At 35.7% G+C, this 144,179-nt stretch overlaps 1 protein-coding gene across 1 annotated transcript; it reads left to right on the top strand.

The window, feature by feature from the left end:
• Nucleotides 1–61,491: 61,491 nt before the first annotated feature.
• LOC131611457 (uncharacterized) lies at nt 61,492–136,183 on the top strand. Its single transcript, XM_058883478.1, has 6 exons — nt 61,492–61,503; nt 61,542–61,570; nt 61,678–61,799; nt 78,984–78,990; nt 135,606–135,747; nt 135,977–136,183. Exons 1-6 carry the CDS (start codon nt 61,492–61,494, stop codon nt 136,181–136,183), a joined length of 519 nt encoding a protein of 172 aa, XP_058739461.1.
• The last annotated feature ends 7,996 nt before the right edge of the window (nt 136,184–144,179 follow it).

Raw genomic sequence — 144,179 nt, 5'->3', positions numbered from 1 at the left:
TTCCTAACTCCGCCACTGAATGAAAGAAATATAAATTTTCTTTGCGAATGAGAATTTGATTTTTAACGGTAACAAAATTTACTGTTACAATTTTAGTGTCGTAAAACCCTAATTCTTTTGTTATATATATATATATATATATATATATATATATATATATATATATATATATATATATATATATATATATATATAAGGAACTAGATTAAACGATTTACTTGCCTTATGTTAAATTTATTTTGGTTGATGATTAGGCAAACAATTAATTTATTACAAGATTTCCTTGTATTGAAAAGAGGGCTGCATATCATCTAATAATAAATGTAAATATTTTAACCCATAATAAAATAATTTAACTTTGAATGAAATAAGAAATGAGAGATATATAAATTTTCTTAGAGAATAAGAATTTGATTTCTAACAGTAGCAAAATTCACTACCGCAATTTTTGTGTCTTAAAACCCTAATTTTCGTGTGTGTTTTTTCTCATCTTACTCCAAATCATAATTTTTTTAAGAATTTATATATATATATATATATATATATATATATATATATATATATATATATATATATATATATATATATATATATGGGACGACTCAGGTGAGAACACTTGGTTATTATGAGAAATGAGAATAATGAATCATGACCATTAAATTTTGATTTTTTGATTTTAATGAATTGGATTGGTGTCTCTTTCTATATTGATTTAAAATAAATATTAAAGATTTTAGAAAGAGAAATCAATATAGTCCATTAAAATTAGAAAATCAAAATTTAACGGTCGTGATTCATTGTTCTCATTTCTCATAATAACCAAGTGTTCTCACCTGAGTCGTCCCTATATATATATATATATATATATATATATATATATATATATATATATATATATATATATATATATATATATATATATATATATATATATATATATATATATATATATATATATATAAAAGGCACTTGATCAAAAGATTTATTTGCCTTATATCAAATCTATTTTGGTTGATGATTGGGCAATTAATTAATTTATAACAATATTTCATAGTATTGCAAAGAGGGATGCATATCATCTAATAATTAATGTAAATATTTTAATCTAGAATAAAATAATTTAACTTTGATTGAAATAATAAATGAAAGATATATAAATTTTTTTCGTGAATGAAAATTTGATTTCTAACGGTAACAAAATTTATGTATAGATTTAGTTTCCAAAATTTAAAGATCCAATTCAATCATTATAAAAGGGCTACCTTGGTTATAAATTCTTGTATTGTTAACTTTACGTTACCTTTTAATTTGGTTGAAACTTGCATTATAATAACAAAGAACCACAATTACAAAGTTTGAGAGATCAACAAGCCTACAAAAAGTAAGAATCTTGATACAACATTCATATTTATATAGTGGCATGCTTTTTCTTTATTATTATGGTTTAATTGTTCTTGAGTTTGTTTGTTTGAATCATTTGTTTTTCTCTTCTTTATGTGTCATTCGTCAATACAATGCTATCAATTCTTTTGTGTTGCAATTTTTTTTCTTTGATCAAATTTATTTTAAAGTTAATTAAACACTTTAAATCTTTGATTAAACTTCATGTTTTTTATCTTTAATTAAACTTCATGTTAATGATTACGTTGACAATTATTATTTTACAGTGATAAACACATGTCTTTGATAGCTAGAACATGGTGTAATAAGTCATTAGATTAAATTTAGGGAAAAATAAATACAAACTAATAAAAATTATACGAATGGTTTTGGATTCTTAAAAGAAAATTATACTAAAATTAACATCATAACAAACTATCTTGTCTTTTCGTAATTGATTTTCTTAAATGTTAATCCCATATTTTTAATTATATTATATGATTAGATTAGAAATTAATAATGGTACTTGGGATTTATTTTTAAAATATTTCAATAGAAAAGTTATTATTTATTTTCTTAGCTAATTATTTATTATTTTTGATATATTAAAAACTTGTATCTTAACTTTTTATGTTAACAATATTTATTTATATTTGTAGAAATGGGTCGTGCTAAAATAACGATGAAATTCATTCAGAATCAAAAAGCTCGAAAATTAGCTTTCATTCGGAGACACAATGGATTAACCAAAAAAGTTTCTGAGTTTTCTAAACAATTTGGAGTTGAAGTTTGTTTAGTTGTGTATGATGGCGATGATGATAATGCTAGATCGATAACTTGGCCACAAGACTCAACAGTTGTATACTCAATGCTTAAAAAGTATGAGCAACAAAAGATTGAGACAACTCCTAAGAAGTTTGATGTGATTGACTATTTTGCGGTTAGGAAAAATATGGTTGAAGTTGAGATTTCCAAAATGCAAAAAAAGATTGTGATGAACAAGTATCCAACATGGAGTCCATGCTTCCATACAATAGATGGAGAGCAACTTAAAGGCTTCGTTGATATTGTAGATGCAAAGATTCAAGCTTGTAATCACAAAATTAGCATGCTAAAAAATATGCAACAAAGTAATAAAAATAGTTTTATGCAAAACCTAGCTCAACAAAATGTTGCCTCCTCGCACTCTAGTCAACTTGATCTTACGCATAGCATTCCACAAATTCAACATATCTCTAGTGATCCTATAGAGATTGTTAATGATAATATTAGTGAGGCAAAGGAGTTCACTAATTGTGTTAGGTTGCCTCTTGTTTCATTGACAAATCAAACAAGTAAACCTACAAAGTTAGATAATATGATGGTTGAACCTCTTCAAGAACGTGCTAATCAACTTGAGGAATTTCCGCAGTTAGATGATTTGATGCTTAAACCTGAGAATCGTATTTCTAACCTTGCAAGTTTTGAAGAATGGGCTAATCAACTAGATGATTATCTTGTGAATTGGAATAGTCAACCTGATTTATCTACCTGGCAAGATATTTCATTTATATCCTAGAAAGAGAAATAAGGTGTATATTTAATTGTCATGTTCCAATCAACATATGAATATTAAACCAAATACTATATTATTACATTACGTTATATGTTTGTCGTTTATTCAAGTGCATTATTAAATGGAGAGTTATACGTTATTAAAAATGACCTTGATTTGATTATAACGTTTACTGAATTTAGTTTTCTAATATAAAATTTTCGATATTTATTTACTCTTGCATAGTTTTCATGTGATTAATTAATCCTCAAACTTTTATTCATAAATTTTAATTTGGAATACTAAAGTTTAATCCAAAAAGTAAGAAAAAAATATAACTTTAATCAGCATGAGATAAATTTTTAACTTTTAAATGATATCTTTGTAAAATTCATTATTCATCGTTGAAGTCAACAGTTTTCCAAAATTGTTTGAGAATTTCTTTACTCACTTCCCTATGGAGGTCACCCCAGCGAAAATCCTATTTTACCCCGCTTCGGAAATGCATTTTCGAAATATTTTTTTTCTAAATTTTTTCAGACTTCGGAAGTGCATTTCCGAAAAAATCTCAAAAATTAAGATTTTGACTAATTCAGAGATGTATCTCCGAAACAACAAACAAAATCTAAAAAAATCCCAAAAATTAATTTTAGAATATTAATTAATTCACATATCATTTAATATAATTTATGAGTAATGAATAATAATAATAATTATATATTTTTATATAATTTATGAGTTATGAATAATAGTTATTATATATTTCTATCCTGATTCATATTTTAAAATTTAAAATAATTTTAACTAAAAAAATTAAAATAATTTCACTTACAAAATAAGTTATAATTTTTTATTTATATATTTATAATAATTGTTATATATTTATAAAAAAAAATTAAAAAATGAGTGTTTTAATTTATATATTTATATAATAATTATAATAATTATTATTTATTTATAAAAATTATTATATATTTATATATTTATATAATAATTATAAAAATTAAAAAAATGAGTGTTTTAATTTATAATAATTATTATATATTTATATATTTATATAATAATTATTATATATTTATATATTATATATTTATATATTTCACTTACAAAATTAATAACTATGATTACATATTTATATATTTCTATTTTGATTCATAATTAAAAATGAGTTATAATTTTTTATTTAGTTTAAAAAAATTAAAAAAAGATTTTGTCTTAATTTTATTTAATGAATAAAGTTTATATTTAATTTTATATAATTTAAAATTTACTTATGAAATTAAGATGTTTTTGATTTATATAAGTTAGTAAAATAATTTTTAACTTTAAAATTGTTTAGGAAATTTTGATTCACCTTGATTTTATTGATTCACCTTCATTTTATTGATTCACTTTCATTTTATACCTATTAATTGTATTGATTCACCTTGATTTTAATTTTTTAATAATTATTGAATTCTTTCGGAAGTGTATATCCGAAACATTCCAAGACCAATTTGGTCTTGGAATATTTCGGATATGCATCTCCGAAAACACCCCTCTCCCAAAAAGAGGTGTTTTCGGAAATGCATCTCCAAAAACTCAAAAAATGGGGTGTTTTCGGAAATACATCTCTGAAAACACCTTTTTTTCATGTTTTCGGAAGTGCATTTCTGAAAACACTTTTTTTTTCAATAAAAGTACGTTTTCGGAAATATATTTCCGAGACAAGGGGTATCTTGGTAAATTTGCCAGAGGTGACTAAAAAGGTTAGGAGGTGAGTAAAGAAATTCTCTTGATGTTTTGGTGAAATATTTTTTGAGTAGCAATTGAAACTAGATTTCATATTTTTTTTATATGGACTAGTGTGGTTCCTTGAGATATTTTTTTCCCATTTCTGTGTATCACTACTATTTATCTATGAACAAAAAATAAGCTCCAATAATAATCTATAATATAAGAAAGGAAGATGTTCTGGATTATACAATTTTACCCTTTTTTCATTTGGTGACACATCACAAATTTGGGGGCAATTTGAGTCCAATTCAACTAAATGTCAGTCAATTACCTGATTTTGGTTACATTACAAACATGGTTTGCAAGAAAATAGCTGAGAACTAATATTTCTATATTATTATAAATTCATTTTTGTTGCATTTGAACCAAAGCATTCTGCCAAACACAAACTACAGTTGAAATGGTATGGGTCACATAAAGTAAGGCTGCTCTAAAATATATGTTCCCAATGCAGCCAATATTCACTCTTTTATCATCATATTGATTTTCCCCTCAACATCTCTATCTTTTCTTTCTGTACAATTCTTTCTTTCTCTTCTATCAAACATCAAAAAAATTGTTTTCCTCTTCTCTCTCTCTCTTGAAATTTCTCCTGATGCTTCTTCTTCCTCTTTTACTTGGTATTTTGTTCAACTTCTTCCTTCTTCCTCTTCACTTTCTTATTTTTTGATTTTGGACAAGCGATACAAATGTCAAAGCAAAAAAATAACCATATGATTTCAACCGATAAACCTGTTTACGGAATGTTGTTACGATTTAAAGTAGAAAATATGGAGATTTGCTTGCTTTTGGATTGTTGATTCGATTTCAAGCGAAGAAGATGGAGATCTATTTGTGTGTATATATTAATTTGTATTTTATATGTGCAGTGTTTAGGGTTTCTTCTCCATACATATATGTTCATATTTTAGGGTTCCATACACCAGAAAGATGATGGTAAAAAAATATGTGTTTGATGTAGTAAGAAGTTCAATCTTTTATGTTCATGTTTTTCCAAGCGAATAACATGACCTTCACGTGATGTCTAACATTTCTAAATATACTCATTTCATGGGAATTGATTCATGATATGACATTAACTTTGGTTGTAGTTTTTGTTTATGTCTTTGCTTGCTTTTCATGCTTTATATACTTATTGTTTTTTATTGAATTATTTTCTTATGGAGTATGGACTTGAAGCAGGAAATAGCATGCATTTTGTAATCTGTAGGTAATGGAGCAGTAAGTAGAGTTTATATTTATGCTATATAATCTAATTTATTGAAAAATATGCGATTGGTTTGTTATTTTACAGATTTTAGGGTCTTCTCCATGTGTACCTTACTTTTTCCTCCATTTTTCAGTTTATATCCTTCAGGTGTTTGATAAAATTCTGCATTGAATCCTCATTGATTTTTTATATATATTCTACTTTGTTCTTTTCATGAAAGGTTAGTTTCAGTTAAGAACAAATTTGTTGTTGTGTGTGTTTCATTTAGAATGAATTTTTAACTCTGTTTTTGTTTTTGCATATTTTTTAATTTCTTTGATTTAGGGAAATGCTGTGAAAAATAAACCTGTGAAGACAATGAGAAAATAGCTCATTCAGAGGATATTGTGCTACAAAATTAGGACTGCACACACAGAGGAGAAGTAGTATTTAATTATGTAAAATTATTTTAGATCTTTCACATGTCCTTACATAATTCCACTATTCAGTATTGTGATATATGATTGCAAAGACAAATATTCTAGAGCCTTGGGAAAATTGGGGAGGTGTGATTGCAGAGAAGATTTGAAAGTCTATTGTTTTATTACCTATTATAATATGTAAGAGTGTTTTTGGAACAGTGTTAGTACACATATCTAATAATATATTACTCTGCACACTCTACTTGTCACACTCATTATGACATTTCTATTCAACTTTGGACAGAATTGCATATATTATACATATTTTATTTTCAACAAGTTTTATCACAACTCTCAAAGGTCCTGGTGTTGTACAGATCCTTACCACAATGAATGTATTTTTTACATGATTCTAAAGATAACAAAATTTATTACCTGTTCCAGTATGAATGAAATAAGTTTTTATAACGCATAGCGGCACCGATATCCCAGTTTTGAAATATAAATTTTTATAATGCATTATTCAATGACTAATCTACCATTTCATTTTTATTTGCATCAACATGGATTACATTATAATCTTTAAAGTTTATAATATTGATCATTATAAATTTAAAATCAATTTTTATTATTGACAAAACAAAAAATAATTTGTGTATGCGGGAAAAAACACACTGTTTATTGAACTTTTCAATAATTTTTTGGAATTAAACTTTTCAATTTTTTCAATTTTGTTTTTACTATTTTGCTGACACACATCATTATTAAACATATTCATTTTTATCAAAAAAGTAAATACAATGAGTAAAAGTTATCTTTTTATCAACGTAGCACCTAAAATCTTATTCCAATTTAACACATATTACCTCATCCCACATCATATGTAGCAATCAATTAATAAATAAGTAAAAATATCAATTTTTTCTGCAATTTATACTCGGTTATAATGTAGTATCATTAAGAGAAAAAAAATTATTTAGTATCATTTATATCATATTATAAGAAAAAAATTAAGAGAAACAAAATTGTTTAGTATCATTTATACCATAGCATCATTATTACAATATTAATAAAATTTATTATTCTTTATGACATTAATAACTTTTTTAATATAATTTATTATTTATTATTTAACTACACTCATTTCTTTCTCTCCAATAAATAATTAATAGTATTATTTATAAAATAATTATTGTTAGATTAAACTCTAAATAGATCTCTAATAAATAATTTTAAATTAAAATTTATATATGAAGACAAGTTTATAATTGATTCTAATGTTTTTTTAATTTATAAAATTACTACAACAAAACAAAACAAAAAATCAAAGTGACTTTAAGATTTAGAATTTAAAATAACCATTTTATAGTAAATTAAAAATAAATGAATGCTTAAAAAATACGTATACTTTAAAAGTTTGATAAATGTATCTTTAATTTCTATTTTAATAAAATCCAAAGTAATTTTAGATTTTTATAATTAATTTTAATGTCTTTGAAATATCACTTTAATAGAAATACTATATATTAATAGAAATACCATATAGTATAAGATTATAAATATTAGATTGTATTAAATTATATATTTAATAGAAATATATAGATGAATGATTCAAATTATAAATAAGATTAGACAATTCTCAGAGTATAGTACAGAAAATTAAAAAAAAATTAATATTAAAAGATAAATGAATAGGTGTTGAAATCAGAATAAGCAAAATATATCAAAACACTAAATACTTTTTCTTTTATTACCAAATTTAATTTATTTTTTCAATCCATTTCCTTTAATATTTATTTATTTTCTATTAGTTTTTAAGAAGATAATGTATTGTCTAAAATTAGAAATATTATATTATATTATATTAAAATATAATTATTGGTATTAAATTTTAAATTTATGGTATGATGTTATTATCTATCATATAATAAAATTAGTTGTTTTGGAAAAGATTTTTAAATTAAAATTTATCTACGGGAACAAATTTATTATAGCTTCAAATATTTTATAAATAATGTCAAAACAAAAAAATTATAAATAGAAAAAATGTTTTTTTGATAAAAATATTTGTATATATGAAAAAAAATAGTAAACTCTTAGTTGCATGTAAATAGAGTTTAATGTTTGTTAAAAAATATATAACAGAGTTTTCTTAAGGCAATAGTTGTGTATGAATTTTAGTACAATTAGATTGTTGTCAAATTTTAATAATTTATTTAATACAATATTAAATAATTTTTATTTTTAAAGTGTATAATTGATTTTAATATGTTTGATTATTTTTTAAAATAGATTTGACTAGATCTAAAAAAAAGAATTTTAAATTAAAATTTATCTACGGGAACAAATTTATTATTGATTTAAATATTTTTATAAGTAATATTAAAAAAAAGAAAGTACAGTAAAGATATGATATTGATTAAAATATTTGTATATATGAAAAAATAATAAACTCTTTTTTATTTTATGATCCAAATTTTCTTTTTCACAGGAAAATATTTATTATTAATTTAAATATTTTTATTTACGAAAAAATCTATTAATAATTTAAATATTTTTTCTTTTTTAAATTTATATTTATAATAAATACCCGTGCGTACGCACGGGTTTGTTACTAGTAATAATAATAATAACTTATATTTTTAATACAAAATGTCATATCCCAAAATTTGCCCTGCTGTTACGTTTTATTAACTGGACGTAGTAGAAATTCTACAAGGGTGTATATCAAATTAGTGGGCTTGACATCTTGATTGACAAATCCATTTCAAAAGAGTAATCATTCTCTAAATTGTCCAATTCAAAAGATAGGGTTATATGAGGCCCAATTTCAGGATGCAAAATTATTTTTAAACTTAACTTGGGTTTTATAAACTTCCTTGATTTATCTACAATATTTTGGATTATGTAATTATTTTGTTTCTATCAAAAGTATTGCTGAATCCAATCGTGCTTACATTAAAAACTCATTTCAATAAGCCACCGTCACGGTTTACAAATTATATTATTAATTTAATACAATATATCTTAATAATTTGAGTCTTTTAACTTGAGAATTTAGTATCACACCCATTTTTCTTTTACAATGAAAAAACAATTTTAACACACCCTTAATAATTTCAATAAATTATTGTTCTACCACTGCCAATACCCTCAATCTCATCTATGTATCTCATTAATCATCAAAAATTTGTTGCATTGCTGCTTTTGTTTGTTATGCAGGAAAAAGGAGGAGAAGAAACAACGCCGTCGACAACCACAGCAGCTACCACGCGCAGCTGCCGTACCCGCACACCGTAAAGCCTCCGTCTCCCTCCGATCTACAAATCCGGCGGACATCCTCCGAACAGCCACGATCGAACCGATGCGAAGCCATTTCCGATCCGACAACACAGCGACAACCCAACTACACGTGACTCAATGGATCCGACCGCCGTCGCAGAAAATCATGCAAGGAACCGAAATACAGAGGAGAAGTGTTAAGAAGGAGAGGAAGAAGGAGATTGACATAGATTGGAACGAAGAAACGGAGAAAAGAAAGTGTAGATCTGCTTCTCTGCTTATTAGTGTCTCATAACATAAGGTACTATCTTTCTCTTTTTTATTTAATTTAATTAGATTAGAGGTTAGGATTTTCTTGTTCTAATATTGGGCTTTAGGCGGCTTTAGGCCCAATGGTGTTTTTTCCTATTTATTAATTCACACTCTCTTTTCTCATTTTGCACTATTAATTATTTAAGTTAGTGTTAATTAATAAGTTAGTTTAATCAATATTTTTTCTCTCGTTAAATAAACTTAGGTTTTTATCTTAGTTTCATAAAAAAGCAAAAATAATAATTTATTTCAATTAGGATAAATTATCTAGTTTGTACATATTTTAGACTTCTCGATTAAATTCAAATTTTATCACAAACTTGTGAATAACTTTACTTATGTAGGATTAACTTAATAAATAAAATCATAATCCTTGTATATAATCAAATATTTTATAATCAAACCTAATTCAAACTTTTACGAATAAAATGATGGGTGAGTGTCAATTTCACCACATTTTCGAATTGGTCGACTCCAAATGTCGTACCAATCAGTTATTCGAACTACGACTAAAATTCATGCGAATTGGTTTGTGCCCACAATAATAGTCAAACGCTACCGCTAAAAATGTGGTAAATGATTTAAGTCGAATTTCTTTGCCTCGAGCGAATTAATTCTAATACAGATAACTCTTTTTCAATCGACCCCCGAAATATGTTGACTCTGATCCTCCAATAAGGAGGTACGTAGACATTTTGGCAACCAAAGCGAGTCCCATTTCCCTAAAATTTCTTCGCCTCAAACGAATTAATTCTGATAAAGATCAAGATTCTTTATCAAGACTCAATCAAATCATTTTTTTTTTTGCTTACCCTTTAGTGTTAGGGCTTTTGTGCACTTTGTGTTTTACTTCTTTTATTTTTCACTTCTATTATTAAAATTTATTCATTTTCTATATCTATTATTTTATATTATCATATTATTATACTTGTTGATAGGATTAATATATATAATATTGCTTTTATAATTGATGAGAATAATAAATTATTGTTGTAAACCTAAGTGTGGGAATTGCCACTAAGCCAAAGGAGACTTTAATCGCCTACAAGCTTTAGTGACAATTCCACTCAGAGTGGGTTGAATTTCGAGGAATATCTGAGACAAGGCTAGACATTGTCGAGGGTAGGACTTTGAATTTGACTGATCTCTCTGAGAACCTACCCCTAAAATTCAAACCTCATGGACAAAAGAGCCCTTCTAAAAGTCCAAAGAAACAAAAGTTTCGGAGGATACGAAAGGGCCCCGTGAGACCTTTAGAATTAAACCACCTTTGGGAAGGGTAGAAAATCTGTAGGACGAACTTATGAACCTACGTACTAAGGGAACTTTTATCATAGGAAGCCTTCCCGAGAGGGTCATTACCTTGAAAACCTAAGTCAACGTATGGTTACCTCCTATGATTATCATCCCTTAGAATCTTAAGGTTATACTTCAGTTAACCTGGATCCCTAGCCTGTAGGGATTCCCTTTTAATCTGACATTGTCTATAAGACCTCTCAGATTTCTGTTTAAGTGGACATCCCCCTGTCCCCGAATGCGCAACATATGGCCTTTTGATGGCCACATGATGAGGAGACTCTTGATGGATCTCTGAGCGCTCGGATATCACGTATCCTCAGTCAATACACAATCCTAGTCGTCTGTTTATTAGACTTTGAATCTATGCCCTCAGATATCTATTATGAGGGCCATTAGATTTGAAGTAAACGGTCCATGGGATCTGTTGACGTCAATATGCAATCCAAACCATCAGTTTATTAGACTTTGAATCTACACCCTCTGATATCTATTCTGAGAGCCATTATATTTGAAGTGAACGACTCATGAGATCTGGTGACTGTCTTGAACGGTCACCACATGTTATTTTCCACGCATTCCCTAGTCTGTAGGAATTTTCTTTGTTTGTTGCAATCCCTAGCATGTAGGGTTTTCTTTTTGAAGATCTTGTTCTTCCCACGAAAGACATCTTCGTTAATGCACGTCACATGGCCTCTAGATGGCCATGAGATCTGGTGAATGTCTTGAACGGTCACCATGTGCTCTCCTCCCACGCGTCCCCTAACTTGTAGGGTTTGGATTTTCGTTCATACATCATTCATCCCTAGCCTGTAGGGATTCCCCTTCGTCGGTCATTGTCCTTAGATAGGTTGTGTTTTTCATATGGAACCTTCTCGTGAAGGACATTTTAGTTAATGCACGTCGCGTGGCCTCCCGACGGCCGTGGGATCTGGTGACTGTTGAATGGTCACCATGTGCTCTCTCCTACGCATTCCCTAGCCTGTAGGGATTTTCATCTATATATCATAATCCTTAGCCTGCAGGGGTTTCTTTCCTCGTACCCACGCATTTTCATACATTCATACATTTGCATTTGCATTTCCACCTTTGCCCTTATCCATTTGCTATGTTGGCTGTTTTCAGAGACCCGTGAAAAACTTGAAAATGTCTTAAACTGTGGAGAGAGGAGAATTAACTATTGGAGATTCGAATAAGCTTGGTTCTACAAGGAGAAAAGGCTGTCCTTCACTTCACAAACTACGTACCTACGCCTACGCCTCAAATTTAATTATCATTGGAGATTACCCCTACATCGAGATCAACTTCCTTCTCAACAAAATTGGTATGCCCAAGGAGAGTCAAAAATCACCCTTTACTTCTACAAGTCAGAGAACTAAGAAGTAAAACAAAGTTATTGGATCAACAAAGGAGATTATCCCTACGATCAATAGGTTTTATCATTTCGAATTGTAAATTCCTAGTTGCTAAGTTGTATTTGGTGTAAAACTTTGTACCTTTCGATTAGTAATTCAATAAAAAGTCATGCATGTTTTGGAAATAATTCATCCGCTTCTTCATTACTACGACTTTCCGTCTTCACTCTTTGATTCCATTTCAACTTGCCACTTTCAATTATTAACAAACTTAAGGGAGAATAACTAACTAAATTTTGCTAAACATATGCTTTCAATATAAGACCGAGCTGACGATGTAAGGCATTGTTTCAAAATCCTAAACAGTGGAGAAATAAGAAGATAATCCATAGTCAACCCCCTCGAGCAAGGAGTTGGAATTTGTTTCTATTTTTCAAATAAAACTTAATCTTAACCAGGGGCAGTGTAGATTTCAATTAATTCAATGGTGTATTCTATTCTCAAGAGAATCAATCAATCTAAGCAAAGGTTTGTGAATACAAGATTACACTCAAAGATGTTTTTGATTCATGGCAAACTCAAATAAGCATTCAAACAACAAGACGGAAGCAGAAAACTTAAAGAAAAGCAAGCATTGATCACTCATAGGTCAACCCATTATGTTTATATGTTTATAGGTTGCCTCAACACAAGCAAAACAAGAAGAAGGCAGAAAAACAACAGTTAGGTCGACCTACCATCAACCCAGGTCGACCTAAAATGGAGAAAAATTCATATACCCCTGCTAGGTCGACTCACACATCATTTAGGTCGACCTAAATTGATGAATTCTACATACCAGCCTGTTAGGTCGACCTACACATCAACTAGGTCGACCTAATCTGTGAAAATGTCCCCAGAATGCATCAGAAGAGGATTCTGGTCGACCTACTCCTTCAACAGGTCGACCTAACTGGGAGCAAAATTCTGCAAGCTCTGTTAGGTCGACCTAAGCACTACAAGTGGTCGACCTAACTGATCAAGAAAGTTCAAAAATCAGTTTTTCTTGGTTCTAACTGTTATGCAATCATATATATTGTGCAAGGGTAATTATTCAATCAACACCAACGACTGAAAGATACACAAACGCTTCTCATCTTCGTTCTTCATCATCTCCAACACAATTACACATAATCATTCTTGCGTTGCGGGTTAGTGATGAGTTCGATAACGTCCATGGAACGGAATTGAAGATTCCTAGTGGGTGAAGGTTTGTGGGGTTTGTTGGTGAATAAAATCTGCGGGTTTTGTCCTCCACGACGGGTGGTTCTTGGGGGTTTTTATCAAGAGGCGTTCATTGAGGATTCGGCTGAGTGTAACGATTGAGGAACGGGGAGTTCAAGGAATCAAGACACTGCAGAAGGGAATCAAAGTGAAGCTCTTGGATAACCTTGATCTGGCTCAAGATTAAGGGGGAAGAAGATTCAAAGGATCGACATAATTGGTTTATCGTTTATCGCTTTGTTATCTTCTTTGTATATACTACTTTCAACATTAATGAAAGATTACCCAATTTCAATTTGGAATTGGGGGCAGACGTAGTCGTAGCGAGGACGATCGACGAACTGCCTAAACAAATATCGTGTTCTTGTCGCTTTTACTTTCTCTTTTACTTTCTGTTCATAATTGGTCATAAGTGCAAAATTGATCAACGATTCAAGTGTTAAAATTGTGAATTAAAGTTCTGCACAAACATCACAATTCACCACAACTTGAATCACTATCAATTTGAACGTATCACCAAGTGTTTGTGTTTTTGCTTAATCCAATCTTACTGCATTGCAAATCAAAGTTGTCAATCTAGGAGTTAATTGGTTTTCAGTTGTTAAACGTATTGGTTAGCCATCATATTACTTCACCATCAATTCCACTTACTTTTTGGTTTTGAAACACATACGACCTTTGCAATTGCGGTCCGGAATAGACGCAAGTCGATTCAGAACCGCTTTCGCTCGAGTCAGTAGAAAAATCCAAAAAAAACTTAGTGAGATCTATTCACCCCCCCTCTAGATCTTTAGGCCAGCGTCTAACAAGTGGCATCAAGAGCTCTGGTTTATTCCGTGCTACGTGAAACACTTATTGGAAAGATGGCTTCCGGACCTAAATGGGCTCATAATAGAGCTCCAGTTTTCAACGGAGAAAACTACGGCTATTGGAAGGATTGTATGTGTGTCCATATCAATGCAATTGATAGGAACATCTGGACAGCTATTGTCAATGGTCCATTTCAGATCACTATGACAAATGCAGCTGGTGCAGTTGTTCCAAAACCAGAAGATACTTGGAATGCTGAAGATGAAAAGAAATATGCATACGATTGGAAAGCGAGAAATATTCTAATCTCAGCTCTAGGAGTTGATGAATACTATCGCGTTTCCCATTGTAGATCAGCTAAAGCTATGTGGGACACATTGCAAGTTGCCCACGAGGGAACGGATGATGTCAAACTAGCTAGGATCAATACGTTAACTCAAGAGTTCGAACTTTTCCACATGGAAGATGGTGAAACCATCGAAAGCATGCAGAAAAGATTCGTTCACCTGAAAAATCGATTAAATTCTCTTGATAGACCTGTTTCCAATGCAGTAGCTACTAACAAAATCTTAAGGTGTTTGAACAGGGAATGGCAGCCCAAAGTTACAGCAATTAAGGAAGCAAATGATCTCAACACTTTAGACATTACCACTCTCTTTGGTAAACTAGAGGAACATGAACAGCATCTTAAATGCCTTGACATGCATGAGAAGAGGACAAAGAAAGAAAAGAACATGGAGAAAGAGGTAGAGAAGAAGTCAATAGCTCTAAAAGCTTCGAGCTCCAAGACCTCAAAACGAGAGCCAAAGGATAGTGACACAAGTGATGACGAAGACTCCGATGATGAGGAAATGGGACTGTTTGTGCGAAGATACAACAAATATCTAAAGAAAAATGGAGCAAAACATTCCGACAAAGGATTGGTCAACTATAGAAAGCAATCAAACATGTTCAAACAAGATGACGACAACAAAGGAAAGATCAAAGGTCTTTGCTTCAATTGTGGGAAAGCCGGTCACTACAAACCGGATTGTCCATATCTTAAGAAAGAAAAGGAGAAGAACCAAAGCAAAGGTCATAACAAATCTAAAAGAGCTTACATAGCATGGGAAAGTGATTCATCTAGTGAAAGCTCGTCAAGCGATGAAGAAGAATCAGCAAACCTATGCTTCATGGCTCATCAAAACAAGAAAAAGAAAGCTGTAAGTCATCTTAAACCTGAACTAGTAGATAAGGTATCTCATTCTCAACTAAAACTTGCTTTTGAAGAATTACATAGAGATGCAATTAAAGCTTTCAAACTTTTGGCCTCAAATAAGAAAATATTTTCATATCTTGAATCAAAAGTTGAGAAAACCGAAAGGGATATGGAAGCTTTAAAACAATCTATGCTAGACATTCAAAAGGACAAAGTTGAAATAGATCCTACATCATGGTTTGGTTGTGAGACATGTCACATTTGGCAAAAAGAAGTGAGAGATCTAAAAGCCAAGTTAGACAAGGCTCTACAACCAAAAGTGACTTTTGCAGTTGATCCAAACAAGTTCAAAAGATCGTATACTCCTTTATATAGTAAATACACTTTTGTACCAAAAGTATCAACTAGCAAAACTCCATATTCTCATCATATTACCTGTCATTATTGTTGCAAAAAGGGACATACCATTGAAAAATGCAAATTTAGGAGAATTTTAGTTCCTAAAGGAGTATTTCAATGGTTGCCTAAGTGCAACAAATTGTGTACTCACTACCAAGGACCCAATGAAAATTGGGGACCTCCCTCTTTAAATTAATCTTGCAGGAAAAGTGTCTTGACATTGCCGAAAGGTTGTGGTTCCTTGATAGCGGATGTTCAAGACACATGACTGGAGACCTATCTCTTTTCGTTGAGTTTCAAGCAAAGAAAAAGGGGTATGTCACCTATGGAGATAACAATCGGGGAGCCATACTTGGTAAAGGAAGTGTAGGTAACCCTTCTACCACTACTATAACTGATGTGCTGCTAGTAGAAGGTCTTAAACATAATCTTTTAAGTATAAGTCAATTGTGCGACAAAGATTTTAAAGTAATGTTTACAAATTCTGGATGCACAATAGAACATACTAAGAAAAGAGACATTATGTTTAAGGGCTTAAGAGTAAACAACATTTACATGCTAAACTTGGATGAGGTATCTAAGTCTAGTACCCAATGTCTAGTTGCTCTAGGCGATGACTCATGGCTTTGGCATAGACGTCTCGCCCACATAAATTTTGACTTACTAAATAAAGTTGTCTCAAAAGATTTAGTAATCGGCTTACCCAAAATGAAGTTTTCAAAAGATCATCTATGTGATGCTTGTCAAAAGGGAAAGCAAACAAAAATCTCTTTTAAATCAAAGAACGTGGTTTCAACATCACGCCCTCTTGAACTACTTCACATGGATCTCTTTGGCCCTTCAAGGACTAAAAGCATAGGTGGAAACACCTATGGTTTTGTCATTGTCGATGATTACTCGAGATTTTGTTGGACAATCTTTTTACCTAGTAAGGATCAAACTTTTCCAGCCTTTACACAATTTGCAAGATTATGTCAAAACAAAATGAACAACAAAATAGTTGCAATTCGAAGTGATCACGGTGGAGAATTTGAAAACATTCTTTTTGAAAAATACTGTGATAAACATGGAATTGAGCATAACTTTTCAGCTCCTAGAACACCTCAACAAAACGGAGTAGTTGAACGTAAAAATCGAGTTCTAGAGGAGCTGGCAAGAACAATGCTGAATGAGGGTAATCTACCAAAGTATTTCTGGGCTGACGCGATTAGTACAGCATGTTATGTTTTGAATAGGATAACAATACGTCCTATACTGAACAAAACTCCCTATGAATTACTAAAGGGTAGAAAACCAAATGTATCTCATCTTCATGTATTCGGTTGCAAGTGTTTTGTTTTGAACAATGGTAAGGATAATCTTGGCAAATTCGATGCTAAAGCTGATGAGGGCATATTCCTTGGTTACTCACAATCTAGCAAAGCATATCGAATATATAATAAGAGATTACTTATAGTAGAAGAGTCAGTACACGTTTCTTTTGATGAATCTTATGCAAAATATGTCGAGAAAGGTCTTTCATTTAATGGTGCAGGCCCATCCACTGAAGACATTGTCAAGGATAAGGAAGATGAGGATGAAAGTATTGTAAAGAAAGATGCTGAGAGAGAGAAAGATGAGTCTCACAATGAAAATGAAAAAGAAAGCATCTCAAACAATGAAGAACTTCCCAAGGCCTGGACAAACGTGAAAGACCATCCAATTGACAATATAATAGGAGACATCTCAAGGGGCGTTACAACACGCTCAAAGATAAGTAACTTCTGCCATCATTTTGCTTTTGTTTCACAAGTTGAGCCGAAAAACGCTAAGGATGCATTACTTGATGAGCATTGGCTAATGGCCATGCAAGAAGAATTAAACCAATTTAAACGGAATGATGTTTGGGACTTAGTCCCTCATCCGGGAGATCATCAAGTAATAGGCACTAGATGGGTTTTTCGTAACAAACTTGATGAAAACGGTGTTATTACTAGAAACAAAGCTAGATTAGTTGCCCAAGGTTACAATCAAGAGGAAGGTATTGATTATGAAGAGACATACGCTCCTGTAGCACGTCTCGAAGCTATTCGCCTCTTACTTGCTTATGCTTGTTCTAAAGACTTCAAACTATTCCAAATGGATGTTAAGAGTGCCTTTCTAAATGGCTATATAAATGAAGAAGTCTATGTTGCTCAGCCACCCGGCTTTGAGAATTACATATATCCAACTCATGTTTATAAGCTGAAACGTGCTCTATACGGTCTTAAACAAGCCCCTCGGGCTTGGTACGAACGGTTGAGCAAATTTCTCCTTAGTCAAGGGTACTCTAGAGGTAAAGTTGATACTACTCTCTTTATTAAAAGAAAAGATAAGGATATTCTCTTAGTCCAAATTTATGTAGATGATATTATATTTGGGTCCACTAATGCAAAACTTGTCAAAGACTTTTCTAAGCTTATGCAGAGTGAATTTGAGATGAGTCTCATGGGTGAGCTAAATTTCTTCCTTGGCCTACAAATCAAGCAACTTAGTCATGGAACATTTGTGAATCAAACTAAATATTGTACGGAGCTGCTCAAAAGATTTGGAATGAGTGAAGCAAAGGAAATTGACACACCTATGGCAACAAATACAAATCTAGACAAAGATGAGAAAGGTAAAGAGGTTGACGTGAAATTATACCGAGGTATGATAGGTTCACTATTGTATCTTACTGCCTCAAGACCAGACATTATGTTTAGTGTGTGTATGTGTGCAAGATATCAATCTTGTCCAAAAGAATCTCACTTGAAAGCTGTCAAAAGAATTCTGCGATACTTACGTGGAACTACTACATATGGCCTATGGTATCCAAAAGGAAATGAGTGTCATTTGGTAGGATTCTCCGATTCAGATTTTGCTGGCTGCAAATCCGATAGAAAAAGCACTAGTGGAACGTGTCATCTATTCTCAAACTCATTAATAAGTTGGCATAGTAAGAAACAAGTATCGGTTGCATTATCCACTGCTGAGGCAGAATATGTAGCTGCCGGAAGCTGCTGTGCACAAATATTATGGCTCAAGCAACAACTTCTTGACTTTGGTATTAAGCTTGATCACATACCTATCATGTGCGACAACACAAGCGCCATAAACTTGAGTAAAAATCCTATCTTACACTCACGTACCAAACATATTGAAATAAGGCATCACTTTCTACGAGATCATGTAGAGAAAGGAGACGTTACTTTTGAACATGTAGAAAGCAAGAAGCAACTAGCTGACATCTTCACCAAACCTCTAGCAACGGAGCAATATTTCAACATTCGTAGGGAATTAGGGATACTCGATATCTCTAATTTGGGCTAATTACGTTTGTTTTCTCTTAATATTATTTCTTTACTTTATGTATATATCTATTTTTCTTGCTAACATTTTTCTTAGCGTAAAGGTAGTTCATCATCAAGCCAGGCGTCATATTGAAAAAGCGGTAACGTAATTGTTGTTCACTTCCAAAAATATTATTGATACTATAATATGCTATCAATTAACATGCTTATAGTGACTTCATGCATAAAAACTGCTCCTGCTCACATATGTGTCTCATTCTATCATTAACTACCGTTTACCTACTATACTGTACATGCTAGCATTATTATCTATGGTTCTCTTGTTACTCTCCTATTCTCCTGTTTTCTCTTTTTGATGTTGACAAATGGGGAGATAGATGCTGGATGTACGGGGGAGCTTTGTTGAGAGATTACCCTGTTGAGAGATAGATGCTGGATGTACGGGGGAGCTCTGTTGAGTCTTTATCATTTACTACCAAAGCTTAGACGAATGGTTTGCCATCATCAAAAAGGGGGAGTATGTGAATACAAGATTACACTCAAAGATGTTTTTGATTCATGGCAAACTCAAATAAGCATTCAAACAACAAGACGGAAGCAGAAAACTTAAAGAAAAGCAAGCATTGATCACTCATAGGTCAACCCATTATGTTTATATGTTTATAGGTTGCCTCAACACAAGCAAAACAAGAAGAAGGCAGAAAAACTGCAGTTAGGTCGACCTACCATCAACCCAGGTCGACCTAAAATGGAGAAAAATTCATATACCCCTGCTAGGTCGACTCACACATCATTTAGGTCGACCTAAATTGATGAATTCTACATACCAGCCTGTTAGGTCGACCTACACATCAACTAGGTCGACCTAATCTGTGAAAATGTCCCCAGAATGCATCAGAAGAGGATTCTGGTCGACCTACTCCTTCAACAGGTCGACCTAACTGGGAGCAAAATTCTGCAAGCTCTGTTAGGTCGACCTAAGCACTACAAGTGGTCGACCTAACTGATCAAGAAAGTTCAAAAATCAGTTTTTCTTGGTTCTAACTGTTATGCAATCATATATATTGTGCAAGGGTAATTATTCAATCAACACCAACGACTGAAAGATACACAAACACTTCTCATCTTCGTTCTTCATCATCTCCAACACAATTACACATAATCATTCTTGCGTTGCGGGTTAGTGATGAGTTCGATAACGTCCATGGAACGGAATTGAAGATTCCTAGTGGGTGAAGGTTTGTGGGGTTTGTTGGTGAATAAAATCTGCGGGTTTTGTCCTCCACGACGGGTGGTTCTTGGGGGTTTTTATCAAGAGGCGTTCATTGAGGATTCGGCTGAGTGTAACGATTGAGGAACGGGGAGTTCAAGGAATCAAGACACTGCAGAAGGGAATCAAAGTGAAGCTCTTGGATAACCTTGATCTGGCTCAAGATTAAGGGGGAAGAAGATTCAAAGGATCGACATAATTGGTTTATCGTTTATCGCTTTGTTATCTTCTTTGTATATACTACTTTCAACATTAATGAAAGATTACCCAATTTCAATTTGGAATTGGGGGCAGACGTAGTCGTAGCGAGGACGATCGACGAACTGCCTAAACAAATATCGTGTTCTTGTCGCTTTTACTTTCTCTTTTACTTTCTGTTCATAATTGGTCATAAGTGCAAAATTGATCAACGATTCAAGTGTTAAAATTGTGAATTAAAGTTCTGCACAAACATCACAATTCACCACAACTTGAATCACTATCAATTTGAACGTATCACCAAGTGTTTGTGTTTTTGCTTAATCCAATCTTACTGCATTGCAAATCAAAGTTGTCAATCTAGGAGTTAATTGGTTTTCAGTTGTTAAACGTATTGGTTAGCCATCATATTACTTCACCATCAATTCCACTTACTTTTTGGTTTTGAAACACATACGACCTTTGCAATAGCGGTCCGGAATAGACGCAAGTCGATTCAGAACCGCTTTCGCTCGAGTCAGTAGAAAAATCCAAAAAAAACTTAGTGAGATCTATTCACCCCCCCTCTAGATCTTTAGGCCAGCGTCTAACAAGGTTCAAGCACATCTTCGTCCTCGCATTCACCATCCAATATTGAGGAATAAATGAAGATAAAATCCACGACGCATCGTTCAAGATTGAAGAAGCAACAAAGTTGAAGCTCATGAACCAAAGTCATCATGGCAATCACATTATTCAAAATCCAAAAAGCAAGATTTCGAAAAAACAATTTTAAGAAAAGAGGGCCCGCTAAGTCAAATGGAAAATTCCATAAAGTAAAATAAACGTGACTTAGGCAAAAGTTAGGGCATCCCAATGGACCAAATTCAAAAGAATTGGTCCATGCAAAAATAAGGGATAAAAAACAAAAACAAAAAAGTGGAGGATAATCTTGTGACTGCTAAATCATTAAAGCTTCCCACCAACGCTTGGATCTTAACAACATTCTTCATTGGCGCTTGGATCTTCACTCATGCTTCTACTTGATCAGTCACAGTTTTGCTATAGTTTATCAGTCATCTCTGTTAGTTTTGTGATGTTTGGTTACTAAATTAAGCCAATTGCAATAAAAATGTCATTGTTTTATAATTGTATGGACAATTGGTGTAATTTCGTGACTACTGATCTTTGTGGGAAGATATGGTGTGTTTTTGCAGGTAAAATGGCGAAGAAGTGAAACGAGCACTGTTCAGACGCAACTCCGGACATGTGTAAAAGTTAAGGAAATGGCATTCTGTCAAAACGCATGTCCAAACGCGTCCCTAAGCCTCCAGGAAGTCAGAAAACCATGCTACTGCCCATACGCGTCTCCAGACGCGTCCCACTCCAGAAGGGAGTCAAAAATGGAGTTCCTGCTCAAATGCGTCCCTGGACACGTTTCTGCCTTCCCACACGCGTGCCTAAACGCGTCCTTAAAGGCCAAAAGTGCAGTCTCTGGCCACATGCATCCTTGGACGCGTTCCAAGTGAAGAAAAAGCAATGAAAAAGCACCCATCTGGCCACACGCGTCCCTGAACGCGTCTCCCTGCTCCAGACGCGTGCCCACACGCGTTTCTGCATGATATTTTGGGCTTTCTCTACCAAAAAGCCCAGAAAGACAGATATAAAAAGAAGAAAACGCGTTTGGAAGAGGGTTCGACGAATTTGAAAAGAGAATAGATTTTTGAAGACTGGATAACTCAGTATTTGGCGGAAGTTTCATGATCCAAGACTACAAAACATCTGAAGATTGATTCATCCAAAAATTGCTGTAATGAACACTGTTTTTATCTTAGTTTTATTTTCTGTTATGAGTAGCTAAACCCCCCATTGCTAGGGGGTGACCCTGATTTCAATTGTGATGAACATGTTGAATTGATGCAATAACAATTTTAGTTTTTATTCAGTTGATTTGTTCTTTTTCTGATCGTAATGCTTTTCCCGTCAGAAAAACGGATTTTGATATTTGATAAGTGATTTTAACTGGACAGTAATTTCCTTGTTGACATGATTTAGAACATATGATAATTCATATCTCCTAGGACTAGGGATATCTTATTATGACCGGAATTCTTGTTATTTGAATACTTGATCTTACCGTAATTACCTATGGACATAGTAATTAGGTAGAGATGTCAAGAAAATCTTCTTACTAAGGACTTAGAATGAGATACTCTAGAGAACCGGTAATCAACTGATGAACCTATGTTGTTGCATTAAGAAGATAAGTTTGTTACAAGAGAAATCATTCACAGACCCCCTAGCAATATGCTCATCTCTGATAATTTGTGATTTATTCGTACGTTTTTAAATATAATTTTAGTCATTCTTATACAACATCAAACGAAATCCCCAGGTTCTTTTGTTTGATTGAATCATTATAGAACTTATATTGCCTCAGCAATCCTTGAGATCGATACTTGGATAATTTCCACTTTACGAACTACATTGGTAGAAAGTAGTACACTTGCCATTTTTCCGATCACTGCTCATCATCGGAACAAAAAAAACTCTCTTGCAAATTGAAAATATTTATTGGATTAATCGAATTTAGGATCGGAGAATATCAAGGAGAATGGGGTGGGATAAATAAATTTTGAGTCTTATATCCTTTATTTATTAAGCCACGAACCATGGCCACGATACAACCTTTAAAAGTCCTAATTGAAGCAAGGTCAACTATGAAAGCATACTTGGCATAAAATTGGTTAAACTAACTCCTATTGTTTGTTAATGACTCTTCGCATCTTCCATCTCTAATCATCCATTTCTAATTCATAACGAACTCCAATTTAAAAACTGGCATGTGCATAACTAAGAATTAATTTTCAAAGGGTACAACATTACTTTCAAATCAATACTTAGCATCAAGAAGATTTTGACATTGGTGAATCATTTCAAGAAGCTTCTAACTAGGGGAAAACATCTAAGAGTTTCTCCTAAGCGTGGGAAAATCCCAATGATCATAGGAGCATATTACTTGGAGTTCCTATTGACTTGGGGCACGATCTTTCTACAATTCAATCAAATTAGGTCACATCTCAATCAGGGGCATATCTTTCAAAATTATTGGGGCAGTTTATATCTTAATGGTGGACCCAAGTTCCATTTTGAAGCAACTTCTAGTACAAATTTTCAATATTCTTGGGGCAATCCGTATCAAATTAATATCGCACCATGAGACCCTAAGAATCAACTAATCAGGGGCATAATATCCAAAAATGGTGGGGTCATTCATATTATAATCAAACTACTCTCGGGACCATATAAATAAAAAATCTCTGCAAACCAACAAATTGGGGCAAGACATCCCACAAAGGGGAAAATTGTCCTCATATCTTCACAATCCCCAATGAATCTCTCCTACGCCTGCGATCTTCAATTTCAAAATGAGTATCAGGAAATCATGCTAGCATAACACCTTACCATCGTATGACAAACAACCTTATTACATTAGAAATCTCTATATGCCTTCGTTATCCACAACCCATCATCGGGGCATCATTCAAACATACTTAAAACATGCATTCATCAAAGCGCTTCGCCCTTGCATCGAGTCATACATATCATTTCATTCATCTGACATAGCATAAACCTAACTTCGTAAAGCCCAAATTTTCATCAGCACATCGACATCCACGTACATCAAAACACAAATGCAATTCGATATCTACAAAAAGAGGGTATCGGGGTATTGGTTAAGGACCCAATGGTCTAGAAGGAGACTGGAATTTGAAACTTCGCTCATAAACATTCCGCGCATGTACATAAGCATTACCAATATACGCAAACATTCACTCTAAGCCTTAGTCAGTTAATGGCCCACCACAGGGACACCCATTGAAACATCTGAATAATTACTATGCGTTAATCATGTCGCTTCACTCCAGCATCAAACCATGCATATCGTCTGGTACATTCATATACTACATATCACAAAAGCCCAATTTTCATTAGCAAATCCAAGTTAGTACAAAGTCCAGTTCTCGTCCTGGAAAATCATTACAAAGTCCAGTTCTCGTCCTAGCAAATCCTTACAAAGTTCAGTTCTCGTCCTAACAAATCCTTACAAAGTCCAATTCTCGTCCTGGCAGATCCTTACAAAGTCCAGTTCTCGTCCTAGCAAATCCTTACAAAGTCCAGTTCTCATCCTGGCAAATCATTACAAAGTCCAGTTCTCGTCCTGGCAAATCCTTACAAAGTCCAGTTCTCGTCCTAGCAAACCATCATATCCAATTCTCGTTTAGTAGTCAGTTCTCGTCTGACTGTTACATCAAAATCCGATTCTTGTTCGGTAACAAGTTCTCATCTAGTAATGTTCCAATTCCCGTTTGGAAGCTATCGTTTAATCCCCAAGCTCCTGGTCAAGTTTTAGTCAAATTTAGGGTTAAACATAATCATTAAGCACCTATTTAGAGGTTCAAGCACCTATTTACGGGTCAAAAAACCTATTCACAGGTTGAAACACTTATTCATAGGATAAAGCGCCTATTCACAGGCCAAAAGCACCTATTCACAAGTAAGCACGCCTATTCACAGGCTAAGCACGCCTATTCACAGGCTAAGCGCATATTCACAGGCCAAAAGCACCTATTCACAGGTAAAATGCCTATTCATAGGCTAAGCGCCTATTCATAGGCCAAAAGCACCTATTCACAGGTAAAACACCTATTCACAGGCTAAGCACGCCTATTCACAGGCTAAGCGCCTATTCACATGCCAAAAACACCTATTTACAGGTAAAACACATATTCACAGGCTAAGCGCCTATTCACATGCCAAAAGCACTTATTCACAGGTAAAAACGACTATTCACAGTCTAAGCACGCCTATTCACAAGCTTAGCGCCTATTCACAGGCCAAAAACACCTATTCAGAGGCTAAGCACGCCTATTCACATGCTAAGCGCCTATTCACAGGCCAAAAGCACCTTTTCACAAGTAAAATGCCTATTCACTGGCTAAGCGCCTATTCACAGGCCAAAAGCACCTATTCACAGGTAAAACGCCTATTCACAGGCTAAGCGCCTATTCACAGGCCAAAAGCACCTATTCACAAGTAAAACGCCTATTCACAGGCTAAGCGCCTATTCACAGGCCAAAAGCACCTATTCACAAGTAAAACGCCTATTCACAGGCTAAGCGCCTATTCATAAGCCAAAAGCACCTATTCACAAGTAAAACGCCTATTCACAGGCTAAACGCCTATTCACAAGCCAAAAGCACCTATTCACAGGTAAAACGCCTATTCATAGGCTAAGCGCCTATCCACAGGCCAAAGATACCTATTCACAGGTAAAAGCACTTATTCACAGGTAAAAGCATCTATTCACAGGTCAAGAACGCCTATACACAGACTAAGCGCCTATTCGTAGGCCAAAGATACCTATTCACAGGTAAAAGTACCTATTCATAGATCAAGAACACCTATTCACAGGCTAAGCGCCTATCCACAGGCCGAAAACACCTATTCACAGGTCAACAACACCTATCCACAAGTCAAAACAAAGCATATGTAGGCATACATACGCATCATCGATAATTTTAGGGGTCTTCAATTATTTAATAACCCTCCGATTCGAAACACGTGAGACATGCATATCCTCACGCTATTCGATCCGAGGGTAATTAAATAGGGGCAGCTGTCATACCCCAAAATTTGTCTTATTGCTGTTACATTTTATTAACTAGGACGTAGTACAAATTCTACAAGGGGTGTATATCAAACTAGTGGGCTTGACATCTTGATTGGCAAGCCCATTTCAAAAGAGTAACCATTCTCTAAATTGTCCAATTCAAAAGATAAGGGTATACATTAAGTAAAAGTGTGTATTTAATTGGGCTTATTATTCATAAAATATGAGGCCCAATTTCAGGATGCAAAATTATTTTTAAACTTGGGTTTTATAAACTTCCTTGGTTTATCTACAATATTTTGGAATATGTAATTATTTGTTTCTATCAAAAGTATAATAGTTTACTCTTAAACTATTTATATTTTAATAAATAGAAAATATTTGTTTATGCTTCATACACTTTCAATTGGCTTTTTATTACAAATAAATAGCATAGCACAATTGGTAAGGAAGCAATTCTTGCAAATAAGAAGTCGCGAGTTCAAATCCCATAAGTGACATTTTCACACTTTTTCTCCTATTTTTACCAATTTTCAAAAAATAGGCTGTTGGGCTTTTAGATATGAGTTATTTCTTTTTTGGATTTTTAACCTAAATTTCTCATTATAAATAGGACCTTTGACAATCCTATTAGTGGGACCTTTTTTTCACTTTCACGTAGAATTTTCTAAAACGTTTTTTAACTTTTTTCTACGCTTTTACTACGCTTCTCTTCTTCCTTCGAGGGTTTGTCTTAGGGTTGTCTTGAACAACCCTAAAACATCGTTGTCGATTAACTGACAATGGCCGACAAACCCTTTCCCCCTTTCAAACGCAATTTCAAACCACTCAAACCCAAAAGTTTTGGCCAATGATGATACTTAAGGCATCCCCTCTTTAAAAACCTTTTTTTTTTAAATCTTTTGGCCAATGATGATGCATTGAGGCCGTATTTTTGATATACTTGGCCATTGGCCTTTGGCCATTGTTGTCTCGATCTGACAATGACCCTATCTTATTTTTGTGACTATTGTTGTCTCGATCTGACAATGGTCTATCTTTTTACTATACATGATTTTTGGCCTTCAGTCATTGTTGTCTCGATCTGACAATGACTCTATCAAAACCTTACTCTTTTGGCCAATGATGATGCATTGAGGCCTATTATTTTTATTACAATTTTGTTTACATGCCTTTTAACATTTGGCTATTGTTGTCTCGATCTGACAATGGCTTTATCAAAACTGAGATTTACCCTTTTGGCCAAAGGCCTTCTTTTTAAATTTATTAGTCAATAGAAACTTTTTAAATTTATTAGTCAATAGAAAAAAAATTATAAAACCTAAACCTAAAGATTAAATGGGTCCCCTGAGTACAAGGGAGGCAAAGGGTGCCTAACACCTTCTCTTTGCCTAATTAACCTACTTACCCAAATCTTTCTTTTTTTAAGGGTTTCTCACTTGCCCAAATAAAGTGGGTGGAAACTCTCGTTTGAACTTAAATTTTTAAAAAGGTTGCTACACAAAAAATCAACTATGTTCTTGAGAAAAATATTTCAATATTACATCTTATTTACATATAAAATAATATCATTGCATACCACCATTAACTGCGCAGGAATTCATAAATCATTAACACTTATATTATGCCAATTTTTTTCTAATTTCAACCTTAGTATAAAGGCATATATTTTGTCTAAACGTTAGCTTGAAAAATCATAAATCATTTCTAACTATGTGACTGCAAAGTTTCAAAGTTGTATTATAATTTTCTTCACCATAACTTTTCTAGCTATATTTCAATTTTCTTCACTGCCGAGTACCATTCAAACCCCTACTCATTTTATTTTTCTAACCATCTATACTTTTTTTAAAATTAAAATATTACTCTAATTCTATTATTTCACTAAATCTCACAACACCCTCAGCTCTTACTCATAACACTTCTTTATCCTTAATTTTTATAAAATTTTATTTTTTTAGCCATCTCTAAAATATCTCTAATTTTTTAATATAAATTAAATTAATAAATTAACAATAATTCTAACCAGATCTCTACTCTCTCCCAAATAATTGAATAAATTGCATATATTATTTAAATAAATAGAATAAAATAATATAAATTCAATTAAACAGAAATAACTAAAGTTGGGGTGTTACTCATACTTAGGTGAGAAGTTTAAGATTTGTGTCATGTTATTTTGCATAATCAACGACTTTCATGTATATGATAATTTGTCAGTATACAACGTCAAGGGACATAGTGTGTGCCCTATATGTGAATTTAATACTTAGTTCCACCGACTTTATTTTGTAAAAAAGACAGTTTAACCTGAGTAAAGGAAATTTCTTAAACCAATCATCCCTTGAGGAGGAGGGCGTCCAGAGATGAGGGAGTTTTTATGCCAACAACTTTGGGAAAGTCGCTACGCAGGCGCACGCCGCGTTTGAGAAGATATTTTTCATGTCGTCCGTCGTGGAGACTTGGACGACCTCTTTATTGAATCTTTTAATGAATGCTCGGAGGGATTCATATTTCTCTTGTATGATGGCTTCCAACGACGCTTCTGATTTGTGGTGACATCGAGAAGCGGTAAAGTGGCAGGAGAAGGTCCTCCCCAACTGCCTCTAGGACGTGATAGACCCGTCAGGGATACTTTTATACCCGGCTTATGACGCCACGATAGTCGAGAAGAGAATCGATATTCTCTATGTGTTCGTCAGGGTCAATAGTGTCGTCGTATGTGCCTAAAGGGAGATGTTTCGTCAGACCCTTATGTAGTCGGGTGGCTAAGATCTCTATGGATAACGGATCTTGCGGCTCGTCCTCGTTGATGGAGCTAGGAGAACGAGCAATGGATCCTCGACGTCTACGGTATAGACGGGGAGACATGCTTCTTGATCGGTCTATGGGAGGAGTTCAACGACTTTCAGCCCAAGGATTCTCCTTACTCTTCTTGGACGCCGGGGAAAGCTGATTTTGTCGAGGAGAATTGCGATTGCGTTTCTTGGATAAAGGGATCTCTGGTTCTCCTCGGTTGGAACGACGCTCTCGTGGACGAAGAGAAGGACTTATGGAACGTCTTCAGTGTCTCCGTGAGGGAGATCTTGACGGACGCGTTTCTTCTAAGGCTTAAATCCTCTCGTTTTACTAGAGGATTAGAGAGTTGGTCTAGTTGAGGGTTTCGAACAAGACGGCCAGAAGGGGGTCGGCGTTGGCCGGAACGGGAAATTGTTGAGATGATTATGGAGAGCTTTCTTGGGCTTTCTTGGATTTGCCCATTTCTGCATCTTGAAGGGCGAGTATCATCCAAGGAGGGAGAGGCAGTTTCACCATCCCTTCTCGGGGGGGGGGGGGGGGGACGACATCTTCCAAAAAAGGGTTGATGAAATTGATGTTGGACTTGCGCTCGGGAGAAATAATGGTGGAACGAACATTGTGGTCGTCGTGTTAACTGGCCATGATGTGATTGTCAAATATTGTTTTGGTCTACATTCAGAGGGGAGGAGGAGACGGGGATATCAAATGAATTCCCATAGACGGTGTCATTGTACTGACCTGTTGATCAGAACCAGAAAGGGCCAGGGACGTCTGCACAGTGATGGTGATGAAGAGAAGGGGGTACCTGCAAGGCACTCTGACGACCAAGTAAGTAGGAACACATATATGATTTAGTGTTTCAAGGGTTTGAAATTGTGTTACCTGGCCCTCTCAAAGGAGAAGGTTTATATAATTCCCCTAAAGCTTGGCCATTGGTCCATGTTTTGGGTTGGATCGTGGATATAGGCCCAAACGCGTGATTGCCAGGATTTTAGGAGTAAACTTAGGAATCTTGGGAGGCTGTCTGAAACTAGCCATTGGTCGAGCAGATGGGCGTTCCTGGTTGACAGGGACGCTTAACGAGCAGGGGTTGCTATGCTCCTCGACGAGGAGCGGGATACCTATCTTATTGTTGGTGCGGAGGTTGATCTGGTCGAATGCAGCGATGGTGAGTTGTCCTCGACGTGAGGGGGAGAGCAAGTCCGACAACCTAACAAAAGAGATGGAATTCCTACGGGCCTTAGGTGATTGGACTAAGGCTATTGGACTTTCCTGGGAGTAGAGGCGGATTGGGCCATGTGTTGTACCCCAATTTTTGACCATTGAGATCCTATCATATCTTAAATATTAAGATCATCATTATCATCATAATCATCATGCATTCATCATTTTCTAACAAAAAAATACAAAAATTTGTTGTTTGTTGCTTATGTCCCAAGACAGGAAATTGATCAAGAGGAGGCTGGGAAAATTAGGGTTTTGTGGCCCACAAAGGAATTCAACATTCTTCTATGATTCAAAGGATTCTCTAAATCAATATTAAAGTCCAAGGATGGTTCAATGCAAGATCAATCACCTTCAAGTTCATCAGAAGCTCCAATTAGGGTTTTTGACCTAATTCCACTAGAGGGTTGACTTTTAGTCAGGACATGTTTCCAAGACTCTAACTATGATCCAAGGATATCGAAATCCATATTATAATACATTCCCATCATTCATTTGAAAAGGAGACCTTGATTCATATGGAAATCACAAAATTGCAGTTCATTTGGAAAAAGTCAACTGTGCAAGTCAACCTTTGACTTTTGAGAAAAATGGTCAACTATGAACTTTTAAGGATTCAAATCATCATCATATGGATATTGAAGACATTTGATCTAAGAAAATTCAAAGAATTCATCAAGAATCAAAAAGTCAATAAAAGTCAAAATTAGGGTTTTAAATGATTTTTAACCTAATTTTGGGAACTTCAAATTTTGCCTACAACCTCAAAAATCTCTAAACATGAAAGTTGTAGATCTTGACAAAAAAAAAAACTTATCACAATGCAACTTTTGGCTAAAAGTGGTTATTTTGAAAGATTTTGGATTAAGAAGGTTTATGTTCAAAAGACTTAGAAAAATTCTAAGTGTTTTCACCTAGTTTTTTCTTAACTTTATGGCATTTTTTCTCCATTATCCAAAAAGAGTTTAAGAAAACTTTCAACAAGTGACTTTAATTATGTAGCAAGGGCTTTCCAAAGAGATCACTAGCATGAAAATCCATGGCTTGATCCATGAGTTATGATTTTGTGAAGAAGGCATCATGAACACTTGAATTCAAGAATGAGGATGAAGAAGTTATGAACCAAAACCATTTCAAATGCAAAGATTCCTTTTTTGCAGCCCATATAACTTGTTACAGGCACCATAATCAGTAGATTACACTTACTTTTGAGCTATAATCCAAGTGTTTAATACATTATCCAAGTGATCATTCCATTAATGGCACAAAGTTAACACTTCCATTCTAGTAAAGTGGCTTTAATCACAACCACTCTTCTCTTGAGCCACTACAATGTCTCCTATGCAGCAAAAGCAACACAAATGCCACAAGCAAGCTCTCTAAGTTCGGATCAAAGTCCTTGCAAGCATTCTTAGAGTGTGTACCATCCATTGAAACCATAACTTTCTCATTTCTTCACAAACAAGCAAAGAGGTACAAAGATCACATGTGAACTTAAAACTCTGATATTTTTCCCTCCATGAACCCTAATCCTTACCTATAAATAGAGGGTATCACTCCCTTGATCAAATACACCAGAATTCTCCAAGTCACTACCTCACTTGAAATTCTCATTTTCCTATCTTTGCATTTTATAAGTCATTTTGAGTTCAAGCAATTCTGGGTGCCAACCAAAGGTTTAGACAATTTCTAAACATCATTTAGAAGCTGTCCATACCTTCCTCAACCTCTCAAAGGTCCCCTAACCAAAAATCACATTTTTACCTCCATTAAAGGTTCTTTCAAGCTCATAACTTACCAAAATCCAAACCAAACACTTACCAACCAAAAGAGCCTTCCAAATAGCTTCTATATCACATATAGAAACTATCCATAACCTCTAAACACTCACCGAACACCTGGAACCAGAAATCACCTTTCAAAATTCCATTAAAGTGTCATTTTGAACCAAAGTTGGGATTTTGAAATTGGCTCGTGCGTTCTTGGATTTTTTTTTTGTGTCAGATACCTTCTATATCACATATAGAAGCTATCCAAATACTTGTTTTGGATCTGTAACAATTGGAACTATAAGTTCCAGCCATAACTTTTCTTGCTTGTAGGTACCATCGGGTTTGAAGGAGCAGGGGTTTTCAAAGCTTGCTAAGCATCCAGATAGCACCCTTGGAGGTCATTGAAGCTTTCCAGATAGTTGGAGCAGTTCTGTAACACTTCTAAGCAAGTTCACGACCTCCATTTTTAGAGGTAAAAGCTTAAACTTTGAACTCTTTGTTAGAAGCATCATTCTTTACAAAACTTGTTATCAATTCACTTTAAAATATGTGAGGATTAATAGCCCTAAGGTTTTAGGGCTTGATTTGTTGTTTTAAGAATTTAATTTCAAAAATGATTTTTAGGGTTCTTCAGGTTTTTCCAGAAATTTGTGTTTATCTTCGACTGTTAGTTTTAATTAGTCACATGGTTGAATTCGTGGTGAAAAATGGATCAGATTGCACTTTTATTTTGTTGAATTTGGTTGAGATTCATGAATGTTTGAAAATGGTCCATGGTTGTTGTTCTTAGAGTTCAACGAAGAAGATAAAGATGGTTTTGTTTGAAAATTTGAATTTTAGCGCGCATGTTATATTATATTGAATGGTAGTCATTTACTTGTGACTACATCGTATCCAGCTCAGTTAGTTAAGTGTGTTTGTGTGAAAAGTATGCTATAAGTCTGGGGTTCGAATCCCCCTTGCTCCAGACTTTTGATTTATTTTGCATTTTTCCATTTTCAACTAAGTTTCATATTTTTTGAACTGAGTGCACCTTCTAGTCACTACGCACGTGCTATCCCAGTGGTGTTGGTTTTGTGGATTGTGTTAAGGGTCCTGAGTTCAAGTCCTAGTGGCCACACCCCCTTTAATTTTTTATCACTTATCTTATTAATTTTATCCAACTTCTGAAAATCATAAAAAATAGGAAATTTAATCTTTTTCATTCCATCTTTTTTGTGTGATTTATTTATTTTGTTTATTTTCATACCATGTTAAAAAACCCCAAAAATATTTAATATTTCTTTATTTAAAGATTAAATCAAAAACATGTCTTTTATATTGAAAAATCAACTAAAAAATCTTTTGTTTTGATTATTTCTTTTATATCACATTGTGAATGTTTTGTAAATATTTGTTTAGGGCTAAAGTAGGATGTATTTGACTTCTTCATGTACCCTCAGACCATTTCTCTTAAAGAAATTGGTATTTAACAATTAAAATCAATTAGATTTAGGTGTTTATGTGAAAACCCTAATTTGAAAACCCTAAAAATTCAAAAACCCTAGGTTTAAAACCCTAACCCAAAAAGAAACATGTTGATCATTGTTTATCCATGATTAATTATGTTTGTTATCTTGTACATACTTGTTGATTTAATCCTTGTTTTGTACTTAATTGTTATTTTAACCATTATATTGTTAATTTCTCATATGTGTTGTTTATCTAACCCCATGTTTATTCATCATATCAATCATTCATCATTCATACATGAGTTTGAATCCAAGGGTTTGGATACATCCATCTCTCTTATTTGTTGATTATCATACTCACTCGTTTGTTCTTATGTCACATGATATCACACACACACACACACACACACACACACACACTTGAGGTGTCCATTGTTGATTGCTTAAGTTTGTTGTTTTTGTCCAAAAGGATGGGAATGATATTGACTAAAATTGTCAAGGTACTTAAACTCCCTTTCCAATCTCTTTTATCTTGTGTTTAAAAGTATTGTTAAAGCTTTATACTTTGTCCTTTAAATGGTTTAGTATTGTTAAAGCTTACCCAAATCCTTTTGTTTTTAAACCTTGGTACTAAAGAATAGAATTATTCTCTGTGAAACTATTCTTAGTCCATTGACCCTATATTGTTAAAGCTAGGTCTTTTGTTTTTAAACCTTGGCGTTAAGAGAAGAATTATTCTCGGTGAAACTTCTCCTAACCCATTGACCTTGTATTTTAAAGCTTGGTCCCTTTTGTTTTAAAATTGTTAAGTATTTTAAAGCTTAACCTTTTAAACTTATTAGGAATTCTAAAGCCTAAACTTTTTTTGAAAATGTTTTGTTAAGTATTGGTAAAGCTTAACACCTAAAAAGATTATGGCCACTTTGGCCCCCCTTTTATTTTCATTTTAAGAGGAACTACAAAAGTTCTGACTTCCTTCTTCTTTAAGAAGGGTATGTAGGCCTGAGATGCGATGTCTTACCGAGTTCACTTTTAAAACATTCTTTTCTCATCCCCACAATCTATTTAAACAAGTTTCACATATGATTTTTTGAAATGCATGTACAAACAAAAACAATAACATTTTCACAGAGATTCCCATGGAGTACCATGGATATGAGGGGTGCTTAAAACGTTCCCCATGTATAACAAACCCTCCGTAGCTAGATCTCTGATAAGTTTATTAGTTTTGATTTTAAAAACTTTTGTGGGTTTTATTCGCTCTTTCTCCCATTCCTTTTGGAAACAATAAAGCGTTGTGGCGACTCTGTTTAAAAAATGAGCTAAGTCTTTCCTATGGCTTTTAGTCTCACCAATTTCACCGCGACACTATGCTTAGCCATTGGGCCAGTCCAGAACATTAACTATGATCACTTTTTCAATATTTGGGTCCGCCGAAGTATATACTCTCTCCGATCTCAAATATAAGCAACAAAAAAAACTGTGATGTTAAATATTAGTAAGAAGTCTACTTTTGCATTCATCAAAGATCATATTTGGAAGCGTATTAATTCTTGGAGGGGTCGACCAATGTCAAGGGAAGGTAAGGAGGTTATGATCAAATCATTCCTACAAGCTATACTGACATATTTTATGAGTGTGTTCATCCTTCCAGACACTCTGGTGACTGATATATAGAGGATGTTGAATGCGTTTTGGTTGGGTGGAGGTATTAATAACAAATGGATTAGGTGGTTAGCATGGGAAAGTCTTACTTATCCTAAGAGGGATAGGATTGGGTTTTTGTGACTTCAAAGCTTTTAATATGGTGATGGTAGCTAAACAGGGTTGGAATCTCTTGACCAATCAGGATACCTTAGTAACAAAAGTATTTAAAGTTAAGTACTATCCTAGTTCATCCTTTATGGCAAAGAAGTTAGGTAACAACCCAAGCTTTGTGTGGAGAAGTATTTGGAAAGCTAAAGATGTGTTGGTGTTGGGTTGTAGGTGTAGGATTGGGGATGGGAGTTGTAACACCCGGTATTTAATTAATTATTTAATTAAATATTTTCAAATTATTTCGAATTTAATTGTTGAATTTGTGGAGTGTTAAGAATTGTTGACATGGGTTGTTATGATTAATTAGTCGATTAATTAATTGATTAAGTTATAGAAATAGTATTGAAGAAATAATAGATTTATTATATGGACTTAATTAAGTGATGGTGGTAGTAAAAGGTGGGATGTGAATGTTAGGACCAATAGGTTTAATGATATTAGGTTAAGATAAGGATTAGGTTAATTAGAAGGGAAGAATTCTTGGAGAATCGGTCATGGGAAGTTGCAGAGAAGAGAGAAAATAGGAGAGAAACTCATCCCCGTTTTTCTTGCAGCAGTCTCACTAAATCGAAGATCCCCGATTCGTTAACTGTTGGATCATGGGCAAATTTTAAAGGTAGGTTCGCAACACCTATATCTAACTCTTGACCGTTGGGATCTTCAAAATAAGGTCTGAGTTGTGAAATATCATCATCGCACTGCAGCTGCATATTTGGGAAAATTTTCAGCTTTTGATTCTGATTAAAAGAGGCAAGGGTTGTAGGCTACGGCTAGAAGGCTTCGATTGGTAGAATTATAGAGCAATCTCCAATCCAAGGTAAGAGTGGGTTTCTTGCTCTATAAACGGGGATAAGATGGACCGTATGTGGGGTTGGGTTATAATTTTATCGCCGTGTTTGGTATTATTTGGTGTTCGTTATTTTTTGATTTTTTAGAAAATTATAGGCTTAAATGCACTTTTGGTCCCTGTAAGTTAGCGAGTTTTTGATTTTCGTCCCTGTAAGTTATTTTTTTTGGTTTGAGTCCCTATATCTTACTTTTTACTTGAGGTTTAGTCCCTAAAGCAAAAATCCACAGGAAAATCTGCAGGTTTCCTGCGGATTTTCCTGCGAAATTTCCTGCAGATTTTGATTTTAGGGACTAAAGCGAACGCGAAAGTGATATATAGGGAGTCAAACCAAAAAAAATAACTTACAGGGACGAAAATCAAAAACTTGCTAACTTACAGGGACCAAAAGTACATTTAAGCCAAAATTATATATGCACTGTTATTGGGTGTGGAATATTAATTAATGGTGTTGGTTTGTGATTTGATGAATATATTGATTAACTGTGTTGGTTGATAATCGGGTGAATGAATTTGTCATGGGAAAATTGTGTGGTTTGTGGAATTATTGTTGTTGTGTCGTATATGAATCAATTGTGTTACTTGTGTAGTGAAGTATGACTGAGGATTGTGATGCAGTAATTAAATCGTTGAAATTATTTATAATGAATCTCGATGTGTCGAAGTAATTGGAAAATCATATGGAACCTGGAAAATATAGAATATCTAATTGAAGAACATAGAAGAAGAATCAAGTAGGGGCGGGCGGCCCTGCCTTAAGGGGCGGGCGCCTCTTTGTTGTTTTGAAGTCCCTTGGGAACGGTTAGCCAGAGATGTGTCCCTACTGTTTTCATATACTCTTGGTCACTTAATTAATTAGTAATAAGTACTGAACCTTATAATTAATATTAATAGGTACCTGATAGATTAATTTAAGAGCTTAAGATCAATTAAGTGAATCAGTAGATATAGCAAATGATAATTGGTAACAGTAGAACATAATTCTGGTGATGTTTAACAGAGCAACTTGATAACAACAAGTTAGTATTTAGCATAATATTTTTGTGAAGTAGCAGAGTAATAAATTAGCGACATATCAGTGACAGAAAATAAATAATTAGTGAATAAAGAATAAATAAATGGTAGACCGGGACTAATTTAATCAAGTAGAATAAATTAGGCGTGTCCGGAAATGATTCGGTATCCGTATTTTTGGTGATGTTTTGGCAATGTTGTGATGCAATGAACATTAGGAATTTTGTGATTTGCTGTTGTATTATTCGTGACGATCGGTGATGATTGTCGACTATAGCTGTTGCCTTGTTGTGTATGCACTGTTGTTGATGTGCTGTTGTAAGCTGTAGGCCTATGGCCAGTGACGATGCGATGCTATGATCTTGTGATTACTGCGAAATGCAGAAGATAAAGTGACGTTGAGTTACCTCTATTTATTGGTAACATTTGTGATATAGGCAAATGCCTCGTGAAGATGTGTTGTGATTTGTTTTGTGATGATGCATTCTTTGAGTCTCGTGATTGCATTTTTGTAACGATTTGGATTGGCAAACAGTGACGAAGGATTATGCCTGTTTTGATGCCTCTATTTATTGGCAATTGACGATGGGGGATGAAGCCATGGGTACCACATGCATGTGCATTTGTTAGAGTCGCATTTCATTTATGTGATTATGAGTTTATGTGATTTGATATGTGAACTTATGTGAATTGTTGTGATCTGAATATAAATTTATGCGAGATATTGTGACGTATGATATTTTGGTTGATATAGTGAAGTAAATTAAAAGGTAACGAATATACCGCAAAGTGATGATTATTATGACTTGAACTGTAAATATACTGTTTATCATCACCCTATTTATATTGTTTGATATCTCACCCCTTTAATTGTTTCACTGTTACCTTTATACTGGTAACGTGCAGGTGATAGCTTGGATGAAGATTTAGACGCTGCGAGTCCAATCGGTGGTCACTCTGATACGTAGCACTCGGGGGGATAAACACGTGATTTAATTAATTGTTACTTGCTGAATTTTAATGACGTTTATTGTTGAATTGTAGCTTAAAGCTACATTGCAAAGATGTTATGATTAAATTGAAAAATTGTGAAGTTTTGTGAATTCCGCGGCGAGATAAAATAATTTGGTTTAATGAAGTGATTATTGAGGATTAAATTAAATGTTATAATTTGTCCATTTCAAGTGTATGTGCTATGTAGCTATGTGAAGGCGTGAATGTCGAATATGATTTAAATGACAAAATGTGACATCTCATTTGTTAATAAAGTTTTTGAATAACTCTGATTTTTTCGTTATAATTATCGAATAATTTATTGGGTAGAATTAGGATGTTACATTAGTGGTATCAGAGCAGGTCGGTCTGTCTGGCCAAGTTGTCTAATGTTGTTTGTCCCTTAGTGCGCGACAAGTGTGTGAAACACTGTCGATACTTGTTTGCTTTGTTTGCAGGAGTTGGTTGAAGATAAGTGGGAGAAAAGTTTTGCTTCTCGGATATGTTTCAGTTGCAAGTTTGCGAAGGGAATTGTTGTCTTGGTGTTTCGGAAACTGAATTTCGGCAAAAGAATGTGCCTCTCGAGCTATAAGAATGTTTGGGAGCAAGGATATGTGTTAAGGGTTGTTTGGAATATGATTGAGCTGAAGAGAGATGAGTTTCGGAGTGGAATTTTCGTAAGCAAAACGCAGGAAATTGCTGAATTTTTTGTGAAACCTCAAAAATTCATAACTGGAGTTCTGGGCATCTGATTTGAGTCCCGTTTGAAGCGTTGGAAAGCTAACGAGATGAAACTTATTATAAAAATGGTGGAAGCAGCTGTAATAGATTTATTTGTGATAGGATGATGTTGGAAAGATGTGAAGTTTGCGGTTACGCTTGTCCTGGAAACCGGACTTGTGCGTTGGTGTCGCGCGAGATGTCAGCGTCAAAGTTGAGTGAATTGAAGGAGAAATTAAGAGGTTTTGTTGAGAAGCAATTTTAGGATTAAGTGTACCATTTGAGAATTTTTGGAGATATCGTAAAGAGTGTCGATGCATGACGTCGATGTGTGCATTTTGGGATAACGTTGGAAAATTTATATCTTGAGTTCCGAGTATCGGATTGAGGTGCCGTTTGAGCCTACGAAGAGGTGAAATTATGTTCTACCTTATGGAAGTGATATAAATACAGTAGAGGTGATCCTATAGGGAGAGATTCTGAAGTCGGTTATGGAAGCGTGAAGCTTGTTGAATAGGAATGGTTATTACTGCAATTGTTAGAAACGAAGTTAAGTAGAATGTGTTGTTGATGAGTAAGTTGAGCAAATGAGATGTTCGGTATTAAGAATGATTGTTGTGTCGATGGATTTTAAGGAGAAATGAAGGAGAAATAAACTTTTAGAAAGATTAAAGTCGTGTTTGGGATGCCAAAGTGGCGACATGTGTAAAAGAAGGATTGTAGAGGATTTATAACACCTATTGATATGAGGAAGAATTTGTTGAAATTCTGAGTGAAATGATATTTGGAAGTGGATGATATGATGGGAATTAGAATAAAACTACGAGTTAGAAATGTAGTTGTTGTCTTTTGCTAAGATAAGGACTTTGGTTGGGACAAGACGAATGGTGATGTACGAGTATATTAATAATTCTAGAGTTGGAGAATAATTAACCATGTGTAACGGTAAGTGAGTACGAAGCAGACTGGATAATATGTTTAGACGTTAGTATCTTATCGACGAGATCAAAGGAGAAGGAATTTGTGAGAGTTGTAAAACTCAAAGCGAAATTATTGGACTATGACGATGTTATGAATTTAAGTGCAAATTCTTAAAGGACGTTATTATGTAGTAACGACGGTTTATGCTTAAATATGATTGTCGACTATCTATTGACAACTTGAGGACTTGATCACCCTTAATCTCTTGTTGGTGATTGGAGAGGTTTATGGAGGATTCACGCGCCTCCTAAAACCAAACATCTTCTTTGGAGGATTTGTCGTGGTTGCCTCCCTACTAGAAGTAGGCTGAGACAATATTATGTTCCTTGTCCTAATTTTTGTCAATTATGTGAGGTAGAAGTGGAGGACGAGCGGTATATTTTCTTTGATTGTGCTCTTATATCTCATTGTTGGTATGTAGCAGGTCTTGATGATGTGATTGGCCTGAGACTTGCTCGGATGAATGACGCGGAAAAAGTGATTCATGACATTTGTAGCAAAGAGGATAAGAAGGTTGCGGGTAGAGTGACAGTTATGTTATGGGTGATTTGGAATAATAGGAACTGTTGGATATGAAACAATGAGAAGAAGGATGCTAACCACCTGAGAATGCAAGGGTATCACATGTGGAAGGATTGATTTATGGCTCAAGAATCCCATGATTCGATAGGGACTACCGATCACCTGACAAATCATGTTAATATGTGGCAGCCCCCGATGAGTGGATGGGTGAAATGTGATATTGATGCGGGGTTTAATTCACAATTAGGAACGACTAATAGAGGTTGGTGCTTTCGGGATAGTTTCAGAAATTTCATGTTGGCAGGTACTTTGTGGGATGTTCGAATTTTTACTATCAGTGAAGCCGAGGCGTTGGCTTTGAAGGAAGCAATTCAGGTAGCTATTGGGATGCAGTTGGATCGTATTATTTTTTAGAGTGACTTTCAATTGGTCGTGCATGACGTTAACGCTAGATTTGGGGGTAACTCTGAATTTAGTTTGATTATCAATAGTATTAAGCATTTCCTCGATTCTCACCATAACTTTGAGGTTAAGTTTGTAAAACGTCAAGCGAATTCGGTGGCTCATAGCTTAGCTAGGGTGGCCAATTCTTGGTCTCGACGTATGGTTCTTCATATGATTCCTCCGTGTATTGGATTTTGTTTAAATAATGATATGAATTAAGTTTGCTTCTGTCAAAAAAATATATAAATACAAAAAATCTATAATTATTGTCACTATTTCAAATATATCCATACAATTTTTTTACATTTTAATGTTTGCAACAATTTGCAAAATTAAAAATTAGGAGTAAAATTAAAAAATTGTAGAATTAAATGAATTAAGATATTTTTTTAAAGGGTTAGTTTTTTTTTAATGTTTATGTATGAGATCGAGGGAGGATAGGATAAAACTAAAAAAACCGGAACGTATAAAAAAACTAGTAACAAACCCGTGCATACGCACGGGTTCTGTTTCGGTTACGCGAATTTGGATACATCATTTATTTTAAATAAAAATGTTAAAAAAGAAAAAAAATTAGATACATAATTGATTATTTCATACATAAAAATATTTAGATCAATAATAGATTTTTTCCCGTATACCATTTTTGGATTAAAAATATTTAATCATAAATACCATTTCTCGTATATAAAAATATTTAGATCAATAATAAATTTTTTCCCGTATACCGACTTCATTTTTGTTTAGGTATCATTTACAAAAATATTTGGATCAATAGTAAATTTCGTATATAAAAATATTTATATCAATAATAAATTTTTTCCCGTATACCATTTTTAAATAAAAAATACTTGGGTCATAAATACCATTTTTCGTAAATAATAGATTTTTTCCGTATACAAATATGATTTTTGTTTAGGTATCATTTACAAAAATATTTGGATCAATATTAAATTTTCGTATATTAAAATATTTAGATCAATAATATATATTTTTTCCCGTATACCATTTTTTGATCAAAAGTATTTGATCATAAATACAAATTTTCGTATATAAAAATATTTAGGTCAATAATAGATTTTTTTCCGTATACAGACTTCATTTTTGTTTAAGTATCATTTACAAAAATATTTGGTTCAATAGTAAATTTCGTATATAAAAATATTTACATCAATAGTAGATTTTTTCCCATATACCATTTTTGAATAAAAAATATTTGGATCATAAATAACATTTTTCGTAAATAATAATACAAATATTATTTTTATTTGGGTATCATTTACAAAAATATTTGGATAAATATTAAATTTTCGTATAAAAAAATATTTAGCTCAATAATAGATTTTTTTACCGTATACCATTTTTGGATCAAAAATATTGTATACAAAAATATTTAGATCAATAATAGATTTTTTACCGTATACCATTTTTGGATCAAAAATATTTGATCATAAATAACATTTCTCGTATATAAAAATATTTAGATCAATAATAGATTTTTTTACCCGTATACAGACCCATTTTTGTTTAGGTATCATTTACAAAAATATTTGAATCAATAGTAAATTTCATATATAAAAATATTTAGATCAATAGTAGATTATTTTCCCGTATATCATTTTGGAATAAAAATATTTGAATCATAAATACTATTTTTCGTAAATAATAGATTTTTTTCATATACAAATATTATTTTTGTTTAGGTACAAAGACAAAAAATATAAGAGTTGTATTATTTTAATAATAAAATTAAGAAGCTTATGTATAAAGACCAAAAAACTACAATTTTAATGTGGTGGCAAAAAAACAAATAAGGGTATTTTGAACTTTTCCACGACCATTAATTTTCTTATATTATAGATTCAGAACTCTGGTTAAAACCTTTGATAGTGCTTCCGAACGTATTGCTTATCACTGCCGTTCACAACCTCCGCCAGCCGCTAGCTGTTCACAACTGTCATACCCTAAAATTTACCCGACACCACTCGCATTCTTTAATTTACTAAAAGTGTTAAAATTAAGGGCTATGGGGTTTAACATATCTATTGATAAACCTGACCTCTTATAAAATCTTTTATTAAATTGAGATATGTAATTAGCAGGTATTTGGGCCCATTCGCTTGGTCCAATCTATCTCATTCTAAGAGTTTTTTTATTTTTATTTTTTGTTATCATTTTTATTTTACTATAGTACAGTTTTTACTCATTTTTATTATCATTTATATTTTTTATTATTGGGATTATTATTATTAAGGTTAGTAAAATTATCATTAATATTTTGTTTTATTAAATTGATTAGGGGTTTAATTATATGGGTTGATATTTTTATACCAGGATTATTGTTATGGAGTATTGTTAGTATTAATTATTAGGATTATTAGTTTAAAATTATTAGTGTTATTATATTATTATATTATTATTATAAAAAAAAGTGTTTAGTCATCTATCATATAAGAAAGTTAAATGTTCTTGAAATACCATTTTTACCCTTTTTGTCAATACTCAACAATGAGCCTATCCACGTGGACACCTTTGCTTTACAATATTTTGGGCTGAAAATGATATTTTTCTATTATTTGGGTGGTAACCAAGTAGACTTGCTTTCTATCATATGTTTTCATTCCCAGTGGTTCCTCTTGCTCAAAACCTCCTCTCTAACCACACAACTCTCTTCTACCATTCTCTCTCATCCAACAAATCTCATCACTTTCATCTCTCATACTCTTTCATCTCTCATACTAATTTTTTTAACAAATCTTCATCTCTTGCATCTCTCACTAATTTTTCTCTAACTTAAATCTAATTTCTTTTTCTCCTTCATTTTGACATATTTTTTTCCTTTTGTTTTTTTTTTCAGGTCGAAGATAGATCTGAATATTTTAGGTGCAGATTTATGTTTTTGAGATTTAGTCTTTCTTCAACATAAGGTATGATTTAAGCGTCCAATTTTATCCTTTTTGGTGTTGGTTAAAGTTTATCTTTATAGAATTTGTTACAAATTTCTATATCTTTCTCTTTCAAAATTTAAAATTGATTTGATATTTCATTGATTGAAGCTCATGTCTTTGTATGTCTTCTATTTTCTTCTTCAGATCTAGAAAATATTTTGCATGTGAAGGCAATAATAGATCTCTCATTTAGTAGCTTGTCTTCACCTGTGTTGACTTTAGAGAAGAATGAGTTTCTCCTTTTGTAACAACATTGTACTATCAAGAAAAAGAAAGAAAATTAATTGAAAAATGGTTTCATTTTTAAGATCACAACTTTTTTTTAAAATACAGTCTGATTTTTAAGATTACTACATTTGCAATTTGTTCTCTTATTCAAATTTCTTAAGTAAACATTTGGAAAATTTGGTATGTATTTAATTTGAATTGTGTAAATTTGATATGCATTTAAGGAGAATATCTTAGAGTGTAAAAGAATTACTATTTTTTAAAATCTTAACTATTTGTGTTTTTTTAAGGAAAAAATATATTTGATGAATTTTTTATTTTTTTTTTCAATTTATTTTTTTCTGATTATATTTTTGTTGAATTTGTTTTATATAAAATGTCTATATTTCTTGCTTTTTTTTTTTAACTTTTTACTATACAATATAATTTTCTCTTCTTTCTATGATGTGTAGTGTTTACTGTTTATCCATGATGGAAGTGTTAGGTGGAGAAGTGAAATCAAATTTGATAATTCTCTGACAATAATTGTATTTTTTCTTTTCAATTTAATATTTGATTTTATGTGTAGTACTTTGAAAACTTTTCACACATAGAGTATCAAACTACTCTAACTAGACTACTAGACTGTACATTTTTTTCCAGCTTTTCAATAGGGATAATAAATACCTATTTACACTAATATCTAAGGTAAGCTATATTAATATAATATGATTTCTTTGCCATTTCTTAAATAAACATGCTTCACTTGTAATTTCTACATACACATAAATTTAAATTTATAAACTTTTGTTTTGCATTTAATTTTAATTAATAATTTAAATCATTGATTAATTAGAGGAATAAAGTCCTTTTTATGACTGAAAAATGTAGTAACTAATAAAATTAATTACATTTATCAATTTTATTTTATTATAATTTATTTATTTATGATTATTATAATGAGGTCTATTGGAGCGTTAAAACACTAAAGATTTATTAATAGCAATTGTAACACTTTGCCTTTCAAAATATAGTGCATCATATGAATACTTTATGTATAATGCATTACTTATTTTTGTCCTCTAAAGATTGAGTCATTTAGGTATAAATTATTTATGACTTTTCATTCTTTTATATTTTTTCAGATCGTTGATCAATTGAAGATGAAGATGAAGATGTGTTGCAATTTTTTTTTATCATTTTATTAAACTTTTAAAAAAAATTATCTGCAACTTTGTTGCTAATGTTTTAGTAATAACTATTTATTTTGTTTCTACATAATTGATGTAACAATTTGAAAAAGGGTTAAAATATATGTAAAGGTTCACGTATCAACAAGTGACAATATCAAAGCATATCTCTTTATATCTAACCTCACGTTAAATGTTTGAGAGATTTACTTTGAATTTCATATTTTTCAAAATATTTTTCAAAATAATGGTTGATAATAAATCAACTAAAATTATTATATTTCATTTTACTTCTAACTATTTTTTCATATTTGACAGAAATGTAAATATTCTCTATTAGTGAGATTATAATAACATATTAATTATATTTATTTATCTCTCATTAATATATAATTAAGAATGATATTTCTAAAATAATAATTAATATTGAATTAAATTTTAAATTTTCCAAAAATAAATATGAAAAATAAAATGCAATGTATTGTATATTAAAATGTTTTTTTTTAAATTATGGGAATACATTTTAACTAAGTTAAATATAACTCTCACATGTTTTTTTAAAATATTAAAACAATATTATAGATACTAAATTTTATAGAAAAAAAATATATAGAATGATTGTACAAATATTAAGTGTGATTGGACAATTCTATATGAATAAAAAAATATAATATTTCATAATAATAATGACTAAAGAAAAATGACAGAATTGTAGGCAGAAGTAGTCATAGACTCATAGATACAAAAGTGACTAAAGTAACTAAAGTAACTCATATATATATATATATATATATATATATATATATATATATATATATATATATATATATATATATATATATATATATATATATATATATATATATATATATATATATATATATATATATATATATATATATATATATATATATATATATATATAAAGAGGTTCTAAAAAAGCATTATTATTGAATTAAGATTTTTTATTGTAAATTTATTATTATACATAACATAATTTATTTGGTATGATATATTTAACATTTGGATTTGAAAAAATATTTGAAAGCTATATACATATATTGGACATGACATAAAACTTTGCAAATAAAGTTGTAATGAAAAATTAAGAAGAAGAAAATTGTTGTAAATCATTCAATTTGTAAGGTTTTAATCTATTGAAAATATTAGCTGGCAATTTGTTTTTGTTTTTTTTTTAATGTGTAGCATGAAAAGTCTGTACTTTCATTCTTTTTAAAATGGTATAAGCTATTTTTGGATATGGATTCCTGAAGGATAGAAAAACACTTAGAAAGGGGGGGATTGAATAAGTGTGACTTAAAATCTTGAGCGATAAAAATAAAATGCACAATTATTTTTATCCTGGTTCGCTGTTAACGAAGCTACTCCAGTCCACCCCCGCAGAGATGATTTACCTCAACTGAGGATTTAATCCACTAATCGCACGGATTACAATGGTTTTCCACTTAGCCGCAACTAAGTCTTCCAGAGTCTTCTGATCACAACCTGATCACTCCAGGAACAACTGCTTAGTTCACTCCTAAGACTTTACTAGAGTCTACTGATCAACACGATCACTCTAGGCTTAGTACCATGACATGTTGTGCTTTGTCCTTCTTGCAGCCAAGGATATCTGCAATAGGAATAATCTTATCCTTAGGTACCCACATCTTTTTGGGTCCTTTCTTGTTAGATTTTCTCAAGTTCTGATTGAACTTGGGTTTAACATTGTAAGCAATAGGAGGAACAGCATGATAATTCTTAATGTGAGTTTCATGATATTTCCTAGGTTGTGTCACATGCTTCTTAGTGTGTGTAATGTGAAAACTTTGTGCATGTGAAGTGTGCCTAATATCATGTGAGTGGCCATACTTGAACTGATCATACAATGGCTTGTATGTAATTTTCATTTCATCAACAGGTTCAAGTTTGTATGGGGTTTCACCCTCATAACCAATGCCAACTCTTTTGTTTCCAGACACAGCATATATCATAGAAGCTAGCTGACTTCTGCCAATACTTCTAGATAAGAACTTTCTGAAACTTAAATCATATTCTTTCAGAATATGGTTCAGACTAGGAGTGGATTTTTCTGAATCAGAAGGAGATCCAACATTATTGGATAGTTTTAAAAGTTTTTCTTTTAATTCAGAATTTTCCAACTCAAGCTTCTTTGTTTCAAATTCAAATTGCTTTTTCAGCTTTTTGTATTTGAGACTGATCTGAGACTTGAGTTCCAGAAGTTCAGTTAGACCGGAAACTAACTCATCTCTAGTAAGTTCAGAAAATACCTCTTCAGAATCTGATTCTGATGTAGATTCTGATCCGTCATCTTCTGTCGCCATCAGCGCACAGTTGGCCTGCTCATCTTCTGAATCATCTTCTGACTCATCCCAGGTTGCCATAAGACCTTTCTTCTTATGAAACTTTTTCTTGGGACTTTCCTTCTGAAGATTTGGACATTCATTCTTGTAGTGTCCAGGCTCATTGCATTCATAGCACATGACCTTCTTCTTGTCAAATCTTCTTTCATCAGAAGATTCTCCACGTTCAAATTTCCTTGAACTTCTGAAGCCTCTGAACTTCCTTTGCTTGGTCTTCCAGAGTTGGTTTAGCCTTCTGGAAATCATGGACAGTTCATCTTCTTCTTCAGATTCTGATTCTTCAGGATCTTCTTCTCTAGCCTGAAAAGCGTTAGTGCATTTCTTGATATTAGATTTTAATGCAATAGACTTACCTTTCTTTTGAGGCTCATTTGCGTCCAGCTCAATCTCATGGCTTCTCAAGGCACTGATAAGCTCTTCCAGAGAAACTTCATTCAGATTCTTCGCAATCTTGAATGCAGTCACCATCGGACCCCATCTTCTGGGTAAGCTTCTGATGATCTTCTTTACATGATCCGCCTTGGTGTATCCTTTGTCAAGAACTCTCAATCCAGCAGTCAGAGTTTGAAATCTCGAAAACATCTTTTCAATGTCTTCATCATCCTCCATCTTGAAGGCTTCATACTTCTGGATTAAGGCAAGAGCTTTTGTCTCCTTGACTTGAGCATTTCCTTCATGAGTCATTTTCAAGGACTCATATATGTCATAGGCCGTTTCCCTGTTAGATATCTTCTCATACTCAGCATGAGAGATAGCATTCAGCAAAACAGTTCTACATTTATGATGATTCCTGAAAAGCTTCTTTTGGTCATCATTCATTTCTTGCCTTGACAGCTTCACGCCTCTGGCATTTACTGGATGTTTGTAACCATCCATCAGAAGATCCCATAGATCACCATCTAGACCCAGAAAGTAACTCTCCAGTTTATCTTTCCAGTATTCAAAGTTTTCACCATCAAATACCGGCGGTCTAGTATAACCATTGTTACCGTTGTATTGCTCAGCAGAGCCAGATGTAGATGCAGGTGTAGGTATAGTCCTTTCACTTTCATCAACCATCTTTTAAATGAAGCGTTTTTCTCTTCCTGAATCTTTTCTAAACACGGTTAAGTGCTTGCACCTTAGAACCGGCGCTCTGATGCCAATTGAAGGATAGAAAAACACTTAGAAAGGGGGGGGATTGAATAAGTGTGACTTAAAATCTTGAGCGATAAAAATAAAATGCACAATTATTTTTATCCTGGTTCGCTGTTAACGAAGCTACTCCAGTCCACCCCCGCAGAGATGATTTACCTCAACTGAGGATTTAATCCACTAATCGCACGGATTACAATGGTTTTCCACTTAGCCGCAACTAAGTCTTCCAGAGTCTTCTGATCACAACCTGATCACTCCAGGAACAACTGCTTAGTTCACTCCTAAGACTTTACTAGAGTCTACTGATCAACACGATCACTCTAGGCTTAGTTCACTCCTAAGACTTTCTGCTCAGCCAACTGCCAAGACTTCCTGCTCAGCCAACTGCCAAGACTTCCTGCTCAGCTAACTGCTAAGACTTCCTGCTCAGCTAACTGCCAAGACTTCCTAGAGTATACTGATCAACTGATCACTCTAGTTCCTTACAACTTAATGTAATCAATTCAAGAGTTTACAAATGCTTCTAAAAAGCGATAATCACAACTGTGATATTTCTCTTACAATTTAAGCTTAATCTCACTAAGATATTACAACAGCAATGTAGTGAGCTTTGATGAAGATGAAGATTCTGAGTTTAGATTTGAACAGCGTTTCAGCAAGTTTGATATGAGTTGTTTTGGTGCAGAATCGTTAACCTTGCTTCTTATCAGAACTTCATATTTATAGGCGTTGAGAAGATGACCGTTGAATGCATTTAATGCTTTGCGTGTTCCGTACAGCTTTGCATTTAATGTTATACGCTTTTGTCAACTACCTCGAGCCTTGTTCACGCTGTGTCTACTGACGTAGCCTTTAGTAGCTTTAACGTTCCTTTTGTCAGTCAGCGTAGTCTGCCACGTGTACTTCCTTCTGATCTGATGTTTGGGAATACGACGTTTGAATATCATCAGAGTCAAACAGCTTGGTGCACAGCATCTTCTGATCTTCTGACCTTGAAGTGCTTCTGAGCGTGATACCATCTTCTGATCTTCAGTGCTTCTGATCTCATGTTCTTCTGATGCTTCCATAGACCCATGTTCTGATTCTGCTTCGACCATCTTCTGATGTCTTGCCAGACCATGTTCTGATGTTGCATGCTGAACCATTTGAGATACATCTTCTGAGCGCTGAATTATGCGTACTCTTTATATATTTCCTGAAAGGGAAATTGCATTGGATTAGAGTACCATATTATCTTAAGCAAAATTCATATTATTGTTATCATCAAAACTAAGATAATTGATAAGAACAAATCTTGTTCTAACAATCTCCCCCTTTTTGATGATGACAAAAACATATATAAATGATATGAATTTGCGATCAGAAAGAGTAGACGGCAAAAGACAAATTACACAGCTATAGCATAAGCATATGAATATGTCTCCCCCTGAGATTAACAATCTCCCCCTGAGATAAATAATCTCCCCCTGAAATAAATACTCGAAGAACTTTAATAAAAGACTTCCCTGATTATTTCGGTAGAGACGATCATATGAGCTTCTGCCTTCAGAGAATCCATAGCTTCTGACTTCTGCTTCCATTGGACAGCTTCAGAACTTGAATTTCTTTGATCTTCAGAACATTCACAGCTTCTGACTTCTGCTTCCATTCAGGACAGCTTCAGAGCTTGAATTTCTTTGATCTTCAGAACATTCACAGCTTCTGACTTCTGCTTCCATTCAGGACAGCTTCAGAACTTGAATTTCTGGATCTTTTAGAACATTCACATCTTCTGATTTCTGCTTCCCTCGGATAGCTTCAGAACTTTGAATGTCTACCAACATCACTTCATGCTAGATTTGTATCAGAACATTGTTGAATGTACCAGAGCATCATCTGAGCATCTCTACATCCTGAAATGTTACAGAACAAAAACTAAACGACAAAAGTCAGCATGAACGAGTTAGAACATAAAATGTATATTCAAATACATGATATGTATCAGAGCCAAATGTATCAGAGCATTTTAGGCTAAAAACATATATCAGAGCAAATAATGTATCAGAGCCATAACATTATGTGTATCAGGGCAAATAGAATTTTGTCAGAACAGGATAGACAATGATATTCAAATTCTATTATCAGTGCTTCTGATTCATTCTTCTTTCTTGCTTCTGATCTCTGAAGCTTGACAGCACTCAGCTTGCTTCAGTTTCAATGGTTTTGCTTCTAGTGTTTGCTTTGAAGATTCACTTCACTTCTTTGTACCTGCAAAACACTTAAACCATATAGAACTTGCAGTTCTTGTTAGTGAATGTGTGGGAGCCTTTACCCAGCAACTGATAGATATAATCAAATCATTTATCATTTATCTTTCTCCCCCTTTTTGTCATAACATCAAAAAGAATATTTAAAAAGATTCAGATGTAAAAAACGACAAAAGAGAACATTTACTGGAATGTAAAACACAAAGAAACTTTTTCATTGAATAATCAAAGTTTTACAAGACAGGAATGCAGGAAAACAGATGCAACAAGGAAAGGAAACTACAAAGACCAAAAGACTAAGATCCTAGCCTACGCAAAATCCGCGCCAGAACAGCATGAATCCCGTCAGTGCTTGCAGCTTGCCTTGTCATGAAGGAACGAAACTCAGCATTGGCTGCTTCTTGCGCATCCAAACGAGAAGCCAGCATATCTTGATTCTGATGAAGAGTTTCCAAGGTCTCCATCAGAGCTGAGGTTTCACCCGAAGAAGAAGCACCAGTATTTCTGCCCAGAGGGACAGCAATCTCAGCAGAGTGATCTTCTGGAAGATCTTCAGCTTGTGCATCTCCCATTTCCTCATCTGAGTCTGACTCAGAAAGAGCCTTAGTATATTCTGGTTCAGGCAGCTCAGAAGTTCCATCTTCCAATGCTTGAAGAATAGCTGCAAGGTTTGTTGGAGGAGTAGGACCAGCAACTTCAGCACGATAAACCACTACTGGAAAGACCATGTGAGGTGCATTTTCAGAAGGGTTCATTCTGAACCAGTTGAACAGCCACTGAAAATCTCCAGTCAGCACAGGAAACCAGAGCACAGAAGACCGGGGTTTCCACACCACGATATCTCTGCAGAGATTTTCTTTTTCCAACTCATCTGCAGGTATCTTCTCTTCAAGAACTCTTCTGTTCCTGATGAGACAGTGGTGGCTGCTCTCACCAACTTCCAACCGGAGACCACGAACACCAGGGGCTTCAGACATAATCCTTCTCTGAGTGTCTGTAGCCTTCTCCAGAAAATCCTGACAAAAGGTATTCCAGAGGTTGTTTGTAGCATACTCATCCAGATGATTAAGGTGAGCAGCACCAAGAATCTCCAACCAGCCACTTACATCAGCATGTAGGAGCTCCAGATATGTTTGAGTGGTAGGGGTTGGAGGATTGTCAGTGATCCTTGAGTCGGGAAGAACAACACTATAGGGATTAGGTGTTCTGGTGGGAAAAGGGTATGAGAGGGATGAAGAAATATCTGAGGGAAGGGTTAAAGGAGAGGAGATATCAGATGGTGAAGAAGGTGGTTCCGAGAGGATGAATGAGGAGGAAGAGGTGGTGGAGGTCTTTGAAGAGGGAGGTGATTGACGAGAATCGTCAAGGGGTTGATATATTTTGAGAGGGTCATAGGAGATCCTAACTCTTTTAGGTTTGGTTTCAGGTTCAGCAGATGCCTTTCTCTTTTGTTTCTTATCATTGTCTTGATTTCCAGAGCCTGACGATGGATTCATGATGAACTTTCAGATAATGGAAATAGCTAGGGTTTATGATATGAAAAGAGAGAGATGAAAAAGAAACCGAATGCAGAGAGAGAGAAATATGAGAGGGAAAAGAAACGTTTGAAGAGTATAAAAAGAAAACTGAAAAGAGAGTAAATGATGAAAAGCATTTAATGTTACGTGACATGAGGAGAGATAATAATGACAAAAGACGTGATTTGCACAGTTACCTAAGAAGACGTCCCCTCAACTGCACGCACGCTTGTCCAGGAATAGTGAACACGTGTTTACCATCTGGATAGCCAGTTACAGCTGTTTTGCTTTGAAGAGAGATTCTGAATCACCTTAGACACTGAAACGTTAGTAATAACTGAATCACAATTTCTAATTGATTTCTATCAGAACTTCTTAAAAAAAATTTCATATCAAAGGATACTCATACGTAAGAATTTCTCATCTTCTCATTCTGAGCTTGTTTCTGAAGACCCATTTTGTACCAATTATGTTGAATCCATCTGGTCTAGGAACAAGATCCCAAACATCATTCCTTGTAAACTGATTTAGTTCTTCTTGCATAGCAATTATCCAGTCTGGATCTTCTAGAGCATGATCAACAGAAGTTGGCTCGATCAAAGATACAAGACCTAATTGACATTCTGCATTGTTCCTAAGGAATGCTCTTGTTCTGATTGGATCATCCTTCTTTCCAAGAATGACATCTTCTGAATGACCAGAGATGAGTCTGGATGATCTTCTGACAGATGGTTCTTCAGAAATACTTAGATCCTCCAGAGAAGCTGTTACTTGATCTTCAGATTCTTTGCTTCTGAGGAGCTCTGCTTCTGATGCGTTGCTTCTTGGCTCAACAACTTCTGAGATGTCAATATCATAACCTGCAAAATTATCAACTTGCTTTGGTTTTTCAGAACCAAGCTTATCATCAAACCTGATATTGATTGATTCTTCTACAACCAATGTTTCAGTATTGTATACCCTGTAGCCTTTTGAGCGTTCAGAGTATCCAAGAAGGAAACACTTTTGAGCTTTGGAATCAAACTTACCAAGATGATCTTTAGTGTTCAGAATAAAGCATACACATCCAAAAGGATGGAAATATGAAATGTTGGGCTTTCTATTCTTCCACAATTCATAGGGAGTCTTATTTAGAATAGGTCTGATAGAGATTCTATTCTGAATATAACATGCAGTGTTTATTGCTTCTACCCAGAAATGCTTAGCCATATTGGTTTCATTGATCATGGTTCTGGCCATTTCTTGAAGAGTCCTATTCTTTCGTTCTACAACCCCATTTTGCTGTGGAGTTCTAGGACAAGAGAAATCATGGGCAATACCATTTTCTTTGAAGAATTCTTCAAAGGATTTGTTCTCAAATTCACCACCATGATCACTTCTGACCTTTATGATTTTGCACTCTTTTTCAGATTGAATCTGAATGCAGAAATCAAGGAACACTGAATGAGTCTCATCCTTGTGTTTCAAGAATTTTACCCATGTCCAGCGGCCATAATCATCTACGATGACTAATCCATATTTCTTTCCTCTGACAGATGCTGTTTTGACTGGTCCAAACAGATCAATGTGCAAGAGTTCTAATGGCCTTGAGGTAGAAACAACATTCTTAGACTTGAATGCAGGTTTGGAGAACTTGCCCTTCTGACATGCTTCACAAAGAACATCTGATTGGAATTTCAGATTAGGGAGTCCTCTGACAAGATTCAGTTTGTTAATCTGAGAGATCTTTCTCAAACTAGCATGACCTAACCTCCTGTGCCAGACCCACAGATTTTATAGTTCCAGAGCCAATTATCTTGCCCTTCTGATCTCCTCCGAACTTGACTTCTCCTCCAGACTTAAGCACCAGGTCTTGGAACATAGACCTTCTTCCTGTCATGTGTCGCGAGCATCCAGAGTCCAGGTACCATGACATGTTGTGCTTTGTCCTTCTTGCAGCCAAGGATATCTGCAATAGGAATAATCTTATCCTTAGGTACCCACATCTTTTTGGGTCCTTTCTTGTTAGATTTTCTCAAGTTCTGATTGAACTTGGGTTTAACATTGTAAGCAATAGGAGGAACAGCATGATAATTCTTAATGTGAGTTTCATGATATTTCCTAGGTTGTGTCACATGCTTCTTAGTGTGTGTAATGTGAAAACTTTGTGCATGTGAAGTGTGCCTAATATCATGTGAGTGGCCATACTTGAACTGATCATACAATGGCTTGTATGTAATTTTCATTTCATCAACAGGTTCAAGTTTGTATGGGGTTTCACCCTCATAACCAATGCCAACTCTTTTGTTTCCAGACACAGCATATATCATAGAAGCTAGCTGACTTCTGCCAATACTTCTAGATAAGAACTTTCTGAAACTTAAATCATATTCTTTCAGAATATGGTTCAGACTAGGAGTGGATTTTTCTGAATCAGAAGGAGATCCAACATTATTGGATAGTTTTAAAAGTTTTTCTTTTAATTCAGAATTTTCCAACTCAAGCTTCTTTGTTTCAAATTCAAATTGCTTTTTCAGCTTTTTGTATTTGAGACTGATCTGAGACTTGAGTTCCAGAAGTTCAGTTAGACCGGAAACTAACTCATCTCTAGTAAGTTCAGAAAATACCTCTTCAGAATCTGATTCTGATGTAGATTCTGATCCGTCATCTTCTGTCGCCATCAGCGCACAGTTGGCCTGCTCATCTTCTGAATCATCTTCTGACTCATCCCAGGTTGCCATAAGACCTTTCTTCTTATGAAACTTTTTCTTGGGACTTTCCTTCTGAAGATTTGGACATTCATTCTTGTAGTGTCCAGGCTCATTGCATTCATAGCACATGACCTTCTTCTTGTCAAATCTTCTTTCATCAGAAGATTCTCCACGTTCAAATTTCCTTGAACTTCTGAAGCCTCTGAACTTCCTTTGCTTGGTCTTCCAGAGTTGGTTTAGCCTTCTGGAAATCATGGACAGTTCATCTTCTTCTTCAGATTCTGATTCTTCAGGATCTTCTTCTCTAGCCTGAAAAGCGTTAGTGCATTTCTTGATATTAGATTTTAATGCAATAGACTTACCTTTCTTTTGAGGCTCATTTGCGTCCAGCTCAATCTCATGGCTTCTCAAGGCACTGATAAGCTCTTCCAGAGAAACTTCATTCAGATTCTTCGCAATCTTGAATGCAGTCACCATCGGACCCCATCTTCTGGGTAAGCTTCTGATGATCTTCTTTACATGATCCGCCTTGGTGTATCCTTTGTCAAGAACTCTCAATCCAGCAGTCAGAGTTTGAAATCTCGAAAACATCTTTTCAATGTCTTCATCATCCTCCATCTTGAAGGCTTCATACTTCTGGATTAAGGCAAGAGCTTTTGTCTCCTTGACTTGAGCATTTCCTTCATGAGTCATTTTCAAGGACTCATATATGTCATAGGCCGTTTCCCTGTTAGATATCTTCTCATACTCAGCATGAGAGATAGCATTCAGCAAAACAGTTCTACATTTATGATGATTCCTGAAAAGCTTCTTTTGGTCATCATTCATTTCTTGCCTTGACAGCTTCACGCCTCTGGCATTTACTGGATGTTTGTAACCATCCATCAGAAGATCCCATAGATCACCATCTAGACCCAGAAAGTAACTCTCCAGTTTATCTTTCCAGTATTCAAAGTTTTCACCATCAAATACCGGCGGTCTAGTATAACCATTGTTACCGTTGTATTGCTCAGCAGAGCCAGATGTAGATGCAGGTGTAGGTATAGTCCTTTCACTTTCATCAACCATCTTTTAAATGAAGCGTTTTTCTCTTCCTGAATCTTTTCTAAACACGGTTAAGTGCTTGCACCTTAGAACCGGCGCTCTGATGCCAATTGAAGGATAGAAAAACACTTAGAAAGGGGGGGGATTGAATAAGTGTGACTTAAAATCTTGAGCGATAAAAATAAAATGCACAATTATTTTTATCCTGGTTCGCTGTTAACGAAGCTACTCCAGTCCACCCCCGCAGAGATGATTTACCTCAACTGAGGATTTAATCCACTAATCGCACGGATTACAATGGTTTTCCACTTAGCCGCAACTAAGTCTTCCAGAGTCTTCTGATCACAACCTGATCACTCCAGGAACAACTGCTTAGTTCACTCCTAAGACTTTACTAGAGTCTACTGATCAACACGATCACTCTAGGCTTAGTTCACTCCTAAGACTTTCTGCTCAGCCAACTGCCAAGACTTCCTGCTCAGCCAACTGCCAAGACTTCCTGCTCAGCTAACTGCTAAGACTTCCTGCTCAGCTAACTGCCAAGACTTCCTAGAGTATACTGATCAACTGATCACTCTAGTTCCTTACAACTTAATGTAATCAATTCAAGAGTTTACAAATGCTTCTAAAAAGCGATAATCACAACTGTGATATTTCTCTTACAATTTAAGCTTAATCTCACTAAGATATTACAACAGCAATGTAGTGAGCTTTGATGAAGATGAAGATTCTGAGTTTAGATTTGAACAGCGTTTCAGCAAGTTTGATATGAGTTGTTTTGGTGCAGAATCGTTAACCTTGCTTCTTATCAGAACTTCATATTTATAGGCGTTGAGAAGATGACCGTTGAATGCATTTAATGCTTTGCGTGTTCCGTACAGCTTTGCATTTAATGTTATACGCTTTTGTCAACTACCTCGAGCCTTGTTCACGCTGTGTCTACTGACGTAGCCTTTAGTAGCTTTAACGTTCCTTTTGTCAGTCAGCGTAGTCTGCCACGTGTACTTCCTTCTGATCTGATGTTTGTGAATACGACGTTTGAATATCATCAGAGTCAAACAGCTTGGTGCACAGCATCTTCTGATCTTCTGACCTTGAAGTGCTTCTGAGCGTGATACCATCTTCTGATCTTCAGTGCTTCTGATCTCATGTTCTTCTGATGCTTCCATAGACCCATGTTCTGATTCTGCTTCGACCATCTTCTGATGTCTTGCCAGACCATGTTCTGATGTTGCATGCTGAACCATTTGAGATACATCTTCTGAGCGCTGAATTATGCGTACTCTTTATATATTTCCTGAAAGGGAAATTGCATTGGATTAGAGTACCATATTATCTTAAGCAAAATTCATATTATTGTTATCATCAAAACTAAGATAATTGATAAGAACAAATCTTGTTCTAACAATTCCTTCTTGCATTCTTTCTGCTGCTGCTTCCTCTCCTATGTGTAATAAAAAAATATACCAATTTTTAATGAAGGTCACATTTTTCTTATTTAGCCAAAAATAATATTTAGATACGGGAAAAAGTGACCGTTGATCCAACTATTTTCTTATATATGGATAAATTATATTTATAATCCAAATATAAGTAAAAATATATCTCTTTTTTAAAAATAATAAACTCTTTTGACTATGCAATTTTGCTTTTATTTATTTTCATTCTTATTATATTGAGAAATAAATGCGCGTAACACATCAGTACTCGTGTGAATGCACGGGAAATGAAGTTATTGATCAAAATATTGATTATTAACGAGACATAGAGTTACTGATCAAAATATTGATTGTTAACGGGACATGAAGTTACTGATCAAAATATCTTTTAAGGTACACGGAGACATGAAATTATTGTTCAAATTAATATTTGTACACGGGAACATGAAGTTTTTGATCAAAATATTGATTATTAACAAGACATGACGTTGCTGATCAAAATATTTTTATTAATGATACATTCAATTATTATTTTTTCACGGATAATTATATATATATATATTTTAAAAAAATATACATCTGAAACAAATGCGCGTCCCATACCAGAACCCGTGCGAATGCACGGGTTTGTTACTAGTTATATCTAGTTTTAGGATCTTAGTTTTTAATTTTATTTAGAAGTAAAAACAAATAAAAAAATATATCAGTATCTTTATTATAGAAAAACAAGAAAAAAAGCCAACCTTGGAAATACATGAACCGATCAAGAGGAGATTGAAGAAAAAAGAAAGTTTTGAATGATGATTTCCAATCAAAATATTTGACATTCAACGCAAGATTTTTATTCAAATTTGTCAACCTAATAGATGGCTATAAGTATCCAAAATAATTGAGAACAAGGGGAGGCCGCAGGAAAAAAAAAGGTTATGGAATTTTCAAGAAAAAAGGACAGCTCGAATTCACGCTTGCCACGGATTCAAAGGGTGTTGGCCATTTGAAAACATTCCTGAGATTGCTCTGAAGCTATTGAAATCGCCATCATCAATAAGGACGGCCCGAATCACTCTCACAGCGTCACGGTTTTTTTGGTTTTTTTACGATTTTCGATTTCGTCCCTATGCTTCTTATAAATCATATTTGAATGCATATTCATGGAGAGAATCATATTTTCAAGCTTTCTGTTCCATTTAATTGATGATTGAGTGCAGGTATGAGAACCCACCATTGTTGGGGTTCTCAAGATCAGAATTGGGACTTTTCGAATTAGTCACAATTGGACGAAATTAAGGTTATAGGTGTGTTCAGAGGGTTGAATCCAATCGATCCATGGTCTTGTAATGTGTTTTCCGGGTGTGTAGCGTTATTTATAAGTCACAGGGTCTATGGCCACAAACAAAAAACATAGATATGTGATGTTTGCAGAAAACGTGGGGAAGATGATGCTGTAGGGGGCTTTGTTTTTATTATTTTTGCTTTATTATAGAAATAACTAATGAATTGAGCGCAGTTGGCAAAGGATGTGCATACGTGTCTATCAGGATGCAGGTTCGATACCTGGCGTCTCCCTTTACTTTTACACCATTTTCAGTGTAAACAAACTTCAGATCTGGTGTGGCTCTTCTATACGCGCTCACTATGCGCCCTCAAAGCAAAACCATTAGATTTCAGCCAGTTCAGATCCAACGCGCCAGATACTGGAGGCTCACCATGGACATTCAGAAACGCAGCAACACATGATCCTGCCCAGGTTTCTATACATTTTGTTATTTATTTTATTATTTTAATATTTAGATTAAATGTGAAATTAATTATTAAATTAATTATGTTTAGTTTAATTAGCTCATTCAAATAGGGTTAGGATAATAAATTAGGACTAGGGTTTAGAATTATATTTTCCCGATTATTTTGATTACTCGATTATTCGAGTTAATTAATTTAATTAATTTTAACTATAAAAATCACAAAAACCCTAGAAAGGTTGATTCGTCCATTAGGGTTCGCCCAATCCCATTGGCCACTTGGCCGAAGTTTTTTAGGATTTAATTTGTTACTTGTTCCGACTAAACCTATTGGTCGCAATGATTAACAATCGATTAATTTAATTAATCAAATCCAATAATAAAAACATCAATTCTAACTTCCCCTTTACGGATAAATGACAGATGAATATCTATTTCATCCCGCCTTCGAATTAGTCGACTCTCTATGTCATACTGATCAAATATCTGAATAAAGCAATAAAATATAAAATTAAAACACATTCAATTTGCTGCCCGCGACGATCGAATCTATCGATCAGAGTAACCAGCAATGCCCCATTAATCCGTTAACTATAATGATCAAATTTATTGATCATCGCATCTAACGGTGACATATCAAACCAGGGTTGTGCGCCCAAATCTAAAACACACCAAACCACAACACTACAGATTTTCATCTCTTCAATACTGCGATGTTCAAACTACGATAAGGTAATTCAAAATACCTTGCAAACATTTGCATCTCAAAACTACGATAGGCCATTCAAAAAGCCTCCAAACCATATCAAATCAAATTCAAAGGCGTACAACCCTGTGCCCGAACTACGTTGACTCTGATTCTCCATAAGGAGATACGTAGGCACTTGGATAACCAAGGCGAGTCCCCCTCCCTAAAATCTCAATTCACTTAAAATCTCAATTTTGCCCTTTTCACTTCTTTAGCTATTATCCTAAATATTTTAGCCATAAAATCTGACCTTAGATTCAAAGTGATAGGAAATGGTTGAGGGTGCCTAACACCTTCCCTCGACATGATTATAATAACTTACCCCGAATCTCTTAACTGCGTAGAGTTTCCTATTCGCCCTTCAGAATAGGTGGCGACTCTAAAAGTCTAATTTATAGGGCAGGTTGCTACAACAACCTCCGCTAGCCGCTTTGCGCTCACAATTTCCGTTCGCTGCTCACAACCACCGTTCCTTCGTTTCTGTTCGTGTTAAGGTTAACTTCTCTTTCTTTATCTCTTCTCTATTAGATACTTAGGATTTCTCTCAATCCTTGAGCTCTATCCTGCAAAACCCTCGTACAAATCCTATCTTCTCCCTCTTTATCAATGGAAACAGTATAGATATTTAGGATTCAAAAGTTACATGTATTTAGTGTTCAATTTCAATGATAGTTCAATAGTTATCGGAACCATTTGACTCCATTTGAACCATTTTAAAGTGTCCGAGTCTGTGTCCAGGTTGAAGTATGTGCTTCATAATTTCTGAGACTTCTATGAGACTTCTATAACTGTTAAATTGCATCTCTGCAACTGCGATTGTCGGACCAAGTTCCTTACATTATTTTTATTTTTGAACAGTGGTATACTATTCCCTCAATAGGGATAATACACATCTCTAGTACCTTTGATCTCATTTTCTTTTCCTGCGGTTTAGTTAACAGTATCCTTTGTTATATTTTGTGGGAATTCATGTCTGTAATTGTGTTATGTTGTTTACTTATTTGGTTTTGTTGCAGGAGAGGCATTATTTGCTGCAAGAGATGAAAATGTATGTCACTACCATTCGTGTCAAAGTTGTTGTGCAAATGTTTCAAATGAATCTCTCTTTCTTTCTCTAATGAGATATTATTGATGTTTTTTATCATCTTTTCATAGCTTGGAGGCCAATGTTTCTGCACTTACAAATTTTGAGGTCCTTGATTTTATACGAGGTAAAGGAGCTTCAAAAGATCCAACACGGGTTATTGCCAAAGTAGCAATGACCGAATACAAGGTTTGTTTTTCTGCTAAGACAATTGGTCATAGATAACCCTTGTCGCCAATAGATAGTAATCCTTTTTATGCTTTTTGTGATTACAGGTTTACGATTATCTATAAAATAAGAAAACAAGTGTACCTGGTTAAGTCCATTTTGCCCTTTGTTCAAAAAATGCCACCTATTGAATTCAAGGTTAAATTGTGTCCAAATAATACTTTTTGTGACTAAATTATGACTTTGTATCATCTCAACTTTATTATTTTCCTTTGTCCAATTAAATTTGCTCTGCTGTTAAAAAGAAGTTACTTTTTGTAACAAAGACAAAGCCAAAAGCTGCTTCCCAACAAACATAATTTGAAAAAGAAACTCTATGTCTGACAAAACTCTCTGCATACTCTTTCATCTCTCTTCTCAACTTTTGCATTCTCTCACCATTTTGTATTCTCTTCCTTTCTTCTCTCCTTCTCTTTCATTGTTCCCTTTTGTGCTACCAGTCTCCTACTCTATGCATGGTCTTCCATCTTTCTTCTCAATGTTTTACTGCTTCTCAACGTTTTGTATTAGCTTCCTTTCTTCTCCCCTTCTCTTTCATCGTTCTCTTTTGTGCTACCAGATCTGCAGATTCGGAGAAGAAAATGGGCCTTGAAAAATGAAGATTCATACAAGTTTAGTTTTGTTTTTGCAAATCTAAAGTTGAATAATAGTTTGTTGATTAAGTATTTTGTGTTTTTATTTTCAGACAGGTTTTGTTCTGGTTATGGAGGATATTGTTCATCTTCTTCATCCAACTCTAAAATATATGTTTATCTTCTTGGTAAAAAGCACATCTTTTTGTTATATATTTGTCAAATCTTGTCTTTAAAAGTTGTTCAATGTACACTGCAAATGGCCTTTTCTAATTTAGTAAAAAAAATGTAATCTTTTTGTTTCAGATCGATAGATAGATTAAGGATGAGGTTGAAGGCATGGAGCCATAGAGTGAGACCTGTGTGGACCTCTGTGTAAATGATTCAGGTTTAAATATGTGTTTTCTATCATGTTTAAATATAATTTTATTCTATAATGTTTGCAAGTATATTATAATATTCAATATTTTTTTCAGGATGTAGCTATCATGCTTTTTTTCAAAGCAATGGTGTATAGATGAAGTAATATTGTTCTTCCAACATAAGGTATCATATTGTTCTTCCAAGTGATTCTTAATATATTTTTATACTATAGATACCAATACAACTATAATGATTCAATAATATAATAGAAAATTTTATAGAATAATATTAACCTTCCATTAATTCTGTTAAAATTAATTTTAATAAAAAATTTATTTAAAATCAATTTTGTCTCAATAATGATGAAATATATTATCTTTATTGACTATTAATTATTGGATTCATTTGAAAAATAATTTAATTGAATTTAATATGATGATACTTATCTTTTCGAAAATTAATAGACTTGATATGATGTATCTCTATCATAAAAAATAAAAAAAAGTAGTATGAAGTAATTTTTTTTCTATCAATTTTCGAACCTAGAAATAAAAGTTAGAAGCTCAATTTTTAGATTAAAAATAAATAAATGATTTATTTATTAAAGATTTTAAATCTAAAAATTTAGCATAAAAAGACAAAGGATTTACTAATGTCTATTTTTTCAACTAATTTTTAATTCTAATAATATGAAAATAAATTATTTATATTTTCTGAAAATACACATTAATACTCAATTTGGTAATTATAATAATCTATCTAAAAGTACTAACTTCAAATTTTTAAAAAAATTCATGTGCAATTTTGTTTCTATTTTTAAGATTGATTGTTATTTGTTCTTGATATTTTATTTATGCTTTATTTAGGCTGAATAATAATTACTTCTTTTGTATTTACATAATCGATGTATCAATTTGAAAAGGGGTTGAAATATGTGTACAAGTTCAAATTCAAGTAAAAAAAGGCCACATCAACATGACAATGATATGATGTTTATGTAGTGATAAGAAATATCAGCATCAATGGTAATATCAAAGGAAATCTCTTATCTATTTCTTCCATAAAGTATAGATCTTCTTTTTTCTATTTTTAATATTCATGCCACTTTTTTTTTAAAATCTTTTTAAAATCTTTTTCATTTGTTTTGTTTTTTCAGGTTACTGATAAGAAAACGAAAAAGGTTAAATAAGATGGACATTTTCTTAGCATTATTTTCACTTCTTTTTATTTTTATTAGTTGTTCTCTCTTCTTTTTTGAAATTTGATATATATATTTTAAATTTTATAAGGGTTAATAGGCATTTACACCCCTGTAATGTTAGCGAATTTTGCTTTTCCCCCTTCCGTTGCCAAAGGCAGGTTTTGGCAACGATTTTTTTGAAAAAACCGTTGCCAAAACCTGTCTTTGGCAACGGAGGGGGGAAAAACAAAATTCGCTAATATTACAGGGGTGTAAATGCCTATTAACCCATTTTATAATTATGAAGTAATGTGACTATTTTTGTAATTTTTTAAAATATTGAGATTGAAAAAAATTCTATTATTTATTTTAATTTAATGTCTTTTATCATTATTATTATAATTATTATTAATATTATTGTCATCATCATTATAATAAAACAAGTCTAAATTGGTAACGATTAAAATATGTTTCAATAAGAAAATATAAATTTTACTGGATTTATCATATCATGTTAAAATATTATACATAAGATTTTATTATTGCATTGTATCCTCTTAACTTAAAATCGTAACTTAAGCATTAGTCTTGATAAAGACCGGACAAATTATTAGGTGTATTCAATCTAAACAATGTCTCTGCTAGGGTTTGTGAAAACTCCGGTGGAGGTGTGTCATACCCCAATTTTTGACCCATACATTTCGTTCTATTAGATCATTTGCATATCATTCATCTATTCATTCACCAAAGCAAGATTTCAAAGGAACGACATTTGTTCAATTTAGGGTTTCACGGTGGTTTAGAGACTTTTTTTCACCAAATAGGACAAAATCATCTGGCTCTTCTCTCGAGAAGTGGTCCACGTGAATTATGGGTACTAGAGATTTCTTCGTCATCAAGCTACAAGGTTATTCTCCTCTTTTCAGCATCAGGGTGCCAGATTTTTGAATTAGAGTGTTTAAGGTTACACCTAGACAACTGAGGATCGTCGAATAGAGACTTTCATTTTGTGATGATACTTATCAATTGGTTGAAATCTGTTCTGAAATTTCATGGAATTAAAGTCGTTTCTTTATCGTTGAACATCCAAAGTCAGAAGATTAAGGTTCATTGATTATGAATTGCACAAGAAAGATATGGTTATGATTTCATTGACAAGGGCTTGTTGCCTATTTCACTTATTTGTTTGCAAGTCATTCTGGATTTAAATTGAAGATTTAAAGAATGCGATTCAAATTAAAATAAGAAGATTCATTTACATGAATGTCTTGGAATACAAGTTACTTAGAGTTCATAACCTTCATCGAGATATCAAAATGAAGTTCTAAGTTTCAAATTCAAATTCATTATTTTAAGATTCAAAAGTCAAATTCCACACAAGGTTACATTTCATTCAATTTCCAATAGCTTTACATCTTACAAGAAAAAGAGAGATCACATTTTTAATTCCATTTTGAACATTTCAAGAACAATTGGTATTCAAATGCAATTACTCACAAAAAGGTAGAATCTTCATTCAAAATTCCATAAAAAAAATTACATGAGATTACAAGACTTTTGATGAAGTATTTAATCATTTGAAATGGTTGCAAATATTTACACAAGTTGTTACATAACATGAAAATCAGTCCCTATACTCAAATCCTAAGGGTCCTAAACTATTGTTGCTAAGCCCATTGTTGTTGTTGTTGATGCATTGCCCAATGCTGTGTGCACCAAAACCAGCCAAAAGGCCTGCTGCCCGCTGTGTGCACCAAGTCAAGTACTTGAAAATAGCCAAAACAGAAACCTGCTACAGAAAGAGTAGGAAACAGATACCACATTAGAGAAAGCTTGCAACACAAAAGACAGAGTTTGCATCAAATTGAGGAGGAAAAAGAAAGCAGTAGAAAAACAGAAAAAAGCATCCCTCAGAATGGCCAAAGAAGTAAGTTTATTCAAATTCGTTTCCCTCTAATCTCACCACCAGAGGGCTATAAATGGGGAAAAACCCTAAAGAAAGAGGGATTCGGCAGCCCCCATCTTCACTTCAACAAAAACCTAACCTACCACAAAAAGCTCAGAGACACACAAAGAAATACTCAGAGTTTCACATTGAACTCTGAGATATTTGAGCTAAACCTCTCCCTGCATACAAGTTCAAACACTTGGTCCTAGTTCAGACTCAACAAGAAGGCTTTTGACAGAAAGATCCAAAGAAAGCTACTCCTATTCAAAGGCTGAAGGTACCTTTCCAAATCTTTTGTATAAACTCTGAAATTTTGAGAATGTTTTGTATCTGAGTGATCCACTATACTATGCGTTTCTGTGTGTATTTTGATTCCATTTGATGCCATGTTTGAATTTAACCAACTCACTCACCAATGAAAGGCCCAAATGGAGAGGTCTTTTCGGCTGAACCCCATGGTGCTGAGGTGACTCTGTTACTGAAGTGATTTGTGCTACTGGTATAGAATGTCTTGGTGTATGTTATGTTTTCTCTGCATAAATAACGGACGGTTAAACCACTTAATAAAAAGGTCTCAAATTTAAACTGGTAACATGTTTAAGAGCAAATTGATCCTAGCAGAACTGATGACTTAATAGAAGAAGATAATAAGAAGAAACAGAGTGTTGTTATTACCTTTGAAATCATAAGCGAGAACCGATGAATGTTTTCAGTTGAGAACCGAGATAGGTCGTTCATGTTCATGGAGAGAAAAATCTGAATTTTTGCCAATTTCCTTGTTCTGTCTTCGAGGTAAACGATAATAGTATTCGTTTGAGGTCGTTTTTTGGGTCGATTTGGGGATAAGAGATTCTTTGTTGGATTATCTTGCTTGCTGATTGTTTGAACCTGTTGAGAGCTTCGAAGCTCCTTCAATGGCGGTACCAATCGGGTTAAGGGGACGATCGAGAGAGAGGAGAGATGTTGTTTTGTCGTTGTGGCTTGTTTGATCAGTAACAGATGCGAAACCAGAGTGAGGGCATCACGATTGCGAGAGAGATCAAACGAGAGAGAGAAAAAGCAGAGATGAGAGTGTGAAAACAATTGAGAAAGATAGAGGCACCGATGGCTTCTTTTCTTTGTCTTTTTTTGTCTGTTAGGATCTAGGGTTTTCTAACCCAAGTGTGTGTTAAGAGAGAGGCGGATCCGGGTCATCCCTTGCCCGACCCGGTCCGATCCAAACACAAAAACCTTTTTTTGTCCAAGTTATAACTGTTTGGGCCATGTCGCATGGGCCAGCACTTCTTTACACCCCCATTTTATTTCTAACACTAGAGTTTTATTTCATTTTTGTTGTTTCTATGTTTTTTTTAATACTAGCTTTTATCTTCTAATATATATTTAAACTTCAAGAAAAAATGTGTTATATATTAAAAATTCCAAAAAATATTAGATTCATTTCAATCAAAAAAAAAACTTTGGTCCAATGCCAAATCGTTTCAAATAATTTTTCAATCCAACATCGAGTTTCCTTCTCTTCAAAAACCTTTTTCTTAAATCAAAAGATTGAGTGACAAGAAGTGTACACCTCTTGAATACCTTGATTCTTTTGGATTTAAAATTTTAAATAAAAATTCTTTCTTAATTAAATCAAAGTGATCGAGTGACAAGAAGTGCACACCTCTTGAATACCTTTGATCCTTTGAATCAAACTTTTAAATATTTTCTTAATTAAATCAAAGTGATCGAGTGACAAGAAGTGCACACCTCTTGAATACCTTTGATCCTTTGAATCAAACTTTAAAATATTTTCTTAATTAAATCGAAGTGATCAAGTGACAAGAAGTGCACACCTCTTGAATACCTTTGATCCTTTGAATCAAACTTTTAAATATTTTCTTAATTAAATCAAAGTGATCGAGTGACAAGAAGTGCACACCTCTTGAATACCTTTGATCCTTTTAATCAAACTTTAAAATATTTTCTTAATTAAATCAAAGTGATCGAGTGACAAGAAGTGCACACCTCTTGAATACCTTTGATCCTTTGATTCAAATTTTAAAATATTTTCTTAATTAAATCAAAGTGATCGAGTGACAAGAAGTGCACACCTCTTGAATACCTTTGATCCTTTGAATCAAATTTTAAAATATTTTCTTAATTAAATCAAAGTGATCGAGTGACAAGAAGTGCACACCTCTTGAATACCTTTGATCCTTTGAATCAAACTTTAAAAATTCCTTCTTAATCAAATCGAAGTGATCGAGTGACAAGAAGTGCACACCTCTTGAATACCTTTGATCCTTTGAACCAAACACTAAATATCCTTCATAAAATTAGCCAACAAACTCGTAGTTTTTTTTACCGAACTACGATCGCTCTGACTTTCCCATTGCACGAGGGAATACGTAGGCACAAGACACAAACGTCTTGGCGAGCATAATAATGAAAAATAAAAACCCCTTTTCTTTTATCGATTAATAAATTAAAGAACGCAAACATCACGCAAACACTCATTCATAAAACTAACTAAATGGGTCCCATCGAGTACGATGGAGGTGAGGGGTGCTAATACCTTCCCCTTACTTAACCGACTCCCGAACCCTAATTTGGTTGCGATGACCATCTTATCCATTTGTTTTTATTCATGGGTTTTATTCGATATTTTCCCTTTCCTTTTTGGAACAAATAAAGATCGGTGGCGACTCTGTTCTTTTTCGAGTGTGTAGACACCTCGGGTAATTTTTAGCGCTACAGAAGTGGCGACTCTGCTGGGGACTATCCTAAGAGAGTCAACCCTAGTTTAGTTTATTTTATGTTTTAAGTGTTTGCTTTTGTTTGTTTATACTTGTGTTTTTATGCTTATGTTCTTTATATTTATTCTCGTATTATTTATGTTTCTTTACTCCTGTTTTACCGCTTTTATTTATTTCTGTATATACTCATTTGTGGATATGGGAATGATACCTGAGTGAAGCTCTCTACCCGGGCTTTTGAAAAACAAGAGAAAAACATAAGTTAGGAGGTGATTGTGTAGTGCTAGTCCCCAAGGTGAACACCTTGAATGGCTAATACGAAAACCCCACTTGGAGGAGACTTAGTCATGATATTTGTCATAAGATGGTTCGCCCATCGCATGGCCGAAATCTGATTTTGTCGCTAACTCCAAGGACCTTTTAGAACCCGTTCCATCTAAAGAAGTTATGTATCGATCCCCAAGGTGCACTCCTTGTCTGATTGATACAATAACCTCGCCTAGAGGTTGCATATTCATGAAGTTCGTTATAAGACGGTTCACCTGTCGCATGATGAAATTCTGATCATGCTTGGGTGCCTCTAGGAACCGTTATATCCAAAAACTTTAGAGCTAACCTTGTGAGGGGATTTTTTGGGTAAAGAACTTAGAACTATCCTAACTCAAGGAGCCTTCCTATAGGTTGTTTTGTTATCACGCTTTACATCCAATATTGCATGCCATTGCATATCATTTGCATCATGCATACATCCATGTTGTCCTTATACCTCATTCCAACTGTCTCTTTCATTCAGTCACCCTCAATCGTCAAGTTGATTCCTCGAAACATTGACTAGAAGCTGATTCCTCAAGACTATGGAAGAACTTCAACAAGACCAAAAGTTGTTGAGAGCGGAAGTTGGCCAGTTGAGGGAGCAGATGAATCATATCATGGGAATTCTGGAAGTCTTACTGAAAGGTGGAAAAATCTCTCCACCGATCATTGCATCAGAAGTGCAAGCTCCTATAGCCCAAAGGCAGTATTATCCAGTGGTTGCTCAAGTGGAAACCCATGGCCTGTCTCCTATGGATCCTTCTCAACCCTCCTTCTCGAAAATTCCTGATCAACGATCTTTGTCTATCCCTCGACAAAGCCAAGGATATCAGTGGCAAGGCGAGAAGCTGAATAAGACATCGAGGAAACAACAAAAGATGCCTCGTCGCTTTGATACCATTCCTATGTCTTATACCGAGTTGTATCTTGTGTTGATTCAGAACTCATTGGTAGCTCCCAGACCAACCCAGCCTGCAAAGTTTCCATTTCCCAAGGAATACGATCCAAATGTCAAGTGTGATTTTCATAGTGGGATATCAGGTCACTCCATTGAAGATTGCAATGTCCTGAAGGAAATAGTTCAAGATCTGGTTGACAACAAGATACTCTCTTTCAAGGATATTGGTCCTATGCCATAATCAGTGCTGAGACACCAATAACATCCCTAAAGCCAGTGGATCAAAACAGATCATTGAGCCATTTTTTATCATTTGCATTTGAGTTTTTTCTCTTGTTAAGTGTTTATTTGCTTATAAAAATGTTGTTAAACTTAATGGTAATATTAATGAAATGAATGCAAGTTTTGAATTAATCTATTCGTTTCACTCTATATTTTTTCTTTCTTCTTTACAAAAAAAAAAAAAAACAACAAAAAATGTTTTTGTTTCTCCCATTTCCTTTTTTTATCGTATTTTTGTTAAGGCAAGTATTGGAGGGAGAATGATGAAAAACGAATACCCAATTTGCATCAGTGTGCTTTCAAATAAAACTTTGTTGATGATGTACAGGCATTCTTTCAAATCCTCAAACACTGGAGATATAAGGATGATAATCCCTCATTAACCCCTTTGAGCCTTAGAAGTAGGTGTTTTCTTTTCGCACGAAATTGAAACCCTTAATCAAAACCTGGGGCAGGGTAGTTGTTCAGTTGAAGCGATTAATTCATAAGATTTCCAAGAAAATCATTTTGTGGGAACCATTCTCGACTCGAGATTCAACTGTATCCTCTCTTTGCACACAATGTCGAAGAGGTAATGAATATTCAAAACTCATGGTTGTCTTTCTTGAACCATCACTGGGGCAGTCATACTCCTCTCTAATCATTAAACAATTGTCACACAAGTTGTTTAAAAAAAAAGAAAATCCCGCTAGTCAAAACCTAAAAAGGAGACTTAGGCAAAAATTAGGGATACAAAAATTAAGAAAGAGATCAAAAGATCATTGTCAAAAGAAAAGCAAGAACAAACTTGTGTGACTTCCAAAGAAGAATAGGTGACTGCCACCTTAGAATCCATTGGTTCTCGAGCACCATTTGTAATCCTTATTGGAAATTGAATACTAAAAAAGTCAACTGAACTTAGGACTGAAGAACATTATGAAGAATGGGTGGGTTAAAATCAAAATTTGAGCCTATATTCTTTGTTTCATAAACCGTGAACCAGACCACATTACAACCCCGAAAAGACCTAATTGAAGCAAAGTTTGTTTTGAAAGCATACTACTGCATGGTTGTGTTAACTTGACTCCTAATTTATTTGCTAATCATTTGTGTTGACATCATGCTGTCACGTTATCTTTCACAAATTGAATTTCAAAATAAAAATTTCCTCATAAGGACTCACCTTTTGTTATACCTTTTACCATTCCAATAAATGATTTGTTTTCAAAATTTTGCATATGTGTTCCATTAAAATTACCATTTTGAATTAACTGTTTTATTTGCAAGTCAGCACTTAGCATTAAAGGAATTGCACTTGTGTGAAATTAGTTATTGGCAAGTGATTCAATCAGCGACATATTCTTCCTAAGCATAGTCAGCTTGGGGCAAGTTATTTCAAGATCCTGTTGATCTGGGGCAGTTACCTCGAGACAAAGTCTCTCAAAGGCTCATACTGGGGCATGTTAAATTACTGAAATAGTAAAGTCAGTCACTTAAAGGGCTCATCATTCAGGGGCAATTTCCTTCCAAGTGCCAAGCATAGGGGCATAAGATCTCAGATCCTTATTTACAACAGTGCATAAGATTCTTCAGTGATTTGTGAATCATGATTTGTTTGGTTGATGGTGGTTCTTCTCTGGCCGGTTTATTTGCTGCAGTATTGAGAGTGTTTGAAACCATAAGAATTTTGGGGATCTTCCAGTTGATCTTTAATTTCCCCAATAGAGTAAGCTGATTATGTTTTTTTTCCTAAGTGGTGGTCCTGATTCCCCAATAAGTTATGAAGCTTCTCCAATAATTGATGTTCGCAGTTTCGCTTTGGGTTACCCTAGTAGGCGTGGTTCCGTTGCTAGTAAGTTTCTCCGACAAGTGTGGTTTTCCTCTAGGGTTTATTTCCCCAATGGACATTATTCCTATCGAATTTTTCTCATCTCCTGCACAAATTTATTTCTTCTGAAAGATGTTACAAAAGACATGCTCTAAGTAGAAGTCTCCATCCAGTCAAGATTAGTCGAGTATCCCGTTGTACTATGATGTTTTGAAGATCTCCAGTTTATCTGTTTTGTTCGTTTTGTCAGCATATACATGACATTCATACATTCATACATTCATACTTACACCATTCATGCACATTTTCATTTCCTAATTATCCTAAATCCATTTTGGTTGTGTTTATCACCAAGTAATTTATTCCCTCTCTCCAATAGAATGTCATCCCTAAGCAGAAAAGTGTGTATCCTTTCTAAATTCCCCACTGAGTTTATCCCTCGTGGGAGTGTTTGCTTTAGCTTTCCTTTCCATTTTGGATAGGATAAATCCTTACATGAGCTTATTCCTTGTGAGGAAGAGTCCTTGTCGACCGTTTCTCTCTAACTCATTCTTGGATTGATTTTTGTCTCTAATCATTTAGACCTCTCATATCAATGAATTTTGGATCAAGAGTGTATTTATTTTACACCTTTGATGAAGACATTCCTGCATCTTCAAGTAAAAATTCGATGTCCAGATGAAGATTCTTGTACCTTCAGTAAACGTCGGTGATTCTTTTGTTTCTCTACCTTCAGTAAAAGTCGGTAGTTCACCTTCAGTAAACGTCGGTGATTCCTTTGTTTCTCTACCTTCAGTAAAAGTTGGTAGTTCACCTTCAGTAAACGTCGGTGATTCTATTGTTTCTCTACCTTTAGTAAAAGTTGGTAGTCCACCTTCAGTAAAAGTCGGTGCATCCTTTGTTTCTCTACCAGTAGGGTATTTTCCCTTGCAGATTTGTAATCTCTTCTCCAGTAGAGTTAGATTCCATTTCCAATTGGACTTGGATATCCCTTTTTTGGTAATCCCTTCCCTAGTTGGGTCGCTTTGTCGATATTCCCTTGTGGAATTCATTTGTCTTTTACTTTGTTTCTTTAGTGGTAGTTTGTCTCTTGTGACACCTTGTACCATTAATTTTCCTCATATGCATTCATACATATCATATCATATGCATATATGCAGTTCTTAGGGCCAAAAAATGTGTATTTTTGTATTTAAGTCCCTTCAATCACATCGAGACGAAGATTTTAATCTTCATGCCTCTAGATTGAAGACACTTAAATAGGGGCATCTGTCATACCCCAATTTTTGACCCATACATTTCGTTCCATTAGATCATTTGCATATCATTCATCTATTCATTCACCAAAGCAAGATTTCAAAGGAACGACATTTGTTCAATTTAGGGTTTCACGGTGGTTTAGAGACTTTTTTCACCAAATAGGACAAAATCATCTGGCTCTTCTCTCGAGAAGTGGTCCACGTGAATTATGGGTACTAGAGATTTCTTCGTCATCAAGCTACAAGGTTATTCTCCTCTTTTCAGCATCAGGGTGCAAGATTTTTGAATTAGAGTGTTTAAGGTTACACCTAGACAACTGAGGATCGTCGAATAGAGACTTTCATTTTGTGATGATACTTATCAATTGGTTGAAATCTGTTCTGAAATTTCATGGAATTAAGGTCGTTTCTTTATCGTTGAACATCCAAAGTCAGAAGATTAAGGTTCATTGATTATGAATTGCACAAGAAAGATATGGTTATGATTTCATTGACAAGGGCTTGTTGCCTATTTCACTTATTTGTTTGCAAGTCATTCTGGATTTAAATTGAAGATTTAAAGAATGCGATTCAAATTAAAATAAGAAGATTCATTTACATGAATGTCTTGGAATACAAGTTACTTAGAGTTCATAACCTTCATCGAGATATCAAAATGAAGTTCTAAGTTTCAAATTCAAATTCATTATTTTAAGATTCAAAAGTCAAATTCCACACAAGGTTACATTTCATTCAATTTCCAATAGCTTTACATCTTACAAGAAAAAGAGAGATCACATTTTTAATTCCATTTTGAACATTTCAAGAACAATTGGTATTCAAATGCAATTACTCACAAAAAGGTAGAATCTTCATTCAAAATTCCATAAAAAAAATTACATGAGATTACAAGACTTTTGATGAAGTATTTAATCATTTGAAATGGTTGCAAATATTTACACAAGTTGTTACATAACATGAAAATCAGTCCCTATACTCAAATCCTAAGGGTCCTAAACTATTGTTGCTAAGCCCATTGTTGTTGTTGTTGATGCATTGCCCAATGCTGTGTGCACCAAAACCAGCCAAAAGGCCTGCTGCCCGCTGTGTGCACCAAGTCAAGTACTTGAAAATAGCCAAAACAGAAACCTGCTACAGAAAGAGTAGGAAACAGATACCACATTAGAGAAAGCTTGCAACACAAAAGACAGAGTTTGCATCAAATTGAGGAGGAAAAAGAAAGCAGTAGAAAAACAGAAAAAAGCATCCCTCAGAATGGCCAAAGAAGTAAGTTTATTCAAATTCGTTTCCCTCTAATCTCACCACCAGAGGGCTATAAATGGGGAAAAACCCTAAAGAAAGAGGGATTCGGCAGCCCCCATCTTCACTTCAACAAAAACCTAACCTACCACAAAAAGCTCAGAGACACACAAAGAAATACTCAGAGTTTCACATTGAACTCTGAGATATTTGAGCTAAACCTCTCCCTGCATACAAGTTCAAACACTTGGTCCTAGTTCAGACTCAACAAGAAGGCTTTTGACAGAAAGATCCAAAGAAAGCTACTCCTATTCAAAGGCTGAAGGTACCTTTCCAAATCTTTTGTATAAACTCTGAAATTTTGAGAATGTTTTGTATCTGAGTGATCCACTATACTATGCGTTTCTGTGTGTATTTTGATTCCATTTGATGCCATGTTTGAATTTAACCAACTCACTCACCAATGAAAGGCCCAAATGGAGAGGTCTTTTCGGCTGAACCCCATGGTGCTGAGGTGACTCTGTTACTGAAGTGATTTGTGCTACTGGTATAGAATGTCTTGGTGTATGTTATGTTTTCTCTGCATAAATAACGGACGGTTAAACCACTTAATAAAAAGGTCTCAAATTTAAACTGGTAACATGTTTAAGAGCAAATTGATCCTAGCAGAACTGATGACTTAATAGAAGAAGATAATAAGAAGAAACAGAGTGTTGTTATTACCTTTGAAATCATAAGCGAGAACCGATGAATGTTTTCAGTTGAGAACCGAGATAGGTCGTTCACGTTCATGGAGAGAAAAATCTGAATTTTTGCCAATTTCCTTGTTCTGTCTTCGAGGTAAACGATAATAGTATTCGTTTGAGGTCGTTTTTTGGGTCGATTTGGGGATAAGAGATTCTTTGTTGGATTATCTTGCTTGCTGATTGTTTGAACCTGTTGAGAGCTTCGAAGCTCCTTCAATGGCGGTACCAATCGGGTTAAGGGGACGATCGAGAGAGAGGAGAGATGTTGTTTTGTCGTTGTGGCTTGTTTGATCAGTAACAGATGCGAAACCAGAGTGAGGGCATCACGATTGCGAGAGAGATCAAACGAGAGAGAGAAAAAGCAGAGATGAGAGTGTGAAAACAATTGAGAAAGATAGAGGCACCGATGGCTTCTTTTCTTTGTCTTTTTTTGTCTGTTAGGATCTAGGGTTTTCTAACCCAAGTGTGTGTTAAGAGAGAGGCGGATCCGGGTCATCCCTTGCCCGACCCGGTCCGATCCAAACACAAAAACCTTTTTTTGTCCAAGTTATAACTGTTTGGGCCATGTCGCATGGGCCAGCACTTCTTTACACCCCCATTTTATTTCTAACACTAGAGTTTTATTTCATTTTTGTTGTTTCTATGTTTTTTTTAATACTAGCTTTTATCTTCTAATATATATTTAAACTTCAAGAAAAAATGTGTTATATATTAAAAATTCCAAAAAATATTAGATTCATTTCAATCAAAAAAAAAACTTTGGTCCAATGCCAAATCGTTTCAAATAATTTTTCGATCCAACATCGAGTTTCCTTCTCTTCAAAAACCTTTTTCTTAAATCAAAAGATTGAGTGACAAGAAGTGTACACCTCTTGAATACCTTGATTCTTTTGGATTTAAAATTTTAAATAAAAATTCTTTCTTAATTAAATCAAAGTGATCGAGTGACAAGAAGTGCACACCTCTTGAATACCTTTGATCCTTTGAATCAAACTTTTAAATATTTTCTTAATTAAATCAAAGTGATCGAGTGACAAGAAGTGCACACCTCTTGAATACCTTTGATCCTTTGAATCAAACTTTAAAATATTTTCTTAATTAAATCGAAGTGATCAAGTGACAAGAAGTGCACACCTCTTGAATACCTTTGATCCTTTGAATCAAACTTTTAAATATTTTCTTAATTAAATCAAAATGATCGAGTGACAAGAAGTACACACCTCTTGAATACCTTTGATCCTTTTAATCAAACTTTAAAATATTTTCTTAATTAAATCAAAGTGATCGAGTGACAAGAAGTGCACACCTCTTGAATACCTTTGATCCTTTGAATCAAATTTTAAAATATTTTCTTAATTAAATCAAAGTGATCGAGTGACAAGAAGTGCACACCTCTTGAATACCTTTGATCCTTTGAATCAAATTTTAAAATATTTTCTTAATTAAATCAAAGTGATCGAGTGACAAGAAGTGCACACCTCTTGAATACCTTTGATCCTTTGAATCAAACTTTAAAAATTCCTTCTTAATCAAATCAAAGTGATCGAGTGACAAGAAGTGCACACCTCTTGAATACCTTTGATCCTTTGAACCAAACACTAAATATCCTTCATAAAATTAGCCAACAAACTCGTAGTTTTTTTACCGAACTACGATCGCTCTGACTTTCCCATTGCACGAGGGAATACGTAGGCACAAGACACAAACGTCTTGGCGAGCATAATAATGAAAAATAAAAACCCCTTTTCTTTTATCGATTAATAAATTAAAGAACGCAAACATCACGCAAACACTCATTCATAAAACTAACTAAATGGGTCCCATCGAGTACGATGGAGGTGAGGGGTGCTAATACCTTCCCCTTACTTAACCGACTCCCGAACCCTAATTTGGTTGCGATGACCATCTTATCCATTTGTTTTTATTCATGGGTTTTATTCGATATTTTCCCTTTCCTTTTTGGAACAAATAAAGATCGGTGGCGACTCTGTTCTTTTTCGAGTGTGTAGACACCTCGGGTAATTTTTAGCGCTACAAGGTGGGGAAAAGTCTTGCGGAGATTGATCTGCAAGAGAGAAGTACCAAGAAAGTCAAAGAGCACAATAACAAAGGTGGTGGTGGTGGTGAAGGTGTCAGTAATGGCGTGGGTGTGTCGTTTCGCGATATCATCATTGGGCAAGGCATGATGGATGATGCGGATGAAGCTGGGAGCGAAGCAAGAGATGACGACATTTTGGAGGATATTCATGGTGATATAACAATAGAAGAAGTGATTGGAGGCTATGAGTGCCCTAAATTCATTTTCTCTGCTGAGGAGGAAGAGAGGATGCAACGACCATGGAGGAGGGGTGTGATTGTGAAACTTTTAGGGAGGAGAATCGGGTATAAGGCGTTGGAAAACAGACTCAACCAGATGTGGGTGCGGAAAGGTGTGATAAGCATTATTGATTTAAGTAATGATTATTATCTTGTTGCTTTTTCTCATGAAGATGACAAAAAGTCAGCCATGGCTAATGGACCTTGGTTCATATACGACCATTACCTGACTGTGAAGGATTGGAAACCTAACTTCCAACCTGAATGTGAGACGATAGATGAGGTGGCAGTTTGGGTGCGCATTGCTGGATTACCGATTGAATACTATAGTCCAAAAGCTTTAATAAGGTTTGGGAATCGTATTGGTCGAACGATCAAAATTGATAAAACAACTACCAAGCAGGAACGAGGGAAGTATGCTAGGATCTGTGTTGCTGTTAATCTGTCTAAATCATTGCTGGGAATGTTTCAAATTGATGGCAGAAATTACAAGATAGAGTATGAAGGCCTTCATCTTCTTTGTTTGGGATGTGGGCGTTATGGTCATTATAAGGAAGGTTGTCCTTTGAAGATAACAGTGCAAGAAAATGATGCGGACAGAATGTTGATCAATGGTAGAAAGGACAGGGGTCAAGTAACAGAAGGAAACGTTATGCTTGGAGAATCTCTTGAAGCCAATGGCCCTTGGAAGGTGGTACAAAAGCAGCGTAGAGGAAAGAAGGCGGCGGAGGGGAGGAAGAATAGTACGCCGGCGAAAGTTTATGGTAAGAGCGTGATTGGTGGATCGAGATTTTCTACTTTAGGAAATTTGGATCATGAAATTACTAGTATTAATGATGGAGCGGATTGTGTGGCGAATAATGATAGGGTGGAAATGGAAGATTCTGTAATTGATGTAATTAATGGTGACCAGGAGAGAGAAAAAGATTTAAATGTGAAGGATAGCATAGATGGCGAACAGGAGAGAGAAATCATGGGGAACAATATTAATGAGCAAGGCATTAATGGAGAGGAGACTAGGGCGTGGCTGGAATTGATTGGGGAGCAAAATAAAGTGGTGGGACAGGAAAAAGCAACGCCTACTGTTGGAAGTGGGGGCAGAAGACAACCTCAGGAAAATCAAATAAGGAAGGCCAATAAGTTACATACACGTGGTGGAATAAAAAATAAAGAAAAGGTTGGTGGGATCAGCACATCAGGTGTTGAAGGATTATTGGGTAAACTTAACATGGGTGATTATTTCCAAACTATATCACATGACACTTTTAATATTATTGCTAAAGATGTTGGAGAAAGAGGTTATAAAAGCAAGAATGTTATGAATGGTGGTCGGGGCCCATTGAGTAACAGCCATGCAATTGACATAGTAGAATTCGATGTTCCTCCTGATTTAGAAACAAATAATGTCGCAGGAATTAACGTTAAATTTGGAGATATAGGACACATTCGGGAACCAGTGGAGGAGGATAATGTGGTCAGTTGCGGACATGAGATGGTTAGTGATGAAGAAGAGGAGATTGTGTGTGAAACAATGTGATTGGGATTGGTTCTTTCTTAATCTTGTGTTTAATGATGATCACAAATAATAAGATTTTGTTGTGGAATTGTAGAGGTGCTGTGAGTAAAGCGTTTTATCGTTACAACAATATTTATGTTAGTAAATATAAACCAGCCATTTTTATTATTGTTGAAACCAGATGTGATCCAGCCTTGCTCAGTAAATCTTTTCAAAAACTTGGTTATGATAAGATTGAGAGTAGTGCAAATAGTGGCTTTGCAGGAGGAATTGTCATGGGATGGAAGTCAAATGAGATTGATGTGCATGTATATAGGAAGGAGGATCAATTTATTCACATGAATATCAAAGGCGATAATGGGTTGGCGTGGAATTTCACAGCAGTCTATGCTAGACCGAATGATATTAGCAAGAAATCTCTTTGGGATGCTTTGAAGGATTTATCTGGGCAGAATAGTAATCCGTGGCTGCTAGCGGGAGATTTTAATGACATTGTGTATGCTAGCGACAAGAGAGGGGGGTAGATGCAGGAAGTTTTGAGATAGAATGGAAGGGTGTAACATTAGTGATGTCGAAGCTCGAGGTCCTCTGTTTACTTGGAGAGGTCCCATCTTTCGTGGTGGCCAGCGTATCTATGAGAAGCTTGATCGGGCTCTTAGTAATGATTCTTGGAAGTTGATGTTTCCTGAGGCTTTTGTTAAAGTTTTGATGAGGGTGGAGTTTTCTGATCATCATCCTATCCTTATAAGTCTTAGAGAGGATCATAGCACTTTGTTTGAGAAGCCTTTTAGATTTGAGAATGCATGGATGCTTAATGAGACTTATAGTAATATGCTGAAGGAATCTTGGAAAAGTGATACTACTGTGGTTACGAATTTGCAGAATGTGGTTAAAGGCATAAGCACTTGGAAGTTTAATTCTTTTGACAAAATTAAGAGGTGCAAGATATCCATTATGAGGAGATTGGAAGGTATTCAAAAGCGGCTTCAGATGCGTGATAATATTGGTGGAATGAGGAAGCTAGAGCACAATCTTCAGAAGGAGCTTAGTAATATTTTAAACCAGGAGGAGCTTATGTGGCATCAACGTTCTAGGGCTAGGTGGCTTGTTGATGGAGATCACAATACTAAATTCTATCATTTGCATACTATCTCAAGGAGAAAGAGAAATAAAATTATCATGTTGAAGGACACTAATGGGGAGTGGATTACTGAAACTGAAGAGTTGAGAAGGCATGTGAATGAATTTTACCAAAAGTTATTTCAAAGCTCTAATAAATGGTGTTCTTGGGAGCAGACTATGGTGAGCTTTCCTGAGTTAAGTGGAGAAGATGTTGTTCAGCTTAGTAAAGATGTTGAAAAGGATGAAGTGCATGGTGCCTTGTTCTCTATGAAGCCTTGGAAGGCCCCTGGTCCAGACGGGTTTCCGGCAGGTTTCTATCAAAAGGACTGGGACATAGTAGGAGGAGAAGTGAGTAATTTTGTGATCAATACTTGGCATAATCCTAGCAATATTATTGATATCAACAAGACAAATATTTACCTTATACCAAAGGTGGAGCAGCCTCAAACTGTTGCACAATTTCGGCCCATCTCTTTGTGTAATACTCTTTATAAGATTATTACTAAAGTTACTGTTAATAGACTGAAGCCTATTCTGCCTAAGCTGGTTTCGCCTTGTCAAACTGGTTTCGTCCCGGGTAGAGCAATTCATGAAAATATTATAGTTGCCAAGGAAGTCATTCATAGCATGGGTCAAAAGAAGGGTAAAAAAGGGTTACTTTGCAGTCAAGATTGATTTATCTAAAGCCTATGATAAGCTCAGTTGGGAGTTTATCTGGAGAACTTTGGAGGAGATTAAGCTTCCTAAGAATATGATTCATATTATTATGCATGGTGTGACTAGTCTTGAAACCAATGTTAATTGGAATGGAAACAGAAATGACTTCTTTCGTCCTCATCGTGGTATTCGTCAAGGAGATCCTATGTCTCCTTACTTATTTGTTTTATGCATGGACAAATTATCCCACTTGATTGAGTAGGAAGTGATGCATAAGAAGTGGAAGCCTTTTCGCATTGGTGCTCATGGTATAAACATCACTCATCTTATGTTTGCGGATGATCTTCTTATTTTTGGAGAAGCTAGAGAGGAGCAGATGGAGTGTGTTATAAGGAGATCCTATGTCTCCTTACTTATTTGTTTTATGCATGGACAAATTATCCCACTTGATTGAGCAGGAAGTGATGCATAAGAAGTGGAAGCCTTTTCGCATTGGTGCTCATGGTATAAACATCACTCATCTTATGTTTGCGGATGATCTTCTTATTTTTGGAGAAGCTATAGAGGAGCAGATGGAGTGTGTTATAAGGGTGCTGGATAATTTTTGCAATATGTCAGGACAGGAGATTAGCTATGAGAAGTCCAGCATTTTGTTCTCCAACAATGCGGCTAGAAGTGTCCGGTTGAATCTGTGTGCTAGGTCTGGATTCAAAGAAACATCTTGCCTTGGTAAATACTTAGGAGTTCCTCTTAAAGGGAAGGCTCTAAGGAGGGGAGACTTTGGATATGTAATAGATCAAATAGCAAAGAGACTCACTAGTTGGAAGGCTAGGCATTTGTCTTTTGCTGGAAGGATAACTCTTTCTAAAACTGTGATGGAGGCTATCCCTATCTACCCTATGATGACCAATATTTTGCCAAAAGGTTGCATTAAAGAAATCCAGAAAATGCAACGTGATTTTATATGGGGAGATACTGAGAATAGTAGGAAACACCACGCGGTGAGTTGGAGGCAGGTCACTACTAGCAAGGATCATGGAGGACTAGGGCTGAGGAATTTAGAGTTGATGAACCAAGCATGTATTATGAAGCTGGGTGGGAAGCTTTTGAATGGTGATGATGACTTGTGGTGTAGAGTTTTGAAAGGAAAATATAACGTGTGTAATGTTATGACAGACATGCAAGCTAAAAGCTCTGATTTTGCATTGTGGAAATCTATCACAAAAGCAACTGACATGCTGTCGGGCTTTGGGTGATGGAATCTTGGGAATGGCAAAAGTACGCATGCTTGGAAGGATAGCTGGGTGAGTCGAGGAGTCTCCATTGGTGACAAAATTGACAATATCCCAACTGACCTTGTTGACAGCGTTGTGAGTGATTTAATTGATGAGAGTGGTGGCTGGAACTGGACTCTTTTGGATTGGCTGCCTATTGATGTTAGAATGGCAATTAGAGCTATTCATCCATCGGCCTTAGATGATTCTGAGGATGTTTATGATGTGGCTACTATGGAAGAGGAGAGCCTTTCTGTGAAGCATTTGTATCAGCTTTTGGAAGAGGAATGGGTGGTAGATGGGAGTGGTGTTTGGAGAGATATTTGGAGAATGAAAATTCCGGAGAGGGTTAAGTGCTTCTTGTGGCTGGTAATGCATGACAGAATTCTTACTAGGGAGAAGACTCAGGTGTTTGGTTATGGGAACGCCAGTTGCTGCTTATGCGGGCACTACAGAGAAGACACTTTGCATGCGCTAAGGGACTGTAAATTGGTGAGGGAGGTTTGGAATTTTCTAGTGCCTAGCAATATGCATGGGGAGTTCTTCAATGCGGATATGCCTCAATGGATTGAGTTTAACAGTAACAAAAGCAGTGTTAGTATTTTACAAGTTGAGGATAGTTGGTGTCATGTTTGGGCTACTTCTTGTCATGCCATATGGGAATGGAGGAACCGGCAGATGCATGATGATAGTTTTGTGCGTCCCCTTTACATGCATGAGATTATTGTTAATAGGATTCGTGACTATAAAGTTGCCTTGTGCAATTCTAAGGTTGTGAGCCTTCATAAGGTGGAGAAGAGGATTAAGTGGGAGAGGCCGCGAGAAGATTTTGTCAAAGTTAATGTTGATGGAGCTTATACACCAAACGGTGGTGCAGGTTGTGGTGGATTAATTAGAGATGCTTCGGGAAAGTGGCGCGGCGGTTTTGCTAAAGGTGTGGGTAGTTGCTTTCCGTTGAATGCGGAGCTCTGGGGTATTTTGGAAGGGATTTTGCTGGCTCGAGAGCTTGGCTACAAGAAGGTGGTGGTTGATACCGATTCAAAGAAAGCTGCAGATTTGTGTAACATTATTGATAAGCGGACTCGTTGTAGCCTAGTGCGTCGTATTCATTTGGAGATGGAGAAGTTGGAGAAGGTGGAGATCTCTCATGTCTTTCGGGAAGTGAATGGTTGTGCGCATCAATTGGCTGCTCATGGTAAAGTGTTGGGGTGTGATTATAAAGTCTTTATTGAGGCTCCTTCTTGGCTGGAGGAATGCTTGAATAGAGATCAAAGGGGTAACTGGTTCTCTAGATATGTGTTGGTGTAGTTTTTCTCTTTCTTGGGCTTAGGCCCTCCTTTATACCAAAAAAAAATCGTAACTTAAAATATTATATCAGATTACAATATTATATATAATAGTTTATCATATCATACTATAAAAACCATTTAATATAATATATAATAAATTATAGAATAGGTCATAGTATATTGTGATGTATCGTGCAAGTCAAATCTACATTGTCTCTTGCAAGTCAAATCTACACTGGTCTCTTGCCTATGCATTTTTTTCTTTCATTTTCATTATAGAATAGGTGCATTTTTTTTTGAAATATGGATATTTCCAATTAAAAAATTTGCTACTATAAACATTTTATAAATTATTTGTTAAGATTTTTATCAATATTAATATTTTTAATGATGTTGATTAACAATAATAAAACACATAAATAATAATAATAATAATAATAATAATAAATAATAATAATAATATTAATAATATAATTTTTTTAGAGATTTTATTTGCCCACCTCCCAACCTTCTAGGTCACCTCTGGTGAAAAACCACATATACCCCTGACTTCGGAAATGCATTTCCGAAATGCAAGAAAAAGGTGTTTTCGGAGATGCATCTCCGAAAGCGTCTTTGTTTTTTTCAAATTTTGTCTTATTTCGGAAATGCATTTCCGAAAACAGCATTTCGGAAGTTCATTTCCGAAATACTGCGCGTTTTGCAGATTAAGCAAAACATCCCCCCTCCCCCATTCATTTTACCCTAAATCTACTTCAAACTTCCTCTCTTCAAAAATTTCTGCAAAAGCAAGTGTGTAGTCCATAGTTAGACATTCCAAAAGCTTCCCAAACTCAACCTAAATCATTCTAATCTCTTCAATTGGTAAGTTTTTCAATTTTTTTCAATTTTTAGATCTATTATTAAAATCTCTATTAGGGTGTTTAGAAATTGCAAAAATCACATTGGGGTAGGTTGGTACTGCTATTTAGTTTGTCTAGAATGAATAAAAGTAGTTTTGAAGTAGGATTTTGGGGTCTGCCATGGAAGTTGCAGAAAACTTCTTCGCAGGGGTGTTTCGGAAGTTCATTTCCGAAATCACCTCCATTCCCAGTTTCGGAAATGAACTTCCGAAGTGTATCAGAAATGCAATTTTTTTTAGTTTTTTTTGTTCTCTCGCATATTTATTGATTTCAATTGTTTTCAGGAACATGTCAGGCAACCAATCACGCATCAGACAGGGTAGAGAGACCCAGACTGTAACACCCCATATTTTCTAATTTTAATTTAATTGGAAATTAAATTATTAATTAGAATTATTTTGGTATTTGGTTGAATTATTGTAGAACTATGGATTAAGGGCCATTGGGCCGGATGGTGAGGTTACTAGTATGGGGGTGCGAAGTGAGTAAGCCCATTACTAACTATTTTATGTTTTCATAAAATAAGGGAAAATAAGGAATTGGGAGAAAGGAAGAACACGTGAAAAAGCAAGAGCAGAAGAAGAGAAGAGGAGCAAGGAGGAGGGAAACCCCAAAAGCTCAAAGAGAATCAAGAACCTAATTCCAGGTAAGGGGTGATTACTCTAATTATGTAGTATTATGATTTTGATGATGATAGGATTGAATTAAGGGATTAGAATCACTATTTGGGATGTTAGGTTTTGTGAAATACCAACACTGACATGTATGATTTGATGAATTGACTGCAATTGATGATGTAGTAATGTTACATGGTGTTGTGGTATGTTGTTTGTGCATTAGAATCATGTATTTGGAGTATTTTGATGTTATCGATGATCAATTTCGTAATGGTATGAGTTGGTATGTGTTTGGGATGCATAAAAGTCTTAAAAATCACTTTTTTCAGCTACTGGGTTCGTGGGAACCGGTTCCCATGTGGGAGGAGCCGGGTTCCACTGTGTTAGAACGTTAAAAATGACATTTTTGGGTCCAGGAACCGGTTCTCATGTGGGACGAACCGGGTTCCAGTACAAATTCCAGCAGCACGTTTTGAAAACTATTCTAACTTTAAAAGCTTCTAATTTTCAAACCGTAAGTCCGTTTTATATGCCGTTTTGGACGTTGTTTCTTAAATTGAATGCTTTACCATATGAAATAAAGAAAACAATAATAACTTGATTTCATTTTGAAAAGTATCGTTTTCTTCAAATGTGGTTTATTCTTGTTTTGCACAGTTGATGAGGTGCAATGAATTGCTGTTTGCATAATTGAATAGGTGTGATGATGTGTGTTGTTATGATGTGATTGCTTTTTCTTGTTATGCAAATGGATGTTGTTCGTGGTAAATATGGTTATCATGTGTTTTGATGAATGATGATGCAGATGGATGTTATTCATGGTAAATGTTGTTATCATGTGTTGTGATGAATGATGATGATTGATTTGTTTTGAATGATGCATGATACATGTGCATACTTGTTGTGACGTTATTGGTAATATGTGATAAAGCGATGTTAAGCATCGGATTAATGATGATATAAGTATGTGACATGTGTGCATTCATTCATAAATCATTTGCATTGACGGCTAATTCCCATTGTGCGGAGATTAGCAGGTAGTCATCGTGTGCCCATGTGGGGTGTGAGCGATGAGGCAGTAGTCGTGTGCCCATGTGGGGTGTGAGCGACTAGAGGGCAGTATCAAAGAGGGAAGTCCTGTGAATGTGATTCACGAATTTTGGTACCACATGCATAAGAGTCTGCATGGTCTTTGTATAAATTGTGACATGTCAGGATGAAATCCGGTGTTATGATTGTGTGGTGTTATTGGTGCATACTTTTGACTTGTGATTTGTGATTGGTATGAATTGAAAAATATGAATATGCTAAGTAGGGTGGATAATTGCTTATGAAATTCTATATCTGATGATTTATAATGCTACTTAATTATGATGTAGTCTCACCCTTACTTTGATGATTTCAGATTGAAGTAGCGGTTTAAGCGATCGGTGAGGATGACTCGTAGAGTTTATCCGGTTATGTGGAGTCGTGTCGGTCATGCTCTGATCTTGTAACACTAGGGGTCGATAGTCTTAGAGTTACTTGATATACATCGTTGTCATTATTGGTTATGGATTATGTATTGTTGATTCGTTTAGATATGTTTCTTAACATTGTTAAAATGAGTTTCCGCTGTGCTAAACACATGTTTTGATATTTAGTTTAATTCTAATAAAGCATGACAGACGACTTGGTATTTTATTTATTTTATTAATTGTAGCATCCTTGTTGTAAATTTACTCTGATTTTATTATATTTCCGCGGGGGTTTAGAAGGGTGTTACAATAGTGGTATCAGAGCAGGTCGGTCCGTCCGGCCAATTGTTGAGTCAGTTGAGTTGCACGACAGTTGAATACTGTCGGCATATTATCCCTTGGTATGCGACATGTGAGTGGATCACTATCGGTACTTGGTTTTGTTGTGGAAGTTGGTTTGAAACAAGTGGGGGAGAAGCTTCGCTCCTCGGTTATGTCTCAGTTGTAAGACGATTGATTCAGTAGGATGTTGTTGGCAACAGTGCAAGCATTGTTGGAGTTGTTGTTTTCCGAATCGAAGGTGGCTTGAAATTAGGACTTGAATGGTAATTAAGTTGGAACATATTGAAGGAAGATGATTAGAGGTAATTGATGATTATTTGTAGGAGAGGGAAATTAAGAAGTTGTAATGTATCAGCTCTTCTGATGGGCTGCGAAGTTGTCAGTTGAGTAGCCGTGCTTCTTGGAAGAGGTTCAGTTGCAAGTTTGCAAAGAGGATTGTTGTCGTAATGTTTCAGAAATTGCATTTCGGCAATGGGATGTGTTGCTCAAGTTATAAGAATGTTTGGAAGTGAAGAGATATGATAAGGGGCTGTTTGGAATGTGATCGAGTTGAAGAGAATGAGTTTTGGAGTGAGATTTTTGTAAGTAAAACGCAGGAAAATTGCTGAATAGCTGCAGAACTTTGAAAAATCATAACTGGAGTTCTGGACATCCGATTTAAGTTCCGTTTGAAGCGTCAGAAAGCTAAAGAGATGAACTTTGTCATAAAATTGGTTGCAGCAGCTGTAACATATTTAAATGTGACAGGATGATGTTGGAAAGAAGTGAAGTTGCGGTTACGCGTGCTCTTAGAACTAAACTTGTTTGTTGGTACGGCACGGGATGTCAGTGTCAGAGTTGATCGGATTGAAGGAATAATTAAAAGCTTTATTGAGAAGCAATTTTAGGAATTAAATGTACCAATTGAGGAGTTTTGGATATATCGTATATAGTGTCGCTGCATGATGTCGGTGTTGCATTTCCGGACAACGATTGGAAAATTTATATCTTGAGATCCGAGTGTCTGATTGAAGTGTCGTTTGGGGAATTACGGAGCTGATTTAATAACCATGATATATGTTTTTATTTTATGTTTAAAACTTGTTTGAAATGCGCTACAATGCATAATTTGGTGATGTTTATGTGTAATATTCGTTTGGGGATGAATTAGGGGATGGAGAAAAGTGCTTTTGCTGTCAAAACTATGAATTTTGCTGTGCAGGTGCGTAGGAACCGGTTCCTTTGTGGGAGGAACCGAGTTCTCATTATAAAAAAAGAGGCATGGGAATTCTGGGTTGCTGGGAACCGGTTCCCAGATAGAGACAACCCGGTTCTGCATAGTAAAAATCAGAGACGAGTTATGGGAAGCAGCCAGGAACCGGTTCCTGTGTGGGAGGAACCGGGTTCTACTGTGTGTTTTTGGAAAATTGTTTTACTTTAAAAACCCATAACTTTTGATCCTATGAGGAGATATTCTGAAGTCGGTTAAGGAAGCGCAAAACTTGTTGAATAGGAACACCTACTACCGTGATTGTTTGAAACAAAATTGAGTAGAATATGTTGTTGAGGAATAAGTTGATGAGATGTTCGGTAATAAGGACGATTTGAGTACCGATGGATTTTAGTGAGGAGTGAATTAGTAGAAAAGGGTGAAATAAGTTTTAGTACGGTTGAGGTCGTATTTATGATGCCAAGGCAACGACATGTATAGAAGAAGAATTATAGAGGATTTCTAACATCTATTGATATGAGGAAGACTTTGTTGAGATTCCGAGTGAAATATATTGGTATGCGAAAGACGTCATGAGATTGGTAGTGAAACCAGGAGTATGAATGTTGTCGCGGTCTTTTGCTAAGATGAGGATTTTGATTTGGAACGAGATAAATAGTAATGTACGAGTATATAAGTGACTATGAAGTGGACTGTGTAAAATGTTTGGATGTTGGTATCTCCCTGATAAGATCCAATGAGAGGGAAGTGTGCAAGTTGTAAAGACTTAAGGTGAAGTATCGAGCTATGACGATGTTAATGAGTTTGAGTGCAAACTCGGAAAAGGACACTATTATGTAGTAACGACGGTTTATGCTTAAATATGGTTGTCGGCTATCTATTGACAAATTAAGGACTTGATCACCCTTAATCTCTTGTTGATAGTAGACGGAATCATATAGATAGAATGAGCTTGTTTGTTACCTTAATGGTTTAGGATATGATGGATACTAAGCCGTGAGAATAATCACTCACCATGTTGTGTGAACTTATGAAGAAGTGAATACGAAAGAGTGCAATATATTGGATGATGATTTAAGACGGGTAATCATAATCGCGCAACGAAAGTGTGATGTGGAGTAGTGTTATGAGTATTACTCGTGGACAGCGAGGAATTAATATGTCAGGAGCCTACATAGAGGATGTGTATTGATCTATATGTTGGATTTATAATCTAGTGGATGAAAGGATGTCATTTCGGAGAATTAGTACTCTTTTAAAATAATTGTCGAGATGATGAGTATTTTATTGTGGATGTACTTAGTTAACGAGTATGTATTTAGCGAAGCTAAGGTGATGAGTTGATACTATATGATGCTACGATAATCTTATGATGTGGTAAGGTGTTATTGTAGATTCCAGATGTAATGAGGAATTATACTCTATGAAGGACGAAGTTGATATAATTCTTGGAGAAGAGCGGACTTCAGTTTGAACTATTTCATAAGCAATGGTATATTAAGGATGATGAGTGTGATTATAATTACTTGTGTGTACTCGTTCTGATGGTCAGAATGTTTAAATAGAGGAAGTGAATCAGGACTTTGTTTTTGAGTGCGAGTAAGTGTTGCTAAATGGTAGATTAGTACCATGTATGATAAAGAAGGATTTTGTAACGAATGAGTAAAGAGAGTCGGAATTGGATAAAACTGAGAAATCTAATTGGTAATGATGGTTGTAATGAGTAATCAAAATAGTGCAGCAAAAGCGGAATGTAACGTGTTGGATAATTTGTGGTATGACTTGGGAGGAGTCAGATAGTTGAAATTCAATGGTATAGGAATGTTATTATCGAGCTCTTGAAAGAAGCAGTTAGTGAAAAGTGTAAGTGTTATTTTATCGCTCAGATGGAAAAGTGTGTCTAAGGTTGGTACGTTCGGTAGATGGAATGCTTTACTGCAGTATTGATCGGGTGTGGTCATACCATGGTTGTGTAATTAGATTACTCAGTTATTGGGCGTATTGTATGGATCACACCCCGACGTTTCATTGTTGTTAACCTTTTGGAGATATAGCGAGTGGTATACCTTGGGATGGTCAAATGCGACGTACGAGCTGAGATTGAATGCATGAGACATGCTTATGTTGGTTATATCAGACGATTTTTGAGGTTCGACTAAGAAAGTGTTAACTGAGAACAGGAGAGTCAGATGGAGGACTCCTATTTGGAACCTTTCACTAGAAGTATGTTTTCGAGGACGAAAACTCTTTTAGTGGGGGAGAGTTGTAACACCCCATATTTTCTAATTTTAATTTAATTGGAAATTAAATTATTAATTAGAATTATTTTGGTATTTGGTTGAATTATTGTAGAACTATGGATTAAGGGCCATTGGGCCGGATGGTGAGGTTAGTAGTATGGGGGTGCGAAGTGAGTAAGCCCATTACTAACTATTTAATGTTTTCATAAAATAAGGGAAAATAAGGAATTGGGAGAAAGGAAGAACACGTGAAAAAGCAAGAGCAGAAGAAGAGAAGAGGAGCAAGGAGGAGGGAAACCCCAAAAGCTCAAAGAGAATCAAGAACCTAATTCCAGGTAAGGGGTGATTACTCTAATTATGTAGTATTATGATTTTGATGATGATAGGATTGAATTAAGGGATTAGAATCACTATTTGGGATGTTAGGTTTTGTGAAATACCAACACTGACATGTATGATTTGATGAATTGACTGCAATTGATGATGTAGTAATGTTACATGGTGTTGTGGTATGTTGTTTGTGCATTAGAATCATGTATTTGGAGTATTTTGATGTTATCGATGATCAATTTCGTAATGGTATGAGTTGGTATGTGTTTGGGATGCATAAAAGTCTTAAAAATCACTTTTTTCAGCTACTGGGTTCGTGGGAACCGGTTCCCATGTGGGAGGAGCCGGGTTCCACTGTGTTAGAACGTTAAAAATGACATTTTTGGGTCCAGGAACCGGTTCTCATGTGGGACGAACCGGGTTCCAGTACAAATTCCAGCAGCACGTTTTGAAAACTATTCTAACTTTAAAAGCTTCTAATTTTCAAACCGTAAGTCCGTTTTATATGCCGTTTTGGACGTTGTTTCTTAAATTGAATGCTTTACCATATGAAATAAAGAAAACAATAATAACTTGATTTCATTTTGAAAAGTATCGTTTTCTTCAAATGTGGTTTATTCTTGTTTTGCACAGTTGATGAGGTGCAATGAATTGCTGTTTGCATAATTGAATAGGTGTGATGATGTGTGTTGTTATGATGTGATTGCTTTTGCTTGTTATGCAAATGGATGTTGTTCGTGGTAAATATGGTTATCATGTGTTTTGATGAATGATGATGCAGATGGATGTTATTCATGGTAAATGTTGTTATCATGTGTTGTGATGAATGATGATGATTGATTTGTTTTGAATGATGCATGATACATGTGCATACTTGTTGTGACGTTATTGGTAATATGTGATAAAGCGATGTTAAGCATCGGATTAATGATGATATAAGTATGTGACATGTGTGCATTCATTCATAAATCATTTGCATTGACGGCTAATTCCCATTGTGCGGAGATTAGCAGGTAGTCATCGTGTGCCCATGTGGGGTGTGAGCGATGAGGCAGTAGTCGTGTGCCCATGTGGGGTGTGAGCGACTAGAGGGCAGTATCAAAGAGGGAAGTCCTGTGAATGTGATTCACGAATTTTGGTACCACATGCATAAGAGTCTGCATGGTCTTTGTATAAATTGTGACATGTCAGGATGAAATCCGGTGTTATGATTGTGTGGTGTTATTGGTGCATACTTTTGACTTGTGATTTGTGATTGGTATGAATTGAAAAATATGAATATGCTAAGTAGGGTGGATAATTGCTTATGAAATTCTATATCTGATGATTTATAATGCTACTTAATTATGATGTAGTCTCACCCTTACTTTGATGATTTCAGATTGAAGTAGCTGTTTAAGCGATCGGTGAGGATGACTCGTAGAGTTTATCCGGTTATGTGGAGTCGTGTCGGTCATGCTCTGATCTTGTAACAATAGGGGTCGATAGTCTTAGAGTTACTTGATATACATCGTTGTCATTATTGGTTATGGATTATGTATTGTTGATTCGTTTAGATATGTTTCTTAACATTGTTAAAATGAGTTTCCGCTGTGCTAAACACATGTTTTGATATTTAGTTTAATTCTAATAAAGCATGACAGACGACTTGGTATTTTATTTATTTTATTAATTGTAGCATCCTTGTTGTAAATTTACTCTGATTTTATTATATTTCCGCGGGGGTTTAGAAGGGTGTTACACAGACTGCGTCGGCTAGATGCGAGCGGGCAGCGCAATTGGCGTCGACGCAGGGACAGGGGCAGGGCCAAGGACGTGTGCGATTTCCCTTGCAGATGGACGAGGGTACCTCTACATCTGGATCGAGGAGTCGTTTGGCTCGGGTATCTTCTTCCCACCAGCGAGAGGAGGAGGAGGAGGGGGAGGAAGTGACATACCACGAGGCGGAGGAGGTACCAGATGTTGACCCTCCACACGGGGAGGAGGAGGAGGAACAGGAGGAGGGCTACCCGTGAGGGCTCAGTGACACTACCATGCTGATTACCTACCACGAGCACGTCTCTCGGCATATCTGGGAGGGAGAGGTATTTTTTATAATTTGTCCGACTATATTATTTAACCGTTTATAATTTAGCCGTTTATTCAATATTTTCTTAACGGTCTATTTAATATACTTTTTTATTTGTTTTTTTGTAACAGGAGAGAGAGCCTTTGAAAATGGTGAACCACTCCCGGAAGGTTTTCAGTCTGTTTAAACCGACTGCTGAGTGGTTTAACGACGCGGTGAGAGCTTCAGGGCTTAGTGGGCTCTGCATGACGGGGTATACCACCATCAGCCACGGCATGCAGGGGGCCTTTGTGGAGAGGTGGCACAGGGAGACGTCTTCTTTCCACTTACCGGTTGGGGAGATGACGATCACCTTGCACGATGTGCAGTGTCTTTGTTAGAACAAGATTTGTTCTGATCAATATTCTTAGTTTTGATGATAACAAGGATATGAATTTTGTGTGAGATAATGTGGTACTCTAATACATTGCAATTTCCCTTTCAGGAAATATATAAAGAGTATGCACAAATCAGCGCTCAGAAGCTTTGTCTCAGAAGGTTCAGCATGCAACATCAGAACATGGTCTGGCAAGACATCAAAAGATGGTCAAAGCAGAATCAGAACATGGGTCTATGGAAGCATCAGAAGAACTTGAGATCAGAAGCAGAAGCATTGAAGTTCTCATGGTATCACGCTCAGAAGCACTTCAAGGTCAGAAGACAAGAAGATGCTATGCACCAAGCTGTTTGACTCTGATGATATTCAAACATTGTATACACAAACATCAGATCAGAAGAAAGTACAGGTGGCAGACTACGCTGACTGACAAAAGGAACGTTGGAAGCTATTAAAGGCAACGTCAGTAGACACAGGGTGAACAAGGCTCGAGGTAGTTGACAAAAGCGTGAAACATTAAATGCAATGCTGTACGGAATACGCAAAGCATTAAATGCTCCCAACGGTCATCTTCTCAAAGTGCCTATAAATATGAAGTTCTGATGAGAAGCAAGGTTAACAACAATTCTGAAAGAACTTACTCTGAAAAACTTGCTGAAACGCTGTTCAACTCAAAGCTCAGAAACTTCATCTTCATCAAAGCTCACTACATTGCTGTTGTAATATATTAGTGAGATTAAGCTTAAACGTTAAGAGAAATATCACTGTTGTGATTATAGCTTTTCAGAAGCATTTGTAATACTCTTAGAATTGATTACATTAATTTGTAAGTAACTAGAGTAATCAAGTGTTGATCAGGATACTCTAGGAAGTCTTAGCTTGTGTCTAAGCAGTTGTAATTAGAGTGATCACGTGGTGGTCAGGATACTCTAAGAAAGTCTTAGCTTGTGTCTAAGCATTTGTTCCTAGAGTGATCAGGTTGTAATCAGGATACTCTAGAAGACTTAGTCGTGGGCTAAATCCTCAGGTGAGGTAAATCACTCCGTGGGGGTGGACTGGAGTAGTTTAGTTAACAACGAACCAGGATAAAAATAACTGTGCAAATTGTTTTTATTGTTCAAGTTTTTAGACTACACTTATTCAACCCCCCCCTTTCTAAGTGTTTTTCTATCCTTCATTTGGCATCAGAGCGCCGGTTCTAAGGTGCAAGCACTTAACCGTGTTTAGAAAAGATTCAGGAAGAGAAAAACGCTTCAGTAAAAGATGGCTGGGGAAATTCCAACAGATCCACCTGCATCTCCATCTGGCTCTGCTGAGCAATACAATGGTAACAATGGTTATACTAGACCACCAGTATTTGATGGTGAAAACTTTGAATACTGGAAAGATAAACTGGAAAGTTACTTTCTTGGTCTAGATGGTGAATTATGGGATCTTCTGATGGATGGTTACAAACATCCAGTGAAAGCCAGTGGCGTAAGGCTTACAAGGCAAGAAATGGATGATGATCAAAAGAAGCTTTTCAAGAATCATCATAAATGTAGGACTGTTTTGCTGAATGCTATCTCTCATGCTGAGTATGAGAAGATATCTAACAGGGAAACTGCCCATGATATATATGAGTCATTGAAAATGACCCATGAGGGAAATGCTCAAGTCAAGGAGACTAAAGCTCTTGCTCTAATCCAGAAATATGAAGCCTTCAAGATGGAGGATGATGAAGATATTGAGAAGATGTTCTCAAGATTTCAAACTCTAACTGCTGGATTGAGAGTTCTGGATAAAGGCTACACCAAGGCTGATCATGTAAAGAAGATCATCAGGAGTTTACCCAGAAGATGGGGTCTGTCATACCCCAAAATTTGCCCATGTCATGTTCCATACACAAAATCAAATCAAAAGACAAAGCTCCAAAACACACCCTCCTATACAAAAGCTCCGAACTAGGGTTTGATTAATTCAATGGAAAATCATTGAATCAATGGCTCAAGATGGTTCCATAGGGTCACCAACATCCCAAAGCATCTCCATATAAAGGTTCAAGTCAAACAGAGCAAACTTAGTCCCTCAAATCATGATTAGGTCAACAGTCGACTCTCAAGGGCAAAACAGTCATTTCAAGCCAAAATACAGTCAAAGTTCCAGATACTTGGTCAACAACATCCTCATAACCCTAAAATCATCATTTGATCAAGGGTTGATCATGATGATGCAAGGAGAGATCAGAAAAGTCAAAAGGCAAAAGTTACTATTTTGGGCATGAACAGAAGAAGTCAACTGAACTTTGACCGGCCATAACTTTCACATGGAACATCAGAATTTTTCCATCCAAAGCTCAATTTGAAGGAAATTGAATTCTCTACAACTTTGTCTCTCACATGCCAAGTCCAAAAATGCTTCATTTGGAAGATATGAGCCAAAACATTACAGGTCCTTCTAGAAGATCGCAAAAAAGTCATCTTTTTGCAAAGAAGTGTACATGAACATGGAAACTTCAATGAAGATGAAACCAAAAGGGGTGTTTAAATGACTCCTTGAGCTTTCTAAAAAGTATGAGAACACCGTCATATGATCAAAAATGAGGGAGATACGCGTTGCACAAGTTGGTCGAATTTCTAGAAAAATGTGAAAACATAAATTGGCAAAATGCATGCTTTTAAGTAACGGGCCTATGATATTGCACCTCCCACGTGATTTTCACTTCAAGATAAGCCCATTAGTCATATAAATTTTATTTCATGATTTTATATCATTTATATTTGATTTTATTTATTTAAATTCAAATTAAATCATATAAAATCACACTTAAATGAGATAATTTTTATATTCCAATTATTCAATCAAATCCAATCTCATCCAATGGTCATGATTAAAGAAGAAATATGCATGGAATAGCATAAGGTTCAAAAATAGAAAGATTTCATATGAAAATCTCTTTCAATTTCCATGTCACTAATTTGCTTGATTATTCCACAAGATTCAACCCTAATCTCCTCTCATATATATATTCTTAAACACTGCAACAAGTAGGGGAACGAAATTGGATGAGAGCGCAGCCCCAAGAACACTTAAAAACTTTCAAAGAACTTCTCAAACTAGGGCATGCGAGAAGAATTCGTTCAACAAAGTTGCAGGACAAAACAATCATCCCAATTCATCCTCCAGGTAATAAAGCATGATAACACAGTCATAATTTACGTTCATGCTGCTTGGAACATGCGCTTTATTGTTTGACATATTCATCGTATTTTTGTAAAATTCGTATCCCAATTTCCCTTGCGTTTTAACGTGTTTTTATCATGTGCATGAGTTCCTGGCAACATTTAGAAGGGACTTGGATCGTTGATAGCAAGCTTTAACGTAAGAACCATGTTACACCATTGTTAGGGCATGGAACATGTATGCTGTCGTTCTCATAGTTGCAGCGAATTTCAGACCAAATAGACATCACCAACGAATTCGCAGGACCCTTTTTAGTTAATCTGGGTCATTAGATCTTGTTTGGAGATTGATTTTTGTGCAGGTTTATTTTCTGAAAATTGCTACGAGGGTGACGAAGCAAAACAGCGGCAAAAACATGGCTATTCCGTAGCAAAATCTGGGCATGGAACGTTGAAGACGATGAACAGTGACCCTGGGCCCCGTTCGTCACGTGCGCGTCTTCTACTGGCCAGTCAACAACTCTGGATTTTCTCCCTCCTTCCCATTCGTCAGTCAGCGTATCAGGGCCCCACTCTTGACTGTCCCCCACTAATTTTTATTTTGTCTCTTTATTTATTTATTACCATTTGATCATTTAACAATTAACTAATGTGGCTCAGTTGGTAGGTGATGGAGAGATTTCAACTGGGAGAACTCGGATCGATCCCTGGCTCTAACAACAATTTTTTAAAAAATTGTCAACATGTTTGTTACTTCAAAATCCAATGCAACGCATCAAGACACCCCACGCTGCACCTTGCGATCCCCACCGTCAGATCAGCGTAAAACCAATTCTGATGGTCTCAAAAGCGCTGGTCCACCATGGATCCTCATCAACCAACCACACCAGATCAGAGCTGAGTACTTCTAAATTTATTTATTTTTTATCTTTTATTTATTTTTTATATAAATACCTTTTATCTTTATTGTTTTCTTTTTATAAATCAAAGTCTTTTTTTTTATATATATAAACATTTTACTTTTTATCATCTCATGATTTTATACTCATTTATTATTTAATCGTAAGCTCGATTTTTCCACAAATTTTTCATAATTGTTTTTTTAAAAAAATAAAAAAAACTATTATTTTTGTATATGCTTTTAACTAAAAATAATTATTTTATTTTTTTTGTTAACCTTGATTCATTTATAAACCTTAGTAGTTTTAGGATTACTGGTTACAAATCTTGTAGGTCATCATAAGTTTTCTTAACAAACCCTTCAGGGTTTGTAAACCTTTTTAGGGTTTGTAGGTCATTCATACACTAACTTTTTTCTGTCTTTGTTCAAATTTTCAGGATCAATCAAAATTCTTCCGACTACGCGTCGTCAGAGCAATAAAAGCTAAGTTCTATTTCTTTTTTTTTTATTTTTAAATATCATTTTATTTTTAATCTTTGCATTATAGGTTCGATTAGGTCTTACTTTATCTGTTAATGAATTTCTCCTACACTCACTGCTTTCTTTTTCTTTTGTCAATTCTTTAATGGTCAGGGTCAATGCTTCATGCTCAAGGCAAATCTCTGCCTATCAACCTTCATCAATCAAAGCTAAAGGTTTGTCAAACCGCCAAAGCTATGAGTTTGGTAACCCTAAAACCCTAAATATTTTTCTTTGTTCGTTATTACTTATGTCAAACCCTATTAAGGGATCCGCTGGTTTCATTGTCCCTTTCCCCATATTATTATGTAACTGTTTACTGGTTGTATTGATTGGCCTTGAAGGCACTTAAATTGTATTATTATATTACTGCGTGGTTAGTAATTTAGGGAGTGCAAACAATGAATTGAACATAGATCACTAACTATACAAGATAAATATAACTGAATTCAAACCACGTGATTGATGCACCCACACACCTTTAGGGTAATCCCTCCGGTTGCCTTTGTTGCCTGTTGCCTTGTTGCCTTTAATCGTACTAAATAGTCAAAGTCCCTCGATTCCGAGGATACCTAAGCAAAACAAGTGTTGCCCTAAGTTCATTATCATCATCAATTCTGTCCCTCGAAGTTGCCTCGGTAAAAACATGATGATTGTCCCAATTGCTAAGGTATCCTCGCATGATGCCTCAAATGACTATTACATCCTTCCCTTAGACTACCTGTCCTCTTTATGGCAAGGGACAGTCTTGTGGCGAATGATAATTTCTCGATGACCCTTAAACATCCAATTGAAAGACTTCTTACCCTTCATGGTATGGATAGATCCTTTCGCCTCGAAAAGCTAAAAGAACAAATTTCTAAACTTAGGGTAAGTAGCTTTTAATTGCTTGCTCAATTCAATTTCAAATTCAAAACTCTTTTTCATTAAATTTCAAATACTTTTCAAAAGACTACGCTTATTTACAAGCTAAAGTTCTTTCAAAGTTTTTTTACTATTCATACACTACTTTTCAAACAAATCAATTCAAACAAACAAAGTGAGCTAAGCAATTAAGAGCCCATGGATAACCATGGATGCAAAGGGTGCCTTACACCTTCCCTTTGCATAATTACCCCCCGAACTCAAAATCTTTTCAAAAGGTCTTTCCTGTTCTTTTAGCCTTTCCTAATTGGATAAAATAAAAGTCGGTGGCGACTCATGCTTAACCGCGACATTTTCGATTATAAAAGTCAGTTCACCGTATTACAGAACTGGCGACTCTGCTGGGGATGCTTTCGAATAAAAGAGGGGTTACCTTAGAGCTAGGATCACTTTAAATTGTTTGATTTGTTTGATTTATATTCTGAAGGTTGTTTTGGGTATTCTGCTGTGTGAAAGATCCTACACCCGGATCTAGTGTACCTTAGGTATGTGGCATGAGACCAGGGAGGCTGTACGACATGTATCGTTATGGTTGAACTGGTGGCCACCGTTAGTGCGACGCTTTGGTTTGTCCTGATGGCCCTTGAATATGATCGAGGAGACATTTGGCTACCGCGTGGTGTCACAAGCACTAATTCGCCCTTAGAACCTTAGTTGAACTTGACTTTGGCCTATAGGAAGTAGCGAGATAGCTGGCTTTGGATTCCTGACTGAAGTCGGTTGATACTCGATGCTACACTCATTGAGATTGGACTCTAGGGATGCTTTTGGCTGGCCGATCGAGTGCCATGTTGAGACAATGCCCGCGAGAAAGATCAGGGATATGAGCACCATAGAACCCGATTACTATTCTAGGACAGGTTGAACCAACTTAACTTCAGTGGGAAGGGTACTTACCTACGAGCTTCACGCAAGCCTTTAAACCTAAGGACACTTGTGTGACTTGTCTGTGCTTGCTACTAACCCTTTGGTTTTCTTGCAGGTTTTTCTTGTGGGACTCACTCATCCTTACTATCTTTCGCTTTGCCTGATGCATTACATAACATCATGACATCATGACATCATACGCATAACATGATTTAACTAACCCTTTCAAGGATCTTAGGAATTTAGGGCGCACAATTTCAGGTACTCTTATCAAGGACTGAATTCTTATCAAGGGGCAAGAGGATTTATTTTCCTCTAGCCATGTACCTTCAAATTCAGAAGTTCCCGAATCAGAGGCTATGACCCACTGGATATGGTGAGCCTGATTCCCATAGAAGAACATCCAAAAAAAAAATCAGAGTTCTTCAGACGAAGAAGCGATCGAATCATGTTCCAATGTTGCTAAGTAAATTTCCAGAGATCCTTGGAAGTATTGCATCTGCATTCATAACATTGCATCACAGGTTTCCACCACAGGTTTCTTACCACCTCGCTGTTTATTTCAGCATCATGAATCTCGAGCAATCAGTCAAAGACCTTCAAGCTCAGAACGCTCAGTTTCAAGATCTGATCCTGAACTTGTCCAAGGGGCAAGATGAACTGAAGACACTCCTGACCAAGAAGAAGAAGAAAGGTAAGAAGACTCTGGGGAAAAAGCTTAGACCGATCTTGCAACTCAAGGATGCTGAACCATCTGAAGACAGTGACGAGGACGAGCAAGATGATGATGCTGGTATCAAAACTGATGCAAAAAGTAACCATGATTCTGCCAAACCCTCTGAAGAAGAAGAGGACTATCACCATGAGGATGAACATCCTGATGACAAATACAAGATGTTAGAAGAGCGTCTGAGAAGCGTGGAAATTCAGAAGTTACCTGGGCTGGATTTTGAAGAGCTTGGACTCGTTCCTGGGGTCGTTATTCCTCCAAAATTCAAAACTCCCGCCTTTGCTAAGTATGATGGAGTCTCCTGTCCTAAACTACACTTGAGGTCTTATGTGAGGAAGATCCAACCTCATACTGGAGACAAAAGACTGTGGATCCACTTCTTCCAAGAGAGTCTGTCTGGGACTCAACTCGAATGGTACTATCAACTGGAGGGTACCAACATCCATACATGGGAAGATCTGGCTACTGCTTTCTTTAGGCAATACGAATATAATTCTGACCTTGCACCAACTCGCATGCAACTGCAAAGCATGTCTATGGGACCCAAGGAAAGTTTCAAGGAATATGCTCAAAAATGGAGAGATCTAGCTGGAAGAGTCAAACCTTCCTTGGCTGACAGAGAGATGGTAGATATGTTCATGAATACACTGACTGGCCCTTTCTATAGTCATTTGCTGGGAAGTTCGTCATCTGGATTCACTGAGCTTATACTGACTGGAGAGCGTGTTGAAAGTGGTATCCGAAGCGGAAAAATTCAGGTGGCTACCTCTTCCGGTACTGTAAAAAAGTCATACAATGGGAGGAATGAGTCTGACACTGTTGGGGCAATTTTGGTCTCTAATCAAGCATCGATACAACAACAAAACAACCAACGTAAACAAAGCGCATCCAAAAGACAATTCACAAAGATCAACATGTCTTTGACTCAAGCGCTGCAACACTTGTTGAAAGCAGAGCTACTTACACCGATAGCTCCTCATCCAAATCCCAAAACTTCCTCCCCTCGCTATAATCCCAACGCGTGGTGTGCATATCACTCCAACAGTCCTGGACATTACAAAAACAATTGCTGGACATTGAAGAATAAGATTCAAGATCTGATCAATGATGGAGAAATCTAATTCACCCCTCTTGAGACTCCTGTGGTGATCGCCGCTCTTATGCCTAGTCATGACAAGACTGATTGAGATCTAGACGGACGAACTATTGGATCATTAGATCTACTTTCATGTGCATTTTCTATTCTGTTTGTTTAAACATTTGACTCATGATAGACATTATCTGTTTTAATAATCATCATCAGTGCATTGCATATGTTTGTCTTGAATAAATTATTTCGTTATCACTCATTTTTAATTATGTCTTTATTCCGCATATGTTTTTGTGATATTCAACTCCTGCTAAGCTGTAAGCCTTCTGAGGGAGGATGACGAAAGCGATACCGCAACCTCACGCAGTATGCTTTTGAGCGGACTATGCTGACGATGTACAGGCATTGTTTCAATTCCTAAACAGTGGAGATATAAGGATGTTAATCCCTCGTCAACCCCGTTGAGCCTAAGAAGTAGAAGATTTTTTTTCTTGTACAAATTAAAACCCTTGATCATAACCTGGGGCAGGGTAGTTCTTAGTTGATTTGGCTGTGCATTCTATTTCAAGAGAATCACTCAATACACCTTTCAACAAAGATTTTAATCACAAGCGTTCATCCGCACACATCAAAGAAGTGTTAATCAAAAGCCAACGATGGTTCATCAAACATTAAGCAAGGCAGTCAATATCTTTCAAAAAAAAAGAGAAAAATGAAAAAACATATATACAAAGAAAAGCCTGCTAAGTCAAAAATCAAAAAGAAGACTTAGGCAAAAATCAAGGCATCCCGCTGACTGTAAGCTCAAAATAGACAGTTCAGGCAAAAGTTAGGGATATCAAAAAGATGAAAAAAAGGAAGTCAATAAATTCCTGAACAACACAATATTGTGACTACCAAAAAGAAGAAGTGACTGCCATCTCAAAGGTTCTCTTTGCTTGTAAACCATCATCAAGATCAAAGGTGCAAATCCGAAAGTCTCTTGGAACCTGAATGCATAAGTTAAATTAACTGAGCTTAGGACTGAAGAATATCACGATGAAGGGGATGGGTATAAATAAATTTTGAGCCATTATCCTTTGTTTCTTAAACCATGAACCAAGCCACGTTACAACCCTTAAAAGTCCTAACTGAAGCATGGTTAGTTCGAAAGCATACTGTCACAACAAAGGTATCCCGACTCCTTAAGGTTTACTACAAATGCTGAGTTGATATTTTGTTTTTTAAAACATCACGATTCTACAAATGTCACGCTTTTACATCTCCTGCTTAAATGTTTTTTAAAACTCAAGACAAACGTATGCATTGCATCTCATGAATTCATTATTAAACATATTCTGCTACATAATTTCAAATGTTAGCATCAGAAAGAACTTGCAACAGGGTACAATTAATGACTAAAAGTTATCCCGACAGACAAGGTTACTCTGAGAAGCAATGTCTCCTATGTATACAAGGGGCATGTCACGTTTGCTCAGTCGATCTGGGGCGATCAGGTCAAGATTCAAAGAATCTTTCAAAAGCCAAGCATTCAAAGGTATACATCCCAAGAGGATTTCAAACTACTCCCCCGATCAATCTAGGGCAATCAAGTCAAGATTCCGAGAATCTCTCAAGGATGCCGAAAACAATCAGGGGCATGCATCCGAATAAATCTGAATCCCTATGATCACTAGGGGCATGCCACCCATAGTTCACATCTCATAAAGTCCTCGCGAGGCAAATCTTTCCAAAGTTCCTACTAACTGGGGCAAATCTACACAAGTCCAGTTTGACATCTTGACCAATATTCAGTGGTGTGTCCTAATCAAAACTCAAATCCTGGAATGGTAATTGCTGGGGGCAACATTCAAGACACCCATGTCACCCCACAGAGCCGGGTTCACAAGATCATATCCCCACAGAGTAATCATTAAGAAGATATCTTCAAACGCTCTCGACAAAGACATGGCTCCCCAACAAAGTTTACATCTTCAACGCTGTTGGTTCTCCAACACTTTGATCTTCTCCAACATGGGTTACTAATACTTCTGTCCCCAATCAGGGTCCATCAAGTTACTGATCATCCCCAAGCAAGAATCATAAATTCCCAGCTGAGCATCTTCAAATAAGATCAGACATCAAAATCACAAAGACATAGAGATTTATTTTCTCAATCAAGACAACATAAATCATGTTCACATATCATATGTCATAAACATATTCATACATTGCATACATTACCTCATAATGAACTCATCCATAACATACAAAGTTTCTCATTTATTTTGAGGGATTCACTACATAATACATGCATCATGACATTGCATAAAGACTAACTATACCTATTGCAGGATACAGGTACAGACAAATGAACGAAATCTCCAACTTTCCAAGATCTAATTCAGCTACTACGAATGGTACTGACACGATCAACGCTCGAAGATCTAATTCATTTACCACGAACGGTAATGACACGATCACTTTCAAAGTCTAATTCAGCTACTACGAACAGTACTGACACGACAAAAGATCTAATTCGGTTACTACGAACGGTACTGACACGGTCAACTCTCAGAGATCTAATTCTATCATCACGAACGGTGTAGACACGGTCACTGACCTTCTCAGTCTAATTCAGCTACTACGAACAGTACTGACACGACAGAAGATCTAATTCAGATACTACGAACGGTACTGACACGATCAAATTTCAGAGGTCTAAGTCTATCATCACGAACGGTGTGGACACGATCACTGGCCTTCCCAGTCTAATTCAGTTACTACGAACGGTGCTGACACGACAAGAGAGTCTAATTCTATCATCACGAACGATGTAGACACGATTATCTCTCCAAAAGATCTAATTCATTTACTACGAACGGTAATGACACGCAAACGACATTTCTCAAACTTCAACTACCGGATGGCATCTTTAAAGCCCATCTCCGACAAAAGTCCCTACTTCAACTAGGGCAAATTTCTTGGTATTCTAGTGTTCAATCATCTTCCACCTTCAGATACCGACTGGCGCGCAAACCACTCTACATCTTCAGGTTTAAGATAATTGAACAGGGGCAGCTGTCATACCCCAAAATTTGCCCATGTCATGTTCCATACACAAAATCAAATCAAAAGACAAAGCTCCAAAACACACCCTCCTATACAAAAGCTCCGAACTAGGGTTTGATTAATTCAATGGAAAATCATTGAATCAATGGCTCAAGATGGTTCCATAGGGTCACCAACATCCCAAAGCATCTCCATATAAAGGTTCAAGTCAAACAGAGCAAACTTAGTCCCTCAAATCATGATTAGGTCAACAGTCGACTCTCAAGGGCAAAACAGTCATTTCAAGCCAAAATACAGTCAAAGTTCTAGATACTTGGTCAACAACATCCTCATAACCCTAAAATCATCATTTGATCAAGGGTTGATCATGATGATGCAAGGAGAGATCAGAAAAGTCAAAAGGCAAAAGTTACTATTTTGGGCATGAACAGAAGAAGTCAACTGAACTTTGACCGGCCATAACTTTCACATGGAACATCAGAATTTTTCCATCCAAAGCTCAATTTGAAGGAAATTGAATTCTCTACAACTTTGTCTCTCACATGCCAAGTCCAAAAATGCTTCATTTGGAAGATATGAGCCAAAACATTACAGGTCCTTCTAGAAGATCGCAAAAAAGTCATCTTTTTGCAAAGAAGTGTACATGAACATGGAAACTTCAATGAAGATGAAACCAAAAGGGGTGTTTAAATGACTCCTTGAGCTTTCTAAAAAGTATGAGAACACCGTCATATGATCAAAAATGAGGGAGATACGCGTTGCACAAGTTGGTCGAATTTCTAGAAAAATGTGAAAACATAAATTGGCAAAATGCATGCTTTTAAGTAACGGGCCTATGATATTGCACCTCCCACGTGATTTTCACTTCAAGATAAGCCCATTAGTCATATAAATTTTATTTCATGATTTTATATCATTTATATTTGATTTTATTTATTTAAATTCAAATTAAATCATATAAAATCACACTTAAATGAGATAATTTTTATATTCCAATTATTCAATCAAATCCAATCTCATCCAATGGTCATGATTAAAGAAGAAATATGCATGGAATAGCATAAGGTTCAAAAATAGAAAGATTTCATATGAAAATCTCTTTCAATTTCCATGTCACTAATTTGCTTGATTATTCCACAAGATTCAACCCTAATCTCCTCTCATATATATATTCTTAAACACTGCAACAAGTAGGGGAACGAAATTGGATGAGAGCGCAGCCCCAAGAACACTTAAAAACTTTCAAAGAACTTCTCAAACTAGGGCATGCGAGAAGAATTCGTTCAACAAAGTTGCAGGACAAAACAATCATCCCAATTCATCCTCCAGGTAATAAAGCATGATAACACAGTCATAATTTACGTTCATGCTGCTTGGAACATGCGCTTTATTGTTTGACATATTCATCGTATTTTTGTAAAATTCGTATCCCAATTTCCCTTGCGTTTTAACGTGTTTTTATCATGTGCATGAGTTCCTGGCAACATTTAGAAGGGACTTGGATCGTTGATAGCAAGCTTTAACGTAAGAACCATGTTACACCATTGTTAGGGCATGGAACATGTATGCTGTCGTTCTCATAGTTGCAGCGAATTTCAGACCAAATAGACATCACCAACGAATTCGCAGGACCCTTTTTAGTTAATCTGGGTCATTAGATCTTGTTTGGAGATTGATTTTTGTGCAGGTTTATTTTCTGAAAATTGCTACGAGGGTGACGAAGCAAAACAGCGGCAAAAACATGGCTATTCCGTAGCAAAATCTGGGCATGGAACGTTGAAGACGATGAACAGTGACCCTGGGCCCCGTTCGTCACGTGCGCGTCTTCTACTGGCCAGTCAACAACTCTGGATTTTCTCCCTCCTTCCCATTCGTCAGTCAGCGTATCAGGGCCCCACTCTTGACTGTCCCCCACTAATTTTTATTTTGTCTCTTTATTTATTTATTACCATTTGATCATTTAACAATTAACTAATGTGGCTCAGTTGGTAGGTGATGGAGAGATTTCAACTGGGAGAACTCGGATCGATCCCTGGCTCTAACAACAATTTTTTAAAAAATTGTCAACATGTTTGTTACTTCAAAATCCAATGCAACGCATCAAGACACCCCACGCTGCACCTTGCGATCCCCACCGTCAGATCAGCGTAAAACCAATTCTGATGGTCTCAAAAGCGCTGGTCCACCATGGATCCTCATCAACCAACCACACCAGATCAGAGCTGAGTACTTCTAAATTTATTTATTTTTTATCTTTTATTTATTTTTTATATAAATACCTTTTATCTTTATTGTTTTCTTTTTATAAATCAAAGTCTTTTTTTTTATATATATAAACATTTTACTTTTTATCATCTCATGATTTTATACTCATTTATTATTTAATCGTAAGCTCGATTTTTCCACAAATTTTTCATAATTGTTTTTTTAAAAAAATAAAAAAAACTATTATTTTTGTATATGCTTTTAACTAAAAATAATTATTTTATTTTTTTTGTTAACCTTGATTCATTTATAAACCTTAGTAGTTTTAGGATTACTGGTTACAAATCTTGTAGGTCATCATAAGTTTTCTTAACAAACCCTTCAGGGTTTGTAAACCTTTTTAGGGTTTGTAGGTCATTCATACACTAACTTTTTTCTGTCTTTGTTCAAATTTTCAGGATCAATCAAAATTCTTCCGACTACGCGTCGTCAGAGCAATAAAAGCTAAGTTCTATTTCTTTTTTTTTTATTTTTAAATATCATTTTATTTTTAATCTTTGCATTATAGGTTCGATTAGGTCTTACTTTATCTGTTAATGAATTTCTCCTACACTCACTGCTTTCTTTTTCTTTTGTCAATTCTTTAATGGTCAGGGTCAATGCTTCATGCTCAAGGCAAATCTCTGCCTATCAACCTTCATCAATCAAAGCTAAAGGTTTGTCAAACCGCCAAAGCTATGAGTTTGGTAACCCTAAAACCCTAAATATTTTTCTTTGTTCGTTATTACTTATGTCAAACCCTATTAAGGGATCCGCTGGTTTCATTGTCCCTTTCCCCATATTATTATGTAACTGTTTACTGGTTGTATTGATTGGCCTTGAAGGCACTTAAATTGTATTATTATATTACTGCGTGGTTAGTAATTTAGGGAGTGCAAACAATGAATTGAACATAGATCACTAACTATACAAGATAAATATAACTGAATTCAAACCACGTGATTGATGCACCCACACACCTTTAGGGTAATCCCTCCGGTTGCCTTTGTTGCCTGTTGCCTTGTTGCCTTTAATCGTACTAAATAGTCAAAGTCCCTCGATTCCGAGGATACCTAAGCAAAACAAGTGTTGCCCTAAGTTCATTATCATCATCAATTCTGTCCCTCGAAGTTGCCTCGGTAAAAACATGATGATTGTCCCAATTGCTAAGGTATCCTCGCATGATGCCTCAAATGACTATTACATCCTTCCCTTAGACTACCTGTCCTCTTTATGGCAAGGGACAGTCTTGTGGCGAATGATAATTTCTCGATGACCCTTAAACATCCAATTGAAAGACTTCTTACCCTTCATGGTATGGATAGATCCTTTCGCCTCGAAAAGCTAAAAGAACAAATTTCTAAACTTAGGGTAAGTAGCTTTTAATTGCTTGCTCAATTCAATTTCAAATTCAAAACTCTTTTTCATTAAATTTCAAATACTTTTCAAAAGACTACGCTTATTTACAAGCTAAAGTTCTTTCAAAGTTTTTTTACTATTCATACACTACTTTTCAAACAAATCAATTCAAACAAACAAAGTGAGCTAAGCAATTAAGAGCCCATGGATAACCATGGATGCAAAGGGTGCCTTACACCTTCCCTTTGCATAATTACCCCCCGAACTCAAAATCTTTTCAAAAGGTCTTTCCTGTTCTTTTAGCCTTTCCTAATTGGATAAAATAAAAGTCGGTGGCGACTCATGCTTAACCGCGACATTTTCGATTATAAAAGTCAGTTCACCGTATTACAGGGTCCAATGGTGACTGCATTCAAGATTGCCAAGAATCTGAATGAAGTTTCGTTGGAAGAGCTTATCAGTGCCTTGAGAAGCCATGAAATAGAGCTGGATGCAAACGAGCCTCAGAAGAAAGGTAAGTCTATTGCATTAAAATCTAATGTTAAAAAATGCACTAACGCTTTTCAGGCTAGAGAAGAAGATCCTAAAGAATCAGAATCTAAAGAAGAAGATGAACTGTCCATGATCTCCAGAAGGGTAAACCAACTCTGGAAGAGCAAACAGAGGAAGTTCAGAGGCTTCAGAAGTTCAAAGAGATTTGAACGAGGAGAATCTTCTGGTGACAGAAGATCTGACAAGAAGAAGGCTGCCTGCTATGAGTGCAATGAGCCTGGACATTACAAGAACGAGTGTCCAACACTTCAGAAGGAGAATCCCAAGAAGAAGTTTCATAAGAAGAAAGGTCTTATGGCAACATGGGATGATTCTGAATCAGAATCAGAATCAGACTCTGAAGGAGAGCAGGCCAACTTCGCGCTGATGGCTACAGAAGATGATGGATCAGAATCTACATCAGAATCAGATTCTGAAGAGGTATTTTCTGAACTATCTAGAGAAGAGTTAGTTTCCAGTTTAACATAACTTCTGGAACTCAAGGCTCATCTTAGTATCAAATACAAAAAGCTGAAAAAGCAGTTTGAATTTGAAACTAAGAAGCTGGAATTGAAAAATTCTGAACTGAAGGAAAAAGTTTTAAATCTATCCAAAGATAGTGGATCTCCTTCTGAAACAGAAAAATCCATTCCTAGCATGAATCATATTCTGAAAGAATATGACTCGAGCTTCAGAAAGTTCTTATCTAGAAGTATTGGCAAAAGTCATCTTGCTTCTATGATATATGCTGTGTCAGGAAACAAAAGAGCTGGCATTGGTTATGAGGGTGAAATCCCATACAAGCTTGAATCTGTGGATGATATGAAAATATCATACAAGCCTCTATATAACCAATTTAAATTTGGCCACTCCCATGATATTAGGCACACATCACATGCTCAAATCTTTCACATAACACACACCAAGAAGCATGTGACACATCCTAAGAAATATCATGCTGACAAACCTAAAGAATATCATGTTGTTCCTCCTGTTAAATATTTTGCTAAACCCAAGTTCAATCAGAACTTGAGGAGAACTAACAAGAAAGGACCCAAGAAATTGTGGGTACCTAAGGAGAAGATAATTTCTGTTGCAGATATCCTTGGCGGCAAAGAGGACAAAAAGCAAAATGTCATGGTACCTGGACTCTGGGTGCTCGCGACACATGACGGGAAGAAGGTCTACATTCCAAGACCTGGTGCTTAAACCAGGTGGAGAAGTCAAGTTTGGAGGAGATCAGAAGGGCAAAATCATTGGCTCTGGAACCATAAGTCTTGGTAACTCTCCTTCCATAACTAATGTACTTCTTGTAGAAGGATTAACGCATAACTTATTGTCCATAAGTCAATTAAGTGACAATGGTTATGATATAATCTTCAATCAAAAGTCTTGCAAGGCTGTAAGTCAGAAGGATGGTTCAATCCTATTTACAGGCAAGAGAAAGAACAACATTTATAAGATTGATCTTTCTGATCTTGAGAAGCAGAAGGTGACTTGTCTTATGTCTGTTTCTGAGGAGCAATGGGTCTAGCACAGAAGATTAGGACATGCTAGTTTGAGAAAGATTTCTCAGATTAACAAACTAAATCTTGTCAGAGGACTCCCTAATCTGAAATACAAATCAGATGCTCTTTGTGAAGCATGTCAGAAGGGCAAGTTCTCCAAACCTGCATTCAAGTCTAAGAATGTTGTCTCTTCCTCAAGGCCGTTAGAACTTTTGCACATTGATCTGTTTGGCCCAGTCAAAACAGAATCTGTCAAAGGGAAGAAATATGGATTAGTCATCGTTGATGATTATAGCCGCTGGACATGGGTAAAGTTCTTGAAACAAAAGGATGAGTCTCATTCAGTGTTCTTTGAATTCTGCACTCAGATCCAATCTGAGAAAGAGTGTAAAATCATAAAGGTCAGAAGTGATCATGGTGGCGAATTTGAGAACAGATTCTTTGAGGAGTTCTTCAAAGAAAATGGTATTGCCCATGATTTCTCTTGCCCTAGAACTCCACAGCAAAATGGAGTTGTAGAGCGAAAGAATAGGACTCTACAAGAAATGGCCAGAACCATGATTAATGAAACCAATATGGCTAAGCATTTCTGGGCAGAAGCAATAAACACTGCGTGTTATATTCAGAATAAAATCTCTATCAGACCTATTCTAAATAAGACTCCTTATGAATTGTGGAAGAACAGAAAGCCCAACATTTCATATTTCCATCCTTTTGGATGTGTATGTTTTATTCTGAATACTAAAGATCATCTTGGTAAGTTTGATTCTAAAGCACAAAAGTGTTTCCTTCTTGGATATTCTGAACGCTCTAAAGGCTACAGAGTATACAATACTGAAACAATGATTGTAGAAGAATCAATCAATATCAGGTTTGATGATAAGCTTGGTCTTGAAAAGCCAAAGCAGTTTGAAAATTTTGTAGATATTGATATTGATATCTCAGAAGTTGAAGAACCAAGAAGAAAAGTTTCAGAAGCTGAAAACCAAAGCAGCAAAGAATCAGAAGATCAAATTGCTGCATCCTTGGAAAATCTGAGAATTTCTGAAGAACCAACTATCAGAAGATCATCTAGACTCACATCTTCTCACTCAGAAGATGTCATTATTGGAAAGAAAGATGATCCTATCAGAACAAGAGCATTCCTCAAGAACAATGCTGAATGTCAATTAGGTCTGGTTTCTCTGATCGAGCCAAATTCTGTTGATCAAGCTCTAGAAGATACAGACTGGATAATTGCCATGCAAGAAGAGTTAAATCAGTTTACAAGGAATGATGTTTGGGATCTTGTTCCAAGACCTAAAGGATTCAATATTATAGGAACAAAATGGGTTTTCAGAAACAAGCTGAGTGAGAAAGGTGAAGTGGTAAGAAACAAAGCCAGACTGGTGGCTCAGGGTTATAGTCAGCAAGAAGGGATTGACTATATAGAAACCTTTGCACCAGTGGCCAGGTTAGAATCTATTCATCTATTAATTTCTTTTGCCACTCAACATAACATCACTCTTTATCAGATGGATGTCAAGAGTGCCTTCTTAAATGGTTATATAGATGAAGAAGTTTATGTCCATCAACCTCCTGGTTTTGAAGACTCCAAGTCTCCAAATCATGTTTTTAAATTAAAGAAATCATTATACGGATTGAAGCAAGCTCCTAGAGCTTGGTATGAACGTTTAAGTTCTTTCCTTCTGGAAAATGGTTTCACTAGAGGAAAAGTGGACACTACTCTCTTTTGTAAAACCTTTAAAAAGGATATTTTAATATGTCAAATATATGTTGATGATATCATCTTTGGAACATCTAATGCTACACTTGGAAAGGAGTTTGCTGAGTCTATGCAGGCTGAATTTGAAATGAGCATGATGGGAGAACTCAAGTATTTCCTTGGGATTCAAATCAACCAAACTTCTGATGGAACATATGTTCATCAAACCAAGTATGTGAAAGAACTTCTGAAGAAGTTTAATCTTTCTTACTGCAAAGAAGCCAAAACTCCTATGCATCCAACATGTGTCCTAGGTAAGGATGAGATAAGTAAGAAGGTAGATCAGAAGTTGTACAGAGGTATGATTGGATCTCTTCTATACCTAACTGCTTCTAGACCTGACATTCTCTTCAGTGTTTGTTTGTGTGCTAGATTCCAATCAGATCCGAGAGAATCTCATTTAACTGCGGTTAAGAGAATTCTGAGGTATCTGAAAGGTACTACTAATGTTGGTTTAGTTTACAGAAAATCCAAAGACTACAACTTAGTAGGATTCTGTGATGCTGACTATGTTGGAGATAGAATTGAAAGGAAGAGCACTTCTGGAAGTTGTCAATTTCTTGGAAGTCATCTGATCTCATGGTACAGCAAGAAGCAAGCTACTATTGCCCTCTCAACAACAGAAGCAGAATATGTTGCTGCTGCTGGTTGTAGCACACAAATGCTCTGGATGAGAAGTCAGCTAGAAGATTATCAGATATATGAGAGTAACATTCCTATTTTCTGTGATAATACTTCTGCTATATGTTTATCTAAGAATCCTATCTTACATTCAAAAGCTAAACATATTGAGATTAAACATCATTTCATAAGGGACTATGTTCAGAAGGGTGTTATATCTTTAAACTTTGTGGATACAGACCATTAATGGGCTGATATCTTTACAAAACCCCTTGCTGAAGATAGGTTTAAGTTCATTCTGAAGAATATCAGTATGGATTTATGCCCAGAATGAGAAGATGAGAAGATCTTATGTATGAGTATCTTCTGAAATGAAATTGGATTAGTTTTTTATAAGAAGTTCTGATTGCAATCAATTAGAAGTAGTGATTCGGTTATTACTAACGGTTCATTGTCTAAGTTGATTCAGAATCTCTTTAAAAGTAAAACAGATGTAACTGGCTATCCAGATGGTAAACACGTGTTCACTAATTCTGGACAAGCGTGCGTGCAGTTGAGGGGACGCCTACTTAGGTAACTGTGCTAATCACTTCTTTTGTCATTATTATCTCTCCTCACGTCACGTAACATTAAATGCCATTCATCATTTCAGTTTCTCTTTATACCCTTCAAACGTTTCGTTTCCCTCTATTTATTTCTCTCTCTCTCTCCTTATCTGCATTTTGCATAAACCCTAGTTTATTCATCTTCAACCTAGCATTCACCATGAATCCGTCTTCAAGTTCCTCTAAAAAGGTTTCTCCACTGAAAACTCGCTACATTCCTCCATCAGAAATGGAAGAAGGAAACCCCTGCAGAGACATTGTGGTATGGAGACCAAGGTTTCCAGTGCTGACTGGAGATTTTCAATGGCTGTTCAATTGGTTCAGAATGAACCCTTCTGAAAGCGCTCCTCACATGGTCTTTCCAGAAGTGGTTTATCCTGCAGAAGTTGCTGGTCCAATTCTTCCAACAAACCTTGCAGCTATTCTTCAGGCATTGGAAGTTGGAGCTTCTGTGTTGCCCGAGCCAGAATATGCTGAAGCTGAAGACCTTCCAGAAGATCACTGACCGGATTCATGACATACTGTCATACCCCAAATTTGTCCTACCCTTTAACTTCTAACTGGCTTAGGCTTTGCATTCATGTACATACATCACCTAGGTCATAATCCATACCCATGCATGCATATCATTAGTATCAATCAAAGACTAGCAGGAAAGAACTTTTGTGGCAAGGAATTTCCTACCAGATGTGTGGATCTGAGGTAATCATGTGGCTCTATGTTCATTGAAGCCCTCCTGGATTAGGGTTTTTCTCAATCTCAATTCAAGGCGATGGTTGAAGGATACTGGCTTGCAAATCATCTGGTTCCTTAAATCAGGGTTTCTTTGGCCAAAGCCAACCAGTTGACTTTCTGGTCGACATTTAATCAGGAATGGCTTCTATGTGTGAAAAGCTTCTCATACTGACTATGTGGATGTGTTTGTTTGACTGGATTTGACTGGAAGAGATTTAATCGGGAATTTCATCAATAGTCGGAAAAATCAGAACAGTTGACTTTTGAGTCAAAATCAGAAGAATTATTCAAATATTGACTTTTGGTGGAAAATCAATCAAGAAAAGTCAAAGAACGAATAAAATCGGAGGTTTGACAAAAAGTTGCCAAAAATAGAAAAATAACAAAAATGGAAAGTCAACACTTAGAAAAATTTTGGCATCTTAAAAGCTTGACAAGCAGTCCACTTCATCATCTGTTTACACGTGGCAAATGGCATTTTTTGGAGAAACTTCCAACATCAAAGTTGTTCTTCTCATGGAGGATAACAACTTTGTAGTTGGACACTTTTTCATTCGAAGCTTGTATGAAGAGTTAAAGTGGTGTAAAGTTTCTGAAAATTCATTTAGACCAAGTCATAATCCAAGTCACAAGTCAGGTCATGACCTGGCATTTTAACAAACATGTGGCATGCCGAATCTCAAGCCAATTTTAGAGCTCTACAAAGATGCTATGAGTGCAAACTTGATATGCACCTCTTCCTTGCCATCTCCTCTATCCATTGAAACAAGAACTGAGTGAATTGGATGAATATTGAATAAAATGGCAAGCCCCCAAAGTCATGCCCTCACACTGGCCAGAATGCAGCATAAGGCTGGGCACAAAATTTTGGGCACGCATGCATATCATCAAACACATGGTGGGCTAGATTCAGACTCAAATTTCTTCCTCCACAAGTCTCCATATTGAACAAGGCTGATCTAAAACTCTTCCCTGCCATGTCCTCTTTCAAACAAGCTATGGATCATGTCAAATGGACATGTAATGAGCATGATAGAGATACTCAAAGTCAGGCCCTGGTTAAGTCTCGTGTCCGGCCAAAGATAGGGGCCAGTCCAAGTCATGTGCGTGCAGTGGTGTCCCTATGAGTTCCAGGTCTTTTTTCTCCCACTTCCAACCTTCATTCCAATGAATCTCCAACACAAAACCCCTTGTCCTCCATGCCCTCTTTGATTTGATCATAAAATAGAAGCAAATGATGGCCTATGATTAGAGTTATAAGCACATAAAGTCACATACATGAGCATGATCCACTCAAAGGTGCTGCAGCATAACCATGCAAACACACAACATACTTCCACCATTTTCATGCAAAGCCTACCATATTATACACAATTGCCATATTACACATTACTGCATTACACACTACAAGTCCCACACCCATGAAACATGCACCATACACTCCATGCACACACATATAAAAGTTAAGCTCTCCACCAAGCTCACACACGCTTCATTTTCACTTTTTCAGTTTCAAAAAAACCTCTTCTCTCATTCTCCCTCTCTCCACTCCTCTCTCTTCTCCCTTGCTCCACCTCTAACCACCACTAACCACCATAACTGAATGTAACAAACTCAATCACAACCTCCTTCCACCATCAACCTCCCTAACCATTTTCCTCCACATTCAATCTCCTTTTTCTTCAAACACCATCATCAATCACCGTCTTCTGATCATCACCGCCATGGGTCCGGTATGGTGGCAAGTGTCACCGTGATCTCATCTTCAGGCGACACGATTCCGCACTCTCCATAATCATCATCTTGATTCTCTCTCGAAAGCATTCACCGCTATCGATCTCAGCTCCGAAGCGCGAAGCGAATTCTGAGTTTGCTTCTCTATGAGAAGGATCATCTTGAAGTCGTTACCTTCATTATTAAGAACAAGCAAGAAGCTGAGTTTATTTCTCAATGGAAACAACCACCAGCATTATCTTCTTCCTCAAGAACCGAAGAGTGGAGGAAAGGAGCTCGTAGAGTTTTTTTTCTAAAATTTTCTCGATTCAAGACTCATTCCAGGTATACATTCTGGTCCTTCTTAGCATCATAGCAACATGTTTAGGTTCGCATGCTCTTAGTGTTGTATCTTGCGCTTTGCATTCTTGGTAGAATTCCGATTTATCTGTGAAGAATGGTGTTGCTTGTGTTCTGTTGCGTTTTGAAGTCTTAACAACGATCAACATCTGAAAACGAATTGAAATGTATTCTTGGTGCCGATTTACGTGAAATGCTAAGAAGTTAGGGTTTCACTGATGATCACGATTATGGAGTTAGAGGAAGTATCGGTAAAAATAGAGGTCGGATTCGCACTCTACACAAAAATCCAAGCGAGACGGTGTGTGCATCTTAAATTTCTGGGCACTTTAGTTGGTCGCCGCTGGTGGTGCACGCCGGAGAAGACGACCGGAGCATGGCTCCGGCGTCTGTCGTTTTCATGAGGTCCCATGCGTCTTGATTACGTGGCACGAAGGCATTGGGCCATGCTCCCATATTTTGGTTGTTCATTTAATCCACGTGATAGGAATGCTGCGTAGGGATTGGTTCACGCTTCTGCTTTTTTGTCCCATTCGTTTTAAATTAACTTGACCAATTGATTTTTGTTTGAGAGGAATAATCCATCGTTGCACATTTGATGCTACATAATAAAATGAATGCAATAAACAAATGAAACAATAAAACAATTGAATGGGGAAGGAGATGCGTTGGGCTTCCACGCTATTGGGCCGCACCCCTTTCAGGATTTCACCCCATTCTGCTAGCGCACCACCACGCATATGGGATTGGGCTGTAGCGCCCCAGCTATCCCCACCCCTTTTTCTGGCCCGATTTTATTTTAACTGTTTTGTAGTTCACTCTGAAATACTTTTACACCCCCATGCTTTTAAAAAGAAAAAAACATAAAAAATAGTTTTTTTCTTTTTCTTTTGTGTATATTAATTCATCTTTCCTTAAATAAAAAATGACAAAAATACTTTTTCATCCGATTAGATTTTTTTTAGAACAATATTTTCTTTTAATTGGATTTTTAATTGTTGTTTCCTTTAATTTTTGGTTGGTTGATAAACCATAAAAAGTAAATAGTTGTTTTGTTGTTAATTCAAAAAAATAGTTTTAATCATGAATAAAAATGATATTGCTTGTGAATAATTTTCATGGTTGACTTGGATTTTATTTCTTTTAGTTTTGTGAATATTTTTAATATTTCGTATTAGGAATTAAATAACTCTAGGATTAGAAATTAGGCTAGTCCCTCACCTTTCTCATTCTTTTCCTTTTACAACATAAAACATCTAATAAATATCCAAATAAAACCCCTTTAAAAAATACAAAGAAAATACTTAAAACACTAATAATCAAAGTGAAAATTATTAAAAAGGGAATGGAAGCTTGAACATCCCTTGCTTAAGGGAATGTTCGAGTGCTTGGATCTCCCTTGTTTAAGGGTACCATTCAGGCGTAAGTTCCCAACTTCTAAAAAACACCAACCAAAGAGTAACTCGAGTTTCCCTTGCTTAAGGGATTTCCTCGAAACACTCAAAATCACTCTCTCACCTCCTTTCTTAAGGGCATTGTTATCTCCGCTCTATTGCATCCTAGGCTGTCCCCTTATGCAAGAGCGCGAGCGTTAACTCCGCCAAACTAAAAAACACAAAAACAAACAGAAAATCTTGAGCCGAACTACGGCGCTCTGATTCCTGAAAAGGATACGTAGGCATCAAGTCGCGGGGCTTGAACGAGCACACTTGTAAATAATTCCTTCTTTTCCCCGTATTTCTTTTGTATGCATTCACATATAGGTAGACATAGTACACACCCTTTAGATAGAAACAAACATAGGTGGATACCATCGAGTACGATGGGCGTGAGGGGTGCTAATACCTTCCCCTTGCGTAACTGACTCCCGTACCTAGATTCTCTGGTCGCAAGACCCTGTTCCTTCCTTTGTTAGGTTTTCTGATATTCCTTTCCCTTATGGGATAAATATATTGGTGGCGACTCTGTTCATTTTTTCGCGAGCGTGCGACAGCTGGCGACTCTGCTGGGGATACCTAAGCGAGTCGATCATAGCCTTTGTTTGTTTCGTTTATTGGGTGTTTCTTTGTTTTGTTTATATGTTTACATCTTGTATATATGTTTTGCATATCATGTCTATTTTCCTGCTTGCATATCATGTTTACTTTCCGCATGCATCTGGACTATATTATGAGTCCCCGTGGGGGCCACATATTTTTCTGCTTTGTTTTGCAGGTGGGGGGGTTTTGTGAGGTAAAAGGCCCACTACCCAGGCCAGTGACACATAGGATTAGCGTGGATGCTCATGTTGACTCCCGTGGCTCTTGCTACGATCGAGCTTGACATGGGGTACCACAACTGGGCGAGGTTCTTTCATGGAACACTGTGTCCGGCACGCTTGTTGCCTCAAACACTTTGTACCCCATGGGAACTGTAGACCCTAGTGACCATTAGGGACCACTTGTCCGTGTCTAGACTTCATACCCGTGAGATTGGGGTGGGACAGGAAACCTTGACTCCTACATACCATTGCTTCTTCATATTTGAGGTCAGACCTTTATTTGGTCTGTTCTCATGGTGCTTGATATTCTGGTATTCAAAAAGGCGTCGAACCTTTGATCCTGTGACATTTGGCCTGCAAGGAGGTTTTATATCAGTCATTCAGAGGATTGTACATATGCTACTAAGATTATATGGACCTCGATTCCGTGCTTTTGCATTGCATAACATCATTGCTTTATCCACTTCATTTATGGGGGATCCTAAAGCCTATTTCCAAGAAGAAAAAAAACAAAAAGAAAAAAGGAAATAGAAAAGCAGAAAAAAGAAAAGAAAATATACTCCATATAAAACAAAGCTTGGATTCCAAAAGAAAAAAATAAAAGAGTGCGAAAAGACTTTAGGATTCTCCATAAATGAAACATGCATTCATACTATCATGCATCTCATGGTTCTATCATAAGCTTGTGCAGGCCTTTTCTACTCAAATTCTGACTTCAGCAACAGATCTGACTTCTCACCGCCACGACTCCAAGATCAACCATGGAACAACTCCGTGAGGTTTTTGACTGAGATGAGACCAGAAATGGGGATTAACATGAATCAATGTATGAAGGCTCTTCAAGCTTTTCTCTTAGACACGAAGAGTTGAGACAAGTTCCTTAGAAGCCAAATGCAAATGTTTATCTCACCTCAACAGAAGGTCTTATGGATCCAAATGTCTGAAGCATAGTTGAGATTCCTATCACTCTTAAGAGGGAGATACATCATGAAAACAATTGGGAAATTGAAGTCTTCAAGTTTCCGATTAGTGGAATTGACAAAAGGCTCCACCTATTGAAAAGAAGATTGAAAGCCATAAAAAGTCGTGACTCCACTGATTCATATGTTGTTGGATTGTCCCTATTGCCTAATATCAAGAACTGCAAGGGTCATTTACTCACTCCTAATGATGGATATTGAAGCTAAATTGATAATCATCTCCTGTACATGTGTGGAAGTTGCTTGGGGCTCCCGATCGAGGGATAAGCAAGACGTACTCTTATCTTGAGCTTTGCATCATTTGCATTGCTCGAATCCCTAAAAGCATCACAAGTTCTTGAGTGACTTCGCCATAATCTTCTGTCAGGTGGTAATCAAGAGTGTTCTACACAATGTTTCTCGCTCAAGGTTCTATTTCATATCTCAGTTGCCTTTTCTCAGAATTTCCCTCTCAGTGGCTTCGCTTGTTAATAGAGACAAGAAGAATATGAGAAACAAATTGACGTGATTCTATTGCCTCGTTCCCATTCGCTTCCCTGTTTGTTGGAACTTCAATTGGTTAAGATTCGAGTATTGGGTCTTCTTCACCACAAGTAGATCTCCTCAATTTAATGACCATACAAGATTCCTTCCATTTATGATGGCGATTACTATTCCAACGTCTATGCTTGGGGCTCCCGCACGAGGGATAAGCAAGACGTACTCTTATCTTGAGCATTGCATCATTCGCATTGCTCGAATCCCTAAAGCAAGGCAAAAGTTTACGACCCATGGGTGACTTCGTTGGAGTTTTCTTTGGAAGTAATCTGAAGTGTTTGGAAGGGACTGCAGAAAGTATTCAAGCTCAATAAGTCCAGACGGAGTCAAGTCTCCTCAACAACGACATTCATTTAGTTTCTTACTGCATTCTCATAGTAATTTTTCCTTTGTGTGTTTAAGCATCGATAGCATGTAAAAGCTTGTTAATCATTGAATGAAAATAAAAATACATTGCTTATGTTTGTCTTGAAGTAATCCATTCGTTATCACTCATAAAAATGTTTTTGGCATTACGATACCAACTTTACTAACCGCTTGCTTAGGCAAAGAGCGGAGGGAGAATGATGAAAAATAAAAATGCAAAATCTCTAATCATGTGTTTTCTAATCAAAACCCTACTGAGGATGTTCAGGCATTATTTTGAATCCCCAAACACCGGAGATATAAGGGAGATAGACCCTCGTCAACCCCTTTGAGCCTTGAAGTAGGAGTTTCTTTTCTAATCATAAAAACCCTTATTTTAACCTTGGGGCAGGGTAGCGTTCATTTAACTTGATCGAGTGTTCAAAACTCACCAAAAGGGTATGCATCTAAGGATACAACAATGGTTATCCTTCAAAAGGTTGAGGAATGTCAAAACCGCAATGGTTATCCTTATTCCATCAAGAGGTCAAAAGATGACGGTGCCACAATGGTTATCCCTCATCAATTAAAGAATGAGGCAGTCATAATCTTTCGAACAAATCGAGAGCAACGCAAGATCACACGACTTGTTCAAAAAGAATTAAAAAAAAAGAGAGAGCCCGCTAAGTCAACAACAAATTGAAAACAAGTGACTTAGGCAAAAGTTAGGGCATCCCGCTGGACTCCAAAATAAAATTCAAGAGAACTTGTCCAGGCAAAAGTTAGGGAAAGCAGAAGCAAAAAACAAGGATTACAAAATAAAAATCCTTCTCAAAAGAACAAAGTCGTGTGATCAAACACCAAAAAAGAAAGTGAGTGACTGCCATGTCCGAAAAACTTCATTGATTCCTCAACCATTCCAAATTCCTTGTGAGGACTAAACACTCATGTTGAGTTAATTGAACCTAGGAATGGAGAATATCACGAAGGGGGTGGGTACAAATAATTTTGAGCCTAAAAATCCTTTGTTTTCTAAAAACCGTGAACCCGGCCAAATTACAACCCTTAAAAGTCCTAATTGAAGTAGGGTTTATTTTGAAAGCACACTCCGATGAGATGGTGTTTAACTGATTCCCAATGAAGCGTGACTCATATCCATGTTGGTATCGTACGTTTGCTTTATCTTCCATATGCAAAAATCGAGGTTGTGTCAACTAGTGATTCAGTCACAAGAGGTCGCGACCTCATTTCACAAAAAAGTTTTTACAACTTCAAGACTAACATAGGCTTTACATTAGAATTATCATTCTTAGAGTTAACATTCTTTTGCATACAAAACATCCTCTTAAACATCAAAGAAATTCCAAGATGAGAATCAGTGAGTAACTTGATCATGTCAAAGTACAAGAGACTTGAGAACTCCGAGGAGGAAAAGCTAATCATCTCAAATGTTGACCATCAAGGGGCAAGTTATCCAAAGAACTCCGTTGGGCATGAACAGTTAATGCTTTCCTTGATTACTCTGAGGGGAAGAGTTTGAAGACTTTGTTGAGCGTGGTAAAGTTGTTTCCATGTTTGTTTGACTTCAAAACAAAGAAAGCTTGAGGATTCTAGTAAGATGTACCTAATCAGGGGCAATTGAATCGAGGTTTGACCTCTCTAATTTGGCATATCTGGGGCAATCAAGTCGAGGAATCTCTCTCAAATTCAACCAATCTGGGGCAGTTACGTCGAGATTTGACAAATCTCTCCAAGGATCCACTGGGGCAATTTCCTTCATGGGTCATGAAACTTGGGGCACGATCTTCTGTTTTATTGTCCTCTCCCTAATCATAGGAGTTTATTTCTCCTAGAACCTTGGTCTCTCCCCAAGCATGGAGTTTATTTCTCCTGAGAGTTTGTTCCATTCCTCAAGCATAGGAGTTTATTTCTCCTAGGAGCTGTCCTACTTCCCTAACCAAGGCTCATTACCTGGATTTCTCATCCCCGACATGGTGAATCGAGGGAATCTCCTCAAGCTGAAAATCCTCCAAGCAGTGGCACATGGTGATAAGTCAAAAATCATTCTTCAAGTCAAAGAAAAGTGCATCTTACAAATCAAAGTCCAATATCTATTGGCATCTGTACATAATTCTTAACACTAAAGGGATTCTCCCTGGTGTTTACCTCATTGATGCCTTTATTTGGCACTCTGCATATAGTACTCATTGCATATAACATTGCATCCTCAAAAGCATAGCGTATCCATCAAAATGAAGCATTACGCCATAGAAAAATTCAAACATGCATACAAAGCATAAGCCAGATAATAAAAATCCGCCCTCAATCAAGACGACGATACTTCCCCACATAAAAGGTTGTCCTTAAAAACTCCGATTGATATCTGCTACTACATTACAAATCTCCTTATGCCACGGTGCCGATACCTGGTATCCTTAATCTCCAGAAGAAGTCTCGTTTTCTCTCTAGTATGAATCGGATACAATGTCTTTCTTCGTCAGAATCGTTGTCTCCGAGGTTATTTCCCGTGTGCTGCGTGCAGATTAGAGTGTGAATGAGGGTGGGCCTTCAACCCATCTCATTTTTCAATCATTTGAATAACCATACTTGGTGTGTGTCAATTCGAATGATTGCCACTCTTGAAGAGTTACACCCCGCCTTTGGCCTGAGGGATTAATGTAATTCTTATGCTTCGCAAGCATCAACATCTTCGTGATTATGTCTTTTGATCGAGTCTAGTCGTCACTAGTCTCCGTGGCCCCTTCCCTCGTACGGAAAACTTTTGGATCTAACCCCCGTGTTGTGAATCCTTTACCTTCCAACATTCAAACAATTCCAAAGCCCAGTTCTCGCCCTGGCAAATCAAGTCAAAGCCCTGGTTCCCGTCCTGGCAAAACTTTCAAAATCCAGTGCCCGTCCTGGTAATCATTTTTCAAAGCCCAATTCCCGCCTTGGCAAACCTTTCTTCAAAGTCCAATTCTCGCCTTGGCAAACTTTTTTCAAAGCCCAATTCTCGCATTGGCAAATTTTCTTCAAAGCCCAATTCTCGCATTGGCAAATTTTCTTCAAAGCCCAATTCTCGCATTGGCAAACTTTCTTCAAAGTCCAATTCTCGCCTTGGCAAACCCTTTTTCAAAGTCCAGTCCTCGCCCTGGCAAATCATTTCTTTCATTTTCAGTCCTCGTCTGATATTTTATGGTGAAGTCAGTTCTCGCTTGACAACCACCATTCATCCATAATTTCTTACCGTAAAACCAATTCCCAATCCCCATCAAGTCATTATTCTCTTTCCCCATTCGACCATTACTCACTGTAAATATTTCCACCAGAAAAAACAAAAATTTCTCTTTCCCCAGCAGATATCAAAATAAAAAATTAAAGATAACACTTACACCATCTTTTCTTCAGGACAAATTTCAGGTCTTGATATTTAATCTTCTTCTACCTTGAATGTTCGAAAGGCTAGCGCCAATCTCACCTTCAGGTTTAAGACGATTAAATAGGGGCAGCTGTCATACCCCAAATTTGTCCTACCCTTTAACTTCTAACTGGCTTAAGCTTTGCATTCATGTACATACATCACCTAGGTCATAATCCATACCCATGCATGCATATCATTGGTATCAATCAAAGACTAGCAGGAAAGAACTTTTGTGGCAAGGAATTTCCTACCAGATGTGTGGATCTGAGGTAATCATGTGGCTCTATGTTCATTGAAGCCCTCCTGGATTAGGGTTTTTCTCAATCTCAATTCAAGGCGATGGTTGAAGGATACTGGCTTGCAAATCACTTGGTTCCTTAAATCAGGGTTTCTTTGGCCAAAGCCAACCAGTTGACTTTCTGGTCGACATTTAATCAGGAATGGCTTCTATGTGTGAAAAGCTTCTCATACTGACTATGTGGATGTGTTTGTTTGACTGGATTTGACTGGAAGAGATTTAATCGGGAATTTCATCAATAGTCGGAAAAATCAGAACAGTTGACTTTTGAGTCAAAATCAGAAGAATTATTCAAATATTGACTTTTGGTGGAAAATCAATCAAGAAAAGTCAAAGAACGAATAAAATCAGAGGTTTGACAAAAAGTTGCCAAAAATAGAAAAATAACAAAAATGGAAAGTCAACACTTAGAAAAATTTTGGCATCTTAAAAGCTTGACAAGCAGTCCACTTCATCATCTGTTTACACGTGGCAAATGGCATTTTTTGGAGAAATTTCCAACATCAAAGTTGTTCCTCTCATGGAGGAGAACAACTTTGTAGTTGGACACTTTTTCATAGCTTGTATGAAGAGTTAAAGTGGTGTAAAGTTTCTGAAAATTCATTTAGACCAAGTCATAATCCAAGTCACAAGTCAGGTCATGACCTGGCATTTTAACAAACATGTGGCATGCCGAATCTCAAGCCAATTTTAGAGCTCTACAAAGATGCTATGAGTGCAAACTTGATATGCACCTCTTCCTTGCCATGTCCTCTATCCATTGAAACAAGAACTGAGTGAATTGGATGAATATTGAATAAAATGGCAAGCCCCCAAAGTCATGCCCTCACACTGGCCAGAATGCAGCATAAGGCTGGGCACAAAATTCTGGGCACGCATGCATATCATCAAACACATGGTGGGCTAGATTCAGACTCAAATTTCTTCCTCCACAAGTCTCCATATTGAACAAGGCTGATCTAAAACTCTTCCCTGCCATGTCCTCTTTCAAACAAGCTATGGATCATGTCAAATGGACATGTAATGAGCATGATAGAGATACTCAAAGTCAGGCCCTGGTTAAGTCTCGTGTCCGGCCAAAGATAGGGGCCAGTCCAAGTCATGTGCGTGCAGTGGTGTCCCTATGAGTTCCAGGTCTTTTTTCTCCCACTTCCAGCCTTCAATCCAATGAATCTCCAACACAAAACCCCTTGTCCTCCATGCCCTCTTTGATTTGATCATAAAATAGAAGCAAATGATGGCCTATGGTTAGAGTTATAAGCACATAAAGTCACATACATGAGCATGATCCACTCAAAGGTGCTGCAGCATAACCATGCAAACACACAACATACTTCCACCATTTTCATGCAAAGCCTACCATATTATACACAATTGCCATATTACACATTACTGCATTACACACTACAAGTCCCACACCCATGAAACATGCACCATACACTCCATGCACACACATATAAAAGTTAAGCTCTCCACCAAGCTCACACACGCTTCATTTTCACTTTTTCAGTTTCAAAAAAACCTCTTCTCTCATTCTCCCTCTCTCCACTCCTCTCTCTTCTCCCTTGCTCCACCTCTAACCACCACTAACCACCATAACTGAATGTAACAAACTCAATCACAACCTCTTTCCACCATCAACCTCCCTAACCGTTTTCCTCCACATTCAATCTCCTTTTTCTTCAAACACCATCATCAATCACCGTCTTCTCATCATCACCGCCATGGGTCCGGTATGGTGGCAAGTGTCATTGTGATCTCATCTTCAGGCGACACGATTCCGCACTCTCCATAATCATCATCTTGATTCTCTCTCGAAAGCATTCACCACCATCGATCTCAGCTCCGAAGCGCGAAGCGAATTTTGAGTTTGCATCTCTGTGAGAAGGATCATCTTGAAGTCGTTACCTTCATTATTAAGAACAAGCAAGAAGCTGAGTTTATTTCTCAATGGAAACAACCACTAGCATTATCTTCTTCCTCAAGAACCGAAGAGTGGAGGAAAGGAGCTCGTAGAGTTTTTTTTCTAAAATTTTCTCGATTCAAGACTCATTCCAGGTATACATTCTGGTCCTTCTTAGCATCATAGCAACATGTTTAGGTTCGCATGCTCTTAGTGTTGTATCTTGCGCTTTGCATTCTTGGTAGAATTCCGATTTATCTGTGATGAATGGTGTTGCTTGTGTTCTGTTGCGTTTTGAAGTCTTAACAACGATCAGCATCTAAAAACGAATTGAAATGTATTCTTGGTGCCGATTTACGTGAAATGCTAAGAAGTTAGGGTTTCACTGATGATCACGGTTATGGAGTTAGAGGAAGTATCGGTAAAAATAGAGGTCGGATTCGCATTCTACACAAAAATCCAAGCGAGACGGTGTGTGCATCTTAAATTTCTGGGCACTTTAGTTGGTCTCCAGTGGTGGTGCACGCCGGAGAAGACGACCGGAGCATGGCTCCGGCGTCTGTCGTTTTCATGAGGTCCCATGCGTCTTGATTACGTGGCACGAAGGCATTGGGCCATGCTCCCATATTTTGGTTGTTCATTTAATCCACGTGATAGGAATGCTGCGTAGGGATTGGTTCACGCTTCTGCTTTTTTGTCCCATTCGTTTTAAATTAACTTGACCAATTGATTTTTGTTTGAGAGGAATAATCCATCGTTGCACATTTGATGCTACATAATAAAATGAATGCATAAACAAATGAAACAATAAAACAATTGAATGGGGAAGGAGATGCGTTGGGCTTCCACGCTATTGGGCCGCACCCCTTTCAGGATTTCACCCCATTCTGCTAGCGCACCACCACGCATATGGGATTGGGCTGTAGCGCCCCAGCTATCCCCACCCCCTTTTTCTGGCCCGATTTTGTTTTAATTGTTTTGTAGTTCACTCTGAAATACTTTTACACCCCCATGCTTTTAATAAGAAAAAAACATAAAAAATAGTTTTTTTCTTTTTCTTTTGTGTATATTAATTCATCTTTCCTTAAATAAAAAATGACAAAAATACTTTTTCATCCAATTAGATTTTTTTTAGAACAATATTTTCTTTTAATTGGATTTTTAATTGTTGTTTCCTTTAATTTTTGGTTGGTTGATAAACCATAAAAAGTAAATAGTTGTTTTGTTGTTAATTCAAAAAAATAGTTTTAATCATGAATAAAAATGATATTGCTTGTGAATAATTTTCATGGTTGACTTGGATTTTATTTCTTTTAGTTTTGTGAATATTTTTAATATTTCGGATTAGGAATTAAATAACTCTAGGATTAGAAATTAGGCTAGTCCCCCACCTTTCTCATTCTTTTCCTTTTACAACATACAACATCTAATAAATATCCAAATAAAACCCCTTTAAAAAATACAAAGAAAATACTTAAAACACTAATAATCAAAGTGAAAATTCTTAAAAAGGGAATGGAAGCTTGAACATCCCTTGCTTAAGGGAATGTTCGAGTGCTTGGATCTCCCTTGCTTAAGGGTACCATTCAGGCGTAAGTTCCCAACTTCTAAAAAACACCAACCAAAGAGTAACTCGAGTTTCCCTTGCTTAAGGGATTTCCTCGAAACGCTCAAAATCACTCTCTCACCTCCTTTCTTAAGGGCATTGTTATCTCCGCTCTATTGCATCCTAGGCTGTCCCCTTATGCAAGAGCGCGAGCGTTAACTCCGCCCAACTAAAAAACACAAAAACAAACAGAAAATTTAGAGCCGAACTATGGCGCTCTGATTCCTGAAAAGGATACGTAGGCATCAAGTCGCGGGGCTTGAACGAGTACACTTGTAAATAATTCCTTCTTTTCCCCGTATTTCTTTTGCATGCATTCACATATAGGTAGACATAGTACACACCCTTTAGATAGAAACAAACATAGGTGGATACCATCGAGTACGATGGGCGTGAGGGGTGCTAATACCTTCCCCTTGCGTAACCGACTCCCGTACCTAGATTCTCTGGTCGCAAGACCCTGTTCCTTCCTTTGTTAGGTTTTCTGATATTCCTTTCCCTTATGGGATAAATATATTGGTGCGACTCTGTTCATTTTTCGCGAGCGTGCGACACATACTAGCGCAGATTTTGTCTAGGCTAGGGTCTTAGTCTTTGGTCTTTGTAGTTTTCTTTCCTTGATTGCATCTGCTTATTCTGCATACATCTTTTGTAATCCTGCTTGTTTAAATCAATGAAAAGTTTGATTCTGTTTATTTCCTTTGTCGTTTTCTACATCTGAATCTTTTATATTCTTTTTGATGTTATGAAAAAAAGGGGGAGAAAATATATGATAAATGATTTGATTAAATACTATCAGTTACCGGGTAAAAAGGCCCCACATTACTAACAGAACTTGCAAAGTTCTATGCTTTTAAGTTGTGTTGTTGCAGGAACTGAAGATCAACATAAGAAGCAACAAGATGAGGAAAAGTAATTCTTTAGAGAATCAAGCTCTTGGATTCATGAAGCAAGCTGAGTGCTATGAAGCTTCAGAATCAGAAGCAAGAAGGAAGAATGTTCAGATATTCTGATGATAGAATATGATCTGAAACATTATGTTTATGTGTTCTGACACATACCATATGGCTCTGATACATATTATGTGTTATGAAACATACTCTATGTTCTGACTCATTCATGCTGACGTTTGTCGTTTAGTTTTGTTCTGTAACATTTCAGGATGTAGAGATGCTCTGATGATGCTCTGGTACATTCAACAATGTTCTGATACAATCTAGCATGAAGTGATGTAAGAAGAAATTCAAGCTCTGAAGCTGTCCCAATGGAAGCAGAAGTCAGAAGTTGTGAATGTTCTGAAGATCAAAGAAATTTAAGTTCTGAAGCTGTCCTAGTGGAAGCAGAAGTCAGAAGCTGTGAATGTTCTGAAGATCAAAGAAATTCAAGTTCTGAAGCTGTCCGATGGAAGCAGAAGTCAGAAGCTGTGAATGTTCTGAAGATCAAAGAAATTCAAGTTCTGAAGCTGTCCAATGGAAGCAGAAATCAGAAGCTATGAATGTTCTGAGGATCTAAAGAAATTCAAAGTTCTGACGCTGTCCTATGGAAGCAGAAATCAGAAGTCATGAATGTTCTGAAGATCAAGCACATGTGAACGTCTCTACTGAAATACTCAAGGAAGTCTTTTATTTATAAAATTCTTCTAGTATTAATTTCAGGGGGGGAGATTGTTAATCTCAGGGGGAGACACATTCACATGCTTATGCTATAGCTATGTAATTTGTCTTTAGCTGTCTGCTCTTTCTGATCGCAAATTCATATCATTTATATATGTTTTTGTCATCATCAAAAAGGGGGAGATTGTTAGAACAAGATTTGTTCTGATCAATATTCTTAGTTTTGATGATAACAAGGATATGAATTTTGTGTGAGATAATGTGGTACTCTAATACATTGCAATTTCCCTTTCAGGAAATATATAAAGAGTATGCACAAATCAGCGCTCAGAAGCTTTATCTCAGAAGGTTCAGCATGCAACATCAGAACATGGTCTGGCAAGACATCAGAAGATGGTCAAAGCAGAATCAGAACATGGGTCTATGGAAGCATCAGAAGAACTTGAGATCAGAAGCAGAAGCACTGAAGTTCTCATGGTATCACGCTCAGAAGCACTTCAAGGTCAGAAGACAAGAAGATGCTATGCACCAAGCTGTTTGACTCTGATGATATTCAAACATTGTATACACAAACATCAGATCAGAAGAAAGTACAGGTGGCAGGCTACGCTGATTGACAAAAGGAACGTTGGAAGCTATTAAAGGCAACGTCAGTAGACACAGCGTGAACAAGGCTCGAGGTAGTTGACAAAAGCGTGAAACATTAAATGCAATGTTGTACGGAACACGCAAAGCATTAAATGCTCCCAACGGTCATCTTCTCAAAGTGCCTATAAATATGAAGTTCTGATGAGAAGCAAGGTTAACAACAATTCTGAAAGAACTTACTCTGAAAAACTTGCTGAAACGCTGTTCAACTCAAAGCTCAGAAACTTCATCTTCATCAAAGCTCACTACATTGCTGTTGTAATATATTAGTGAGATTAAGCTTAAACGTTAAGAGAAATATCACTGTTGTGATTATAGCTTTTCAGAAGCATTTGTAATACTCTTAGAATTGATTACATTAATTTGTAAGTAACTAGAGTGATCAAGTGTTGATCAGGATACAATAGGAAGTCTTAGCTTGTGTCTAAGCAGTTGTAATTAGAGTGATCACGTGGTGGTCAGGATACTCTAAGAAAGTCTTAGCTTGTGTCTAAGCATTTGTTCCTAGAGTGATCAGGTTGTGATCAGGATACTCTAGAAGATTTAGTCGTGGGCTAAGTGGAAAACCATTGTAATCTGTTGCGATTAGTGGATTAAATCCTCAGGTGAGGTAAATCACTCCGTGGGGGTGGACTGGAGTAGTTTAGTTAACAACGAACCAGGATAAAAATAACTGTGCAAATTGTTTTTATCGTTCAAGTTTTTAGACTACACTTATTAAACCCCCCCCCCCTTTCTAAGTGTTTTTCTATCCTTCAGTTTTCTCCGCTTGCCGATCAGGGGGACGCTGTTGGACCACTCCCAGATCTAGAGGATCGAAGCCAGTGAGTGGATGGCGCTCTATTTGGGTATGGAGCCCGAAGTTGCTGACTTTGAGTGCATGACGACAAATGGGCCTCATATTCGGTTCACCACACTGAGCGCTTATTTCGAGCACCACCTGGTGGCGGCGGCCGAATCCGAGGAGGCGGATAGCGCCCTATTTGTACAGTATCACCGTGGCTGCGCTCTCCGATGTTGGTACATGTTTGTGGTAGGCGCTGCAATCTTTGTGGACAGGAGTGCAAGGCACGTCGACGTGACCTACCTCCGCTACTTCATGGACTTGACCGGATCCTGCACACTACTTACGGTACGTTTCATTTTAATTGTTTCACATTTATTTATGTTTCGTATTTATTTTTAATACATTATCGTGTTTGTGTTTCAGAGCTGGATCATCTCTTACTTCTCCCGCATCCACGACTTCCACATTGATCCTGAGTACGATGACGCCATGCCCAGGGCCGCCAGATACGTTCTCCAGAGGGGGAACAATGCAGTGGGACCATACCGTGGGTACCTCGACCGCACGATGCACGATGACGTCACTTGGAGGCCATTCAACGACTACACTCATGTTGTCCCCTTTGACGGTATATCTTTATATTCTGGATGGTTGGCATACGGGACCAGCACCATGGTGCGGTATCTCCCTGAGCGGTGCATACGACAGTTTGGGTATGTGCAGATGATACCCAGGTCACCTTTTGAGGCTGCTCCCGACACAGTGACCCGAGTGCAACTCACTGGCATATTTGAGGATTGGGAGCGTCATGTGGTACCGGAGGAGTATCGTCGCATTCGGGTCACCCAGGACTGGCACAGTGTGGAGGGGTATGTCACATGGTTCTATCGGGTGTCACATCCTCTGCTGAGACCCGACGCTCCCGGCGCTCCTAGGCCAGCACACGAGGAGATCCTGGAGAACTAGCAGGCCGAGTATGACCACGTCGTTGATCTCCTGCCGATCTGCCAGCGGATAGAGATGATTGGGCGGGACGCGTTGGATCGAGGTGTCATTCATCAGGGCGGTCTAGAGGCAGTCACCGTGATGGAGATGATCGTCACTGATGCGGGCCGTGCGGCGGCATACAGGCGGCAGAGGAGGTCCCAGGGAGAGAGGGTTAGGCATACCCAGTAGGGGTCCGGGTTTATTTTTTTTGTTTTTGGATTATATCTTTCGCACACTATTACTATTTGGTTCAGCTTGTATATATTATTTGTATTTTATTTATCATATTAGTATTTTCTGTTTATATGTCGCTTATTTTATTTGGCGTTTTCCTTTAATTAAAAATACGAGACTGTTAAGAAAAACATAAAAAAAAACACAATTTCTGCATAATTCGGAAGTGCATTTCCGAAACCCCCCAAAATCTGAAAAAAAGGTGTTTTCGGAAGTGCATCTCCGAAAACACCCCCCATTTGGTGTTTTCGGAGATGCACTTCCGAAGTCTGAGAAAATTTAAAAAAAAAATACTTCGGAAATGCATTTCCGAAGCAGGGGTAAAGTGGGGTTTTCGCTGGGGGTGACCCCCATAGGGAGGTGGGTAAAGAAAAAACCATCTTTTTAAGTTAGTGGTAGGGAGGAGAGATAATTTTTTTTCTAATTCTATTTTTAATGCTTTGCTATCTCATTAATTGTTCCTTTGATTATCATACGGGGAAATAATGTAGGTAAAGAGAAAGAGAGGGAATCTATTTAAAAAAAATTCTGACACAATGTCTCTTCAATGTTTAATTGATTTATTTCTTATTTTCCCCCTTTTTTGAAGATAATGATTCATGATTCATCTCTATTTGTGTAGTGAAAGATAAAACCATTAATTTTTGTTCTGCTGTTTTCTTCTTCATCATCATTATTTTTTATCCAAATTATTTCAAAAAAATTAATTAGTTTTATATTAAAGAAAATTTGAATTAATATTATTTTATAATTAATTTCTTGCATCACTTCTCTTCATTTTACCATTTTTCTTTTTCTATACTTTTTAAAAATTATTCTAGATCTTTTTTTTTTTAGTTTTTTAAACTATTTTTAATATTATTTTTTCCTCTCTAAACTATATATATATATATATATATATATATATATATATATATATATATATATATATATATAAATTTCTAATGACTAAAACTTTTTTGGGTTATATTCGAAAAGTGTTGACAGCTCGTGTTGAAATTAAAATTTGATTTTATTAGTTTATAAATTATATTCATCATTCTTTATGGTATATTATACTACTTTTGATATGATGGTTGATTAATGGATTTTGTAATTAAAACTTTTACTCTAGATACAAGACTTGATGAGATGAGATGACAATAACTTCAATAGTCACGTGCTCAAATGTAGAGGTCTATTGCGTGTGATTATTATACGTCTTTGTATCTGCTTTGCTTCCATCCCTTCTCATCACAGTCTGCATTCTTTCCTTCCATCCTTTCCCATCATGTCTGCAGCAGACTGATTTTTTTTGCTTTTCTTGCAAACATGGGTTTGCCCCTATCTCTCTTCAATATCCTTCCTAAAACTATTCCAAGTTTCATCTCTTTTAGAATCTCTCTCATCCTCTTACTTGTGCTAAAGATGGTTATCGTTTCGAAAATCCACCTTTAATCCCATGTTTGAATTTGAAACAATAAAGCTTATGATTTTTAGTGAGATAGAGAGAAAGAATGGAATTATTTATAGTGATATAGTGTATTTTATTTAATAAAATTTATTTAGTTTAAAGTTGGACTTTAATTGTTACTATAATATAATTGATATTTTTGTCAAATATACATGAAATTAGGTCTGATTTAGACCGTAATAAACCATTAAAAACTAGAAAGTGTGAACCGCGGTTATATTGATTTATTTTTAGTCATCCGTTTCTTTTTTTATTTATCGGTTATATCATTTTGGGTTGGATTCGGTTTTTTTGTCCATCCCTAACAAATAGTCATAGTTTATAGCAAAAAAATTGCCTAATTAATTTATTTATAGTCTGTACCACAATCTAAAATAATACAACAACAATGACTAGGGTAGTAAGTCATAGCTTACTGATTTTTTATGTCCAACTCCATAGCCATAAGGTACAGTGTAAAGTATAGCTTACTTTTCGTCTTTTACAAGAGATAATGATGTATTATTTTTAACTACTACACTTTTCACTTTATGCAAATGTATTTCACACTCAAGTTAATAGTTAATAAATATTTGAACGCAAATGTATAAGTATTTATTTAATATATAAATCAACAAATTGATTATTTTAATAACTTTAAAAAAAATCATCCGATTTTTTATTTAAATTATAACTTATAATATTATTTTAGAATTATAAAATAAACTTTAAAAAATGTTTATATGATTATAGTCTTATTATAGTATTTAAGGTAATAAATTGTGTATTTATAAATATAATTAAATATAAGACACATATTTATTATTATTAAATAAAAAATTGATATAATATGACAAATATTTATCGTACTATTTTAGAATTGATGATAATAATACATTGTTTGGTTGATTTTGGATATATAAGTTTGAGTTTTTATTTTTTAAAACTGTATTAAAATGATGCAGGTTAGAGTTTATGAGTAAGGTGTAAGAAGAGGAGGGGTGAGAGGCTAAAGCTTCAAATAGTCTAATATATTAACTCTTTTACCCTAGAAGTCAATGCGGTCAAATTATTGTACAATTTGTCAAGAAGTAATTGGTTACATGTAAATGTTGTCTTAAAAATATATAATTTAGTGTTTTATTTTTGCATTTACAATGACTTAATTAAAAGAAATTAAACATCTACTTATCTAGAATAGGATACAATACACATAAAAAAAATATAAAAAAATATGAAAATGATACAATACAAATATGTGAGTTTTCTATGTCGGTGTTATTTATGTGTTTCTGATTTAAATCCATTTCATATTTTATGGATTTGTTTCTTGTGTTTATCATGTGTTTGTTTGTATTTTGTTTTTAACTCTACCCTTATTTTTGTATTCTGCTTTTGTTTTTGTTTATCAGGTTTTTAGGCATTTGGCCTTAAATGGTGAAGGTGGAGATTATTGATGAAATGATTATTGTATTTTCTCACTCTTTCAACTTTGCATTTGTATTTTCTGCTTCCAATGTTTTAGTTTTCTGGTTGGAACAATGATTTTGGTATTAATAGCTTGGTTTATGATAGGGTGTATAACTTTATTTCAGTGACAGGAAACTTATATAAACATTGTTGTGTCGATAACATATATGTCGGCATTCGATTCAATTTTAACGGTCGGCCACATTTTAAAATATCAAATACATTTATTATAAACTTTGTGTCCATAAAAATTATTTAAGATGATTTATTCTGTTTGCAGGAAATATGAGATAAAAGTTGAGGGAGGATTGTGACTTCATAGAGAGAGTTTGTGCATTTAAAGTGAAGGTAAACCGGTTGATATATTGTAACTTTTAAAATTCTTATTTATTTCAAGCAAGTAATTTTTTTATTAGGTTAAGTAGAATCATAAAATGGGTTAGCAGCGATGAATTTGTAGGTGGTGGAAACGGATTTCCGGCATTGTGGTGGTGGTCAGATTTGAAAAACTTTATGTTTGACATTTTCAATTTATTTTTTGTTAATACCTTATTCTATTGCATTTGATTTGTTTAGGTTTTATAACTGATGCTGAACTAATTGTTATGATTCTTATTAGGTGGGTAACACAATGAAGTCTGTGCAGAATGTGAAGAAAATGTTATAGATTTGAAATTATTATTATAGATTTGAAATTGCTAAATAGATTGAATTCTTAAACATTTTTGTAGGTATCTTTGTTGGATCTCATTTTATCTTTCGATTTCAAGTTTCTCTTTTGTTTCTTCTGATGTTGATAATATTTAATCTCATTTTGTTGCAGGAAAAAGTTTTGATTCTTTTTGTACATTTGAATGGTTCAATCACTTGACTATGAAAATATTGTTTTATCAGTTTTGAATGAGTAAAATAAATATTCCAAATACTTTATCAGATATTATCATTCATCAAACTAATTATATTTTTAATCTATCAATAAATAAAATAATTGTAATAAATTTATTGAACATACTTTATTTCCATTTCTTTGTAATATATAAGGTTCTGTTTGGCAAACCCTTTTTATATACGAGAATAAATTTACTATTAATTCAAAAAATTAAAATTTATATACGGGAATAAATTTACTATTGATTCCAATAATTTTATAAAGAATGTCAAAACAAAAATAATATTTACATATGAGAAATAAATACAGGAAAACATATTTTTATATACAGAAAAATAATAATTATTGTTCAAAAAAATGTCTTTTTAAAAATATTATGAATTACTCAAGGTGGCCGACAAAAACCTAAATATTAGTGGTTTATAAAAAACTCCTATATTATATTGGAACACATTTAATATTTTAAATTTTAACTTATATATTAATCTTAGACTTCTTTTTTATCTTTTTTTTTATAATTTATTTTAATTTTTTCTATTATTTTTGAATTCCATATTCTAACTGGTAACATAAAATCGGTCCACACCAGAATCCGTGCGGCGGCACGGGTTTCGCACTAGTTTAGTTAATACTGCAGCTGGTAGTCAAACAAGAGAGAGCGTCAACGAATATTTGACAAGCATTAAACGGCATGAGCTGTCAGAGGCCGAGGTTTTGAATGTATTAAACATCAGACCAGCTGCTGAAGTTGAATTATTTCATGTAAGTATCACAACTATGTTCTTCTCATTTATTTTAACCCTATATATTAGTGTGATGTGTTGTGTTTGATGATAATTATATTGTATGCTGAGAATCTTAGCCTATTTCTTCCTCTCTAGTTCTCGGTAAAGTCTTGATCTATATGACTAACAATATGCATTTGAATGCCATGTTTGTACCTTTGCATGATATATTGTTATCAATTTGTTAACTTTTAATTATTATGCAGATCATAAAGGATTGTACAGTCCGTTTTCCAGATGAAGAGATAGCTGAAATAGTAGAACTGGTAGGAAAAACATTGCCAGCACAACCTAACAAAAAGACATCAAAAGAATCCGAGGGTGAAGAAGAAACAGAAACACATGGACATGAAAAAGGTAATGAGATTAGTCAAGATCAAACAGAAGATGGAGAGGAAATGGACACAAGTTGAGGTCTAATTTTAACTTCAATATTTTATCACCAGCATAAGAGAGTCTCATGAAGGTTGTTAGGTAAAAAAAATTGAGTTGTGAAAATGATTTTTATAGGAACCTAGATTAAGTCCTGTGGTTGTGTTACTTCTACAAGAAACTTACGGAATGCAAATGGCTTTGCTTACTCCATATAAAAAGCTTCTTTGAATTTCTTAATTTAATCTTCTAATGATTGCTTTGTTTCTTATCCAAAAATATAACTCACACCTTATGATCAGGTGATGTTAGTTCCAATTTTTTTTTATAGAAATTGCTAGAGGCACCCTATGAATTGCTCCCACACTCTCATGAAAAATACAAAATACTTTTGGATTTTGAAGATGTATTTTTGAACGCACCCAAAATCATACTAACAAAGATGTTGCAAGGGAGACGCCTCTATTTTAACTAAAGAAACTTTAGAATGTCAAGTTGCTTGTTGAAGATAAGAATGTAAAGTCTCTCCATTCATTTCCCTCCCTCTAAAAGATTTCATTTTTACACTCAAAACTTCAAATACCAAACTTCGTCTTCATTGTTCTTTTCTTTTTGTTTGTACCCTTTTGAAGCTTCCGAGGTATGGATTATGTTTAAACCATGAGGTGTTTTTAGTTTCTCTGTGGCCATTATTAGAGCAAATTGTGTTTACTTCATTTTATTCTATTGAAAATTTTTTTTTTTTTTAATAAGCAATTTTATAAGATATCGCACTAGGGGTGCAACCCTTACAACAAAAAACTCTAAAGAGAGTTAAAACAGTTTAGAGGTAATTTATACCAATCATAAAATTGTGTCCTAGAAATAGGATCACTACCACCTAACCATCTCCAAGAGAAGAACAAAATGTTGGAGATTACCGTTTCAAAGCTAAAAGAAGCGTTCTCAAAGATGATTGTATTTCTCATCAACCAAATACACCAAATTGTAGCTAACCAAATAGAATTTAATTTAATTCTTGTTTTGTGATTCTTCACCTTCTCTTGAATGCAACCGAAGCTTTTGAACTCTTCCAAATTAAGCTCCACTTCTTCACCCAACCAATTGTATACCTTCTCCCACACCTCTTTCGAAACATTACAATGAAAGAAAAGGTGTTGCGATGATTCCGGATGATTAGAACAAAGGACACAATCTAGAGAAGTGAAATTTGAGACCCCCCTTTGTAGTAAAAGATCTTTTAAAGGAAGGCGGTCAACAAAGAATCTCCAAGAAAAAATGTGGACCTTTTTCGGAACCTTAGACTTCCACATAGTTTCCAACAACTTGATAGTATGGGTTGGCCAAGCATTGTCTTTGGCACTATCAACCAAACTAGTAACGCTTGCAACCGAGAAAACACCGGAGGGATTAAGTTTCCAATGAAAAACGTCACTTTCCGAAGTGGTCGGAATGAAGCTCTCCAATGCTTCTTTTAAGTCCCTCAATTGAGTAACCAAATCCAAGGCGGTACCGTTTTGGTCGTGAGAAAGGGAAGGCAAGTTCAAGATGGACATTCCTTCAATGCCGAAGAGATCATTAATATTCCAAGAGAAAACACCATTGGTCCATAAGAAAATGTCACTAACCTTGCAAAGTTTATTGGTTGAGATATCGAACAAATGAGGAAAAAGATCACGAAGAGTTTGATCGCCCAACCAACAACTATGCCAAAAGAGAATGTTGTTACCATTTCTACACACACAATTAATCCAATCGGTAAAACCTTCAACACTATCCTCCTCTTTAAAATCATTAAGGATGATATCTCTCCACCAACTAGAGTCACCCCGATTTAAAACATCCCCGCAAGAAGCTAGCACTTTGAATTTCGGATTATGGTATCTCAATAAAAGAAATCTACTCCAAATGGCATTATCCTCCTTCAATATCCTCCATTTCCATTTGAGAAGGAGAGCTCTATTAATGTCACCAACATCTCTAATGCCTAAACCACCTTTCTCCTTAGGTTTGCAAACGTTTTCCCACTTCACCCAATGAATTCTTCTTTTATTTGCATTCCCACTCCACAAAAAATTACTAAAAAGACTTCTAATCTCTTTGATAACCTTGCTCGGAGCTTTATAAAAAGAAAGGGTGAAAATAGGAATTGCGTTAAGCACCGACCCAATGAGGGTCACCCTTCCGCCTATAGAAATGTTTCTCCCTTTCCACATCGACAATCTTGCTTTTATTTTGTTAACCACGTCCTTCCACACCTTCGACTTGTTAGCTTTTTCTCCAACCCAAATGCCAAGAAATTTAAAAGGAAATGATCCTTTTTTGCAAGATAAGAAAGAAGTGGCGGAAGAATAGAGCCAATCTCCAATGTTTGTACCAAAGAAATTGCTTTTATGGAAGTTAATTTTCAATCCGGAAACTAGTTCAAAACCTCTCAAGATCACCTTCATGCTCCAAAGATTGTCACTTGTGGGTTCTCCAATAATTACGGTATCATCCGCGAATTGAAGAATGTCCACAAAGTCATCTTCACCATATTTGAAAGGTTGGAACTCCCCCACCTCTATTGATTTCCTCATGATAGCACTAAGACCTTCCATAGCTATGACAAAGAGAAAAGGAGATATCGGATCGCCTTGACGAAGACCACGATGAACTTTAAACTCTTTAGTGGCACTACCATTCACCAAAATAGACATGTGACTAGAGAAAATGCAAGATTCCATCCAACTCATCCATCTCTTCCCAAACCCCATTCTTCTCATTATCCATCTAAGGTAATTCCAAGAGATAGAATCGTAAGCCTTTTCAAAGTCCACTTTAAGTAATAAACACCCCTTCTTATTTCTTTTGGCCCAATCAAGGATCTCGTTAACCATTAAGACTCCGTCCATCATACTCCTACCCGGAACAAAGGCGGTTTGGTTGGTTGAGATCAATTTATCCAAAACACCCCTTAATCTAGCCGCCAAAATCTTCGCAAGAATCTTGTAAATACTCCCCACTAGACAAATAGGACGGTACTCGGACAAATCTTGAGGGTTCTTCTTTTTAGGAATAAGCGCAAGAAAAGAAGAAGAAATGGCTTTGACAAGCGTACCTTTTAAGAAGAAATCATTGCATAACTTCACCAAATCTTCTTTAAGAAGGTACCAAAATCTTTTGAAGAACTCCAAAGAAAAACCGTCCGGCCCCGGACTTTTGTTCCCATCACACGACCAAATAGCCTCTTTGATCTCTTCCTCGGAAAAGGGTTTTTCAATGTCCAAAGAATCCCCTAAAGGGAGCACTTTCAAATCGATCCCTTGCGGTTCCGGTCTAGTGCAATACTCTTCTTTAAAGAATCCTTCGAAATGCTTGAAAATAAAGTCTTTGATATCCTTGACCTCTTCTATTCTCCCCCCTCTAGTCTCCATGGAACAAAAAGAGTTTCTTCTTCTTCTATCCTTTAAGGAATTATGAAAAAAACGAGTGTTGTCATCCCCCTCGGTGAGCCAAAGTTGTCTCGACTTTAATCTAAGGAGCCCTTCTTTTTTATTTAGATTAGTCCAAAAGTCCTCCACCACTTTCAACCTTTCCTCAACCACCTCTTCCGGAGCATTACCTGCAAAATGAACAAACAAGTTATCTAAAGATTGGATCTCTTTCACGTCTTTGTCTATCTTAAGGTCAATCCAACCATAAACCGTTTTGTTCCACCAAGAGATCCGACTTTTAAGAATTTTCAACTTTTCAACCAAGCAATAATCCCCTCTCCCTTTAACTACAAGATTTTTCCACTCCCCTTCAACAAAATTATCAAACTCCTCATGCTTTAGCCATAAGTTATTAAACTTAAAAGGCTTAGGACCCCAATTCTTTCTATTATTTTTCAACCAAATAGGGGAATGGTCCGACACATCCCTCTCTCCTATGTATTGACCATCCACCTTCATGACTTCTATGTAGCACTCGGATAAAAGAAATCTATCAAGTCTACTCATAGCCTTCCCGTTGCTTTTGAACCAAGTAAACTTTCCGCCTATTGTGGGAAGATCCACCAACTCCATTTCCCCTATGAAATCGTTGAATGATCTTGTATCCCTACTATAGTCGCTACTTGATACACCAATTCTTTCATCAAGAGAAGAGATAGAGTTGAAGTCACCCCCAATGCACCAAGATCCAACGCTATTATTTTTCTTGAACTCACAAAGATTCTTCCATGTTCTTCTCCTAGTGATTTTATCGCAAGAGGCATAAACATTGACATAATAAGTGAGTTTTCCATCCTTCTCCACACATAAACCTAGAAAGCCATCTCCTCTAAAGCTATGGATGAGAGAAAAGAAGTCTTTCTTCCACATTGTTAAAATACCACCTGAGGCTCCGTTAGCATCCAAGTAAGACCATTCAACATCATCGCTTCCCCACAACTCTCTAACCAAATCCAAACCAATTCCACTTAGTTTCGTTTCTTGAATAAAACAAAGATCAACATCTCCCTTTTGAATTAGGGAACCGACTCTCTTGTGCTTAGCCCGATTCCCGCCCCCTCGGATATTGTACGAGAGAATTATCATGGAGGAACACAGTTTAGGGTCCCCTTTTCCACCTTCACACCTTTGTGATCTCTCAACTCCATTTCCTTCAAACATTTGATCGGATCAAAATTGTTTGAAATATTTATGATCCCCAGTCTAGACATAGAATTCCAAAGCCCCTCAGAAGCGTTGTTGCTCACGCTATTAATTCCTCTTTTGTTGCAATTTCTAATATCCGAACTTGATGTTGACTCACAAGAAATTGGTATACCATAAGAAAGGTAGTTCTTTTTGGATTGGTTGGTGTGTTGAAGATCAGTGCACTGTTGGTTTGGCTCTCTAAGATTAGCCCCACTCAAAATTGGGTGAGTAAAGTCAAGGACTTTCTCTCCTAAGTCCAGCACCTCCCTTATTTTTTTCCTAGACTTTTTTGAGTTCTTTACAATTAGGCATTGATCATCAAAACTCAGCTTTTTAATATTTCTACCACCGGACCCTTTCCTCTTCCTAGATAAATTTCCTCTCTTCAACTGAAGAGAGACACGCTTTTTAAGAGAGCCTGAAGAATGACCGTAGGAAGGCTGCGAGATGCTGTTGTTGAACGAAGAAGTATTCTTGTCCACGCAAGCGGAAGTAGTAAAAGGATGTAAGCTGGGCCCGATAATTTCCACGTCATTAAAATCTTTTCTCCCAATATTATTAGTGTTGACCGGTTCAAGGGGAAAGATAGTTTTCGAGTGGCCCCCACTCCCAGAAACAAATTCCAAATTTTCTTTTTTTAATATCTCACCAGAATTATTATTAATAATAATTCCTGCTGGGCCCACATGTGAAATCTCCTTTACCTTCTTACTTCTCAGCGGCATGTTTACTGAAACCGTTTCCTCTAGGGCTCTGCTACCACTCTTCATAGAAATAGGGTCAGAAGAAATAGTTTTCCCTAAAAGGGGGTTGAGGTTGTCCGCTACAGAGTCTGAGCCATTAAAGCTTGTACAAAAATCCTTCTCCTTTCTTGAGCTGTCGCCTTCACTTTTCTTTGTTTCTGACATTCTCTCACCATCTGCTCCAAGCTTACAGAACGTATCCCGATGCGATTTGACATGTTGGTCGGAGTTATTTCCCGGTGGCCGCTCCATACTCCGGTGATTCAAAAAGGCTGGCGGCGAACGGACAGAGGTCGGCGCGTCGTCTCTGACCGATGGATCTATTGACGACACAGATGCTTCTTCGTCCGAGGAAGAACGCTCGCACAAAGACAAGTCATCGTTCGCCTCTTTGTGGTAAGTAACGTCTTCTATAACCAGTAAGGTCTTGCAAGCTTCTTGAGTTTCTGCAGACACCTTCAGTTTAGCTCCTAAGGTTGCTTCCGCATAGGAACGAGATGGCCCAGAAGCTGTGATGTTAAATTTCTTGCTCTCCTTGATTTGTTCGGGTCCCCCACCAATGCTGATACCAACACGCAGCTTTGGATTATTTCTAAGGTTCTGATGTACTTCTTTCCTTTTGATCTTTGATATGTTAGCTTTTAGTTTAACACCTTCTAACCAAATATTATCCATCTTTGTCTCCAGGTTCTTCTCATCAGAAGCGTTGATGAATCTAACGAATCCAAAACGGTTGCCTCTCCAATCTCTCTTAGGAGGTATAACTATCTCCTCTATCAATCCTAGATCCTTGAACTCCATAAACAAATCTCTAGCATTCCATTTTTCCCCAAAATCTGTGATGAAAATAGTAGTTAGCAGGTTCCTCTTCTCGCCATGATCCTTTTTGAGAATGTCCCATTTGGTTGCTCCTCCTGCCCTCCTGTTCCTATCCTTCACCTGAATCCACCCATCCTCCATAATTACTCAGTTGAAAAAATGCAGAAAAGTCAGTCTCTCTTGGCACTCTCTCTCTTGTTTCTCTCTCATAAGTCAGTCTCTCTATTCTATTGAAAATTGAAACAGTTTAATTGAACTTTGCAATCACTTTAGTCTCTTTAGTGTATTCTTGTTGAAATAGAATACTCAATTGTATTGTAGTTAGTTGACTAAGTTAATTGGGTAGAAAAAGTACGTTTGGGATTTTATGGCTATCGTATGAAATGAATTTGGTATTTTCATGAAATTAATTGGGACAATATACAGAGATGTGTATCTCTGAATGTTTTTTTTTTTTTAAATAGAACAAAGGTGTTTAATAAAAAAAATAGAATAAAGATGTTTCATTTCCAACGTTTGTGTTGACGTAATTTTAGGTGCGTCTGGAGATATATCTTCGAAATTTAAGGGACATTCTTAGATTTTTGTAAGGTATTTTTCCATATGAAGTTAGTAAAGCCACTTAAGGGACTGTACTACCTTAGGCCAAAAATAATCCGGAGATAAATCACAATTGCTTTTTTTTTTTTAAAGAAAATTCTCATCTCCATTTTGTTAGGATATTTTAAATTAAGAAGAATGAAATGAAATGGAGTCAAGTAAAAAATAAATAATTTTTTATTCGATTATTTTGATATTTTATGATGGAATTATATGGATTTAATTGAGATATGTTGTCCGTATGATTTGTTGATAGTATGAAACATTTTACTATGTGCATAACAAGTAAACTCCTTCTATTTCAAACATTTTATCATGTGTATAACAATTAAATTGATTTATTTTTTACTCCTCTAAATGACGGCTTTTAAAAGAATAGTTTAAACCCTTGTAAATGATACCTCAAAATTCCCAAATATGTTATTGCTCTTTCAATTAATTTGTCTATGCGGTATAAAGACATTGTAAAAATAGTTGTATAATATTAATAATGATACATGTTAATTTTTTTTAAAATAATATGTTTTTTTTTTGGTAAAAAAAATAGAAAATACTTGACAAGTAAATTTTTTTGGGGGAAGGTTTGGATGGAAAGTTTATTAAGAGTGTCTCTTTCATGCATACAAATGTTATTCTCATAAATGTGATATTGAAATTCTTTTTTTTTTTCGAGTTTTAATAAATTATATCCGAGAACTTTTTGTTCTTAGAAATATATTTTGTTTATGAATTTTTTTTATTTTTTTCTGTTAAAGGATGAGAATTTTATCATTCCCATATAATATTTTTTAATTTTTAATTTTTTTAAAAATAAAACTAAAAAATATATCTGAGAATTTTATTCATTTGCCAAACATATTGATAAAAATAAAGTTTTTGACAATACTATTTCTAAATAAAATATTCTCAAAATTATATTTTTAATCCATCATACAAACACACCATTAAATTTTTGTATCAGTATGAAATAAACTTTGTATGTAGGTACAATTCGCGTGAAATGTCGAATTCGGACTTGAGTGACAATACTTTTTTTATAGTTTGTGTTTATTTGAATATGTGATGAACATTCGGTCAATAAAAAAACAATGTTGTATATATTTGACGATCAAACTGTCTGTGATAAATAGACTTGAAAAAAATTAGAATAAAATTTCAATTTAAAATTATGCTATTTTTCTGGTACTTTGATAAGTTATGAAATTTGTGAG

This window comes from Vicia villosa, linkage group LG6, assembly GCF_029867415.1.
Source record: "Vicia villosa cultivar HV-30 ecotype Madison, WI linkage group LG6, Vvil1.0, whole genome shotgun sequence".
Classification (NCBI taxonomy): Eukaryota; Viridiplantae; Streptophyta; class Magnoliopsida; order Fabales; family Fabaceae; genus Vicia; species Vicia villosa.
The sequence above is the reverse complement of the archived record's forward strand: the minus strand, read 5'-3'. Positions and strand labels throughout refer to the sequence as shown.

Excerpts from the sequence above, each read along its gene's own strand:
- LOC131611457 (XM_058883478.1), top strand. Across the intron at positions 61,571-61,677 it reads TTGCTGCAAGAGATGAAAAT|CTTGGAGGCCAATGTTTCTG; the intron begins GTATGTCACTAC and ends ATCTTTTCATAG. Across the intron at positions 135,748-135,976 it reads CTGAAGTTGAATTATTTCAT|ATCATAAAGGATTGTACAGT; the intron begins GTAAGTATCACA and ends ATTATTATGCAG.